Here is a 144179-nt window from a genome sequence, read left to right as displayed (position 1 = left end):
CAGGAAGCAGTAAACTTAGGGCTGGAAAAGATACCTATTCTTGTGGAAGAAAACTTTCTTCATTACAATTTTGCCCTGCCCGCAGACTTCCAACGGGGTTTATTTTACGGGTGTAAATTAGCATAAGCTAAGCAAAGAAGCAATGCTAATGAGAAATAGGCCCCAAGAAAGTGATCGTGGGCAAAAAAAGTTCAGACGTAGGTGGGCTGAGAAGACTTTCAAGTCCCAGAATCAGCTTATCATCGATGTCGCCCAGATAGCTCCTGCCCAATTGCAGAAATTACCATTTCTTCTACCCTTTCTCCTATCACCCTTGCCATTTGTAGCCAAGCAGTTTATCTGCAGGATGAGGGAGGCAGCGACAGGAGAGCTCTTCCCCAGTTGTGTGTTCTTCTGATAGCAAATTGCATTACATCTTCCCTTTTGACCTTTTTCTTTTGGGGACTTAACCTCTGAATTTGGGTCAGACCTTGCTAAGAGGCTGGCCAGCAGTTAGCAACCCTTAACCTCTGGAAGCAGCATTTCTAGGTGGTTTAGCTTTCTCTGTGATTTAGCTTGGAAGCATTTTTTGAGGCTTATGTCTCGGGAGGGGGGAGTGACACAGTTGTTACGTGTTATTTGCATTGCTCTGAATTTACTAACTCTACTACTGTTTTAAGACTCGGAGTAAAATTTTCCTCAACTCACTCCTTTGAAGTTGTTTCTCGGAGGCAGATCCCTTGAATTCCATGTGGTTACCAAATCACATCTGAGGTCAGTGTGCCCCTGCTCGGGATACCTCTCTGAGGCTTCCCAGCAGCAGTACTGCCTTTGAGGTGACGTCCTGTGGGCTGGGGAAGGTTTGCTTTTTTTCCCCCCTTAGCGTATCCCAGAGATCTTGAAGCTGTCATGAAAGACACCGGTGTGCTTAATAACTTATTTCCAGGCTAGTCTGGTATGATAAACATACTGAGCAGGGCAGTTTGTGAGTGAGTGGCTATGTAGCTAAGGTACCAGTGCTGTCCTGAATGAAGCATTCACCTCAGCTGGTTACTGCGGATATACATCACTGTGTAAATAAATGCTCTTTAGGAGGCACAGCACTGTTTACTCCTGCTCTGAGGAAAAAGGTTATTTAAATAGATGGCACAGATGGAGCCAACATATTCGGGGGAATGGAATGACTATGCCAGTCTTTACAACTTCAGTTACACCTCTCCTGCAGCTCCCTGATTATCGTTTACGTAGTCCTCGGGGCATGGTGTCCCCTGATTTTTCTCATGTACGGGGAGAGGGCTGTCGAATGAGCTGCCATTTTCCCAAATTGACAGCAATGTATTTATTCTGCTTTGAACCTGCATCAGTGCACATCTCAAGTCAGAGTTCAGTACTGAAAACATATGTTGTTTTAATCTGCTTTATGTCTAGTATCGGTAACAACAGCAGCAATATAACCCATTTATTTCACCCAAATGAAAGAAGCCAAAAGCCACTCTTTTAATGATTTTTCCATTCCTGCTGTTTATATTTTTATAATGTCTATTAATTGGAGACTATTAGTAAAACAATACTGTGTACACTATTTAGGAGCCGTGTTTAAAAAGAACTCATTAGCTGACAAGTTGTTACAGAGAAATACTTCGGTGTTTAAAATAAATAAATAAAAAGCGCATGCACTCCAGCCCAGTCTTCAGTGGCTGGCACTGAAAGGAGTTCCCCCGTTTTCTGAAAGCCCTTCCATGGGGGGAGAGTGAGCTTACTTCCTAAGGAAATTACTGTGGAGGTGTCTGTAAGAGAAAACCAGGCACCGCTTTGCAGCTCTACAACTGCAATGAGAGTAGTCATGAATGAACGCTGAGCCAAAAGGGTGATGCATGTTTACATTATGCTTACTACATTATTCCCGCAAATGCATAAAAATGTAGCCGCCATGAACAACTGCCATGTACAGCACTTAGTATGTGGGAAAGCATTTGGTTCTGGGTGTAGGGTTCTGTGTCAACCTTCTGCTTTAAAAAATCCTCCTCCAGACAGTTGCAGACCTGGAGAGGTGAATGCTCTGGCACATAATGCACATTGCAGCAGATGAGCAGTGCCTGCCAGTGTGTCTCATCAGAAGGGCCATTCTTTTCTGCACTGGATATTCATTTAATGAAACCCCACTGCCCCTTACACTGTTCTGGGACTTTGAAAGGAGCAAAGTCACTTTGCACTGCTCCGGTGACCCAGGGGGAGACGACAGATTGCATGCATGTTTCCTTTGGCACCTAGAGAGGTTCCTCCCCCTCCTTCCCTCCCTCCTGGCACAGGTTAAGCTGGTACTACTGTTTGTGGGACTCTGTGATGAACTGGGTCAATGAGTGAGCCAAGCTGGAAATTACCCTTAAAAAAAAAAGACAGTCTTTTTAACCTGGATATATTCCCCGATTACTTCATCTTGTGGCTTCATGACACTTGCACTGACACCACTGGGAGGACAAAAAATGAGCAGGTGGAAGCCACTTACATGACCCTACCACTGAAAAACAGGCATGTGTAAACCATGCCCTTAGTTTAGAGAAGACAATCGACCCACAGGTTGTCTTGTGATTCCTTTGGGATCAGTCAATGGTATTTTATTTTCACATTGTGAATTCTCTTATTCTACCTAACCAGGAAGTTTCCCAGAGCGATACATTTAGAGAGGCTAAAAGAAATTTAAAAGTTGATTTAGATGGTGACTGAAGAAACAAAACACTTTTATGATTTCTTTCAAGGTTAGCAAATCACTCTGATAAGGTAGAAACTTGTGCTACAAAGCCTGTAATACATTGGAAATCAGAGGCTATTAACAAAAGATGAGTTGTGAAGGTGAAATAATTTTTTTGTTTGCACAGCTCTAAAAAAATGTCTTCACTAAGTCTGTCTTGAAGAAAAAATGTTTTCATAAGCAATTCTTGCTTTCTCTTTTGCATATTCTTTTTGTGATTAGTGCATCAGTGTTTTAGCATTCATCACACAGTAAGTGCACCGGCTGAGTGGCTCCCTAAATATGAGCAGAAATACACACTGATTAAATTTTTTCAAACTCCTTGACAAGAAAATGAGTGTTATAAAAGAGTGCTGAAATGGAGTGATTCAAGTAGTGCTACATTCTCAACCTAATTCCTTGAGCCTGCCTATTTCCTCTGGGCTTATTAACTTCTGAAACCCTTCAATACTCCACGTAGGCCAATACAGAACAAATTAGCTCAAGTCTGAAGCAAGACAGCATTCAGGCACACCTGTAAATCCTGGCCCAGGTAGCACACCTACTGTGAAGGTCTGTGGCCAGCAGAATAGGAGTCTGTGGGCAAACAGGAGATTAGTAAGCACTGTGCCTAATTTCTGTAACCATTGTGCAACTTGAGTAGCCAAGTGTGTAACAGCATCCTGTGCTACTGCCCCGGCACAAAGCCCTCTGTGGCTGAGGGAAGGGGAATGTAAAAGAAACAGCAGTTTCTGACTGCACCAAGACCTCACTAAATTTCTGGTACGAGCAGCTTGGTTATGTTATACCATACTCTCAAGTTCACTTTGAGTTCTCAAATACTGTAAATACATATTTGCCTCTTGTAGCTAATCGTAGGCTAAGTACATGCACGCATCAGGCGTCCATCAAATACTAGTATTTTGCAGCCAGCTGACATGTACGATTCTAGCAAGTTTCCCCAGTTAACATCCTCTGCGTAGAAATTCAGAAAGAAATCACCATAAACACTTTGCTCTCAGTTTTCCTCACATTTTTGAACAATGGCCTCAAGTTGTGCCAGGGAAGGTTTAGGCTGGATATTAGGAAAAATTTCTTTACTGAGAGAGTGGTGAAGCATTGGAACAGGCTGCCCAGGGAGGTGGTGGAGTCACCATCATTGGCAGTGTTGAAGGAATGTGTGGACATGGCATTGCAGGACATGGTTTAATGGGCATGGTGGTGTTGGGTTGATGGTTGGACTTTATGATCTTACAGTTCTTTTCCAACCTTAATGATTCCATGATTCTGTAATTAGTCCTGAGGACTTTCACCGACTGCAGGTAAAAGGCATCCTCCCCTCACAGCCACCCTTGCACGTGTTAGGGCATTTCACCCTGCGGTCTCCAAGGGGAGACATCAGTGAGTGCATGGTGCCTCCAGCAAGCACTACAGGAAGCAGCAAGCTCCCCGTTCCCTTGGTCACCCTCAGTGTATTTACATGCCAGAGTAGTGAGTGGATGACAAGCTGCTGTTCTTCATCAGAAAACTTACAGATCCCTCATTAGAGAGGTTTAAGGAGAAGATAACCTCTGCTTTTTAAAGTCCCACTTCAAGTGGACGGACAGGAAAAAGATAGTAATTGCTAGATGTAAAGTTAGAGAGAGAAAAGAGTCAGCCTCCGGTAGTGAAGCTGGCAGACTGCATCAATTACAAAAGGCAAGACAGGGAGGGGAGGGTGAAATACATTATTTATATCGGTATTCTGCAATTTTGTCTGAAAGTCAGCTTGATTAGAGACTTTCCCACCCCAAGTTCAAATCTGGATATTTTTACATCCACATAGAACGATGTGAAGCGTCAGGTCTTGAGGATTTAGCCCAGTGTACACTAGCAGGCTGCGCTGGGACTGTATTTTTAGAGGTCCAGGATGCCAGGTCTGAAGATCAGGCACATGGAGGCAAGGAACACTAAAGCAATTTTCAGAAAAGAGTGAGTTAAGTCACTTTAGAGTAGTCTGACCAAAGAGTTATACTTGAGGGATTTACTACTGAGGGTTTGCTTAAAAACCAAATCAGTCCCAACAGAGATTTTTGGTGATGAATGTGTGAGTTTTAACAGAGAGACAGCTTGGAAGAAACCTACTTATCACCCTGTTTTAGCTTTCTATTTCGTTTATTTTTTAAACATACTCTTCCTTATTTACTTCAAAACAAATCGCCTTGCTCCTAAAGCCTGCCCACAATACTTTCCATCTTCTAACTGGATTTTTTAAACTCACATTATGTGGAGATGGTCATGGAAAAAAATAATAGGCTATGACTCAGGCAAGATGGGGCTATTTAGGCCCACTTCATCATTCAGATGAGCAGCCATCAAAACAGCCTTAGCTGTCGGGAAGACAGACAGAGCCTTCTGCAATAAGGCAGCTTGTGAAGCAGAGAGACATCCAGAAACAGAAATAAGCATTCTCTGGCAAGATCTGCACCTGAGAGTTGTTTGTGTGCTTACATAAAATGTACTTCTGTCCATTAAACTGTTCTTAGACCTGTGGTTACTGTAAGATACACACGCCAGTCCTATTTGCCATCTGTGACTTGCTACCAGAGTACACTGTGGTATTTGGGAGTATAAACGCTCAGAAACAGGGGATTAAGAACAAACATCCAGAGGCCTTTGGCACCGGCACGTCGCAGTTACAAACACCTCTGAAATCCCCATTGACAGCAGCCAGCTATCAAGCAAAAGCATACTTTGGCTCTTTCAGCATGTGCACCTTCTTTTTGCATCGGACAGTTATTGACTGATGTACCACATATACCTCCAGTAGACTACAGCTCTGGTAGCTGGAGAAGGTGGAGTTAGTGAGTAACAGTACTTTTGGCTGTACGGGTTGCCGGCAAAAGGACTTATAACCATTCTCAGGCACGTTGTTGAATAACACAGAGTTAGGCTGTCACAGTTAAGGGTAAGTGAATGCAAGAAGGATAAATAAAATTCTGCGCAAACAATGGAACTGCTTATTAGTCTTTCCTGGCAGAGACCAAATTGCTCAAAACTAATGTTGTACCTTCAAAGCATTCTTCAGTCCTGTGTCTTAAAGCAGATGACTGCATGATTTTACCTTGGTTTTCTGAGGAAATGGGAAGTACAGAATTATATAGTCTGACTGTTCACCAATTTTAACCAGATTTGAGATAAATTTCACAAAGTATTGAAATATGTCCTGGAAACCAAGAGTCATTAGTGCTTATTTGACTAGAACAACTTATTTTTTTGTTTCCATACTCAAAGGCACTGCTTCTTTTGTCATCTTACCTGACACAGTCAGAAGAGGAACATGGAGAAGTTTTGCTTCTCAACTGCAGAGAGAGACTGAGACTCCGAAAAAGCATAGGGAAGGCAACATAGCCTTTACACAGGCTACACTACCCATTCTGTGGATGGTAAATAGACAGACTGTATCTAATTTCACTTTTTAGAAAGTTATTAAAAGTGGGATTGTAACTGCTTGTTCTGATCAAGGACTCAGAAGCGTCTGAGAAGTTTCTTGTTCATTTACTTCATTATGCTGCTTGCACTGTTTTTCTGTTCTATCAGGTATGATGACGACTATCACTTTCTATACTTTTTCCACGGGATGATTCTCATCATCTTTTCATGCTCTTTCTAAGTCACGATGTTACTAGTTGCAGCGCCATGCCACGCAAGAGTGGAAACACTCTACCTACGTACCCTGCTATCGATATCCTGGCGTCAGAGTGGAACAGTGTTGATTTTCACATACTTTCCCTGCTTCCCTTGGCTCGTGACAGACATATGCTGATACGAGAGAGCAGAGTATATTAGGTTCTCCGCATAAGCATTTGAGTGATCTTTGAAGAGCAGTAGCTAATATTCATGAATAATTCATAAATCTCACAAGAGGAATGATTCAATTCTAAAATACACTACAGGTGAAGTAATATTCAGGGATACTGAAGTTCTTAACAATTATTTGACCTGAAAATGGGTCCTTGGTGAAAAACAATGGATTGCTTATGCAGTCTCAGTCTTTAAAATAGCAGAATTTTATACAGCTCGTTTGCCATTTCTGAACACAATCCACATGATCAGTTGGTTTACACTGCAAAACAGCAACAGTATTTTAAGGACAACAGGAATGGCTTGATTGTTTATTACAGATGATGAAGGCCACATTTCTTTCTCCTCTGACTTCATATCAGCCTTTCAAATCCCCAGATTCTCATCAGCAGCCGTTCACCACCACACAAGCTCCCAGTGTGGCCCTGCTGTCAAGGAGCCATCCCCATCCTTCTCCCTTGCTCTGGGCTGTTTGTTGTGCCAGCTCTGGTGCCTATAGGGCTGCATGGTGAAATAGACTAAGAAACTGATGTGCCCTGAAAGGTACTCATAACAAAAAAGACAAGACTGGTTATCAGTCCTCAAGAACTTTGCTCTGGCTGGCTTGTCATCATCAGTTCTCAGCCCTAATCTGGTTTAAATGCTATGCTGTCCTATCCCCTCGCTGGTTACTTTGCTTTAAGCAATGCACAGCAATCAGATAATGGGCTTGGACTGACTCGTGTACTCTAGGACTACAAGAGCTTCAACTGTTAGTCACACGAACATTTATTATTTTCCAAACATTTCTTGTTCAGTGTCTCCTTTTGAACACAACCGCTTGCCCTTTATCTTTCCTTCAGTATCCTAGTGAAATGACTTCTCCACCAGCAGTTTTTGAGAGGAAGAAACCGATTACAGGAATGTGGATACAGACTTTATTACTTCTGCTTAGCTCTATTTTACCTTATGAGGGAGACTGTTTTCTAGAATACAGTGCTGGTAGGCTACAAACCTCTTGTTGCAGCCATATTGCAGCAAACATGGAATTTGTTCAATTTTAATGTTCAGATATCAAGCAGAGTGGTAAGATGTTCATGCCACTGTATGAACATACAAAGAAATATCATTTTGAAACTATATTAAAAGCATCTTAGGTCTTAGAGGCACGTTATTAAGCACTGTAAGACCAGGAAATGCCAAAATTAAGTGCAAAAGTTCAACCTTCATTCTTGACATTTAAGTATGCACAAACTATGATTTAAATGTAGTCTCATTTTTCAAGTAATAAAGCAAAATATTTCCCAACATGTTTGAATTTAGAATAAAATTAATGTATTATAACATTATGAGTAGTGTTTGAATAGCATTTTGTATATACCACAATCACTACTGTAATTTTAAGTGGGTGGAGGTTGACAGATACTATTTTACATAGTTCTGAATTACAGTTGCTAGTCATAAAAGCTAGCCCAGGGTTTCACCCTTAAGTTTGCTGTCTAAAGCCCTGCAACTGAGAGTCATCCCCATATTATTAGGGCTTACATGTAACACCAGAATAGTTGGAGGCTTTTTGTGGATGTCAGGGTCTGCCTGTGTGCTTCCGATAGTGTTATATAGCCAAAACCTGCTTCCTTGAAAGAACATTGTGATAAGCTTAAGTTAAGCGCCTATTTGATGGTTTAAGATGAAATCTCTAGCAAGTATTAGGAAGATAAAACTGCATGAGTTACAAATTTTGACATTCAGGGTTTTCCATTTTGTTCTAGATTCGGAAGAGATTTGTCAGATTAAACACATCCTGCATGCCCTCAGCCTAACTGAATAAAATCTAATTCAACTAAGGTGAACTGGGAGGCCACATTTCTACTTGAAGATAAACACTCGGATTCCTCCATGATTATGCATCTTTAAAAATTTCCCTTTATGTTTAAAAATCTTAGCTGGACATGGCTTCCCAGAGTTTTAAAAGTGCTAACCACGCAGTGCTGCACTGGATGGTGCCCACGTTAGGTTGAAAGATCAGGCAGAAAGAACTGCAGAGAGTTCAAATGTCTGAAAATACAGACTTTAGTCAACTGTACAGGTAAAGATATAGGTACTAAAGCTAAGCACATACCAATCTGAGCTCTACACAGCAGCGTGCAAGCTACTAGCAAACTTGAAAGCCCCTTTAATAAGTACAAGACATTTAAAGCTTTACCGTGCAAAGAAAGGCCTTTCCATAACAGACCTTAGTATAGACTTCTTTTATTAAGAAGATTGGTCTTCGTTGTTAAAAAGTAAAAAGCCCACTACTTGCTATACTGTACATCATGCCAACTTTTTCCATACAGTTGACTACAGTCAAAGAGCAAATATTCCTACACATGAACTTCTTCAACACAGACAAAAATATACTTTTTCCTTTTCAAAGATAAGCTTTTTTAAGAAAAGTCTTACAGCAATTTCAAAAATGTTCCATGAGTCCCAAATTCATTGTAAAGAACCTTTCCTTCTGTAGCGCTTTATGTTTACTGACTGTTATTTTAAATGCAGCCTTTACATTACAAAGCTGCGGCTTAGTTTCACTAAGCGCTAAGCAGAAGTAACCATTGAAAACCACTCAACCAGTGCTAGCCAAATATAACCATTGATGAGCACTATTTGCCTCTTAAAGTTAGGACCTAATCCCTAATGTGATCCCTAAGAAGCCTCTACTTTGTTTTGACGTTTTTTGCTGTTGGAATCTACTGCCTTCTTCACCACAGAAAACAATTGATGTCTCTCCCCCTCTCCCTCAGTCCTGTCACACCCAAAATTGTAAGCAGAGCTGGAGGGATCAGTTCAGAAGAAATACAAGCTCTAAGCAGGCATTGCTGGCAGTTTGAAAGAGTTTAATTGCTTTATTCCATTGTTTTCCTTCTTTTTTTTCTTTTTTTCTTTTTTTTTTTTGGCCTAGCGCTATATGTTCTGATTCCGGCAGGGACTGCAAGTGGAAGTGAGGAAATGCTGTAAGAAAAGCTGTTTACGGAGGACTGTTGGCCTGCTCAGAAGCACTAGAAACTTCATGAAGATCCTTGCATACATGAGGTTCTCAGCCCAGTCGTACAAACTGAAGAGTTCAGTCAAAGTTGCAGATCAATGTCCACACATCAATTGATAATTATTGTTATTTATTTATTTATTTATGTTGTGGCAAGAAGAAGAGGTCCCTCAAGATTAGGTAGAGTGCAAAAGAGTCTTTCTTTTTCAACCTTTAGATTAGCAATGAACTTTATTAAAGGTGTAATGTGTCATTTGTACTGTGATAGCTTAAAAAGTGTTAGGGGGGATCATAACCCTCTTAAAGTAGGTACAAGAAAAAAGCTTGATTAGATGTAGAGTAGGAAAGCTATCCACAAATAGCTTCCAGCTTATTGTCAGGCAAGAATATTGTGTTCTAAAGTATCTTAATTCACCCTGAAAATGTGTAAACTAAAAGGGAGCAAGGTCCCTTTGCTCTCCAGTGAGATTGTGCGCAGCTGAAGTAAGCCAAGAATAGCTGGAATGCCATAAATTCAGACCCTTTCATCTGAACTCACTTTCAAGTGTTATCAAACTCCTAAAAGATAGTCCCTATCCTACACTTCAATTTAGTACCTAAACACACTGATGTTTGTTCAAACCAGTCTCCTGAAACACACGAAAACTAAACATTTTTCACTTAACCACCCTTTGCCCATCAGATTACCACAAGAGCTCTCAGTGTCTTAAATTCCTTCCCCATAGTATATAGATCTATATAATGTCCTCTGAAGACTGATACGCCACACTGAACTCAGCCTTAGTATTAAATCCTGTGCAGTGTCACTAGCTTTATTGGAATTGAGTTTGTAAGAGAATTTAGCTCTTTATATGGTCTGAAAACTTCAATTTATAGAAGTTACTTGTAGCTAATACCATCTTTTATGAGAAGTGGTCAACATTTTACTGAAGAAATTCACTTTCAAGAAAATCTCTCCTCCTTTCAAGAAATTTCTTGGTGCAAAAAAAAATCAGTGTTTCAATGGCTCAGGTTTCAAACTGAGGCTCAGCAAAAGCTGAAAGAACAAAACTGAGAAACTGGTTTGGAGGGTTTGAGAAGGCTCAGGTATACTCAGATATTTTTGTCCTCTTCCCCCCCATTTCTTTTTGCTCTTTTTGCCTTTTTTTTTTTCAGCAGCAAGCTGAAAGAGACATGTGGGGAATAAGCATGAGAAGAAGAAATGTAAAAAGGAATCACGTGCAGGTTTGGGTGGCCTGGAGGCTACTCATGATAGTTTCAAAAGGTGCTGGCTTCAGTGACAAAACTGTTTTAAAAGCTCCTATCCCATCTCCCACCTATGCTTGTCAGTCCAAAACAAGATCTCGTTACCCTGAGCATTCAAACCCAAAACTACAGCAACCAAAGCAGCCCTTGATTTTTAAATTTCAGTTTTCACTGTGGGCTAAAGGAGCACCCTGTTCTGCAAGTTGCTCCGACGAATTCATTATTTCCAAGGTTTTCTATGAGAGAAGATGATGGCATCCTGCCCTTAACCTGCTTATACTTTGAAGACAAAGGGATGTGAAAACTTTGGTTCTACAGCTTGGGTGACACATTACGATCATTAAACTTTTTCTCATATGTATTGTGGAAGAAAAATATGGATTATTATACATTTGCCTTTTTTTTTTTTTTTTTTTTTTGTTTTATATCCAACTAACATCAGAAAACACAAGTTCAGAACAGCTTCCTTTTTGTCTCATAAAAATATCAGAGTGATTCAACCAGCCAAGGGGGGTTCTACCTACTGTGGTCACCAAGAATGAAGTATTAGTAATTCTAGATTTGAATGCATTTTTACTCAGTGTATTTCCTACTTTTCTTTTCATATAAGAAAAGCCTGTTCCAAAAAGACATTTATTGCACAGCAAGAGTTAACAATTACTCCCTAGTGATACATATATAACTTGTACGACAGTTTTGCTCAGTTTGTAGGTCAACAGCGTATTCCTTAATGAAAGAAGAAAAAAAAAAGAGTTGCTGTTATGACACAGGTGCTGAAATCTCAGTAACAGTTCCAGTGCAATGTGAAACCCCTGTAAATCACAACTCCCTCACAAGGTGAAGGATTTCCCCAAGCTACTCTTATTTTGCTAAGAGTGTCATCTTGTGGAATTCTTGGAACACTCTTTGGCCCTGATTGGCAGCTGAAGAGGAGGATTAGTTTTCCTCCTGGTGGAGTAATCCATTATAACTGAGGGTGATTGCTTTTAAGAAAGCAATGTGTCAACAAAATCAAAGAAAATGTGGTTCTCTGACATCTACCGCTAATGAGACACCATTCTTTTGTTTGCTTTCCAGAGGTATTTCCTAATGACAAAGTCGAGGAGGGGGTTGTTTGTTTTTTTAACCTACAGCAGCTGCCCAGACTCTGATATCAAGCTGTTACAATCTCAAATCAAAAGACACTTAGCACCCATAGGACTGTACAGGCTTCATTACACCTGACGGGTCTGATTCCCCCATTTTTACTATCACAGTGATCCTCACCTACAAAGCTTCATGGTGCTGGTAATGATAACGTTAACCAAAGCATATGCTTTCCCCTTGATGTCACCCTGCAAGAGGCATTTCTTCACATTCTCTTATTTTGTCAGCCTTTCTGTGATGCCCACTCTAGGCCATGGCACTGTCAGATCAATGGCAGCAATAATAAAAAAATGTCAATTTTTTTTGAATTTATTTCCTGTAACCAAAGCTGTACTCTGTGGCAGTATGCCAAAAGGCAATTTCATTTCTCTTTAATAATCTAAAGCAATTCACGTTCTGAGGCAGATATTTTCTGTTGGTAGCATACAGCTACCAACACCTGGCTTGCAAAAATACCCTTTATAAAGAACAGAAGGAAAAAAGGTATTTCTGAGTGTTTACAGATTCTGAACTATTTTGTACATAACCCATGAACAGGTCAAAATGAGCAGCTTTACTGGTTTTGAAAATAGCAATGAACTCTTTAACTAGTTCATAATACTAGGACTCACCCAGACAGAAGAGTTCTCCTGAGTAAATCAACAGCACTACTTCATTCAAGAGCAATTAATTCTCGGTGAAGTCAACGCAGCTGGAAATAAGCCCATGATTCTAAAAGGCTGCGTTTTTCTAAGCTCTTCCATCCAGATATCACATAACCTCAGCTTGCAAACGAATTATTGCTCAGTAAGGTATCACCACAGGTCTTTTAGAAGCATGAATTTTACCAGGATATGAACACTCACCTTTGCTATGTGAAGTCCCAGGTTTTTAAGCAGATTCTTGTTTGCTTGTTTATTTGCAGAAGGGCTCCTGGCTGCCTCCCAAGTGGAGGAAATTAAGCGCTTCCCAAAATCAAGAACACAGTGCGTAAAAAGACTATAAAAGTCATAGGTCACTGACAAACTGGAAGAACCACTATCACTACTACCAGTGCAAGCTGGAAATAGCCATTTGCAAAATGGCAGAAGCTCCAGCCACCTGTCCAGAGAAGAAAATAACTTTTTTCCAAACAAAGCTCAATTGCAATAGTAGCAATAATGATGAGATATGGAAACATGAGTAAACATTAAAAATAGATTCATAAACAATTATGCATGTGCCTTTGAGTAGTGAATCCTAGACTATTTGTCCAGACAGTTTGTTACAGATGAGTACAGAATGCTCAATAGCATGTCATTGAACTTCACTAATATGGATGCTTTCTTAAGTTTCACATTTAGCAAAGATTTAGTAGCGGAGCATTACAATGTACTTTTGTATTAGTGCAATAGCATAATACGTGCTAAGACTTCATTTACTCATTTGCTAGTAGATTAAGTATCATTAATAAGGAAAATGAAACTGCCAAAATAAATTTAGAAAGTGTACTGTGATGCAGGATTCTTGGGGGAAGCAGGAGACAGTTGCTCTGTGCATTCCTTCCCTACTTTACAAAATAAAAGGCAAAATTTTTCCATTGTTATTTAAGAGGAAATACTCTACCACAAGAGTGTCTTGGGTTACAATTTATAATACAGTATTTTTACCCAGACTCATTAAATATTGTAGAGAAGACCAACTGGCTGCTCTTCCCCCACTGCAACATGAAAGTACTTGACAAAATGAAAAGGCAAAGAAACCGTGCAAAACACAACTTCGTAACGTTAGGGAGGCAAATAGCTGGCATTCATCTGGGGAGAAAAACTCTACTGCTAACTTAGCTGGGATGAAATGCCAAAAGCAGTCTTTCAGTTCTTATGCTTCAGGGCCTAAACACACCAGCAAAGGACAAAGCAGATTTCTGTCCTGCCATCTATAGTTGAACAATTAAAAACCTCAAGAGGAGAGGAAAGTTAGGCTTTCTTCTGAACACTTTGGCATTCAGACACACTGGACTTTTCTGTAGCTGAGCTGCCAGTTTGTTAAAATGAAAAGATGTGTAGATAGAGATAATATCTTTTACTAGTCTAACTTGTACAGCTGGAGGGAAGAGGATAGCTTTTGGGCGCACAAACCCTCCTGTTATTAAAAACTCGCTTCAAAAGATGCACCTGGGAACTGAAACTCATAACCACAGCAGACACTAGAAATCCTGGATTCATTAGCGGTTTTAGGGCATACTTCCCCTCTTCCGTTTTCTCCTCCAGCTCCCTCCAAAAATCTCTGTGTGTTCCCTAGGCAATAAATTACCCATTTCTCAGCTATCTTAGGAGATAACACCTCTTAACACCTCCCTACTTCAGAGGCCCAAATACCTTTCCTCTCATTTCTAATTAAACGCAGCATAATTAAATTCACAAGCACTGTTCCTAACTTGCACATTACTTTGAAGTTTGCTGCTGTTCTTTCAGAGCTGAAGAAAGGCTTGTGCACCCATGAGTTTGCCTAGATTCCCAACTATTCCACTTGTTCCAATTTAAAAAAATCACCACTACTTACAAAACTGCCCTTGGGTATATCTTTAGCACATGTGACCCCAACATCCCAACACCACCATCACTCTATTTTGAATGTAAAGTACAGTTAATAGCGAATGATGGCATAGGAAATCCCCTTGCTCCTGGTGGCTACCAGTGTCCTAGAAAGTACTGTAGGAAGAAAAGCAGATTTCTTAGCCCTTCCATAACACTTCATTATGTGTCAGACAGGTAGGAATGACCTGTCAGCAAAACCCTAGCAGAGTCCCATGACTTACTGAGGCCGCTACTGTTCCCAAGGTATTGTTCACCAAATTCCAAGTCCCTCTTGGAAGAGGGGTCCCTCCCTCTCCCATGGAGAGGTATGGATCTGGGAGATGCTGTAGTAGAAACAGGATGTTTACAAACTAGCACACTCTTTGACACATCCTCCTAACCATGCATCCCAAACCTTCGTTCATCACCACAGTTTCAGTAGGTACAAGGTGTGAATCCATTTCTTGCATCCAGACAAATTCCTAACAACCACTCAGATCCATGGTGCTGCTTCTGTTGTTTTTCTGCACCACATGAAATCATTGGTCCCACAGAGACAGTGTACATATCTTTAGGCTGATGTGTAGAATTAGCAAAAGGTCACACACACACGCATATGAAACGTCACAGCTCCAGCTTTGAGGCTGATGGAAATGAAGAGACCATGCAGAAGATCTGCCTCTCTTTTGCCTTCTGTCACTTGCATTCTTTCTGAGAGTCCACTGTGTTTTCTGCATGAACACACCAGAAACCTTATGCGCTAGGTTAATTAGCTCAATAAACCTGAGAAACCTCTTAGGCCAGGGATTGTCTTGAGGCCAGGGATGACCTAAGACGTTTCTCAGGTTTATTGAGCTAATACCAAGACAGGGATAGCCTGAGAGTGCAGCTTGGAGACCACTTACTTGTTTTCTGCAAAGAGCTTCCCTCAGTTCTACATTTCCATTAGTATGGTGGGAATCCTTGATATGACATTGGGTCTTGTATCCTTCATGTGACATTCTGAAACTAAACCATCAGTATTAGTCAATGAACTAGCAATGTGAATCATGTACTGTTGACGGCTTATGGAAGATGGGCTAACTCCCAGCAGCTGAGCTCCCACCCTTCTTCATTTTTAGACTGCTCTTAATCAGAAACGTTTTTAGCAGTATCTTCAGATTAAGTCAGTGGATTTTGCATTCACTTGCAAGATTAACAAGTGTATTTTTTCTAACAAGGCCCAACAAAGGTAAGTTAAAACATTTCATGTTTTCATTGATGATGGCCAAATTTTTACTGGAAAGCTTACTATATGGCAATGATACCAAAGTAAAATGGCTAAGAAAGTAATGAGAGTTCATAACAGCTGAATATTATGCAAAAAGGTGGAATAGAACTGTTTTCCAGTGACATATGGACATGTTTAAGGTGAAGGCTTCGGGGAAGGATAATGCAGAAAAGGATCTGGGGATTATAGTGGTTTCTATGCTGAGCACAAGAAAAAAAATGCCACACTCGCGAATAACACAAACTCCACGCTAGGGTCTGTAGGGAGAGGTACTGTGCATGAGCTTTTATTCCACACCATTTGGACCAGCTGTGGAGCATCATGAGAAACACCTCTTTTCCTAGGCTTTTTCAAATCACCAACTGTCTGCAAGATACTCACGATACAAGTAGCAAAGGACTACCACACTTCCATCCACAGCTGTGCTTCCCCTCTCTGTAACAATGAAAGCAAAGCAGTCAGTGTCTTCCTTTCTCCTTTTTCTGCTCCAGAGACGAACACTCTCAGGGCTGAAAACCATGGGACTTTAAAAGTGCTGGGCAATGAGGACTCCTCACGAATTTTCTTGATAATGAGGTTCAGCACTGAGGTAGTAAGGGACTCCTTCCATAAAAAAAAAATTTTGGAAACATGCTTCACTTTAGCATCAGACCTGCAGGTACTTGGTACCAGATTCAGTCATGCAGGCATGAGGCTACCCTGAACATAGCAAGACTAGGCAGACAGCTTTCTTAATCTTAGCTAGCTCTCTGCCTTAATTATGTCTCTAACAGAGGTATGACAGGTGGTCATTGACATCATGGCCTTGCCACATGTACAGAGTGGTTTTCTTGTCAGCACCACCTGTACTTACCACCAAGATAGCTTGAGCTGAAGACCCTCAACAGTGGTCTCAGAAGGAACATACAGAATTAGATTGACATATGTCTTTATTAGTATAGGAGCAAAGGGCAATAAAATAGGATAAGATCCTGCAGCATGATCCTTGTTAGAGAAAGGATGTCTGGTTTTCACAGACAGAATCACAGAATCATTAAAGTTGGAAAAGTCTTTTAAGATCATCAAGTCCAACCACCAACCCAACACCACCATGCCCACTAAACCATGTCCCACAGTGCCATGTCTATACGTTTTTTGAACACCTCCAGCAATGGTGACTCCACCACCTCCCTGAGCAGCCTGTTCCAATGTTTCAGCAGCAAAGTCAGCTTTGTCTTAATTTTCTCACTATCCCTTCTCTCCCCTTGTGGAGCACTGACATCCAAGCAGAATCAGAATGAACTTCCAGATTATTATTTGTAATTATCAGTAGAGTAAATGTGGCAGCATTGGTCACTGTAGGGTTACCTGTCTGTGTTAGGAAGCTGTGTGAGAGATGCCTTTGGGAACTACCTACCAGAAGCCTCTGGGCTCTCATGCTTGAGTAACCATTTCCTGGCAATTAAATCTGTGAATGGGAGCACACACAGTCATTTCTTCTTATTCAGGACAGCATGATGGTTCATGCTTGCCAGGCCATGAATTTTGCTCCCCATCATTTTCAAAGGTTCCTGTCAATGGACTACAATCATTACTTCTGCTGAGAGTGTAGGTTGCACAGTAACTGATCTATTTTTTCCCCACGAGTTCCATTAGGTGTACATACACAGATGTAAATGGCTACTTACCATTTAGTAATAGCTACTATTAGTAAATAATAATTTAGTGACGTTACAGACAAAATACCAAACTATTTGCTGTACAAGACCATAAACAGAAACACTGTGTCATGCCCTAGCCCTAGCCTGACCAGCATGCTGCCTCCAACAGAGTCTAGTGGGAGGTGCTTAGGGAAATAATATAGAAAACAGGATGGTTATAAAGTAGCTCTTCCCTGGTTTAATCTTCCAGCTATACCTAACATCTTCATTTAAATAGCTGCATTAGAGAATGAAGAAACTGAGGCTGCTACATCTGCCCTCCTCTTCTGAAATATTTTGGGTCATCCCCATACATGTCTCTTTTGTTATTTCCTTTGTGTCACATGTCTGGACAGTTCATGTCTGATTATGCTATTTTTTTCTGAACACATTAGGAACTTTAGTGCCATGGGGTGCTGAAGACTCAGGTTTGCTGGGTAGTACAGTAGTAACTGGAGGACTTAGACTGGCAAAAGAAAGAGGCAATGAAAGCTATGGCATTTACCACTGATGTACCTTTGATGTTGAACAAGTGAGGAGCCTTACATTTCTCAGGTTACTTTCCCTGATACTTCCTAACTTGCACTAACATCCCAATTCTCCTATTGTTTCTAATTCTTTGTCTGCACACCTCTTTCTAAAACTGCACACTTAGACATTGCAGTGCTTTACCCCACTTTTCTTCCCTAGCAGGATAATTGCTGATTGTTTACGTGACTCTTCTGCTATTCTGCCTCCTACCATCTTAAGTAACAGTACTGTGGCTACATGGAGTGGCTAGGCTGAGCGCTGTGGACACTATCCTGTCCAGTATGTGGAGTCAGAAACCACTGGAACTTATTATCAGGAGTTATGATGAGTTTCTCTGGAAAATTTAAGATTGAATGCATTGGGTGGGAGGACAGACTGGAGGACTACAGCCATGACATCTATGCACTCTCTACCTCTGCTGTCTCTCTTTTGCTTCAGTAATCTAACTCTGTGATTGATCAGTGAGGCCATAAAAAGTGATGTATGTTTTTCATGTACTCTTTAAAAATCCTGTAAAATGTCTTTTCCCATGCTCTTCCAACTCTTTATCATTGACACAAGCCCCTCTGTTATGTAAAAATAGTAACAGTTTTGTAGGCAAAATATCCTTCTTGCTCATTATTTTGATGCCTAGCCTGGTTTTATGCAGATAAGAATACGTATGGGGTTAGACTGTTAAATGCAATCTGATCGTGAGATGTTTCCTAGCGTTTTTTCTTATATAATGTTTTTATATTCTTGATAGTGAACATATGACTGTAAGATACACATTATTTTCTATTAGTGGAATTCTCTAACAGGAGCAATATAGATAAAACATGGCTAAAGGGTATCCAAAAAATTCGTGTGAAATCACTGAACCCAACCATGAAGCACGTTTTCTAAATGTATCACAAACAGAAATATCTCGGCAACTTGGACACGAGACTACGGCAATATGGAATACATTCTGTTCTCAAAATATGTTGTGAGTATACCAAATCTGATAACAAATCAAATGTGACTGACTAGAGGAAAAGGATCTTCCATAAACAATTAGTGACATGTCTTCCAAGACACACCATTTATCCCTTGCAATGTGCCCAAATCGAGAAGCAGCAGTGGAAAACACTTCTCTCAGATCCTGTAATGATACACAGCCACCACAAGATCTTAAAAAGGTGGTAGTAGATTTCTGCCGTGTTTATATCTTGTTCACAACTATTGAAGAAAATGTGGCTTTTAAAAAAGAAAATCACTGTGCTCTTCCCCAGTAACATTTAGGTCTTATTGACTGGTGCTAGCTTTCTTGCTTTGCGCTGCTTCACCACCTGAAAGCTGACTTTCTTGTGACCTCCAGCAAAAATCAGCAGGACCCGCATAAACCTTTCGGAATCAAACACGCTACATCAGGTGCAGTGCAGGGCACCCAGCAGCCAGAAGAAAACTGTAGCTTCTCTCTATTCTCCCCACGCATCCAACTATGTGTGTCTTTTGACGAGGAAACCGCCATCCACCACCTGGCACCTTTCGCACTCTCTCTCCTCTTGGAACCCGAGGTGGGAGAAGGGAGGGAAGGCAGAGGTTGAACGAGACCTGTGCCTTCTGCCGTGCTGCGGGGGGAGCAGCGGGGCGGGGCGGGGGCCGAGGCGGGGGCCGGGGCCGGGGCCGGGGCTGCGGGGCAGCGGGGCCGGGGCCGCGGTGCGGGCCGGCAGCACAGGGCTCTCCCTTCCTTTGCTTTTTTCCCCTAAAGTTTATTGTAAAGGGGTAACGTTTGCGGGTTCGTCACGTGACCCTGACAGGTCCTGCCTATTGAGAGCCAGACCACCCACATGGAGGACGATGGAGCTGCTTAATAGAAACAGGCATGTAATTGTGAGGCTTTCCAGCACTCTGCAGAATGCCTGCAACCGAGGAGGGTTATTTTTTTACACTTTCAGTTCCTTTGGGGTAAAAAAAAAAAAAAGGAAACAAAAAGAGGGAGGAGGAGGAGAAGGAGAAGAGAGAGAGGGAGGGAGGGAAGGAAGGAAGGAAGAAAGGAAGGAAGGAAGGAAGGAAGGTAGGTAGGAAGGAAGGAAGGAAGGAAGGGAAAGAAAGAAAGCGAGAGAAAGAGCGAAAAAGAAAGAAAGAAAGAAAGAAAGAAAGAAAGAAAGAAAGAAAGAAAGAAAGAAAGAAAGAAAGAAAGAAAGAAAGAAAGAAAGAAAGGAAAGAAAGAGAAAGAAAGAGAAAAAGAAAAGAAAGAAAGAAAGAAAAGAAAAGGAAAAAAGAGAAGGAAAAACGAGCAGGACAGAGGAAGAAAACAGTGATGTCCCACTGAAGCCGCCAGTGTCAGTGACGGAGGGTGCACCCAGCCCGCCGGCACGGCTCCCCACGAGCGGCTCCGGCAAGAGCAGCGATGGTAGGTGCAGCCCCGGGGGGCCACGGCGGGGCGGTAGCGGGGCCGGGGGCCGCGGCACCCGGCGGGCAGGGTCCGGGCGCGGGGCGGGGGCCGGGGCGGTGTTGGAGGGGCTGCGCGGGCCCCCGCCGGGGCCGCTGGCGGCTGGGGCCCGGGGCTGGCGGAGGGGGCGGGGGGAGCCTCCCTCCAGCCGCCGGGGCTATGCCGGGGACCCGGGGTCTCCGCCGTGCCGGGGGACCGGGGCTGCGGCTCCCGCCCGCCGCGTCCCGCCCGAGCGGGGACGGCAGCGCGGGGCACGGCTGGGCAGGGTGGGGCGGGGGCTCGGTGCGGGCCCCGGCGGCGGGGGGCAGGGGGCGGCGGGGCTCCCCCGGGGCCGGTCGCTGCTCCGCCGCTCGGCCGGCCGGCTCCCCGCGCCTTGGCGGTGCTGGGGCTCGGAGCTCCCGGCAGGGAGGCGCGGGGGGCACTCGCCGCTGATGGGAAGTCGTTCCTGCCGTGGCTCCGTGTAGTCCCGCAGAGGACTGCAGACGGGTCCCCGGTCCCAGCATCTCGGCACCTGTGTGAGCTGTGGTCCAACCAACCAGCCCTGCGGGGAGCAGAAACCCCTCTCGGGCCAGGCTCCGTAGGACAGGGGCCGCAGGGAGGATGGCAGTTTGCATCTTTTTTCTGCTCGGGAAAGCTAAATAGGGCCACTTAAACGAGGTGCACTGAGGAGCCCATTCCCTCCCTTTGCAACTCAGACTGAATGCCCACAGTCAGTGGAAGCTGCTGAAAACACAAGAGCTGTACGGAAAAGGAGGGACGGTCACTCCCTAACTACAGCAGTGAAATACGTGCTGTGCCTTAGGTTAAGCTGAACAGTGGCTTCAGCCTCCGCCTCCAGGATCAGACTCCGCATGTGGTTGGTACCTGGCACCATCGGGACCGGTACAGCGCTACAGTCACCGGTCTTGCACACGTTGTTCCACTGCTCCCAGGGGTTGGAGGCTGGAGGATGTTCAGTGACACATATCCCCATGGCCGCCGCCCTACCCCGGTATGGGAGGTAGATTGGGGGGAGTGAAAGAAGGGAGGGGAATGGGGGAGACGTCTGGTGTCATTGGGTGGTTTTAAAAACAACGTTGGAGCCAAGGTGGGTATCTTGGCCAGACAGCATTTACCAGTTCTGGTTAGAGGGTCTCTCACATTGTTTCGGCACCAGTCTGATAGGTGTATCTAATTTCTGGTTAGAGCTATTGGGGTCATTGTGTGTCTGGATTATAATACGACACTGTATCTGGACAGGAGGTAGTATTGTCGAGAAATGTTAGGGCTGAGGAGGGAAGGGGAGGAGGAGGAATCCTTCAGAATCTATTTGCTTTCAAGAGCCGGTAGATATAAAACCAGCAGCCCACTCTGAATTAAAATGTCTTGGGCTTCTCTGTTTTTATCCTTATTTCACACGCACATGCACACGCACACACTCACACACACACCTTTTATTTTGTTCTGCCTTTGCCACAGTGTATAAAGCCCTATTGAGACATGTAGGCGTGATGTGTAAACCGGATTAGCAGTATGAAAGAAAGACATACAATGAGCCTGAATTGTTTTACTTCCTTTTCATTTCTCACGCCTATATCTCTAATAAATTTGTTGCTCCAGCAGTGGGTCAAAGAGATCGTGTCGCTCAGCTTTTTTTTCTGCAAGATCCGATGGCAGAGATCATGAAAACGAATGCCCTGCCTTCTGCCAAATGCAAGGCTGGAGCTATATCGTTACATAGACCCCGTGTTGTCCGGACTGGCTAAAAACTATTCAGTGTAACTTTCCCCCCTCTATGCACATTAAAGTCCTGCAAGTGGCAGGGCGTTTTGCCAGGAAAAGAAACTGTTTTGAAGACGACTTGGGTTTACAGAGCTAAAGCCCCTCGCGGAGTATGACAAGGTCTGCTAGGGCTCGGATGTCCTCCAGCTTTTGGAGGGAGAGGGCTGCTGCTCCCGCCGCTGTCCTCCGCAGGTCCCCGGGCGCTCCGGTCCTCCCCGAGGAGTCCGCTGCTGCGCTGGAGGGCCACAGCAGTCTCGGAGGCTCCTCTGGAGGCACATTTCCCCGCAGCCCTCCGCGGAAGAAAATGCCAGCGCTCCTGGGTTGGTGCTGCAGATCCCTCATTTGCTCCTTTGTGGCGTGCAGAGCAGCTTTCCATTAAAGGAGATCAGGGGTAATTAGCCGCATTATTTTGACAAGTTGGCTCGAGCAGTTCCCTTTCTTCCCGGGCTGAGGAGGGGGAGAGGGCCAGCTTCGGGCCGCCACCTCCTTCCCCAGGCGCGGGCGCTGCCCGGCGGAGCGGGTCCCCGCTGCGTGCCGCCGCCCCCGGCCTGCAAGCCCCGCCGGCCCGCTGGCAAGCGGGGCACCACGGGTGGCAACGGAGAGGCTCGGGCTGCCCTGCGACACCCAGCGAGGGTGCTGCCCTGTGGCCTTACCTGATGGCAAAGCCCGCTGTCAGGCGTGCCTGTGGAGCTCAGGGCCGAGGCAGACCTGCGCCCTGGCGCGATGAAAACGTGCGTGAGAGGCAAAAATTTGAGGGAATGGACAAAATCGGGTTGTTTTCCCACAAGTCCTTCTTCTGACATGGTCAGCTCTCTTGTTGCACCTACAAAAGGAAGCCAAAGTGCCGGTGCTTCATTTCTGCATCATTTTTTTACCAAGGTAAGCAGATGCTCCACAGCAATGCAATGCTCTTGGTGCTGTGTCTGCAGGCGATGAGCAACCTGGAAAAATGCGTTGAAGTAAAATCAGTGTAAATACCTGTTACCCATTGTCAACCTCTATCGGATATGATCCCTCCTCTGGCCGGAGAAAGCATGAAGCTCTGCAGTGTTCGGGGTTATGAGCACAAAAGTGACCTAAGTAACAGGCAGAGCATTAAAAAATGAAGCCATTGTGACCAAAGCCCTGAGATTCCTGTACACCAGCCTTGGCTGTCCAGGATTCGGGAGGACCAGGTATAAAAGGTTGCAGACTGCAGCCACTTTATGCAAGGAGACACCTTCCCAGGCCTTCACCACAGAGCAAGTCCAAGATAAGGAAGCTGTGGGATCCCTGCGAGTTGCTGAAGATGGAAAAAGCCCTTGGTGTGTAGGAGCAATTGCACACACAGGGCATGCATGTCACAGCCAGCAGTGCTTACAAATGTAAATAAGGGCAGATTGATTAGGAACAACATTATCTCCAGGAATGTAGCACACAGGCATCAGCTATGAGGCAAATTCGGAGCCGCCACTGCTTTGACCACCCAAGTAGAGACTTTTACACTGACACTTCTTCCTTAAGAAAAAAAAAAAAAAAAAAAACAGAAACAAGGCCAATTAGATCCCTGCAGTAATTCATCTCTTGTGTATGCTTTAAAAAAAAATAAAATCCCTCCAGACCACAGGGAGAGAGGGGAGATTAAGGTAGCGCTTGTTAAATTTGAGTCTTCAGGCTTGAGTTTTGGAACCAGGAGCGAGGTGCTGGCCTATTGTGTGAAGCTGAGCAGGCAGGAGGCAGGCAGGAGACAGGCAGGGCAGCTCTGGGGGCTCAAGGTGCTTGAAAATACACTCTTCCCCAGTCTTGGAGCCTGCTGGGAGACTGAACCAAAACGCGTCTCCAGCCATCCCTTCCCTCTCCATCCACCAGCCCTGCCACCCCATGACACCCGGTGAGGTCGAGTGGAGGCAGGAGCAGTGGCACGTCAGTTCCTAGTGAGATGGACGGTCACTTTCCCAAGCGGAAACTTGAATTAGAGGTGGCCGGCTGCATCCCAGGCACGGGCTTCAGCCTCCAACAGGAAACAACCTCCAGCTCCAACGCCTTCGGGTTTCCTTCTCCCGCATTTACGCACCTACTTGTGCGTGTGCCACAGCCTGCTGCTCCCAGCAGCTTTCCGGGAGACAGTCCCTTGCGGAGCACTGGGCCGGGCCTTCACGGAGGCAGTTTTCCCAGTGTGAGCAAACCGGAGGTGGGTCGCAGAGGAAAGGAGAAGGGACCCCCCACCGGCGGCTGTGCCTCTGGAAAGCCCCTGCCCGTGGGTGCCTCTAGGTAGTTTCACGACGAGAGCCTCCGCAGGGGCGCCCGCCGGCGGCCCCGGCCCCCGGGGCGCTGCCCGCCGCCGCTGCCGGCGCCGGGGCTGTGCGCCTGGCAGCCCGGCCGGGGCGGCCCCGCCGCCGCCGCCGCACGCCAGCCCCGCCGAGGGGAGGAGGGCGCCGGCAGCGCCCAGGGTCTCGGCGCCTTTGCTCACGACCGCTGCGCCGGGCACACGCGTGGCGGGGCTGAAGGAAGGGGTGCGCGGTGCTCGCGGGCTTGGCGGGCGGGACACCGCACCGGGCAGGGGCTGCCCGGGCTCCCCCTCGCACCTCGGGTCCCCACACTCCCCTCTTTTTCTCTGTAGTTCTTTTTTTTTCCCCCAAAGAACGCGCAGCGAGCGCGCCTTACAGCCGCGCTGCTCCGCGGGCGCGCAGCTGCCGCCCTTGCCAGGGGGGCGCCCCCCTGCAAGCGCCCCCCCGGGTCGGGCGCGGAGCGGCGGGGGCGGGTTTCCCCCTGCCCTCCGCGCCAGTGCGCCGGGAGGTCCGCCGGGGCGCGGAGCCTCCGCGGGGAGCCGCGCTGGGGGCCGGGGCGCGCAGCCCCCGGGGCTGGGGGGAATGCGCGCGGCTCCGTCGGCAGCGATTAATGGCTGATTCTCAATGAACAGAGACGGGGAGAAGCGGTGCCAAAAAAGTAAACAATCGCGTATAGTTCAAGAAGTGTTTAGCGCGGCCAGGCAGGCAGCGTTTCATGGACTTTTACACTAAAAACATATTAAAATTGGCTTTCCTCAGGTTTCAGTTAAAGAATGAGCCCTAAGTTGAAACAGGCTAGCTACCGCCCGGCTTTAAATCCCTCAAGTGTTAAGTTTTCATTGTGTTTTTCTAACTGGACGGAGTGGTTTTCTTGCAAGGAACTAAGTCTCCTCTTTAGTTAAAAGAGAAAGAGAGGGAGAAAAATCTGGCACTTTCTACCGCAGTATCCACCACCCTGTCATTATTTCTGCAAGCCTGGGAATTCAGCTTGGACCTCCCAGTATTTGTTGCAGCTTGAGGCCAAGGTGCCTCTAAAAGGATTTTCTTTTAAGGACTTTAGAAATCGTTTAATGCTGCTTTCCCCCCGTTTCTCTCTCTCTCTTTTTTAAAAGGGAAAAATGTATTTCTGTGCGTCGATCGCGAGAAAGTTCCGCGCGTGTATTTGTCTGCAAGCATCCCGGACGGAAAAAAAAAAAAAAAAGAGGAGAAAACTTTCTTGCAAAGAAAACGAAGAAGGGGGGTTGGGGGGGGAGGCATTCCTTAATGGAAGTATTGCATGCAAAGAAGGCTGGATCTCTTTAAGGCTCCCCCTGAAGCTGGAGATGCACACACAAGGGTTGCCGGCCTGGGTGGTCTCTCTACTTTGGTGAGCTGTTGCTAAGCAGCTAATAATAGTCATGTTTGCTGAGTAATTTCTGCCCTCCCCGAGCCAATCGCCTCGCAGAAACCCAAGCCATCTGACAGCCCCGGGGGCGGGCTTTCAGCTTTTTTTTTTCTTCCCTCTCCCTCTCTCGCTCTCTCTCCTCTCATACTTCCCCCCCCCCCCCCCCCTCCCACCCCTCCTCCTCTTTATCCAAATGGAGAGAGTCCTTTTTTTCTTCTTCATCTCATCTCTTGAGCCGAGGGGCTGCAGCTCGGTGCTGCCGCGCACACGCCGGGGGAGAGCGTCAGGCAGCCGGCCGCCCGCCGCCGCGGCGGGGCCGACCGCGGAGCCCCGCCGGCCCCGCGGCCCGCGGGAAGCACCCCGGCGCTGAGGCAGGATGGTGCAGCGCGGCGAGGCAGCGCAGCAGCCGCGGCCCGCCGCGCCGCCGCCGCGCCGCCGTCGCTGAGCGCCGCTGCGGACAGCGGCTTCCCGGAGGCAGCGGCGGCCGGAGCAGGCGATTTCAGCGGGAGCGGAGGAAAGCGCGGCGGCGGCGGCGGCAGCCGGGGGGGCCCGGGGGTCGCGCCGGCCCGCCCGCCCTCGCCGGGCGCGGGGAGCGGCCGCCTGCAGCTCGGGGTCCGCGCGCGATGTGGCAATGGGAGGCGCGGGGAGCGACTCGGCCGGAGCGGCCGCGGCGGCAGCCGCCGCCCCGCGCCCCGCGTGAGGCGGCCGCGCCGCAGCAGCCCCAGCAGCAGCAGCGGCGGCGGCGGCGGCAGCAGCGGCGGCAGCCCCCGCAGCAGCAGCAGCCCGCGGCCCGCAGCGCCGCCAGCCCCCCGCGGCCCCGCCGCGCCCCCGGGCCCCCGGGCCCCGCCGCGGCGGCAGCGCCAGCGGCAGCTCCCCCGTCCCGCCGCCGGCGGCGGCGGCAACATGGCCTCGGCCGGTAACGCGTCGGAGCCGGAGACCAGCAGCAGTGCGGGCGGCGGCGGCCACCCCGGCCGGGCGGCCAGGAACGGCGGCGGGAGGCGGCGAAGGACCGGAGGGAATCGGCGCGCCGCGGCGCCCGACCGGGAGTATCTGCAGCGGCCAAGCTACTGCGATGCGGCGTTCGCCTTGGAGCAGATCTCAAAGGTGCATTCAATCTCTCACTCTTTTTTCCAGAGATACGCGCTAGTACTAGCGCTGTTTTTTCGGCGGGGGAGGAGGGAGGTGGTGTGTTTTCTCGAGGGGGTGGAAGGAGGAGATGGAAATGAAACAGCCACCAATAAAATGCTGGGAAAAAGAGAGGGACGTCTGTGACTCTTCAGTGCGGGAGAGAGTGCCCTCCTTCCCTCACTCCTCGCCCGTGCCCGCCCCGGTGCGTGCCTGCGCTGCGGAGCACCCCTCTGGTTAGGCTTCCCGAGACAGCCCGGGCTCGCTCCCGGCCTCCCCCCGGCGAGCCCCGGCCCGCTCGCCCGCTGCCCCGCTCCCTCCCCGCTTCCTTTCCGCCTCTCCGTCCCCTCGTAGCGCCCAGCCACCTCGGCAACACCGGCTCCCGGCCGGGACGGGGGAGAAAGCGGCCGGCCGCTTTCTTGGCAGAAGTTGTGCTTTTGTGAAGGTCTCCGCCGAGCGACGACTGCCCTCGGAGAGGGGGGTCCCCCAGCAGAGAAAGCTTGCGGCGGTTTTCTTCCCCCGGCGGTCGGAGGGGAAGCGAGGGCCGTGAACAGATGCCACCGTAACTCTGCCGCGCAGGTCGCGCCGGTCCCCGCGGCGCGGCGGCCGTATTGTTGGCGGGGAAGGGCCGGAGCTACCGGGGCTCCCCGCAAGCCCGGGCCGGGCCGGGCGGAGGGACGGCCCCGGCCGCCAATCTCCGCCGGCCAAAAAAAATGTTCAAAGTAAACAACGTCGAGACGGTGCCTTGCTGCAGGGATGGTTTCGCTTCAGGGAGCGGCTTTCTAGGCTTTGTGGGACGGGGGAGAGGAGGAGAGGAGGGGGAAAAAAAAAAAAAAAGAGAAAAATCCATGTGGCTGCCCTCTTCCGTTCACAAATATTGTCGTAACTTACAGATGGCTGCTCTACTTCCTAATTCAGATCACACAGCGTCTCCAAACTCTATGGAAATGAATTACTTCTGATCTTTCAGCGCTGCTCACCACGTGGGTCCTGCCTCAGCACCAGACCCCTGCTAGGAGCTGGGAATGGGGGAAACGGCAGCAAACTGCTACCCACTGGCTCGCCCTTGCCACCGCCGGTTGTGTGTCCCGTCCCCCCGTGCTTCCCCCCCCGCCCCTCCCGCCCCAGCCCTTCAGAGGGCTAAGGAGACCAGGAAAAGGGACTTTTTTCTTTCTTGTGGCTGTTGGTTCATCGGCAGTGGTTACTTCTGCCCTGCAGCCACAGGTCTTGCCAGCGCACATGCTTCGCGGCCTGAGCTGCTGGCGGTGGCTTGGGCGTGCGAAGAGCGTGGCGGGCAGCAAGGGCGCAGGGGTCCGACGTGGTGGCATCGCCCCAAACCCGCGTGTTGGTCGGGGGCGAGGATGGCTGCCAGCAGGTACATCTCGGCCTAAGCGTGGGCTGCGGGGCGGCTGCCCGGCAGGGCCGCGGGGCAAGGGCCCTGCTGGAAGGATGCCTGCTTGAGCTCCCGGCGGTCCCCGTCCTTGCTCCCAGGGATGCTGCTGCGTGGCAGCGCGCCCCGAGGGGCACCAGCCGTCTTGCTCCTGGGAGGTCTGGGGGGGCTCTCCCCGCGCACCCCTGGGCGAGGAGGGTGCGCGTCTGGCGGCCTGCCGCAGCCCCTCAACTACTGACCTCTTCTTGCCTTGCAGGGGAAGGCGACGGGACGGAAAGCGCCGCTGTGGCTGCGGGCGAAGTTTCAGAGACTGTTATTTAAACTGGGCTGTTACATTCAGAAAAACTGCGGGAAGTTTTTGGTTGTCGGCCTCCTGATATTTGGGGCTTTCGCTGTGGGATTAAGAGCAGCTAATCTCGAAACCAACGTGGAGGAGCTGTGGGTGGAAGGTAAGTCGGGGGTCCCCCTCTTTCTGCTGCCGCCCCTCCCCGCCTCGACCCGTCCCTCCCCGCCTGGCCGGCCGGGTGAAGGCGGCTTGAGCGGCGGAGGCTGGAGTGCGTGCGTGTGTACGTTTGTGCACAGGGGCTGCTCCGCGTGCCGGGGAGGCCCTGCCGCCGGCGGGGGCCGGGGCTGCCGGCGCGGAAGCCGGCGCAGCGCGGGCCGCTTGTCGAGGCGGGCGGCAGGCCTCGGGTCCGGGGCGCGCGGCCCCGGGCGGCGCGTACCACTTCCCAGCCCGCGGGGGACCGCAGCGGCGGGCCGTGCGCTCCGCGGGGGGCGCCGGGCCAGGCCGCCCCCAGCCACCCCACGCTCTCGCACCGGCCCGTCTCCCGGTGCGGCAGGGCGGCGGGCGACGCGTCTCCGCGTCCTCGTCGGCGGTGGCAGGCGGCCGCGCTGCCGGGAGGCGCCCCTCCGCCATTTTGGGAATGCGTGCGCCCGCGGCGGGGGGAGGGGGCGGGCGGCGAGGAGCGCGGCGCGGCGGGGCGGGTGCCTGTGTGTGGTCCTGTTTTTTGGACGGCTTTCAACCGTGGGGGGGAGCGTTTGTCTCAAGGTAAAAAAAAGACAAAAAAAAGCACCCCGACCCCCCCCCCCCCCCCCCCAAACAACAGAAGGAAAGCGATAAAAAAGAGGAGGGAGAGGACAGAAAAAAAAAAAGGCGGCCGAGGTGAAGCGGGGCCCGGCCGGCCGCGGCCGCCGGCAGCGGGGTGGCCGCGGGCAGTGCCCGGGGCGGGGCGCGCCGTCCTCCAGGCCCAGCCCGAAGGCGCCGGCGTAGGAAGGCAGGCAGGCAGGCTCGGTGAAAGAGAGGAGCGGTACTGCGGGGCCGGGGTATCGCGGGCTGCCTTTCGAAACAGACACCCCCCGGCCCGGGCAAAAACACGGCGGGGTGTGGGGTGAGCGGGGCGGTGTGGCCAGCGCCCCCCCTCGCAGGCCCCGTGTGTCCCTCAGGGAGAGGGGCAGCCAGCCCGGGCGGGTTACGCGGGTCTGAGAGGCACGGCTCCAGGCTGCCGGGGTTTTTGGTTTGGGGTTTTTTGGTGTTTTTTTTTTTCTCTTCTTTTATGGGGAAAAATATTATTTATTTAGCATCACATTCCCCCGTTAGGTGGGTTGACGTGAAAACGGAGTTCCTTGACTGCAGTAGTTACTCTGGGTTTATGTCAAAGTTGCTTGCAGCAGAATTTGGCTTATAAAAGTTAATATGGAGGGCTGCATAAATAATCATTACTAAATAGCTCTTTGTATGTGCGTTTGTGGAAAAGCTAGTGCTGAGTGCAAACAAAGTTAGCGGCTGTTAGGAAGGTGGTCTGTCCCGCCATGTGGATGAATTAGAGCATATAGGACTAGATGCTATCTTGGCAGATGACAGCCATATTGCGGTCAGGATGAGGTTCACGGGTCATTTACTGAGTATTAGTTTTTATGTTTTGGAAAGTAACATGTTACCAACTGAGGGTTTTTTGGTCCATGTAGTCCCGGAGCCCAAAGTATGATGAGATCTGCTGCCACCAGCCCTGAGAAACAGAGCAGGCACTGCAGGATCCCATCCGTAGGCAGAGGTGTGCATTCGGAGTCTGCACTGGTCACTAGGTCCTGTGTACCTTAAATACTAATGCAAACGGTGGTGAACATCCTTCTTTTTTCTCCACTCTTTTTTTTCCCTCTAAGTTCATGGGAGGTTGTGGCAAAGTTTCTTTTGTCAATTTTTGCTCATACGTGGTTTTGTCTCTGCTTTACTATAAGTGTTTGGTAAACAGTACGTGATTGCAGTTCCATCCAGCATGCTTCCCTGAGGTTTATTATCCTGATTATTACTGGGGTTCACTTATTTGGAAGGGTGATCCCATCCAATTAATGCCACGTGCTTTTTGTAACCATGTAATACCAAGAAGCTGCTTCCTGACGGTGTCTCTGTTACTGACCCAACAGTAAAAATGCAATTCTCAAGGAAAAAAATACGATTTGTAAAATAGCCAATTAGTTCAGTTGCTGCACTGACCTCTTCTCATGTCATTATTGCTTCATGAGTGGGGTGTGTTTGTGGAAATTCTGTGGTATAAAATCTAGTTGAAATTGATCTCTGAGGTTTTTATGGCCAAGATGAATTCATAGTGCAGCTGGTTGTACAGAGTTGACCTATGTAATTTCACATCTATTGAGTTTAGTTTTCATGTCAGAAATAAAGAATGTAAAAAATGTATTAAAACTCTGCGTTTAGAAACTCTTGCATTTCTAGATTGCAAAAAAAGGCTATCTGGTTAAGATTAAACAAAATATTCTGGATTTAATTTAAATTAACATCTAGTCTTCCCGTTCTAGCACTATGTGACTGTCTACACAAAAGAGCTTGCTAAAATGTGATTTCTTGGTAAAGACTCTGTAAATGTTCCGCTCATGAACTAGGGTGTTATACAAATAAACCTAACAAACAGCAATTGCATATTTCTGTTGCTAAACTACAGACAGAAGCACAGAGTGAGAATTTGAGATGGAATAGGTATAGAAAGAGATGGTATGAAAAACGCTGTTTTCCCTGTGCAGAAGTGGAAAGCAGTGACCAAACTTGTTTTTCTGCGCTTGTATGCACCGGGTCCTAACAGCTTTAAAGTACACTCTATGGAGGTTATTATACTAAAGGATCCTTTAGATCAAGGTTTCTTTCAGTAGAAGCGGTGGCTGAATTGTGCCCTGTTTGTTAAAATAGCTGTCTTAAGTTTTGCTTTTACCTTTTGTTTACCAAAGTTTGAATGAACTGGGCGATATTGGTCAAATATGGTAGATTACTTGAAATATATTTCAAGTAACAGTTTTGATTTGCTACTGAACCTTTTTACAGTTATTACTGCTGGATAAATTGGCAGTATTTAAATAAAGAGACTGGTTTTATATGGTGTATTTCTGAATACCATGGAGCATGGAACATAATACAGCACTGAAGTTTGCTGGAAGTAAATGGTTGCTTTAAAACCATAACACAATTAATTAAAAATAGTGAAGTGAAGTTTGAATGAGTTTTAAGACCATGCACATTCCAAGATAAATGATTAGTAGTCTGGGCCTGAAGTTATTATGGCTGAAATATTTATGTAAGAAGTTTAGAAACCCACCTGGAACGCAAACTTTCAAAGAGAGAAAAAGAAAAACAGATACCCAAAACATCATTCTCTCAGTTTTCCTGTAGTAGTCTTCCTCCTTTAGAATTTGTGCCAGCACTCTTGGCCTTCTGTGAGCCTCCTGATACCAAAGTGGCTTTCCTCTCAGATTGTTTCTTGGCACTAAGTGTTGTAGAGCAGCTTTTTTTAAATTTTTTTTTTATAGTTTTTTTAAAACACGATCCTTCTCTGGCTGCGGTTCAGAGCACTTCAGTTATTACTGTGTATCCCACAGTATGGTCTCAATCTGTGCTCCTGTCTTGTAGTCTGGCTTTCTGGCATCTTTAACTGGGACACATACCTGTTTCTCCTCAGCCCATCAGCAGGTCTGTCATCCCCATGTGCATACCTTGCTACTGGAGGATGCTTGTTTTAGTTTCTTGGGCAAACAAATTCTGGACTGGTATTTTAATGGCAGTTCTGTTATCCACAGCCATTCAGCTTTAGTTGAACTGCTGTATGTGGGTGTCCATGCATACTGGAGTTGTGGAGACTGTTCAGCATCTTTATACATCATACACCCTTGAGAGAACAAAAAGGGCTTTGCATTGATTTCCTCTGTGACTGAATTTTGTTGGACACAGATGTGCTTTTAGAAACATCCATTCATAACTAGAAAGTACTCTGGATGGAAAAGAAATCATGGCCATAACTGGTGATGTTTTTTTGCTACCACTCTAAGACCCTGTGTGTGAACAGCAGTCACGTGTAAATTCGCAGCCTCTGCTTCTGAAAGAAGGTAGTTTTGTGGCTCCAGAATTACAGGAGTCACAGGCTCCATTACGTGGAGCTTGAAATTTGGCTACTGCAATGCCTTGAATGGTGTTAATTGGAGTACCTCATAAAGGGAGAGATGGTCTAGTCTTGTTCCTTGATACTTCATTCCATGTCACCATTGTCTTGGCATTTTTTTCCCCCTCACTTTCTTCATTACTTTTTCTTCTTTAAGAGGTTGAAGATAATGGTGTTCTTTCCTTCCTTTCTTGCTTTCTGTACTTTTTGTGCTAGTCGTAGCTTAGTCCAACCTTTCCCCCTTTAAGTAGCCCTCTTCACAAAGCTGACCAAGCTCTAACATGTAGAGCCCCTTCCTTAAGCCAGTTTGGAGGAAGAGGGTGAGTGATACAGGTGGGAATAGGACAGCCTGCAGGGAAGACAAAATGCCTCAGTGGCCTTATAGTTCAGCTTTGGTACTGGGGAAAAAAGTGAGTGTGTTCTAACTGTACGTGAATTAGGACTGAGTGTGTATGGCAGAAACTGTAAGTGAAGAATTGAGCTGTGTGTGGCATTGTTTCATTTCACTCTAAAGGGGAAAAAAATCAGGTTACTCTACTGTAGTACTTATGGCCGACCCATCTTTAAATACATTAATCTACCCGTGCAACATAAGAATGAGGTGAAAATGAGGAAAGCGTGTGAGCAATGCCGGAACCAGTATGATCTCCATAGATTGTCAGTTTGCTTAACCCAGCAAGATCGAGTGCAGGTGGAGAGGAAAGTTATTCTTAAGTTCTGCCTAAGACATCAGTTAACTTTATGCTAGTATTCTTTAGAGAAACAAAAACGAATAGTAAAGGAACAGATCTTTGTGAATTTGTTGTTTCAAGGAGACAAATTTATGTGAGTGGGCTGGAGTAACATGTTTGGTTTGAGTGCAGTTAGCAGGAATTGACCCAGTCAGGTGTAATTCAGTTTTCCCACAAACATACAGATTTGTGCACAGCAGCGTAGTAGTACTGTTTTAGATGTGCTTGCACCTGCATCACCACATTGACACAGAGTAGATGGCAGAAGAGCAAAAGTTAATCTGCTGGTGAATATGAGGTGGGGTGTTGGTAGGCTGTGTGACAGTCTGGGGCGTTGTCTCTGATCACATCACCAAATCCATTAGTTTCATATGGATCAGGTGATGCAAGAGCTTACTTATCTCTGAATATGGTCTTGCACTGTGTTGTGTTCTTCAGTGTCTATTGAAAGTTCATTGAAAGGTGAAAATTTCCAAGTCCACTCTTTTGTTTGAATTAAGTACGGTTATTTATTATGTGGTTTCTCAAATGGGAAAGTAGCAGTGGTGCTTTCTCATGATGGCTGAAGGATGGTCATCTGGGCAACATGCTCTTTTTAACGTTTACTGGTCAAAATGGAAGAGTATTTCAGTCCATGGAAAAGTAACATCAAATTCTAATATTTAAGCTTTACATGATGTTTGTGGATAAAAACATCAGGACAGTGGGTATTACATTCCTGTGAAGTTGAACTCCATCTGTTTCTGTACATAGAAGGTTGTTAAGAAAAGATGTTTAAAGCTTTTAGTAACATGAATGTTTGATTGTCATCTTTCAAGGGCTTGCTATTAAATTCAAAATCACTGGGGGTCTCTGTTAAGTTCCATCTTGCCAGATATGCACATCACTGCTCGGAGTTGGTGCTCATAGCTGAAAAGCTCATACATCAAAAAAACCCCCCAGCTTCAGTGTTTAAAAGTCCTCTGTCATCTGTAAAAGTTTTAATGAAGGTATTGCGTGTGACCATTCTTTGGTCATTGAGAAGGTAAAGGGTGAAATCCTGAACTCACTGAATGTGGTGGCAGAACTTGGAATGACTTTAGCATAGCTAGGCCTTTACCCATGTACAAAGCCACAGCAGACTAACAGCGTGCCCCTGCTCTACCTCTTCTGGGAAGGGCAAGGGGAGGATCTCCTCCTCTAGGACAGGCACCCCTCTAAGCTGGAGGTGCATGGTTGCACAGTTCCTTCTGCATTTCAGACTTTAGAAGCATTTAATTTACTCAAGGCTGCAGAAAATTAATCTTCATTATTATTTCCAAACTTAAGACACTGTCGGCAATGTCTGTGCCGGAATGTGCCCTACAGATCCTTGTTTGGCAGGGTCCATTTCCTCCTTAGTTGAAATGTGTATTTAAACAGGGCAGTGCCTTGGCTGCACCATCTCTCTCTTCTCTTCTGAGCTTTGAGTGTTATCTTGCACTCTGGGGATTTTGCTGCTTATGAACAGGGTGTGAAGGCATTTCTGTAGTTCTGGAGAGCTTGGAGATTTTGATACAGAAATCCTGGAGTGAAATAGAACAGTTGAAATCAACATTGCTTTATTGTTGGTCCCCATGCCGCTGCTGCTGAGCAGTAACGGGGAATGTAGATAAGCAGAAGAGCTAGCTCAGCTGTAGGGCTGGCTGTTGCCGGAGTTGTGGTGCTATGTGGAGGTGGTGGTGAGTGGTTGGAGATCTACTACCAGCTCGGTCCTGTTACCTGCTAAGTGGACTGTCTTTTTTTTGTAGAGTACAGGCCTTGCTTTCTCATTATTCCTCAGCAGACACTGGGTTCAGACAAGTGAACGCTAAAAGCCATGGATACTCAAACTTGCTTTCAACAGAAGATGCATTAAGGAAAACTCTAGCTCCTCACCCTGACTCCATCCGTTTTCATGATTTATTTTTCCTGTGGGAGGACATGGTCCAAGCCCTGTTACTAAATAGTATTTGTGGTGGTTCCCCAGAAAGTAGTAATACTACAGAGCGTATGCACGTAACAGTTCCTGACTGCTCAACAAATTTAAAGGCTGTTGCATGCAAGTGGATGTTTCAGTTACACATAACTGTTAGGAGGCTCCAAAATATGACAGCTTCCAGATGTATGAACCGACTGATCCCTTGGTTTAGATTATGCACCACAGCTGATGCCTAGATTAGTACTAGCTGGACAAAGCTATGGGAGATTTGTCTGGTTTCCACAATGCCATGTTTATATTTCATTTGGATTTCTCCTTCAAAGCTGACCTCCTTATGACCTGTTGGAGCTGTGTCCACTAGGATGCTAGTTTTAACGTGTCTGCAACTGCTTTCCTTTTGGTGTCTAATGGAACATGTTCTCATTTTGACACTCACGGACTTACAATGCACAATCCTTTTAACAGTGAATTACGTGCTTCAACCTGTGAGCACTCAGGTAAAATGGTGCTTGTAAAGTTTTCTGCCCCACAGCTAGCTTTTTAAGAATATTCTGATTGGTTAAAACAGTGCTTTGGTCATAGACCTTGTGGGGCTGTTCCTTGTCAGGCATTTTCTTCTGAATATAGAATAAAGTTCAGTCTTCCAGCCTTTGCACAGTGCTTTTTCTCTCTGCAAGTCATGGCGTGGATATACATGGTTCTAGCTGCTCTTTTTGGAGTTCAGCAGGAGCTAGAATGCAGAATTTTACCAAGAAGTTCATTCTTCTTTGTGTCTACTGTACAGTTAGATATATTTTCTCAATCATCTTCATTTATCTTCAGTACGCCTTTGATTCTTTTCATTTCTCTAATCTCTCCTGCCTTGTATTACGCAGGAGGTCTTCCCCCATTTGTGTTCGTGAGTTACTCTACCTGGGAAGACCTGAAGAAATCAGTAAAACTCCTTAAGGGCTAAGTGACAGTTCTACAATAAGAAGTGTAGTCCCCTGTCAGAGTTCAGAAGGAGACACAACTTTAATTATTACTTACAGAAACTCTATGGTTTTCTACTATTGATGCTTTACCGGGGGTAACAGATTCCCGAGATGGCGCCTTATGACAAGAAAACTCAGCACTTCGAAGTATGATTTCTGCACTGAAAATGCATGCTATCTTATAACAGTCACTTTATTTCTGTGCCCATGAATCAAGGAGAACAGGAAAATGTTTTGCTCCTGTTTTGCATGATCTGTGCTATTTTATTATCCACTTACAGTGTGCTAAATATGACCAGTGAATACCGGATACAGTAAGCTGTGTTCATCCTTGCTGTTAATTGACTCGGAATAATTTTTCGTTGTACATTGCACTAGAAATAGATGGAGTGGAGTTACAAGGAGTAATTTTTAATTCAGAATTTAAAAATAAAATCTAATTTTTCTTAACTCCTTTTTTGCTGCATAAACTTAGTTTAATAGCTGTAAATACAGTTTACTCACTATTGTTTTTTCACTGTTATTTTCATTCAGTATCACCTCAGTTGCTATAAACATCCTGAATTTGGCAGAAATGGTAATTTAGTGAGGTAAAAAGCCCTTTGTGGAAACTGCTGACCATACAGACGTTTTGATGTATGGAGAATTTTAATTTTAGTTTTTAGAATGAATGTCTTGGCTTTAACTTCTGCTTGGTTTTGGAAAACTTAGTTATTTCAGTCCTTGAGCAAAATATATAAGAGGTAAGGAATGAGCAGAACCATAACCTGACTCTTTCTGCAAAGGTGCTGCTCCTTTAGAGAATTGTACTGAACTTAATTCCAGCTTCAAATATACAAGTAATCATTGTATATTTGAAACATCTGTATTTCGCTCATGTGCAAGAAAAAGCTGATATTTTCAAGGCACATGTGCAGTGTTGTACAGCCATATACCTGAAGCTGGAACCGAGCCCTTAAACTGTAATACGGTCTTCATCTACTAACAGTAAGATAAATTAAAAGAAACAGCCTTCTCTTGTTTACCAGTCTGATGCATTTCTGCTTTTCAGTCAGTAACCAAAAGCTAAGCACAACAAACTAGAAATGAGCACTGTTAAGTCAAGTTGTATGATTTTTTTCCCCCCTTAAATCATTGCTTAAGGGCTTCTGGCTCCTAGCTCAGGAATCCTGCCCAAAAATGCCAGATGTATTACACAGTCAAGTATTGCAATGTAAATAGTGTTCTGTGCCATGAGAGCAGGGTGGTCCATCTCCTAGTTTAAAAAAAAAAAAAAAATAGAAGAAAAGGGAAAAATCCACATGCTCTGAAATAAGCACAGTAGTTGTAGTGTTACTTGTGTTTCTGGCTGCACAACCAGTATTTTGGAGCTGAAAGAACGCAGAAAAATTAGTGCTTTGGACTAGCAGATAATAGTAACTGAAACTGAGATGCTAGAAAGCAAGATGTGTCTTGGCTGAGGCTGCTTAATTTAGTCAAACAGGCATGTAATAAGTAAAATATTAAAGTAAAGGCCATTGCTGACAGGCAAAACCTGTTACTTTACCTTATTGTGAACAGCAGTCTCGTGCACATGGAAGCAGAGCGGACAAAGGATGGGAAGTAGGGAAGGCCGAGGCATAGGGTTCTTCTCAACCTCATGCTGTGTTATGGAAAGACTGGGTGTGTTGCTGCACCTTGTGAGTATAAATATTGCTGAGCTCTTCTTGGTTTTAATTAAATACCCTTTGCTGTATATTAACAGTGACTTACCTTCCAGTGTGCTTATCTTCTTCAGACACGGTAGTGGGTATAGGAGGTTTAGTTGCACATTTTTCCATTTTGTGTAAGAACATGTCATTTCATAACATTTAAAACCAGTTGAAAGGAGATTCCATAGATCTGACCTGAAAGGAAATTGCCAAGGGTGATGCAGTAATCAGATTTACGTTTGGGTTATCTGACAAATCTGTGAATTGCCATGGCTTCCTTGGGTGTGTGCAGAGGGGAAAGGGGTTATAGGAACTTATTTGTATGTGATAAACTGTATTTAAATAGCTCCAGGAATGTAATCCCAAAGCAGACCTCAGTGTTAGCTCCTCGGTGAGACACTCAGAAGAAAAATAAGCTTTAGGAACTCATTTAAACCTCTCCTTTCCTGCTGACACTATGATAACATTAAAAAAACCCGCTATCCATTACAACTTCAAATTTTTCTTCCTAAGTTACCTTTTCTGTAACAGTGAAAAAAAAGTATACAGGTACTTAGAGAAGACAGGTTCTTGCAGCAGTTTTCCTGGGGAGTATTTCCTGTTCTTTTACCTTATTTGCCTCTTGACGTGGGCCTGATTCTGGTTCCATTTACACCAGTCTTACTGTACTGACTTCTTGAGGGGGGTTCCCCATACTCAGGAAAGAAACCCTTGCTGTTTAGAAGCTGATGCTGTTTAAGTGGTAGAAAACAGAAAATATGATATTCTGTTGCAAATTATTAAGATCAAGAAACTAAAACGTGCTTAGTATGACTTCCAAATGTAGATAAAAGTTAGCAACTTGAGAGAATTGTGATCAGGTGTAAACATCTATTAACTGCTCTTTCTAGAGATTTGGGGAAATAGGATGACCTTTTTTTATTCTTTTTTCCTTTTTTTTCTCCCTTTTTTTTTTTAATAGGCTACAGTTTCACATGGCTTGCAAAAGAAATCTTTCTCCCTTTTTGTTTCCCACACCAATTGATTTATCATTTTGCTTGCAAGCAGACTTAGAATGTTAGGGCAGGAACACACTCACTTTTTTCTCGTAACTTTTTTGTTGCGGACCGAAACCAGTTGACTTGAATAAATTTTTCTGCGGTCTGAATGAAGCCAGCAACGTGGAAAAATCTTGCCATTCAGAGCCGTCTGAATGTACATTTCAGCCACACAGTAAGCTGTATTGGTAGGCAGTGGACTGCTAAATACAACCATTTTTCGCAGCAGAGAGTTAGACAGGTGATTAGCATAATTAGCACAGAGTAGGCTATACATATGGTAATGTTAAGTGTGTAAATGCCAGCTGCGGTGTAAAATTTATGTCAGGGGTCGACAGGGCTGTGCGAAAGTATTGTGTTACAGCTGCAGGTCAAAGCCTCCATTGCTTTACCCCCTTTTCTCTTGTTGGTGAATGCGCTAAACAGAAGAGAAAGACGGACAGAAATATAACAGATAAGGCTTTGATTGAACAGCCTGGTTCTGTGCAAGAGGGACTGCTCTTAAAAAAAAAAAAAAAATGAAAACCCCAGAAAACTACACACACACATGCAAAACAAAAGTCCCCCTCTTTCGCTATAGATTTTACTGTGCATCATGCCAGCTACAGAAGTGTTGCTGTCTTTGAGCGATGTTGTTGTGATGGGGGGGGGAAATCGAGGCTGGTAATTATGCTTTAAGGACTAAACACAAACAAAAAACTTGAATTCACCTTCTCCTTTCTGCATTCCAACCCACTTTTTTTTTTTAATGTCTCTGTTACTTACTGCACTTAGGGGGCTAGGAATTAAATAGTCTTGAAGGTGACAGCATTACATGTAATAAAATCTCAACAGCGCAACAATCTTCAAGCTGCATGACTGGTTTTAGACTAAGTGCCAGAAGTTCCTCTGTGGTTTTGTGTGTGGGTTGCTACGCTTATTCCCCAGGTTCCTCCCACCTCCTAAACCACTAAATTCTTTATAAATTAAAAATGACTAATACAGGTTTCTCCTTTTAAAGGAGCACAGCGTCGAAGGGCACACATCTTTTTAAACAGCTGATGGGGAAATCTGTAAATCTCTTTGTTGCCGTAAACTGTTCATTCATATATTTCACTTGCAATTTTTTTCCCCCCTTTTGTATTTTTTGTAGTCGGCTGTAAGGAGTGGTGGTGTTGACAGAATATAGTTCACACCACACTGACCTTGTGATGAAACTTCCTCACAGCCGCAGGGGGTCCTTATGAATCGGCCCCTAATCCAGCTAATCCCGCTCGCAACAAAATCATGAAAGTGGCTCCCAGCGATGTGTGTTGCCCTGCACAGATGCGCCGGGAAGGCGCGGCGTTGGAAATGCATCAGCGCGGCGCCGTGCCGTTCCTCGGGGCCGGGGGCTGCCCTTGTGCGCGGTCCCGCGCAGCGGCCGGGGCGGGAGGGACCGGCCCGCGGCGCTGCGCTCGCCGCCGAGGGGCGAGGCCGCCTCCGCCGAAGCCGAGCCGGGGCGGGGCGGGGGGGAGGAAGGGGTTCCCGTGGTGCCAAGGGCTGAGGGCGGGGGTGGAGAGCGCCGCCAGCAGCGGCGGCGTCGCCGGGCGGGTTTGAGGCGGTGCCGGCACGGTCTCCCAACACCGGCCGTGTGCCCGCGGCGGCGGCGGCGGCAGCGGCGCGTCTCCACCCTGCCTAGCGCTTCTGCTAGTTGCACGTTCAAAGGGAGAACGGACCGTTGTTGTAGCCTGGTGGGCTTGGTAGCAAAGTGGAATTACCTGCGTCACCAGACTAGCCAAAAGTAGGAAATAAAGGTTGCGTTGCCGGGTGTGTTTGGTTATTTGCTTAACTTTCTTTCCCAGCCCTTTCTGCTTCGGAATAAACTTGGCCATATCGTCACGCTCTCGGAGTATCTGACGGGAATCCCTGCTTGCCTCCTGCACAAAATGAAATGCGCTCTTTACTGCTCCGTGTGAATAGCAAGCAAACTGTGAAAAATGGGCCTCCTGACAGATGCAGCGCTGTCTTGGGAGCTGGTGGCCAGTAAGAAATACCGAGCTGGGGGAGCCGTGACAGGCAGCAGGTTCGGTGCTGGGGGGAGTGCTGACCTGACCTGATTGTGTCCAACAGTGAGAGCAGTTCTGCTTCAGTGCAAAGCCATTCAGAAGGAAGCTGCTTAGGCAACAACAGATGGTACAGCAAGCAGCTGGTACGGAATACTTGAAAGAAACTGTACCGTGTTTCATAACATGTTCATTCCTTTCATTTTTCTATATGTTAGTTTTGTCGTCTCCTAAAAGCACTATTTGGGAAATGGTATCCCCTAAAAGGTTCTGGATGAAGAGTTTTTTTCCTTGCTGTTTGCGGCTCCTTTAAAAAAAAATGCATTCGAATTTTGTGCTACTCCACGTACAGATGAAATTTGTGCTATCCCAGGAGTACAGATGAAAAGACTTAAAAATGCTGCTTTTAACCACACAGGAAAACAATTACATATTTGAGGAAAGGGCACTGAGAGGTTAAATGAAAAGTTGGGCCTAGAGGAGAGCTGACTGCTGTGGAACAACACAGCAAATTGTTTTTAACATATTACCCAGCAGAAGCTCTTATTCAAGTTAAAGTAACTTAGAACAATTATGTTCAGCTGTTTTTAAATCGTTAGGTTTAGACCTCGAAGCCCCTTACCTACCCTCCTCAGCAGAACTCCTGGAAACTTAGTCACTTTCACGTACAGTTCAGGATTTTGGCCTGTTACAAAGCGTATTCAGATGGTTTTTTAAATTAACAAAAAATAAAAATTCAGCTTTGCTTCTCCATGGATGTAAACTGTTACATGACCATAAACTGTTGGAGAGTTGCAGTAATCTGTATTAGCTGCCTGTCCTCACTGTAGGCCATCTCCCTGATTTCTAAGAAAAAGCGGAGTTGAGAGTCCTGTATTCCTTTGCTACTTCAGCCAGAAAATTCCGTAGTTGGCCTTCTCCACCAAAAGCTGTGGCTCAGCTCTGACCTGAAAGGATCATGTCTTTGGAAGAAAGGATAGTTTGCCCTCCATGCCCATTCATTCCTCAGTCTCTTTGTTGGGATGGTCAACAAGGATACCAATTGTGATGGTGGTTTTCTATAATATGGACACCTGCCCACTAGGAAATGGACTGAGACCACCAACCCATTTCACATCAGCTAGCAAACAGCTGTCAGATGGTAAACAACTTGTGGTCACTATTGTTCCTGGCTGGATTAGAACCAGTGACCCAGAGGTGAACAGCTCATATCCTGTTACCAAGGTCATGTGTCGCAGCTCAGTAAGCAGCTACTGCGTTTTACGTTTAATTGGAAAGTTTGAATTGCGTGTATCAGTTTTGTGTGTTATTGTACATTTCAAAACTGCTTGCGTGTTGGGTTTTTTTTTCAGTTTGTACTGTTGAATTTGTTCATTTTGATTTGGTTTGTTTTACTGCACTTTTCCAGTTTCTCAACCCAGAGGGGCACCAAGCAAGAAAAGCATCAAAAAAGGTCTAATTTTTTTAATAATATGTCTATTTTACCCAATCAGTAATAATATTTTTCTGCTTATGGGCAGTACAGATGCATACATGTAAGATAAGCTTTTATTTGATTTTTGGGAAGAAAAGGTTTTAGCTCCTAAGATTGCAGGGAAGGTTTCCCACTACAAGCAGAGGCAGCTGTTGTTGGGCTGTCTTCCTGAGCGTGCAGACATCTTTGTGTCCTTGTCATAGCTCTAAACTTTGTCCAACTGTGACAGAATGAAAAGCCGTCTTTGATGTGTGTTTTTATTTTTGCTATTCATAATCATGTCAGCATTAATGAAATTTGTAACAGCAATGCTGGAGTCATCGCCAGCATGTGTGAGAAGTAACTTAACTCATATCATATGATGGCTTGGGAGATAAAAAGCAGCTTTTTGAAGTGCTTTGTTGTGGGTTTTTTTGTAACTTTTTTGCATTTGTAGGCCACAATCTTTTATCTTTGCTTTTTTTTTTTTTAAAAAAAAAAAAAAAAGCAAACCCAAAGAACCTGGTGTTACCTAGTTTTCAGTGGACAGAAATGGTTCAGATGGTCACATTGCTCCTAGATTTTCCCAGAAGTCAGCAGTGCGAAGGAGAGATTGAATTGGTTAAATCTTCACTTTGGGATGTGATGGTATTGCAGACAGACAGTGTCCTTTTGTTGGATGTTATAATAGGGAAGAAGGAGAAGTGTAGAGTGTCCACCTGGACTTTGGGAAGCGAGATGGCAGGGCGCAGGTTGTCTTAACCTGGGCAGGCACACCCATCACTACTCCATGTGAGCTATACAGATGCAGAAATGTGTATTCAGCAGAATAAATCCTGTGCAAGAAAACCTAGACACAGCATGGAATTTCTGGCTGCCTGTAGTCCAGTGCTGGCATAGATCATGTCTGATTACATTATAAAGATGATAATTTTTCACTGAGCTATTGCACAGCCCATTGAACAACCATGTAATCTCTTTAAGACGCTGATTGCTTACCACTGTGGTCTAGCTCTTGTAAGCTCATAATTTCTCAACGGATTATTTTTTTTGGTAGCTGAATTTCAGTCACTCCCTATGAAGTCTTTATTTTACCTAGTTAAGTAAATGAGCAGTAAAAAATCATTGCAGGTAGCCCAGACTTTTTAAAAATATAATCCTGATGGGCTTATGAGAGCCGTCCTTAGCATTGTTTGAATATCAGATGCATCAAATGCATGATAATGTATTACAGTCAGTAGTTAATAAATTCAGAGCTCAACCATGTAAACCAGCAGCAGTTGGAACTCTACAAATAGACAGCATTTAAAATTAAAGGAGTGGACATGCCAACTAGTCCCATTTCTTGTACTGATTGAACTTAAATTTCAGTGAAAGTGTCTTGCGTTTCCTCGCAGCAAACCGTTTTACCCCTGTACTCTGCCAGTCGGGCCTAGAGAATGATGATTCTGAGGAAAGTGCTGTCTTCCCTGCTCTTCTGTCAGGGTGCTGACTAATACTGTCTGTGTGCAGAAAAACTACATTCTGTTGCTGACAAAGAGCAGCACAGACAAGCTCAGACATCCGAGAGAACGTGAAGAGAGAACTCCCTAGAGAGCAACAGGAAGCTTTAAATCAAAAGGCCATTATTTTTCTGTGCCCAGTAAGAGGCAGGGTAATCTTCATTCTGCCAGAGAACTCCAACTCTTCATATCAGTTTCTTTATAGGAGGTTTCAATCCTGTGTGAGCAGTACTTGGCTGCTATGTTTTGTTGTCATGAGGTCTGTGCTCCTTTGTCAGTAAAAATGGAAATTGTCACTGGTGTCATTAGGTACTGCCTTCTGGTATGTGGCAGGTGTGAATACTTCTAATCCCAGTACGCAGTTAGGACAGGGAGGCAAAGCTGTGGCTGGCTGGCTTATCTGCATACCATCATAGTGGACTGAAACTAGTTTCATTTTGTATTTTTTGAGCAACACCTGTGCATGTGTGTCACCGAGCCTGGCCTCGGTGCCGGGGAAGGTTATGGAGAGGCTCATCTTGAGGGCGCTCACGGGACACGTGCAGGATAACCAAGGGATCAGGCCCAGCCAGCACGGGTTCATGAAAGGCAGGTCCTGCTTGACCAACCTGATCTCCTTCTATGACCAGGTGACCCGCCTAGTGGATGAGGGGAAGGCTGTTGATGTTGTCTACCTGGACTTCAGCAAAGCCTTTGACACTGTTCCCCACAGTATTCTCCTAGAGAAGCTGGCGACTCGTGGTTTAGACAGGTACACTCTTCGCTGGGTAAAAAACTGGCTGGATGGCCGAGCCCAGAGGGTTGTGGTGAATGGGGTGAAATCCAGCTGGCGGCCGGTCACAAGCGGAGTCCCCCAGGGCTCGGTTTTGGGACCGGTCTTGTTTAATGTCTTCATTGATGATCTGGATGAGGGGATAGAGTGCTCCCTCAGCAAGTTTGCAGACGACACCAAGTTGGGAGGGAGTGTTGATCTGCTTGAGGGTAGGAAGGCTCTGCAGAGGGATCTGGACAGGCTGGATGGATGGGCTGAGGCCAACCGGATGAAGTTCAATAAGGCCAAGTGCCGGGTTCTACACTTCGGCCACAACAACCCCAGGCAACGCTACAGGCTTGGGGATGAGTGGCTGGAAAGTTCCCCCGCAGAAAAGGACCTGGGGGTGTTGATCGACAGCCGGTTGAATATGAGCCAGCAGTGTGCCCAGGTGGCCAAGAAGGCCAACGGCATCCTGGCCTGTATCAGAAATGGTGTGGCCAGCAGGAGCAGGGAGGTGATCATGCCTCTGTACTCGGCTCTGGTGAGGCCGCACCTCGAATACTGTGTTCAGTTTTGGGCCCCTCACTACAAGAAGGACATTGAGGTGCTGGAGCGTGTCCAGAGAAGGGCGACGAAGCTGGTGAGGGGTCTGGAACACAAGTCTTATGAGGAGCGGCTGAGGGAGCTGGGGTTGTTTAGCCTGGAGAAGAGGAGGCTGAGGGGAGACCTTATCGCTCTCTACAACTACCTGAAAGGGGGTTGCAGAGAGGTGGGTGTTGGTCTCTTCTCCCAAGTGACTAGTGACAGGACTAGAGGAAATGGCCTCAAGTTGCGACAGGGGAGGTTCAGGCTAGACATTAGGAAAAAGTTCTTCACTGAGAGAGTGGTGAAACACTGGAATAGGCTGCCCAGGGAGGTGGTAGAGTCACCCTCCCTGGAGGTATTCAAGGAGCGTGTGGATGTGGCATTGTGGGATGTAGCTTGATGGACATGGTGCTGTGTGGTGTTGGGTGGGTTGTGGCTTGTTATTGTTGTTGTGTGGCGTGGGTTTTGTGGTTTTTTTTTTTTTTTTTTTTTTTTTTTTTCCCAGGTTGGACTCGATGATCTTACAGGTCTTTTCCAACCGTACTGATTCTGTGATTCTGTGATTCTGTAATAGAGATGCATAGGGGAACAGCACAGGAGAGGCTACGTGAGGAATTGGAGTAGAAAGGAGCCCTTAACAGCAGTCGAAGTTGGGGGAGATGGGCTATGTAGCATGCCAGGGAGGGAGGTATGAAGAAAGACCCTTCCTTTTTCCCATCCCGGCAGGGAGGGGGTGCTGAAGGAAGAGAAGGCAAGGTGCCCGCAGCTTTCCCTGGCACTCACCCAGGGTGGAGCCCACTATGTAGTGGGGGGCTGTCTGGTCTCCTTCCAAGTCTGGGCTGTTCTTGTCTTTCTCTGCACACTGTTGCTTTTCGGGTTGGTTGGTAATGGTTGAGTCTCAGGCGAACACGTTGGGATATTATTCTCAGTCTTCGTTTTTATATGGTTACTGAGCCATGAAGGGTTTTTATTTTCTGTTTCTCTTTGGTTCCTGTTGTGGTGATAACAGGTATTGCAAATTGCAGAGGTTGCCTGCATTGGCTGTTGCTCAGGCCATAATGTAAGCATTGTAAGGGGTACTAATCTACACGTCTGATTTATCAAAAAAGGGTCAGCATCTTTTGGAGGGATGATATAAAAACATTGTGTGAGGTGTCCATGACTGTTAGAGGTATGATTTTATTGCTTTGAGTTGTCACTGTCAAAAGGTAGGGCTGGATTGCTCTAATGCTACACGTTTGCAGTCCTGGAAAAATGAGAAAGATGGTGTTGCTCAAAGCAGAAGTGTGTCTGCCCCCCCACAAGCGCTCAAGTGGAAAAACCTTAAGGCCCATAGTTTACAGAAGGGAGGTTCTCCAGAAAATTTTGCTCCGTTCACACACCTCAAGCTTGTCACAGAAGAACTTAGGCTTCAAACCAGTAAGTATTTCTGGAAATCTTGGCTTTGGTTTCTCAAAGTCTTTCCTCTACACTGGTAGGCAAACATTTTTATCCCAAGTGTTTCGCTCTCAGGAATGTTCTTTTTTAGAGAGAGTTTGCTCTCTACTAAGTTACTTGTTGCACAAGGTAACTATTGAATGGTTAATAGAGGTAGTGTTCATGTCCAAAAAAAATAACAAAACCTCAGGCTATATGATGCAATTTGGGTAACCTGAAATGGAACATTGTAAGATACTCTGAAAAAGAAGTATTTCATGCCTTTTGAGCAACTGGACAGTAAATTGACAAGCAGTGATTTTTTGGCTATCACTCATGGCCTGATTTAGGATCAGTCTCCTAGTGTAGCAGAGGTCAGACTTACTTCTGCAACTGCTTAGTGTGGAAGGGACTGCAGTTGCTGGTGGTGGATTCCAGAGTCCTTTATAAGCATGTTAATGTAATGCCACATGAATCTTGAATGCTAATTGTGAGAAAGGTATAGGTAAAAGTGACATTTGCAGTGGAAATGAGCACAGGAGCTGAATGACCCAGTAACTTTGAAATTGTTAGTAAGTCAGTGGAAGGAAATCTGTCATAAATTGTGCCAATGAAAACAAATATGGGTTCACTCTTACGTCATTGGAGGGTGCATCAGTGTTGTGCAAATGTACACTAGAGGCAAGCGGTTTTGTTTTTCTGGGTGCTTCCCACTTAAGATGCACCAAAGCATTTTAATGTGTGATGACTGAAACACTGGGACTGTGACCCCAGTGCTTGGAATGGAATCTAGAGCCTTTCACCTATAGGTCATGCGTTCAGGTCTGCCTTAAGTTAAGGATGACTAAAACTTGTTACCACCTGACAGCTGTTCATTGATTTTGGCGGAGGGGGACATGGTGGTCCTTACGTAGTTCTTAGCAATCCAGCATCCATACTGACAATTACAGCTCTCTTCAGGCCTTTCAGAAGGGCGAAGAATTTAATACCTTGATCATCTTCCGTTCAAGTCGGTGGGGAAGTTCAGGAGGAGTAACAGCGTGTTTCATGGTAAGGGATGCTGCCTTGCTCAAGGCAGGTCTCCTGTGTTCTGGCAAAGAGCTAAGAGGGAAGTCTGTGGACATCGGGGAGGGGGCAAAGGGGGAGATACTTTCCTCTTCTCTGAAAAAAACAGGTTTTTAACAAGAACTAATAGTCAGCAACAAAGATGCTGGCAGTAAAACTGTCTCATGTTGAACACTGGCCTTCAAACACATTCTTGAGAATTAGAAACTGATACATGAAGTCAGAAATGGTGCCAGGACACTGGTGTTACTGCTTTGTTGTGATATTTTTTTTCCTTTTTTTTTTTTTTAATTTGTTAGCTAAATTGTACAGATGGCATAGTATCTCATTTCTAGTAGGTAGACACCCTGAATCTGATGACGCTGCTGGAAGGACAGTGTACAAACTGTGACATTGTGTTACCACCGGACATGAGACAATATACTGATCTGTTATTTAGATCAGCATTTTGGCATGTAGGAATTTGTGCCACCAACTCAGCTGTGTAGGCACTAAATTATAAGGAATCATGTAATAAAGGACTCAAATACCATCAAGTGGCTTTTAATACATTGACAAAAGAGCGTGATGTGTGGATTTTGTCACCGGAACATTAAAGTAAAATAGTTCTCTCTGTCTTTGATAGGGAATAAAATGGGAAGTACTTCTACTGTACGCCATACATTCAATTTAAGTCAGTAGCATTTTGAGTGTAAAATGTTGTTGTCACCAAATAAAAGAAAACAGTCCATAAAGGAAGACCACAAAACACCAGCATTTTGTTCATTGGTCATTATTTTCCATTACATCATTTATCTTATAGTGTGGAAATCCTATGATAACTATAATGCATGTATTTTTTTTCCTTACAAGTGTAAAAAGAATGATTTTCTGCAGAGTGAGCAAGCGTTGAGCATAGTATTGCGTATCTTCCGCACAGTGAGGTCAGAGGCTTCAGGTACATTTCAGTGACATTTTTAGTGGTTTCTCTCCTAGGTTTTTGTACCAGCTGTAGATAGTCTGGGGGAAAAAAAGGCAACAAGAGGGCTTGATTTTAAGAAAGTGCATATTCAGCTGATTGTGCTGATTGTGGAGGCTTAAGATCTCTGGGTATGGCAGCCTCCAGTGATCTTTGCAAACTTTAAATAATCAAAACGTAACTGGTAGAAAGTTTTCAATTTTTTTTTTTTTTTTTGCCTTCCCTTTTGCTCTTTATTACTTCTGATATGTTGAAAGCACACTGATGTATCCGTTTGCTTCTGGTCTGTCCATATGTTTTCACATAATCTGACTTTGGCAGTCAGAATTTTCCACTGCAATCTACATTTCTAATTTCTTTGTACCTTAGTGTTACATTGTATAAAGTATCTATATTTGCCTGTCGAGTAATCTTTACTCTATTTGGCTGAAGAAATGTATATAACAGACCCATCAAATAAATAATTGAATGGTGTAATGCCTTAAGAAGAATGTGGATGGATCCGTTGCCTGGTTCTGGAACGTGCACCACCTTGGGTGGTTTTGCTATTCCTGTTTTGAATGTTAAAAGGGGAAAAAAAACAGTTTCTGTTCTGATGACTGACTTGTGTGATGCAATTTTGATTAGCTAAATCTGCCTTGTTCAGTGAAGTTAATGTGGTTTGACAGGACCTTGATTAGGAAGCAATCATTTCTGTTGATAGTAAACAGTTGGTCACTTTCAGCAGAGATAGGAATGCCGCCCTTTGTCTTGCATGAAGTATGATTTGTTGGTTCAAGTCCTGGTTAAATTCAAAAGGAAAGTGTGGGTGGAACGGAGGAGAATATAGTACCAGGAGTAGAAGTTTATGGTAGACTCCACAGCCCTCATAAAATCGGGACTTTATTGTCTTGGCTGGCATTGAGACACAAAAGAGGGAGACAGACATTTTATTTTGTCTCTGGAAGCACTTGCAGTGTAAAGGACTGCAAAGGAAAGCTCCAGTTCCAAGACATACAGATTAAGATAACTCTGCTCCCTTACCCGCATCCCATATTCCTGTAAGATGAAGCAAAATCTATTAGCCTATCACAGACTACGGGTTGGTGGAGAAAGATGGCAGTGAGCATGAAAGTGAGCTTGATGAGTGAAAGTATTTTTAGGGTTTAATTCCTGATGAAGTGTAACAATAGCTTTTTGTTACCATGCATATGCAGTCTCAATGATTGTATGCTGTTTCACTATAGTAAGAGCAATATCAAGAAGTTATAAAGGGACTCCAGGTAAAGAAGTTGTACTTTGATTTTTATTTTTTTCTTACTGTAAGCTGGTCGCTGTTACTTGGTGTGAAGGAGGTAAAGCCACGTGTGACAGGCTGAAAAAATGGAGTGTGTTGTGGAAACGCTTATTTCTTCAAAGAATTCTTGAACTAGAAATCAAGCAACGCTTTGTGCCTGAATGACTGTATGGTTTGATTGTTGAGGGTCTCATTCTGAGGGTCTCATTCTGACAGCTTTATACATGCAGGGGCCCAGTTTCTTGCTGGTGGTCCTTTTAGCCCCAGGGGGTTTACGGGTGGGTTGAGGGCCCAAGTGATTGAAAAAGTATGTCCTTGTTCAGGCTTGGGAATGTCATCTCCCACACTGCCAACTGCTAACCGATCAGTCTTCTGTTATATGGCCTAGGAAGAGATAGATGTACATGCCTAATGTCTGTTCACACTGTTGCAGAGCTAAACTTTGGCAGTAATTCAGATCACCAGTGCCAAGCTGACTAGGACTGAAAAAAATGCAACAAATTAGACCAGGTCTGTAGGTTGGACTTAGCAGAGCAGTAAAGGTAATAAATTGTAAGGGATGGAAACAACATGTTGGTGGTATTCTTGTCCTCCTCATCTGGATGTGGTATTGATTCAGCTAATGGGCTGAATTAATTGACCCCGCCTCCCACATGCATTTGCTAGAGAGGCTACAGGGGAGGTTATATGAAGTATATGAACTCTCGCTGAATGCTTTTTTGTAAGAGGGAAGATAATTTTCCATTCTTACGTAATATTTTCTGGCAAGGCAAATCGAACGTGGCTCCCTCTAGAGCCTGTCGAATTTGCAGCCTCCCTCTGCCTTTTTCCTTTTTCCTTTTTTTTTCCCCACCATGTTTTAATATGGAGCACACTGTTCAGCTCACGTGGGTTTAAAAACAGATGTTGTGCATGAATGATCTCCTGCCTCGCAGCATGTTATGCAGGTACTGGACCACTGGGGTAAATTAGCGGTAGACAGTGCTTTCTGCTACGCTTAAAACTGCGTCTCTTTATGTGAACTTGGTATTTTTTTTATTTAAGTACTCATGCTCACTTACTCTTTCCCTCCTCCCCTTTTTTAACTGAAGAGAAATACGCTCCTTCTGCCTTTGCCAAATTATTTAGGAGAAGAGTGTAAATTAAAGCCATTTATCTTGAAATGTGCTATTGGAGCAGACTGTTTATACAAGTGTAAGAAATTGTAACATAGTATTTTGTCTGGTCTGCAAGGAGAAGGTTTTTCTTTTTTCTTTCTTTTTTTTTAATTTTTACATATGGGATATTGGTTATAATGTAGAAGAAACTGTTTGAGGTTCCAGTTTACTTATCAATGTTTTAGTGCAGTAGAGGCAATGGTATTTTAATGTGGAATATGGTTTTTGTTGCAGTGTTACTAAAATAAAGTTGTTACTGGTTTTAGAGTTATACTGTGATCAGTTTGAGACAGTGTAGTCCATGCACGTGGTCAAGTTTTTCTGACTGGAGAGTGCTCATCAAGTGAATGCAGAACAAGCAGTTACAGGCTAATACAAAGCTGTTGATATTTATCCGTCAGTTGGTGGACGAGTGAGTCGGGAGTTAAATTACACACGGCAGAAGATTGGAGAAGAGGCCATGTTTAACCCCCAGCTCATGATCCAGACTCCACAGGAAGATGGTGCTAACGTACTAACAACAGAAGCACTCCGACAGCACCTTGACTCGGCGCTTCAGGCTAGCAGAGTACATGTCTATATGTACAACAGGTAAGGGGAAAAGCAAAAGTTCTCTTGATAATCTGTAACAGTAAAATGTGGGCATGTGCTTCCCTCTGTATATTTTTAAGTGGGTAGCACTTCAGAGCCTTTCCCTTAGGACTGTGTTTTGATTTGAATGTCACTGGTTTCTGATACTTGACGTTGTGGCATGACAGCAGTGACAAGTTGACTTTTAACAAATAAGACGGGATAAGTGGTGTTGGAAGAGCTTCTGAGAGTGTACCCCTATAAGCAGTGCTACAGTATCCAGCATTTGTCTTGGTGAAGGAGAGATGTCTGTGCTCTTAAACATAGGACCTTATGGATGCGATTCCTAACATTGAATATCCTTCCCTATTAAAGTTGAATTCACTGGCTGAAACCATCATGAGGTACATAATAACGGTGAACAGTGGCACAGGTTACTGTCCTTCCACTAGTTTGGATATAAAGGGAAATGCAGATGTGTGTGAAACGGTAGTGGATGAAATAATAGCTGTTTAATAACATAGGCATAATAGAGTTGGCCTTCAGAGTGTCTGTGTGCACATACTGAAGGTTGGGAGTTGTGTGTTGTCCAACAAAAAAACAATAAAGATGCACGTTATGAAGGTACCAGCTTTGGGCTAGTGAGAGGTCTCACTGAAAAGTGGTTCCTCCAGGGTTACTGCTTACATGATGATGTGCCTAGGGGTGCTGCCTGCGAGGCATGAAGGCCCCAGTCTTTCAGCGCATCTTTTCAGCACATCCAACTGATGCCTCAGCGAACTAAAGCCGAGGCTCCAACGTCTTAGGTGCCTTGTCTAAGGTGTTAGAAGTCATGGCAGTGGAAGTTGTAACACAGCTGAAAAAGGAAGGCAGAAATCCTAATAGTTTCTTTCCTCCTGCATGTTTGGGTCAGGTGGGAATATTCTAGTCCTCTGAGCTGGAGCTGGCTTCTCTCTCGCTTGTGTCACCAAGTGTTATCTTAAGTAACAAGCGGTCTCATTTATACAAAGATGGCTTTCTGTCCCTTTAACATGTCTTGACTAGTCTGTTCATCAAAAAGCAGTTCCATTATTTTTAATGAGTTTTACAGAGAATGTGAGAATAACTGAAACAAATGTCTAGTCTGTAACTACAAAAAGAAAGGCCTTTGCTTTTTTTTGTGAGGTGTGGTGTATCTGTGCGGAATAATATTTGCCTTTCTCAGTGATTTGCTGCTTGAGGCCAACATATGTATATGAGTTGCAATTTTAAATGTCTGTTACATTTTAAAAATAACTTTTCAGTAATTCTGCAAGGAAAAATATTTGTTCTTTATATTTCTTACAGACAATGGAAATTGGAACATTTGTGTTATAAATCAGGAGAACTCATTACAGAAGCAGGTTACATGGACCAGGTATGTATAGCAGGCATTTAGTTAGAAGATTTGTGTATTCTCGTGATTCATCTTGTGCTGCTTTGATGATATTATGGTATAACTGTGGTTTTCCCCTTTCTGATTTTGACAGATCATAGAGTATCTTTATCCTTGCTTAATTATCACTCCTTTGGACTGCTTCTGGGAAGGAGCAAAGCTACAGTCAGGAACTGCCTATCTATTGTAAGTATGTTTTTTTATAACTTCCTGGTCTGACTGATTTTAATTGTATAACTGTGTATGATTTTTCAATTGCATTCCCTTCTTTATCCAGATTCTGGTTTAACAGAAAAACAAAAGATAAAGCATAGTGTCTCTACACAAAATATGCATGGGGTTTTTTTTTTCATTGAACAAAGATTTTCCTGTTTCTAAGAGATGATTTGTAGCCATCAATTTAAATCATATGTTATTTTTCCTGTTCTGTTAGCATGTAAAATAAAATGTAAGTTCTGAATTCAAGCTTTAAGAATTTTATACCTTTTTTTTTCCCTGAAATAAACTTGCTTCTGGTGGGGTTTTTTGTTTGTTTTGGGTTTTTTTTCCCTCCATAAAATACAAAAACATTGATTGGCTGGGAACTTTATTCCTAAGAAAATGTCTTGGGTTAAATCTTAAGTCTTCCTGAGGAATAAAGAACAAATCCTTTGCTATGAGGTCATTAAAGAAACCATATAGTATCTTTTATGGGTTTCTCACAGTTTACGAGTGTGATATTATATGTCCTGAATCCTTTAAAGAGTTAATTGTTAATCTGTGCAGGCATTTTCTGTTAATTATGCAAGAGTTAGCATTTGAGTTATTGTTTCTGTCCTGGTTTGCATGTCTCTGTAAAAGCAATTTGCAATGGCCATCTCCTAACCTTTAGTGTACAGTTTTAGATGGGGAAATAAGGGGGTTTGTGTTTTCTGGTTGGGAGATTCGGAATAATGACTTAAGCCTGGTTAAGCAGATACAGTGTGGTTTGAACCACAGAATAAGGCAGCCAAAAGCCTTTCTAGTCTGTCAACATCACAAATTCAGAAGTGGGGGGTGGGAGACGTGACAGTGGTAGTGGTGAAAGCCATGGTAGCAGGAAAGCTTGATGGTTGATAGTCAAGCTGCCAGGGCAATTGAAGGAGCGCAGTATTGTTATAGATAAACAAAGATCAGCTATATTGATTGATTACGTTTGCAAGATGATTATTAGACCAGCAAGAAGTAATCTGATACTATGAGAAAGGCTTTCTTTCCTCAGCCCACTCTCTTCTTTCCCTCTCCCCTCCCCCCCTAATTCTTTGAAGCAGCAGTTGGCTGCTTTTTTGTTATTTAGGTGCTTGACGATTTGTTTTGCATTGCTTGTAAATGGAAGTGTTTTTAACCTGTGAATATTTCGGTTTAGACAATAACTTTGTAAGAACTGAGTATTTTTGTTAAAATTACAACTGGGCTGCAAGAAAAGCACATAAATAAATCTTAATTAAAACATGCCTTACATTTTGTGAAACAACTTTTCCAGAAACAGTTTTAACTTGTCACAGAAAATCAACTCAATTATTTGTGCAAATATGAATTTTAAAAGCATGTTTGTTTTAGTACTTCTTTTGTCTTTTTTGTGTGTGTTATTTTCTCCTGGTTTCTCTTGCAGAGGGAAGCCTCCTTTGCAGTGGATCAACTTTGACCCCTTAGAATTCTTGGAAGAGTTGAAGAAAATAAACTACCAAGTGGAGAGCTGGGAAGAAATGCTGAATAAAGCGGAGGTTGGTCATGGTTATATGGATCGACCCTGCCTGAATCCTGCTGATCCTGATTGCCCAATCACAGCTCCCAATAAAAATTCCACCAAAGTAAGTTTGCTTGTCCTTGTGTATATCTTTTCAAGGGAGGCCGAGGTCAGGGGGGAGGCCAGAGAGGAGAGAAAAAGGTACCATTTTCTTCCAAGCAATATATAGCTTGTGTTCTTGGGTGATGCCATTTTAATGTTCCTGTTACATGCTGTATGCTGTCAGCCCACAGTCACAAACTTACCCTCACTCTGCGATGCAATGCTTAATCCCACATATTTAGAGTGAGAGTACAGTTGTCAGCTGCTGGCTGGGCGTGGCAATGTGGTGATGTGGCATTTCAGCAAACCTGATGCCTCAGACAGACATAGCTACTGCTGGGATACAGCTGCTGCTATACACTCACACCACACAGCAAAGCCTTCCATCAAGTAGCTCTAGTTTTGTTGATTTTTGTGAAGAATTTGAAGTCATGGGCCCCAATTTCATATATCCTGTTATCAATCATGTCAGGCTTTGGAGAAATTGCTGTCTGGTCAACGAGTGTCCGGCTGATTTGTTCAACTTGATTTGTTGAAAGTGTTTCTCTTTGTAGACCTCCTAGATTGTGTTTAATATCCATTATTCTAGTACACTGTGTGTTGAGTTAGGGTATGAGTTTGCAGTTACAAAACTAATTAATTGCTTCTTTATAACTTTTTCTAGCCTCTTGATGTAGCCCTTGTTTTGAGTGGTGGATGCTATGGACTGTCAAGAAAATACATGCATTGGCAGGAGGAGTTGATCATAGGTGGTACAGTCAAGAACAGTTCTGGTAAACTTGTCAGGTAAACAAATGTTTAAAGAAAATTTCAAAGTTTTTCTTTGTTAGAGTTTGTTTTTTGGGGCACAGGGGAGGGATCATGCAAAACTACTGCCCTTCATGTGTATTATGAATGCCAGTTTAGGAGGCCTCAAGAGAAGAAAATTTAAAAGAGTGATTAGACAGTTGTTTAAAGTTAAGGAAGTGTCATTGCTTCCTGCTTCTAACCTCAGAATGATAGTGTACATCGCTCAGAAGGAAAGCTTTTTCCTGGCAACTTTGTTGTTTAGAATATATGTATAAAACGCTGATCAGTGTTTAAAGCACTGAACACCTTTGATGTTTGTGCTCACTCATTTGACTTCTCTCAAAATTAAAAAATCTCCACTGAACTTTTTGTTCAGGATCAATATAGAGCAAAGTCTATTTTTATATCCCTACATCTTGATGTTTCAGACTTTTTGAAGAAGTCACGGAACACTGGCCTTCAGTGGGGAAAAACCTGTGAAACAGAACTGTTCTGAAAAATGTAGGCCATACTAAACTAAATGAAGCATAATTCTTCCATATTTAATGCAGAGAACTTTTACTAGAACTTATTTAATATTATTTTTGACCTTTTTTACGTTCACACTAAACATTGATAAGTCTTTCAAAAAGTAGCCAAATAATATATTTTTAGTGAAAAATAAAATAATTCTGTAAGCTTCTAAAATTGTTGGATGCAGTTGCATACTGTGGAAATTCAGGATGGATAGTTACTGCCATTGTGTACTCCTTGCAGCTTGTCAGGCATTAGGAGTTTAATCTGGCATTTCTCTCCAGGGGATGAAAAAGACCTAGGTCTTCAAATGACAAATTGCCAACAGTATTTACACGATCTCATAGAAATAACTGTTCCTGCGGCATCCTCACAGTAATCTGTCTACCAATCGTGATCTTTGTAACTGATTTGTAGGGCTACATTCTTTGCTCCTGAAACTGATCCTATTGAAAATAATGTCAAAACTCTCATTAACTTCAATAAAACCAGATTTAGCCTCAATACTGCATAGACCAGTACAGCTGCACCAGATACACAGTAGAATAATTATACTCTGTTCAATTTTAATATGAACATATGCTCTATAAAATCAAGAACTCATGCAAGCTCCCATTAGGGTCTCATTTGGGACTTGATGTCATGAAAATAATTTCCTGAAAATGCTCATTTTATGCCTCTTCCTCCTTTCCCCTCTCTCCGTGTCACAGTGCCCAGGCTTTGCAAACCATGTTTCAGTTAATGACTCCTAAGCAAATGTATGAGCACTTCAAGGGGTATGAATATGTTTCACATATCAACTGGAATGAGGATAAGGCAGCAGCAATTCTGGAAGCCTGGCAGAGGATGTATGTTGAGGTAAAATTGAAAATAACCTAGATATCTTACTGTAAAGTCCTGCTGAGATCCACTGCCATCTGTCACCGCTTTTTACAGTATTTCTTCAAGGAAGATGCTTAAACCAGAACTGGGCATTGCCTCCCAGTTTTTAAGCTGATTTTTTTTTTCTTCTTTTTTTTTTCCTTCAATGAATAAGCTGCTTGGTTATTCACATATGAGAAGCCATGGAAGTTTTGCTCTTTGCTGTCTGGAACATTCTTGCTTTGCTGGGTCTAAGAAGGAACCGAAGAGTTAGCTGGAATTTAAAAGCTTTTGGTTGGCGTGGTTATTCTAAAGGCGTCTGAAAAACATTAGCGAGCAGTGGGCTGCTCTCCCAGCTGCAGCCCCGGTGGGGAGGCTCTGTGACAGTGCCTGGCCTCTGTGTCCCAAGCTCTGACCTCTGCTGCGCTGCTTCTGACCTCTGCAAATGGCTAGGCAGGGGGGAAAGAGGAGCACCGTGAAGAGATCGCTAGCCTTGGGTTAAAGGCAAAACTCGTACTGCAACAAATCCATGGTGGAGTTACGGAAAGAGGATTGAAGTTAAATGTTTGGAATGGGCTGGGAATGCAGTAGCCTTTCCTGAAGGATGCAAATTCTTGTCTGATAATCAGTAGCTTGCAGGAAATAATAACCAAACACATTTGTGTAGCATCAGCATAATTGTGTAGGATGTGGGCTTTCACAGGAACATTAAGGCAAAAGTAGTTGATTTCAGATGTGTGCTGTAGAAGATGGTAATCAATTTCTTCTTTAGTCACACCAAGTTTTATTTTTCTTTTCATAGGTTGTTCATCAAAGTGTTGTACAAAACTCTACTCAGAAGGTGCTTTCCTTTACTACAACCACCCTGGATGACATCCTAAAGTCATTTTCTGATGTCAGTGTTATCAGAGTAGCTAGTGGCTACTTACTAATGGTAATAAAATATTTAATTTTCTCCTGTAGTAGAGCAGGGTTTAAATATCTGCTTTATTGTTACCAGTCAGTAGTCCAGAACATTTTAGGCTTATTTAAAATAAAAACTACAGTTTGTAAACTTTTGTCTCAGGCTTGTCACCTCTTCCTCTGTGTAACATCTGAGATGTGTCTGTTCTGTTTAAAAATGGTTGTAAGGATGTGTATTTTGGGTGGGGAGAGATAGCTGTTAGAGAAGGATCCATTCTAATATTTTGCTTTTTTTCCCCCAACTCCTTCTTCCCCCCACCCCACTTGCTTTAGCTTGCCTACGCCTGTTTAACAATGCTGCGGTGGGACTGTGCCAAGTCTCAGGGTGCCGTGGGGCTGGCAGGAGTCTTGTTGGTTGCACTTTCAGTGGCTGCAGGATTGGGCCTGTGCTCATTGATTGGAATTTCCTTTAATGCTGCCACAACTCAGGTATTTAGGAGACACAAGTCTGCTGTTAAATTACAAGTACTCTGTTAGTAAATGAACACAACTGAATCTTTGAGGGGAAAAAAGCTGCGGAAGTGTTTTGGCTCTAGTTTTTTACTTGTGCCTTTCTCCTGTATCATAGCTTATGCTGTGAGAAATTAAGTGATCGTGATGCCAAATGATATTAAAGAAAAAGGCAGGTGTCATGTAGTTTGTATAATAACTAGATGCGGGGTTATTTGATTTTTCTGTGTCCCAATATGAGTGGAGGCATCCAGTTGTACGTAAGAAGCTGCAGGTTTTGTCTTTACATGTGAATATATCAGGATGTTCAAATTCTGAAAATATTTTGAATATAACTTGAATTATTGTCAGATATTCTTTGTCTACCCAAAACTTGAATTACATTTGGTGAGATTTTGTACCTGTAAACGGTATACTGCAAGTTCCCCAGCAGTATTCCAGAATAAAAGTTAATGGCTGTATTGCATCCTTTCGATTTTCATTTCCCCCTTGGATTTGTGTACAGTGTAATATAAAAGTTGCTTTAATTAGCCATTTAATGGCTAGCTGCATGGCAGATCATAAAACAACCTTCTTGGTTTTTGTTTGTTTTGTTTCTCCCCCAAGGTTTTGCCTTTTCTTGCTCTTGGAGTTGGTGTAGATGATGTTTTCCTTCTGGCACATGCATTTAGCGAAACAGGGCAGAATAAGAGAATTCCCTTCGAGGTAATGACAAAATGGGGATCTGGGGGAAGATAAAACAAAAACCTTCATATAGGAAAAGATAACTGTATCCAGAATTAATTAGTAGTGATTAAAAAACCCCTTTTTTTTTCTCAATAGCTTTTCCTAGGGTCTGGAAATTCTTATTTCTGTCAAAATAGGAAATGATGGCAATGCATGTGATCCTAGAATGTATTGGAATGTTCACATTCTTTTTTTCTTTTAAATATGTCTTAGACATATTTTGTCTTGAAACTGTAATTTCTAGATGTCATATAAAGGCTAATTTACATAATCCAAATTCTGCCCAAAATTTTAGCGGAAGTCGACGTAAGTTTAGGAAGAAACTCAAATACGAGTTTGACAATTAAATGATAGAATGCTTTTAATGGAAGAACACAAAAATGTTAAGGTGAAAAGAAAGAGGACAGCTTAGAAAATAAACATTTATTTTTATTTATATCAACTGTTACCTTTACTTATTTGTTATGGCCTTAAATTTGAGTTATTTTGTATATTTTTCTCTGTTTTTCTTTTCTGATGTTTATAATTGACCATGACAAAACATACTAATGTTGTGAAATCTAAGATGACATCACTTTTATGATACTTTCCTTTTATTGACCTTTTTACCCACAGTCCAAAGTTTCATATCCAAAGTACAAACCATTTAAAAGCAATGTATATTTGCCCATTCTGTTTTGTCCAAGCAATGTCTTCGATGCGCTCTTTCCAGCTGGTTTGGCATGCAGGCACTGCAACCTCACTCTACTATAACCTCCATATGCTTCAAAATATCCTGTTGGGTTAGGAAAGGGTTGTGCGTTTATCTTGATTTCTCTGTGTTTTTTGTGGGTGGACCCTGGGATTTGGGGTTTTTTTGTTTTGTTACATACGTCTTCAAGATGTGCAGCTATGTTATGCCCCTATGCTGTTAATACATGCTTATTTTGTCTGAAAAATGAGAACACCAAGTGACCTCACTGGTAAAAAATACATCCCACTTAATTACAGATGTATTTGATATAATGCACCCATTTAGTTTTGTGTTCTGAATCTAGAATCAGCTTTGATAATTTTTTCTATCATCAAAAAACATGAACACTTCATCTGTCATCTGCTTTTCTCCGGAACAGTGTACTTAATATTTTGTTTATTCTCACATACTCTCAAATGCACACGTGTATTCAGAATTTCATTGTAGTAATTTTTTCTGTTACTGTGTTGTATCTGTAGGATGACCCCTTCATTTGCAGGACATCACCTTATTCACATGACTTTTAAGATACGTCGTTTGTTTTGCAGGACAGAACAGGTGAATGTTTGAAGCGAACAGGAGCAAGTGTAGCCCTTACATCTATCAGCAATGTTACTGCTTTCTTTATGGCTGCCTTAATCCCTATTCCTGCTTTACGAGCATTTTCACTCCAAGTAAGTTTATATGCTGTTTTGTTAGCTCTTACGCATGGTCCCATCATGGAAGGCCAGTGATGATACCTGTTAGTGGTAGTGTTAAAGTCTGTGTTCAGTGCTGCTGCAGTTCACTGAACCAGTATGTGATTACTGTTTACCATAGATTTGGGTGATAACAACTGCTGTCTGCCCTTGATTCTGCTCCTCCCATTTCTCAAGCCTGGCGTCTCTCAGATCCTGTTAGCAGGTGAAAGAATACCCTGCCCCATCACAGCTGGGTTGAGTGCAAAAACCAAGATTTATGCAACTAAGCAGAAACAAGTCTCCAGAAAGATTTGCATTCTTAAGTCAAGAGGAGTAGACCATACTGTAGTGTGCACTGTAACATTCCTCAGTAGGAATTTAATCCTTTCATTTACATTTGTCCAATTTGCTGCTCTTAGAAACTGTAAGCACAGTGCAATGACAGCAGCGAATATGCATTTGCCATATTAATTATTACTGCAGCAGCTTGTACTGCCTTGCTCCCAATGTAATTTTAGCAAACTTGGAGAAAACGTCAAGAATTTTACATTCCAACTGCTTTGAGAGAAAATGTGAATTTTATGTGCTGAACCATGTATCGCTATCTCTCCCTTTCTCTCTTTGTCTTCTTGTATTTGTTTGTGATAATATACCTTCAGGAATATGAAATATTAAGGATGCTGGAGAAAGCTTTCTTCCAAAAGCAAGGGCTCTTTGAAGAAAGCTTTGGGAATTTCTCCCCTGACACTGCATTAATACACAAGCAATTTATAGCACTGTGACCTTGGTGCAGAGCAGGCAAACTGTACTTTTCCACTAGTTATTTTTCTTCTGCTGTAGCCTGGTTCTCCAATAGTTTTTCATTCTCCTTGAGCCCTTGGCTACCCAGAGGAAGCAAAAGCTGCAATTTTTCTTGATACATGTAGTAATTATTGGTGTTTTCCAAGATTTAAGTATGCCCGCATTAAGCTGTAAAATGGTAAACCATTTGCGATCGCAGTTACGTTACCAATAAGCATTAATAATTTGTTTACCATTTCCTTCTCAATAGGCAATTTGGTAGTGAATAGTAGAGAAGGTAAAGGCCTCATTAGTTTTCTGCATTGTTTAGCAGATGTCTGTGGCAACTAAAACTAGATCCTTAGTCCTGAATGGTTAGCAGTATTTAGCTCTGTTGATTTGCCAAAACCTAGATGTCTCTTCTTACAGGTGTGACGGTGAATTGTTTTATTTTATGGCAAAGACTAGTGTCAATGTGTGAAATATTTTTTGAAGTGTAACACTTCCGTTGGAAGAAGTTGTTATGTCTCGTAAATCTGTGACCCTGTTTCAAACATTCAACATGTACTTGAAGCAGCTAACAGGATACCGGAGATCTTCACTAGGAATCAGAGGAGAAGGCTTGGTTTGTCAAGCTTTGTAGTACCTGTGCTTTTCGGAAGTTACTTCAGCCTAAATGAACCTCATAAGAAGTACTCAACACAGATGGGCCATTTTGTCCTAATGGCACTGCTCAGCTGTTGAGTGGGAGCTACCAAAAGTAATTCTTTCTTACCTGACCAAATTTTGCTCAGCCTTTCTCTGTTTTCACTCTCAGATGAGAACATGACATGCCTTTGGAGACAACAGCTCTAATTGTTACTGTAATCTGAGTATAAGTGAGATATACCTTTCCTAAAGTCTTTTGTTTTTACCTGCTGTCATGCCGTAGACTGAGTCACTGAAAGTTCAGAAGATGAAGTCTGCATAGCAAAATAACAAACAAAAAGTTTCCAGTGAGATTTCAACATATTCATGTATGAACATGTTGATACTATTCAGAATAAAAACATCACGATCAAAGTCCTTTTTAAGGCAGTGATTAATATGGAATCTATGTGTAGGAACGTTTGGGTGGCCAGAAGGTAATGTTTGAGTTGCTCAATCTTTTCTCACATGCATCTGTAATTTGTCTTTGCTTGCACATAGTAACCCCTTATATGGGTATAAGAGATGGAAAAATGTGCAAAAAAAGGGCAGCTGGAGACCTGTAGTGAGGATTTATTGGTGCTAGAGCAATATATATAACTGATATGTATATAAGTTAGGAACCACTAAAATAACATCCTTTGCTGTTAGAAAGGAGCATCTATTACTTGCTTTGCTTAGCTTCACCAGGTAAAATCAAAATCAGGTGATACATTAATCACAACATTCAGAATCACATAATCATAGCAGATTTTGGTGGGTGGTCTGTATTTATATACGGATTTCTTTGTTTACAGTCGTCGTCTTCCCTCTCCCTGTTACTCAGGCTTGTTTAAACAAGAAGTCCTTGCCATCTTTGATAGCTTCCTAGCAAGACTTAGAAAGCAATGAGATACTGCATTTACTTTTCACAGATGCTCCCTTCTTCTCATCTAGACAGTGAATTCTTAACAGATGGGCTTAAAAGCAGGATTGCTCTTGACCTTGTTTTGCTCTTCATTCACTTTTCTTAAGACATTGCAAGATAATTGTCAAAGTTTCCGTAACTTTTGAGGCCCAGTATCTGTAAAATAACCCAGCTGCTGAGGGAGAATAAATGGTTTCCTGCATCTGCAAGCCCAAATTTAGTTAGAAACTCACGTTTTGCATATCAGTGCTTCATTCTTTCTCAGCTTCTGTTCTGTTCTGCCAGCTAAAGCAGTTCATTGATACCTCTGAGTTGTTAGTTTACTTTATGGAACTCGAACACTGCAAGTCTGATGCTGTCTTAGGAGTTTGCTAGGGTTAATTGTTGCTGAGTTTTAAAAAATGGAAATCAGTCCTTTTGAAACAGAGATTTTTAAAATTACAGAATCACAGAATCATTAAGGTTGGAAAAGACCTGTTAGATCATCAAGTCCAACCATCAACCCAACACCACGATGCCCATTAAACCATGTCCCACAATGCGTCGTCCACACATTCTTTGAACAACTCCAGTGATGGCGACTCCACCACCTCCCTGGGCAGCTTATTCCACTGTCTCACCACTCCCTCAGTAAAGAAATCTTTCCTAATATCCAGCCTGAACCTCCCCTGGCGCAACTTGAGGCCATTTCCTCTTGTTCTGTCACTCGTCACTTGGGAAAAGAGGCCAACACCCACCTCTCTGCAACCCCCTTTCAGGTAATTGTAGAGAGCGATGAGGTCTCCCCTCAGCCTCCTCTCTCTCCAGGCTAAACAACCCCAGCTCCCTCAGCCGCTCCTCATAAGACTTGTGCTCCAGACCCCTCACCAGCTTCGTCGCCCTTCTCTGGACACACTCCAGCACCTCAATGTCCTTCTTGTAGTGAGGGGCCCAAAACTGAACACAGTATTCAAGGTGCAGCTTCACCAGTGCCAAGTACATGGGCACAATCACCTCCCTACTCCTGCTGGCCACACTATTTCTGATACAGGCCAGGATGCCGTTGGCCTTCTTGGCCACCTGGGCACACTGCTGGCTCATATTCATCCGGCTGTCAATCAACACCCCCAGGTGATTTTCTTAATTCCATTATGCAGATAAGGGACTGGTTTAGCTTTTTCACACTTTTAATTTTTTTCATTTGTTGATCTTATTAGCCCCTTACTTAAGCAGTTTTAGGGCTTGGAGATGCTGAACATGTCCCAAACACTCAGTCACAAGTACCACCTTTAAGAGTGCTCAGGACTTTGAAGGAGTAGGTCCTGAGTTTTCAGATGTGTTTCATTTCTTAAAATTGTGGCAGAGGAGGAGGTTATCAGAGAAATCCACTGAAACTTTTTGAAGTTTGCAGTAGGAATGTCTTAAACATAGCCCTTTGTTTTGAGTATAAATGAAGGAAGGCAAGGCAAGGCAAGGCAGAGTGTAACTACCGCTGGGCTGAATTCTTTCCTCAGACAGACTGTTTGGACACCGTTACAGAATAAGTTCTGCCCAGGTAAGAGAAGGTACAGCTTCAAAAAAATTCATCTACCTCTTCTTGCCTGCACCAGAAACTTTCTCTCCTAACAGCAGAGGATTGGTGTGGATTCACTAATCAGCAGGGGTAGAACTTTTCCCAATAAGTCTTGGCAGTAACTTTTTCCCTCACCGTAAGAATGACAGTTTTTTTTCCTAAACTTAAAAGTGCATTACTAGGTGGTGGTGGTGGGTTTGTGGAGAGAAAGAACGTAAGTTTTTAAGCTCATTCAGTTATTTTACCCTGCTGAAGTGGTTTGTTCCCCTCCTTTTACCCACGTCATTTACCTTTCCCTGCTCCTGACATGAGAATTTAACATGCAAAATTAAAGCCTAAGGGAAAAGGGGGGGGCAAGGGGGAGATCCAAGTCTGTACGCTGTCAGGAGGGAGTTGCAGATAGGCAGCAGTAGGGTGGAAGTTTCCTTGACAGACCTCCTCGTCTGTTCGTCACCTCTGGCTATACAGCACACCCGTTCTCCTTGGGTGGGCTGCCAGGAATGGCACATAGCAGCACATACCTTCAGCGGGGCCCCAGCCTACCAGCCTGGCTCGCGTCTCTCTTGCTGCCTCCAGCACAGACTGCCATTCTTCTGTCTCTGTTAACAGTTGCAGCAGCAGTAATATTTTTAGGCTGTGCATTATGGAAAGATGCAAAAAGCGGAGCATGTTTCTCAGAAAGTGACCAACATTTTTTTCTGATGAATGGAATTTTTTTACTAATCTGATCTCATTTCATTGAACGCCTTCATCTTACACCCTTGAGCAGGCCCCATTTTATCTGTTTTAGGACTAATCTTACCTTTGTGGATTTCTCAACTAAAAGATCTGAGGTCCTTTCCTCTCCTGTTTGACCATTTGTCTTTGAAGGGGTGAGAGAAGATTCCCTGTCCCCAGAAATCCTAAGCGTGCACTCAACTTGGGTGCTGGTAACAGATTGCCTGTACTGTGGAAGCTCTGCTACCACAGTTTTTTGTTGGTGCTTTTCCAGTCAATGTACTTGTTACAGATTGTGGGTATTGCCATGATTGCCTTTCTCCTATGTTCCCATTCCCAGCCACCAGATGTCTAAATGGTATTGGGAGGGGAGGCATTGGTGGATGCATCAGGTCAGAGATTGAGTCACCCCATAACAGTTCTTCCCTCTCATTATCAAGTGACAGGGTGTTTTTTGATGGTACAACAAATCAGAATTGATACAAGAACAGTATTTTCTGTATTTGTTTGTGAAAACTGAGAACTGTTGCATCCTTGAAATGCTGGGGAGGTGGGTGAAGGAGAGACAGTGTGCAATATATAGGAAGTGTGGTGTTAAGCTCTAGGAATCTTTTTAAGTACAAATCAGAACAGAGAGGATTGTTTAAAAATACTTTACTTGCAGGGTTAGTACATCAACACCAGGATGGCGCGACAGAAGATCTGGTTGTTCTAAAAAGAAATGCCATGTTAATGGGCAGATTTACTGTGTGTTGTTGGATTAGTTTTGATGCTTCTTAAAAAATCCGATGTGAATATAACTAACTTCAATGGCATCTCTACCATACACTTAAGTATTAGATTTCACGTTTGGTAGCATTTGAGAGTCAAGGATGTTGGGGTCTACAAAGGGAACTGATAAAGCATGAAGTATTTGCAGTTTATGGAGCAGGAACAGAGGACTTGTGTTAGTTTTTCAACCATGCTGGGAGGAGTAAGAATTACTGAGTCAGGCCTCAGCTGTTTTTTCCAAATCTCAATAAATCTTAGCTGATCCTTGATGGAAGATCTTGGTTAGACACAACTAATTATTCCTGTTATATGGGTGATTCAACCTTCTCTGGTTTAGCAGCAATAAAGAAAGCAGTTATATGAACTAGGTCCAACAAACACCTTGCTTGCAACAGCAACCATTTGTTTTTCTGACAGATTCAATTAATTATAGAGAGGATCAAAAGGAAATCACTTAATTTTAAAGTCTTGGCTCTGACCTTACATACCTTTCTGTGTGGATATTTATAAATCATGAAACAGTCATTGGATCTTTTCTCTCAAAGATGGCTAAATACTAATTTGGCTTTAAGTACTAGGTAAATTCTGGTTTAGTAGTTATGTCTACAGACAACCAGCAGGACCAAAATCTTACTTCAGGCAGGCTGGAGACAACAAAAGAGAAACACCAATAAAAACCACTTTTGTATACAATATATTTACGACTGAAATTACTAGAAGTTGTTTACATAACTAGTTGATTCTGTCATTCTGAGAAAAGTAAAAACAGTATCTGGTCTTTTTATTATACTTTGACAGCTTCAAAACCCTATAAAAGCATTCAGTGAGTTAGTACTTTGATTTTCACAGATAGAGACACAAAAATAAAAATGGCATTATTTAGGCAATTTATATTATTCATTTGACATGTAAGTCAAGAATTTTTAAAACATGGATTTTGGATATCACATCTTTTGAGCTGCCAGTTTTGAGGCCTGTTTTTTCAACATCAAAAGCAGCCATCCATTTATTTTTCAAAGAGGAAGGCCTATTTATACCAGGTCAACGACTTCATTTTTGTAGCCCAACTTTTCTTCTATTTTATGACTGTTTTAACCCAAGCAGTCGTTTCTTCTGAAGTTGCAGGTGGAGGCACTTGATAGTTTGTACGATTTCCTTAACATGAAACTGGGCTACTGTTGAGATGGCTACTGCTTATCTAATGGGTAAAATATAAGGATTTCAAGGTGTTTTTTCACCTGTTGATGGCTCATTCATTTTTTTGCTAGTGTCTCTTCTACTCTTACAGCTGTCTTCCAGTGCCATCTGTGCCCAGGCTTTCCCTTTGTGATGACTAGTGCTCCGAACAATTCTGCATTACAAATAAATGCTATTAATAATAATGATAGATGCTGCACCACATATGTTTGTGGGGATTCTCTGGGTATCTCTGTGTGGGAAAGAATTTGAAGTATGGTTTGAAAGGGGGTGGGCGGGGAAGTGATTTTTTTCATTATGTAATGTTCGCTTTGCAAATTAAACCAAGTATTCTTGTTCCAATTTAAGATGTATTCTTGTTCCAATTTAAGACTCATTTTGGTAGACTGGCTCATTAATCAAGTTCTGTTAAACACAAGCATACTAATACATGGATTTACTATGTGATGTTGGATTAATTTTGATTCTTCTTTAAAAATAATTCCTGATAAACCCAAAATGTTGCTCTTTTTGGCTAGACTTTTAAGTAAGTACATCAAGTGCATAATATTTTACTAAATAAAACAATTTAATTAAAATTTACTTAAGCCTTTATTTCATTTCTGGTTTAATAATGTGCTTTAGTGTTATTGTGATGCTTAAATTACTTCAGATCCCTTAAATGTGAGAACTTCAGTTCTAGTTCCAGGTTTGTTTTTTTTACTCTGAGACTCTAAATATGGCAGAATCTCATGCAAAAGTATGATCTGTTGACTCAGTTTTTCCACTTAAAAAACCATCAGCACATCTCCAGGCACAAATGTATTAAAATAATACAAAGTTTATTATTAAGATAAATTAATCAACTACAATAGGCGTACCATAGTGAAATGGGAATGTAAAAGTGTATCTCCCAGTTTCCTCAGGGAAAAGCTTGAAAGCATCTGATGGGTTGATATGATAAATGGGTAAACGGATGAGAACTGAAAGGAAGTTTTATGCTTTGTAAAGCTGATGCCCTACATGAAGCTTAGTAACGACATCACTTCTCCTGTGATTGATCTCTAGGCAGCAGTTGTGGTGGTATTCAACTTTGCTATGGTTCTGCTGATTTTTCCTGCTATCTTGAGCATGGACCTTTATCGTCGGGAAGACAGGAGACTGGATATATTCTGCTGTTTTACAAGGTGAGAATCTGTGATAGATTGATGTATGAGATGCATCCTTTTTGTGGTCACCAATCAGTGCTACCATTGCTTGTCAGGAGTGGGGGTTCTTCACTGCAGCTGAGTCAGTGTGTTATTGTTATGATTTCACTGCCAGTGACTGACTTACATTTGCTACCTTGGATTTTACCTGACTGAGGGGAAAAGTTAAAATATATCTGTCTGTCTGTCTCTCTCTCTCTCTCTCTCTCACACACACACACACACATGTACTTTTCCCTTCATTCATATGTATGTTCGTTTTGACTGTTGGAGGACATACAACTTTTTGAAAGCAGATAAAAGATCCATGCTTTAGAAATATCTTTACGTTTTGAACCATGTCTGAGAAATGTTTCCCAAAGGTGCAGAATAAAATTCACATCGAAGCATTACAGCTGATTAATATAAACCATCTAATAGTAGTAGAAACAGTCTCAGATGGAAGCAGGTTATCCTATCCAGTCTGATTAAAATAAAGATCCATCTAAATGCGAACAGATGTTTTTTCTCTTCTCTTACAGTCCGTGTGTCACTAGAGTGATTCAGATTGAGCCTCAAGCATATGCAGAAAACGACAATACTTGCTACAGTCCTCCACCATACAGCAGTCACAGTTTTGCACATGAAACTCAGATTACAATGCAGTCTACAGTGCAGTTGCGCACAGAATACGATCCTCATACGCAGGTGTACTACACCACAGCAGAGCCTCGCTCAGAAATATCTGTGCAGCCAGTGACAGTGACACAAGATAATCTTAGCTGCCAGAGCCCAGAAAGCACAAGCTCGACGAGGGATTTGCTTTCCCAATTCTCAGATTCCAGTATGCATTGCCTTGAGCCACCCTGTACGAAGTGGACACTTTCATCTTTTGCAGAAAAGCATTATGCTCCGTTCCTCCTAAAACCAAAAGCTAAGGTAATCAGGGAACTATTTACCTGTTTTTCAAAAATAGACTTCTGCCTTGACCTTTGACCAGTAATAAAATTGTCCCGGCAGTGGTATTAAATATAGGGAATAAATAGAATTTTTTTGGAATAACAATTCTTAGTAATTTTACAGCTGATTTCATGCTTTGAAAGTTTTATCTTATGAGTGCTGTAGAGACATACTTTTCAAATACAAGTGAGGATTTTGGTGACTTTGGTAACATAAGCCTGTGAATAGTGAAACTAAAGCCACTTTTAAACTTTACTACAATATAAATTTCTCATCCATGATGCAGAGCCTCTTCAGTAAAGCACAAATTAGTTTAGCCTTGTAGTGTGTATGTGTATGAAAAAAAAAAAAGAAATAATAAAAGCTTTAAAGTCGACAGATGGGTGTTAGTTTTGAACCTGGCTTTATAGTGTGCCATTATGAATTGTTAGTTTCTTTAGAAACCTAAAACCAAATGCATTTCCATTTTCTGTTGCAGATTGTGGTTATTTTTCTTTTTCTGGGTTTACTTGGGCTCAGCCTTTATGGAACTACCCGGGTGAGAGATGGACTAGATCTCACAGACATTGTACCACGGGAAACACGGGAATATGACTTTATTGCTGCACAGTTCAAGTACTTTTCATTCTACAATATGTATGTTGTGACACAGAAAGCAGACTATCCAAATGTCCAGCACTTACTTTATGAACTTCACAGAAGTTTCAGCAATGTGACATACGTTTTGTTGGAAGAGGATAGGCAGCTTCCCAAAATGTGGTTGCACTACTTTCGAGACTGGCTGCAAGGTAAGAGAGAGTTGCATGAACTTTTCTTAATTCTACAGTAGTAACCACTTGTTCACACTAGCAATGCTCCCCTCTTTGAATACAGTTACAAGGTTAAAGACTGCGAGCAGGAGGGAGAAGGCCTAGGTGCTGTGTTCCGAACTCGCACGTTGACTCACTCTTTCTCCAACAGGTCACTTAAATCCTTTGTGGCTAAGTTTACTCCCCAGTAAGACACTTCTGAAGCTTTAAGAGATTACATGCACGAGAGGCCATCTCACGCCATTAATTTCTACGCAGCTAATGAGAAGTTGTGCTTTATAATGAATGGCCAAATATGGCCCATTGTCTTGGGAAAATAAATGTTTGCTGGGTGTTTTTAGAACAGTAAATGAGAAGTCCCCATGCGGTGATGTATTTTGGCACAGGCTTAACTTTCACCACATGAGTGATCCTGTTGGCTTCAGCTGGGACTTCTGGCATGAAGAAAATTCAATGTGGCTTATGTGTTTTGTTGGATTGGGAACTTACTATACATTCTAGATTTCCAGGGAAATATCCTCACTCTTTCTATGGTGCTGCTTTTTCTGTGCCGAATTGTATCGGGGCAGAAGACAAGAGAAGGCATGGCCTTTGAGGTGCTATGATGATAATTACATTGAATCAGTTTACTAAAGATATTAAAGATACTGTAACTACACATGTTGAGACAAATAACAGTTTTGTATTTAAAGTAAGTAGTACTGTTACATCTCAGCAAATTTAACAGCTGTCTGCTGTGAGCAAACATATTCTGCCCAGGAGTACTTCTGTCCTACCTCTGTCTTTCTGTTGGGAGGATCTCCAGGAAGCTTTTGCCAACAGAAAAATAAATTGTGCTGACCTAGTGAGACTGTAAATTTTAACCTTAACTGTTTACAGACGATCAGTGCAGCCAATGATTCTTAGAGAACATGTAGGTAACTGCCAGTATTTCGGGTATTTTATTCCTTCTGAAAATATGTCGGGCAATATTAGGGAAGTGGGTGCATCTAAGTGACACATCTAAACAAAATGATCAAATTTTCTGTGTGTTTAATGCACTGATAAATCATGCAAAACAGTATTTCAGCTATTAGCTTTGGTTTTTTAATGGTTTTTTAAAAATACTGGATCCATTCATTACAGCCTACTTACTGGAAGTTTTACTTAAAATATTTTGCTCACATAAGCATATTGAGCTGTAAGGGAAGGTATTACTGGCAGGAAGAAAAATCAACATAGCTTGGATGTTTTGCTGGACTGGAACCTTACTATACTTTCTAGATTTCTAAGCAAGCATCTTTCTACATGCTTTTCCAAATTATCTTGTAACTCTTCTGTTTATTTCTTTTGTGGGTATTTTTTTGTTGTTCCAAAACACTAGGAAAAAATGTATCTGTTGTCCCCCCTTCCACCTTCCTCTCTGCCCCCGAACCTGTGAAGAAGGAAATCTGAGATCATGTTTAGGATCTTCACATGTTAGTGCTGAACCTCAGCACAGTCTGCCAGTGATTAAGTCGGGAAGAGGTGCCCTTCGATCTGCTCCCTTGCTGGCTTCTTAGAGTGAAACGCTGGAGGCTGGCCCCCTTGGTGTTGCTCCCAGGGGTGCTCGCAATCCCATTCCCCCTCTCTCAGAGCCACCACGTACTTTCCTGAATCTCTTCGACTTTGGATGCCTCTCTGCCCTCTTTGTAATCACCTCCTTGTGCTAAGGACTGTTTGTGTGGCCCTGGCCCCATGCCAAGGGCCTGCACATCTTTTCTCTGTGCTGTATGTCCATGCTTACATGTGACCTTTCCAAATCTGCTCTTCTCTTAGGGGTGTTCCTATTGTCTTCTTATTGCCCATAGTTACATTTCCTCTTCCAGCCCACATTACCCTGCCTGTCCTTCCGTGTCCTCTGCTTTTCTTCAACTAGAGGAGCTGTGAGTATTCCTGGTACCCTGGATATACTGATGGGGTGCATGGAGCTAAAATGTTATCCTGGAATGGTCAGGGACACTCCCAGGAAGCAGTGACTTGCGGTGGTTCAAGTAGACTTGGCAGCCCTGTGATGGAAGGCACATTGTTTGGCCCATTGATCACCCACAGCTTTATAATTAATCATTATGATTACTAACTAATTAGCATTTAGGTCTGTGTCCTTACCCCTCCTCCCCACCTTCCTCAAGAGGGGCACAATTAATACAAAACAGCTGCTTTGTAAAGACACAGGGCTGTCTTCGCAGAGTATGATACTGTATTCACAGAGCTGTAAAGAAGAAGGATATTGAGCTATATCAATAGAAAGAAGTTAATGTTTCAAAGTGGTACAGGGCATTGATGTAAGGGGGGAACTAAACTGTTACACTAAAAGCTGACACATGTCATAGTTAGGGAATTATCTCAATGTGCAGACACTAATAGACGGAATAATACCTGATTGTTACCAACTGGGACTGATGCTGAGGGAGTAAAAGGGGGAAAGGTAAAAACAGAATTTATAAAGATACAGTTTTAGGCTGGATTCAGGGAGGATCCTCTGTGAGGTAAGGTGCGTTTTTAGATGCTGGAGGAGCAGGGCAATCAAAGTAAGGGCAACTTTGAACTTCATGGCTAATTCCTGCTGACTTGACTGGGAATTCAGCACTAGAGATTAATGGCTCTAGATGGCCTTCTGACACGCACACATTTGTCTGGCAGAATGAGGGAAGCAACAGCATGTGAACAAAAGCATTTTTTATCAAGAAGGTGTCCTTGGTCTTAGCCGTACATTTCTCCTTATTTACTAGCAGTGAAGTGCCTTCAGCCTAATGCACTTCTTTTTTCAGACGTTCCCTTGTATTTTGCTTTCTGATATCATACCATGTTAGCATATTTTCTATTACTGAAATTGCAACAGAAGAGTTAACACTAATCATTCATTTAAACTGGAAACGTTAACATTATTTTTGTAAGTGACTGAATGTAAATGAGGTGGCTTCAATTCCCTGATGACTTGTAATTAGGCTTGTTTTTGCAAGGGGTAATCTTATCTGGTGTTTCATGGTGCCAGCTGTTCACATGAGTCAGTAGGAATGCCTTCCTCACCCCCATTCCTGCATCCCACGTAATTTTGGAGGATCTCACTTTCTTCTGAAGTATTAAGCAAAAATAACTGCTGATACGAAAAAATCCCATATATGACTTCAAAAATTCCCTTAATTTTTATAACTTTTCTGCAGAAAGAGGTCAACAAGTTACTTTTATCTTTCTACCCAGAATTAATTAATTAATTCAATTTATAAAATATTAAATGTCATTTAAAATCATTGGTATGAGCAGTTTATAATGGAATTTGAAAGCAGCAACTCTGCTATTAATTTCAAAGTGTTATGGGAAATTTTAATTAATGAAATTTTTGAATTCTTTAGAAATTAAGCACAACTGATAGTGGTTTCTTGGTATTCTTTCTTCAGACTTTCAGTTTCAGCAAGTTCAGTAATAACGCAGAGCATAAATTGGTAAAGCCAGCTGAGGAACACAAATATAAAAGGGAGCAGGGTTTGAGGGATGATGAAACTTGTGAGAACAGGGGAGGGGGGGAAGATGTGAGAAAGCTGAATTTTCACCCACTGCAGTAATGTTAAATGTACATGCCCTTTTTTGATGTACCTTGCAACCACAAATTGGTAATGTTGCGTGCCAATGAATATATTTGTCATTGTGTGTCTGTGGAGCCCCCTGACAGGGGTTGCATGTTAGTCTGAAAGCTCTGCCCCCACAGGCTATCATAGCAATTTCTGTGCTTCTCTTGTTGATGGGAGCCATTTTTACTACTGTAAGTTAAGCTGTTCTTTGGTGCTCTTCTCCTTTCGCACATGCTTTTTCGACAGCTGCCTCTAAACCTCCCAAAGTCAACTTTCACATGACTGGTACAATAGCACAAATGCTCCCACCTGGCCACTTTCTGAGAGACTGACATGGAGCTGAACTTGGCACAGGAGGGATGGATTGGTGTTTTTGCATGTCCTAAGCAATGTTTTCCCCTCTATGAGGGCACCAGCAAACAACACTTTTTTAAAAAGGGGCCTCGAAGTCCTTTGGTGATGCCAGAAAACCTGATGGCAAATTGTCCTCCTCCTGGGCAGGCACTGGAGGGCTGTGCATGGAGATCCGGCAGGCTTCTTTCATCACTTGGTTCTCAGCCTGTTGGCTTCACGAGTGGGTATGATTTGGCAGAACAATACAGGAGGCAGTTTTCTAAGGGAGGGGGGGGATGAGTTTGTAAATGGGAGTGGGTACTCCAGCCCAAAGGTGGTGTCAGCCGGGTGCACCCTTATCTCCATACAGCTGTAGCTAACCTATCCAACCTATAATGACGGTTTTCATTATGGCTCCTCAGCACAGCTGTAAGGTGGGTTGGTGATTTCCTCCACTGCCACGCCCCCCCCCCCCTCCCCCCCCCCGGCCTTTTCCTTCCCTTCCCTGGACATGTGGTTTGTCATCTGCTTGCACAGAGCCTCCTTGTGCTGGGCTATGGCTTCCTGTACTAAATCTGATCCAAATTTGTCCTGTGAGGTATTCCCTCCCCCTTGCAGGGTGGCAAAGAGGAAAGTAACAGTTGAGAGTGAATAGGTGTTGGCTGTGATCTTTACATGTGCTGGCAGCAGATCCCACGACTTGTATTAGCTGCACAAGTTGAACAGATGGAACAAATTGACAAAATCGTGTTCACTCACGCTGTGCTTGAGGAGCAGCTGAGTTGCTGTTTGAAGTCGAAAGTTTGATTGTGTTTTTTTTTGCCCTTGTAGTGGAATTTCTGGTTATAGCGTAGAAGCTATTGCCTCAGTGCTCTGCAGTAGCCCAAAACAGTTAATGAGAGCAGTGTGTGTCCTCGTCTATGGCTCAGTGCACTCGGACAGGGTTTTGGTGAGGCAGAGAGGAGTATGGAGAGTTGTTTCCCTTCTAGATAACGGACTAAGTGCCTCCTCTGGTTTTAACTCCACGGTGGGCAGTGAAGTTGGATCAGGGCTGAACTCAGCCCTTTTCTTTTCTGGCACCATCCAAGTCAGGGCAAGACTTCAGCTTTGTTTTGAGGAGGGTGTGTATGAAATAGGTGATAAATGCAAATACATGTCCGGAGTTTTGAGTGCGAGGATTCTGGAATTGTGGTTCACAAGGAAACCCACTTTTTACTAACTCTTCCCCATATACTTCACCAAGCAGAGTGCTGGGTTGCTCTCAAAGGCTCTGCAAAGGGCACGGGTCCAGAGGGTCCTAATCCCATCCAAGATCTCATCTTTACTGGGAGGGGAAACTGATTTATGCCAGTGCACATAGCATCTGCAGCTTGCTAACTCAACTTTGCTGGTCTGCACAATATGTGAAGACTCTTAAGGCTTCTCTCTTACTCCTTCTTGCTTCCCCTGCCTTTCTTTGGGCAAAATTCTGGACATGCAGCTGGTACTTCTGTCTTCCCACACACAGACAGTGAATGAGGAGCCCCAAATGCATGAAGCAGCAGGTGGATAATTTTCTCCCTGATTCACCTATGAAAAAGAGTCATTATTCTTTATTCCTACTGAAATTTGTTTCTAAGAGTGATTGCTTACCTGCTTGTTCTGTCTTTCCCTTACCTCCCTTAACTCTTCAGGACTTCAGGATGCATTTGACAGCGACTGGGAAACGGGGAAGATCACTTACAACAATTACAAAAATGGATCTGATGATGCTGTTTTGGCTTACAAACTCTTGGTACAAACAGGCAACCGAGCAAAGCCCATTGACATCAGCCAGGTACTGTTTCAGAGTCCATACTGGTTTATACAGGAATACACAAGTCTTGAGGAGTGGGGGGAGGTGCAAAGAGCATGTCGTAGTCTTTTTTTCATCTTGATGAATTGAATGCCTGAGTTACACCTTACTGCATGGCCTCACTGGCTTTGCTGAAGCCAGTTGTTAGCTGCAGTCTGGCCTGTATTGTGACGTGTTCAAAATCAACAACACTGGGAATGCCTGCCCTTGATTATTACTGGTTGGCGTGTGTTTGGTGCTGCTTCTGTGTCAGAGACACTCAGTTTCCACTGAAATTGTTGTAAAAAATGCTTTGCTGCATCTATACGCAGATGAAGTCTGGTCCTATGCCAGACAGAGCCGACGTTAGCCTTGTTGCTCTAAGTGGCATTGTTGCCGATTTGAATCACATTGCCTTATAGGGTTGACCTTTGCTCAGTTTTCTGCTGTGGCTTTGAATCTAGCCTTTGCAAATATTTGGTTACTTCCTACCGATTTATGCAAAACATAACATTTTAAAAACTATGTTGATGAATGATAGTGGGACTGAAGTCATTACATGCTGTATCTTATTCTTGTACCATCATCACTAAATACAGCTATACTGTTGTAGAACTAAGAACGGCAGTTGTTTGAGCTGCGTAAATAAAATGTGTCTGAGGTTATTCTGCAAGGTTATCACAGCATATGACTGCATTTGCTGTAGCCAGTGGTAGGTGGAAACACATTAGGTTTGACTCCTTACACTAAAACTGGATTTCAAGACCCTACGAAAAAATTCTGCAATAACCAAGCGTCTCCTCTTCTAGAGTCATTGCTGATTCGCTGTGCTTTCAGGCAGACAAGTAGTCTTTCTAATGAGCTTCTTGGCAGATCTGCTTATTGTCTTTCTTTTTTTCCTGGCATTAAAGGTGACAGATTTACAGAGTACGTTTTTCAAAGTTACTATGGTGTGTAAAACACACTGCTGTATAGCAACATGCCGCATGCTGTCAGGTCTGAATGAAGCTTCAGCTATGAATTAAGCAAAGAAAGGGAGTTGAAGAGAAAACTTTCAGTGAGATTTTATTTAGTAGAGTGTACCAGGTACGCTATGGAACAAATACGATTGGACTGCAACTGCTGATATAATTTCCTGTGCCTGGGAGGGAGGAAAGTGTGGTGCACCCACAGGGGCTGAGAGCTGTACTGTGCAGTTCCACAGACAGCTTGAAGACATACAGTTGTTGCATATCCTGTGGACTAATTGAATCCAGATCCTTGGAATCCAGCTTTTTTTTTTTTAACTGCTGTCACTGTTGTTTTTCATTTCATTAAAAAGACCTGAAACTGGAGCCAAGCCAGAATTTTAAATAAACAAAACAAAAAACCCCAGTGATACTTTTCACCCACAGAGTCCTCTCTCAGAGCTCTAGCTGTGCAGGATTTGGCTACAGAACCCTAGAAGTATACCACTGCTGTTTACCCCACAGATGCGTTTGCCCACAGTGACCCAAATAACACAGGGCACTCGTCTGCTTTCTTTATGCTGGGCATTTTCTGAATACATAGGTCATAGGAGGCAAGTGTTAGCAAAATTTATACAGATGTTGTTTTATTTTTATAGCTCTCCTCCATTTACTGGGTGGCATTTCCTTCAGTGTTAACAACAGAGGTTAACTGCACACAGACGTGTATAGGGACTCTTGCCAGGTTTTCTTTCCCTTTCTTTAAATAAGTTTCTCCAACTTGGTTGTTTTTCACTCTTGGCTGCAGGCTTTCAGAATTCGGATTTAATTGGTTCAGTCTATTCTGGAACCGTCTGCTGATTTAGTGGTTATTGTAAATATTATATGAGTACTAATTTATAAATAACCACTTTCTTCTGTCACTGTAGGTTTTTAGATTTTTTTTGTTGTCAAACCATAGTTTACTGATAAGTCACTGCAGGTGAAGATTCATACTCTTTTGCTTTTCCCTCCCTATATGTGTGTTGCATCTCGAGGCCGTTTGTTGAAAGCTTTACGGCAAGAGCCCCAAAAGACAAACTCATTCTGAAAGGCTTCTAATTTTTTCCATTTTGCAGTTGACTAAACAGCGTCTGGTGGATGCGGATGGAATCATTAACCCAAATGCCTTCTACATCTACCTGACAGCCTGGGTTAGCAATGACCCTGTGGCCTATGCTGCCTCGCAAGCCAACATCCGGCCTCACCGCCCAGAGTGGGTCCATGACAAAGCAGACTATATGCCAGAAACAAGGCTGAGAAGTAAGTAGCATTACATCTTAATGTCTTTCAGTTTATATAAGTGCCCCCACTCCTTCCTTCAAGAATCAGTAACTCTGTAGTTGGATGATGCTGCATAGGGCTCAGAAGCGTAAACAGGACAATATATTGTGTTAACCTGTAGTCTTAGGAGACCCACGCACCATTGCAAATGTGGCACCCCTGCAGGGTTTTATCATGTTGAAAAATGAGTTTTATAACCATTTAAAGCTCTAAAAACTTCGAGTAAGCATTGCTTTTTAGTGCCACCTGATAGTCCTGTCTGTGAGAGAAACCTGGAGATTGCCTGAGATTCTTGCCTATGTCATTCTGAAATTTCATCACTGAGATTATATCACGTTTATCCTCAATTCTTAATACCTGAAGGAATTTTATCAAGTTAGCTCATATGCTAAGCTACCAACACTGATATGGTACAAGAGCTACTTAAGTAGGGGAGCAGTCCCATTCCATGGCATTTGCTCTTTTCCTGAACACCAATGCCAGTTCGCATTGCTTTGCTTCGGCTTTGGGAGGATTGCTAGTTGGACACCAGTGGGTAAGAAGAGAGGGCATACAGGGGAGGACCGGTGTGCTTGGAAATGTGATTGGGTAACCAGCTAGCCGTGCTTCAGTGTATCTGAACCCTAGAGCTTTGTGGCAGTCAGCCAAGTTTTGTCTTAATGAAAATTTATGGTTGAGATTATAATAGGGCAAATCATGTTTAGCAAGTCAACTGAATGACCCTGCAGGGTCTGGAACACACAACGGCAGAAAGAAAATGCTGTGTGGAGGCTTTTTTTTCCCTTGTCATAGAGTACACTTAGCATTACACTCAAAAAGAGGTATGGAGAGTGTTGGTTTGTCAAATTATTAAAGGATAAAAAGTTATGTATTTCCTCAGTAAACCATTACTTTTATAGTATGTTTTTTCCTAGTCATTTGCATCAGTAACAGAACATGGATTGCTGAAATCTGACTTTCAAAATATTCAGTGGAAATCTTAAAAACCAACCAGCCTGATTGAGCACAATTCTTGTCTAGTTTTATGTCAGTGGATGTCAGTTAATCTCAGGGAAATGACCTTTGATTTCAAAGGAGTTGCACTTGCATAAAAGACGAGCATTTGGACAAAATGTTTGAGATGATGTGATCTTCTACTTTATATTGCAGTTAGGGATTTTTGGCCAGGTGTTCAGTAAAAACCACTGTAACACTGCTGAGGGTTAAATACATATATTGAAATATATCTGTTAAATTACATAGAATTGTTTGGGGACTTGATGTAGACTGTGTTCATACCATGGCACTGCATGATAAAATACAGTAATCTCCTGTACTGCTTCAGCTTTCAATTTATTGGGGAGTTTTTAAAACGTCACTTGTTCCAAAGAAGTAAAATTGAAATTCACCACCTTTAAGCATTTTGCTGTGGAGAACAAAGTGTTTTGTTGATCGTACTCTCTGTGTATCTTTTTCTTTCCAAACACACATTTTAATAGCACTGTGGTCCTCTTCCTAGTTCCAGCAGCTGAGCCCATAGAATACGCTCAGTTTCCTTTCTACCTCAACGGATTGCGTGAAACTTCTGACTTTGTGGAGGCTATCGAGAAAGTGAGAGCTATCTGTAGTAACTACACCAGCCTGGGGATCGCCAGCTACCCAAACGGTTACCCATTTCTGTTTTGGGAGCAGTACATTGGGCTTCGTCACTGGCTCCTCTTATCCATTAGCGTGGTTTTGGCTTGCACGTTTCTGGTGTGTGCCCTCTTCCTCCTAAACCCCTGGACGGCTGGGATCATTGTAAGTTTATTATAAGGGTCTTTGTTGAAGTCAAATTCCTTTCAGCATAGCTCTTGCTGTAGTCGGGAAGGTTTTGTTTATGTCTGGGCCTCTGGTGGAGTATGTATATTGCATCATTCATTATATATTTGTTCAACTTGAGGGTTAGGGTTCATATTAAACGTATAAACCTTAATAACCTTAATCCGTTGGCCACCTTTTTTTACAGCTTTAAAGGTTTCTTAGAAAGGTACATAAACTTTTGCCCTTGCTCAGATGCACGATAACATGAGAAATAGACAAAGAGGAAAATTAAGAGTTTTATTAAATATTAAAGTTATTTGTAATTATTTATTCCTTCCTCCCTTTTATCAGACATAGTTATTTTTCAAGGCAGTTGCTTCTGACTAACCTGCCTGTAAATTTTCCCACTGATTTCTGAATGTGGTCTTTCTGGAAAAACCGCAATGGTTAGATTGTATGGTACACACATGCTGTGGAAAGAGTGTAACTGAGCTATCAAGGAGAAAGAGCCATAAAATTATGAACTGAAGAGAGTACTCCTCCATGCTTTCTGCAAGGCACCATAAGCCTCTCAGTAAACATTCAAGTTAAATTGAATGATGATGTTCCTATGTTTAAATTCCATAAACTATCGTATGGTTTATAAAATGCCAGAAGTAGAAAAGCATGAAACAGTTACTAGTTTTTGTAATGTACATTTATACAACAGGTATGTTAAAAGGTAAATGTTTAGTCTAGAATATTTTTCATAGCACTTAATCAAGTAATTTATGTTATTAGTCTTGATTCATTAGCTTATAAAATCATTTATTGTAGTGAATACTTTTTTCCCTTGGAAAAGGCGTTTATTTTCAAGAGTCCACCATTGCTTTTATAAGTATGTCTATCTTTTTTTCCTGCTTGGCTTTAGCAACTCTTTAAGTTGATTCTACAGATTTCCTCCCCTCCCTTTTCCTCAATTTTTTTTTACAAGGTAGATGAAAGAAAAATAAAAGCTTTCCGTCAGATTTAACTGTTCACTTTGTCTGTGTCAATCCCTCCAAGTATCTTAAAAGCTCAGAGTCCCTCTGTAACCTGAGACTCATCAGCTGATTATGGCATCACTTTCTTCTGGGTTTTAAACTTACTCAAAAGTCATCCTCACTTATATTTGCAGTTCTACAAAAGGAATTCCAATACAGGTAGTTGAAAGTTACTTTTTCTGGAAGGATTGTCTGAGAAACAGGTGAAGAAGAGAAAATGTATATTTTCGGGGGTATCCATGATAAGGAAGAATAATTTGTTTTTCAGATCACTGATAAATTGTAACCAATACAAAATTGATGCTTGGTCTGTTAACTGGTTCTTAGGAGTATAATTTAAACTGGGTCTTCAGGAAGTCGTTGCCATTGAGCGCAACACATGAAGGAAAAGTGGCTTGTCTTTGGGAATGTAGGATGGGTTTGAGGAGTATGTTTTATAGTCACTATGTTGTTTTGAAATATCCTTCTCTTCATTTTTCTGGAGTATAAGAAGTTACTAACAGCTGTTTGAAATCATCTAGGTGGTGGTGCTGGCTCTGATGACTGTGGAGTTGTTTGGCATGATGGGTCTAATTGGAATAAAGCTGAGTGCAGTGCCTGTGGTTATCCTGATCGCTTCTGTTGGCATTGGCGTGGAATTCACTGTTCACGTTGCTTTGGTACGTAAAATCAGGAACCATTTTCAAAATATTTTAAAATAAAATGTTGTCAATGTTAGGATCACAAATCCTTACTTAGTCTCCTAAGTCAGTGACATGATTCTTAGAAGGAAATTGGTCACAAACAGTTTTGTGTGCCATTTGGTTTGTCTTGACAGAGTGGAGTTGATCTTCATGAAGTAGTTCCTAACTACTGAGTTAGTCTCCCAGGACGTAAAAGGGGATACATTACCTGTGGTATCTAGTTGTCTGAGTGATGCAAATATATAGACAAAGCAGAGCTCTTAATGCACCTTACTTTAGTCCAGACTCTCCTGGTCCTTGTCTGCAGCCTCACTGTTGTTGTCTCAGTGCTAGGTAGCTGTTTGTTACCTCTTGCATGTAGATTCTCTATCTTGTGGAAGAGAAGCCTTTAAAGGAGTTTTTCAAAATCACTTATAGTGTCATCTGATCTCTTTGGACCACTAAAATTTGAATGCATTTGGATTCATTTTCCACTTGAAAAATCTGCACCTTCTTTTCAGAACCCATCAGCTATTAACAGTAGGCACAAACATGTAGTGTGTGGGCAAAGAGTTTTCCCATGTGATGAGGAGGAGCAGAGAGGGGTAAAAAAGTATGTTCTATATAAGGATTTTCAACATTTTCAAGGTTAAATCTAGAGTGTCTAAATCTAGAGTGCCCCTATTCACACAGCTTAGCCAATCTGATGTGCAAAACCATGTAAGAACAACAGTGCGCTTGCAAGGGGGCAGTTTTGGGTGTTGAAGATACGCAAAATTTATCATTTGGCGGCAAAGAATAAGAGTGAAGGGCTATTGTTCTGTGTTCACATTTGACAGTGTCAGCACTAATCTTTCCAACATTTTGCACACACAGCATAAGTAATGTTCCTGTAAGGCTATTCTAGTTGATATTTCAGAGTCGTTTAAGAATATCATTGTCTTCATGGATTTGAATTTTACTGTATTAAAAAGTAGGAAAGGATGAGTAGTCAATATAATATAATTTCAGGGAGGAGGTGCTTGTAGTCTACTATAATCTCTCGTATATTAGTACTGTAGCAATCCAAAAAGAAGTGAAGGGAGGGGGCTGGAAAGTGGTGGTGAGGTTGGATGGAAATGCAACGCAACGGGCTTTCTAGATTCAGAAGGAGGACTGATAGACCGCCAAGAGGATCTGGTGACAGTGAAAAAGAGAGAACTAACAGGGATCTTAGCACACTGGAGATGGCCAAATACTGGGAACATGTTGTAGATGATATACAGAGTTGGGGCATATAAAGTGGCAGGATGGAAAGAGTAATTTTAAGAAAAATCATAGGGGAAGTAGGGTAAGGCTGAAGAGGAGCAACTGGGTCCCTGAAGTGGTGACATGCTTTTTCCCCTACTGCTCTGGATAGTTAGGCTTTTGGAGGTAAAACATGTTTGCTAGTACTTGCAGTAGTTTGGGAAATGTCAGAAACTAATGGTGTATAAGAGGAAGAAAGAAATGACAGTTTCTTAGAATTGAAGATTTGAAACAGGAAAACTGGAATAAAAAAGGACAAAACACTTACTTGTTTCTAAATGGGAAAAAACTAATCTAATTTACAGGACTTTATATATAGATACATATATATAAAAGTAAAAGTCGTCTATGGCTGAAGGTAAAATGCCAAGCTAACTGAAAATTGCATTTTTTCACATTGACTTTGGAGTCAAAAACTTTCAAAAGCGGGCTTTAAATAAAAGAATGCCTAGCAGACCTCAGATGATAGCAGCAGTACTGACTGCATATGAACAGTCAAACCAGTGTTGCGTAAACAAGAAAGGCAATGCTGGAACTGTTGATGCAGAACTTAATTGAACTTGTTTAAGAGTGATTCACACTCCACTTGTGTGTCAGTTCTCTGCTATCGCTTGTGAATTGTGACCTCATTTTTTCAATTCTGCAAATAAATTCTGAATCGGTAGTAGACTCTTGTATTATTATCCTTTAAATACACAAAAATACGTATGTTTATATAACTTGTTAATATGTTTGTGGATCAGATCTCATAGCTCCCATTCATGTGAGTTGTATTATTGACAGCTGCCTTTACCCTGAGGGGGATTCTTTATCCATTTATGTATATGGGAATGTAAAATGTCCTGGATACATTAATTTTCCATGGACCACTTTTAATCCAATACTGAAGATCAGTAATACATGGTTTGGCTACCTGTCAAAGTGAGGGCTGGGAATCTCACTCCACACATGCATTTTTGGTCTGCTTGTCCCACCAGATAACTTTTTACTGTGGTAACTGATTTCACCCCAGATTTGTCAGGTACATGAAAATAACCCGCTAGAGAAGAGAGACTTAAATTCCAGGACCGAGAGGAAGATAGCTGCTTGAGCTCATATCTTAATAGGCAGTAGAGAATTTGCCAAAGAGAGAGCCCTTATAAATCACAGGAGGAAGATCAAGCAGGTTCTTATCTTCTTAAACCGTTAAGTCATACACAGAGAAGACAAATTCATACGAAACAAAGTATTTGAGTGTTCTTGATACAGCTTGTTCACTAGGGAGTTGGACAGAGAAAGACATTTCACTAGTCATATTGTTGCTCGGGCACTACCATGTTCAGTACTATTCCTAAGGCAATTTTATATGTAGAGGTCTGCTAGCTTTGAAGTACTAGAAGTTGCAAAAACATTTATTTTCAGTGAAAATAGAAGTGTTAAAAAAAAAAAAAAAGGCACACAATCTAGTGTTACGTCATACTAGTCCTGCTGAGTATGCTGACAACTTTCCATCAGTTGGGTGCATCTGATGGTCTGGAGTCTTGGACCAGTGAGAAGAAATGCAGTGTACCAGTGGACACTTCTGTGTAAAGGGACAGAAGGACCTGATGAGCTCATAAACACTGCTGTGTATGTCACCGTGTGCCTTCAATTGAAGCTACCAGTCTGTGGCAAATGCGTGGGAAAGCCTGCATCAGTATTGGCTGTTTTTACAGCAAACTTCCCATGATAGTCATGGAAGTCGTGGCCCCACAAAGAGTGGGAGGAGTAGCCCTGTAATTTTGACACCTGAAGTGCTTTCACCATGAAATGAATTCTTTGCAGGTGGAAATAAGCAAAGCTGGAGACAAAAGCCTACTGATGCAAGCAGGCATTTTTTCCAAAATTATTACTATGGTGTGACTCTGTAATCAGTGCTTACTCTGGTCGTGTGACTTCAGCAGCAGCTATATGGTGTGATTGCAGAATCTTCTCTTGAAGGTTAGCCAGCTATAGAGATACTTTCATAAACTGTAGTTTGAAGTAATTAACTGGTGACAAACTGTGCATGCTATGAGAGAGGCTGTTTGGAAGCTTGTACGCATCTGTCTAATGAAATGGATTTCATTGTTTTACAGGCATTTTTAACTGCCATAGGAGACAGGAACCATAGGGCTGTCCTTGCATTGGAACACATGTTTGCACCAGTGCTGGATGGGGCCGTGTCCACCCTGCTTGGAGTGTTAATGCTCGCAGGATCAGAGTTTGATTTTATTGTCAGGTAAAGCATTTGTGTGTGTCTTGACTTTTCTTTTTAGAATAAAAATAAGTATGCTTTTAATTTTTAGTCACTTCAGCATATCTGTCATTTTATTACTATGCATGGTGTGTCAGGCGTGCTTATGTCATGGCCCTGCTTTCCCTCTGTTTTATTAACTCCTTATTACACGCTAGATGCGGTAGTGTTTCCATTGCTAGTATTAAAATCCGTTCCAGGAAAATCTGACACCCAGCATGAAAGAACACAAAAATGGCCTCATTTAGCAAAGTTTGCTCATTCTGGGTTTGAGTCAGTTCAAAGCATTTAGTATTGTCCAGTATTAGCTGGGTTTGACCTTTAACCTTTGGGTCCTCCAGACCTAATGTATGCACAACAATTTGCATGCAAAGGACCTGTGAACCTGCAAACATGCTGCAACTGTGCTGCAAGTGACTGTCTCTGGGCGTTCTCCTTCTATCGTTATGTGAGGTTTACGGTGACGTATTAACAGGGAGAGGAAAAAAAGCCCTGTTTGGGAGCTGGGGAACCATAAGTGTGAACACAGAACTTCTTATTAAAATGGCCCTTCTGCTTAGAACTACAGGCAGACTGTTTCTTGCGAATTTAATTAAGAAAGTGAATTTGTTGAGTATGAGAGGAAAGCAAGTTTTTCGTTGAGGGGAATTTGAGAAGTGCAATGAAAAAGACCCTATTCCATTCCAAACAACCTGTGGAGCTCTGCAAAATGGCTAATCTTAGAAGTAACACAGGTTCTTTGTGGTAAACTACAACATGAAAAAAAAAATCCAGGCCCTAAAATGGAACTGAGTTAGAACTGGGCCAAATAAAAATGTTCTGAAAGATGGCTTAACTACTTAGGTAGACATAAGCTGGAGAGATGACTAGACTTAACTGACATCCGTTTGACAACAAGAACAACAAAATGTCAGAGGCAGGAACTGAGAGAATGGCTGCTAAATCTCATCAAGATTTTTTGTTTACATATGTAAGGGATTTGAAGAAAGCAGGCAGTTTGCAGGTACACCTCATGAAACCTACATGAGGATTATTACTGTACAGATACTGCATGTACTGAAATAGAATTTGCATTTTTTCCCAAGTCAGTATTTTTTACTGTATTTTACTGGTGTTGGAGAAATAAGGTAGAATTATTCTTTCAGGACCTAATATTGTAAGGGTTGGAACACTTTGACATATAGGTTACTTATAGATTTAACCTAAATTTACAGGGGTACATTTGGTGTGCTACTTTCTTACTTAACAGTCAAGATTTTGGCAGACATATTTTTGTGTCATAGCAAATGGAAGATTGCAGCAGCCCTTCACACCAAATTTGGATTGGGTGTTCTCTCAGTTTATAAAATGAGCCTTTCAACTTTTCAACTTATGTTATTCTAATTTTTTTGGCCATCGGTTTCTCATTTTCTAGCACAATCTGACTTTAGTTTGTCTTGTTTAAAAAATAAAATAAAATAAACTATGGGAGCCTGAGCATTGTTATAGTGGGTGAAGAAGATCCCAAACTTCCGGAAAGCAATAGATAGTCCAACAATGTGGAAGATTAAGTAAATTAACAGACATTGTATACACCAAGTGGTCAGGGCTATAATCCTCCTGTTTATCCTAGTGTTAGATGGATGAGATGCAAATGTTTTTAATGCCTGTTGTTGATCTCTGTCCCTGTATAAAGTTCTGGTGGTTTATGTTAGTAGAGTAGATTGGCTTGCTGATTTTTGCTAATGCAGATCAGAAATTCCCAAATGTTTACAATAGCAGGATATTTGTAGTTTTACAGGAGTCTGATATATTTGATCAGATGTGGAAACAGGGAGGCAGTAAAGTTTCTTGCCAGCTAGACAATGTAATCAGCAGACCCATTAGTAGCAAACTTGCCCTCTGTTCTTCTCCTTTTGCCTTCTCCTCCAGGAATTTACCAAGACTGAGTCCTTGAAATCATTAGTTACAACGCAGCCTTAAGTTTAGTCTGAGCCCCAGCTGTGCCGAACACCAACTAGGAAGGCTTTCCTTTCACTGACAGGTTTACCTTGGTATTCATGAAGGATCCCAGACCTTAGCCTGCAGTGGTGGGAAAGGACAACCACTTGTGCACTTTCCTCTTCTTCCATAGTACTTCAGTCTTTATGTTTGAATTGGCTGACGCAAAACAAGAGTATTCAGAGATTCTAAATTGTTCAACAAAAGATTAGCCTGCAATGCAGCTCTGCCATTGTGGAGTGCTCTTACTCAGTACAATGCTGAAGCTTACTATAGAATGGGCAGCATTTTCTTTGCAGAAAGCGGGTTCCTGTGTTGTAAAAAGGTTGCAGTTCGAGCTATTTGGTAAAACTGGAACTCACAGAATTCTAGGTGGAAAGTTGTGATTAATGAACAGCAAGGGAAACCCTTACCTGATACATTGGAGATTTAATTAGAGATTCTGCTGTAAGATGCAGAAGCATTTCACAGTGGATTAGCTGCTGGGAGAAGGCTTCTTTTCCTTCTAGGCTAAATTGTTTAAATTCTACACCCTTCACTTCATTTGTTTGCTTCTGCTGGGTTTTCACTAATGGGGGCCCCTTTTCATTGTGTTTGTGCTTTCAATCCATTCAGCTATTCACTGCACATTCCATATTTTTGTGTTTGTGTAACACATTCATAAATAACATTACATGCTTCCAGATTCTGGGAGATTAACAAATGTAATTTTTTTCTTTCCTTTATCAACTAACACTTTGGGTTGTGGAATGTAGCTTCTCTAACTCAAAAGGTAAAAACCCCTATATCTATATATGGAAAGTGATATAATTATTTAGTAGAAGTGATATAATTATTTAGTACAATGTTAGTAATATTTTAGATTTAATTTAGTATATGTATTATTTTGACATATTTAGGAGTAATTTGTAATCCCTTATTTCTAACAATATTTGTTGGTTATTCTCTCCCCCAAACCACTTAAACCCTACTTCAGGTATTTCTTTGCCGTTTTGGCTATCTTAACCATTCTGGGAGTTCTCAATGGATTGGTGCTGCTTCCTGTTCTTCTTTCATTCTTTGGACCATACCCTGAGGTCAGTAAAACTAACGGTGAACAGAAGAAATAATACGATCTCTGCACCCCTGCCACCCAGATCACTGCCCCTTTTTAGAAACTCTTTATTTTTTAAACTTTCTTGGATTTTTTTTAGTTTTTAAGCTTCTCGCTCTAGTTTTTTTTTTAATCTTCATTAAATGTGCTGTTTGTTATTTAGTTTATATTCTACTTACATTTTTAAAGGGTTTTTTTAATAAGTATTGTTTTAGAGGCTGCTATCAGCAAACTTGATAGAAGTGTAGGATTATTTATGCTCTTAAAAGCATAATGTGGTATGCAAACTAGTCTGTAAAATAAGGATTTTCCCAAATATTTTGCAAAAGACAGGGTTTTTTTGTACACGTACCTTCTTCTTTCCCACCTCACTGCCTCTGTTGCTTTCCTCAAAATATTTAACTGAGCAGACCACCAGGAAGGCCTGTGTGGACCAACATACACCAGTGGTGGTCCACAGACCACACCTTGATAACCATGATCCGTCTGCCAGAAGGTGCCTCCTGTCCAGTTGCCCCTCCCTGTGGTGTGCTCTTGGCTCAAGCAACATTTTTGATGGGTGGCTTCACTTAGATGTTGATGACTTTACAGTATGAAGCCCAAGGCCAGCAAAAAAGGATTCACAGATACCAAATTTGTATTTGGTTGTTGATTATTCATTACCTACTCTATAGTTAACACAATTACCATGTTACGTAGGGCTGTCTTTATCCCATATTAGTAGAATCAGTGTGCTATGCTTTACATGTCTATATATATGTCTCTGTGTACAAGGATAAAACACAAGGTATGTATAAAGCACTAGTAATATTTCAGAAGTATTTATTTTTTTAGTAATAGTAATAGCTTTGACAACAGTGTGTAATCTCTTATATTGCTAACAGTACACATGACCTGACCCTTACTCAAGCAATATATATGTGCATGTGTTATTACCACATATGTTGCTATTATTTGTCTGTCTCTCTTTGGAAATAGACACTGAACCATACTATACATACACATTGAGGTGATTTTGTGATATCACTGTTAATGTATACTGAAGAGGGAGGGAAGGCCACGTATTTATTATTTTTGTAAGTGCAAGTGCGTGCACGCACACACATACGTGCACTTCTTGAGACAATGATACCCAGAAGAATCTGTGTAATCCTGTTTACGTATATATCCACAGATGGAGATAATGTCTGTTTTTCTTTCATTAATTTTTTCAGTTCAGTATAAATGTTCATCAGAAAACTGGTGCTAAGGTTCCTGTGGCATGGGAGGATGTATTTGGCAGAAGAACAGTTGTGTCAAGCACTGATGATTAAAAGAGTAATGCTAAATGAATGTTACTGAATGCATTGTCATTATCAGGTTTCTCCAGCCAACGGACGAAACAGATTGCCCACACCATCTCCTGAGCTGCCCCCCAGCATCGTGAGGTTTGCCCTGCCACCCGGGCACACAAATAATGGGTCAGATTCCTCTGATTCAGAGTACAGCTCTCAAACCACAGTGTCCGGCATTAGTGAAGAGCTTCATCAGTATGAGGTCACCCAAGGCCCTGGGGCACCAGTCCATCAAGTAATAGTGGAAGCCACTGAGAATCCTGTCTTTGCAAGATCCACTGTAAGTAGCTCGCATATTGACTGGCAGGAGGGCCAGAAGAGTGTTTGGGTTTTTTATTTAAATCTGTTTATTTTTGTGGAAAGCTCTTTCATATTTCTGGCTGATGTATGCTTTGTAACTTTGTGCCAAAACTTGTAAGCAGGGAGTGAAGGCTTTCCTTGTCCTCTCCTTTAGAATGAAGTTGGGGGGTAAAATGATGGTACGAAAGCAGAGGTCTTTGTCATGTGTAATTGCTGTTACATCGTATTGGCACCAGCCACAAGAGAGAGCTCTCAGTCTGTTTAATGACTGTTCCCAGAGAGAGGATGGGGAGAGATTAAAAGATTCAGACTTCTTCCACCCAGCTCCCTGTGGATCACCATCTCATATGCCTCTCTCTGACAACATATTTTTGGGGAGAAAGATTGATAGAGCCAGAAGAAAACAGTTTCAGGGTTGTACCAAATCTTGGGCCTGTTGCATCTTGCTACTGGGTTGACATAACTGTGATTTCAAAGGAACATGAAAAAGCTCTGTCTCCTACCCCTGCTGATGCTGCATGCTGAGCCGCAATGCGGATCTGTTTTTGTTCAGCTGAGGCCTAGAAATAGGTACAAGCACAGCCACATTTTGAAGTTGGTCACGGTTTATTGACTGATGTGGCCGCTGCGCTTCACGCTTTTTACAGAAATCAGAAAACAGATTCCTACAGTCTATACAAACTACCCTACTAACATCCTGTGTATGTACCCTGCATGGAATAGAGCCTTTTCCAAATGCCTGCAATTCTGCTTGTTGAATGAGTTAAGATCAAGTGCTTGTCACCCATACCTTTGAGAAGATGGACCAGTATGGAGGCAGCTTAGAATAATGTTTTCAGCTGTTATCCTGTGTTTTTCTGAAGATACGCTTTTCAGGTTTTAATAACCTCAGACAAAAATTACCTGGAAAAATCAACAATTACCAGACTCCAGAACATTACCTTTGTAGAGTTAGAGCCAGGACAGCATTATTACAATTGCTCTCAGCATAAAATATAAGAGAGTGTTGTATTTGTTTGCCTTGCTTTTTCAGAGGTGTAACTGTGCATCTCTCTTTCAGGTGGTTCAGCCAGAGACAAGGCATCAGTCGAGTCCCAGATTACAATTGAATCCAGAGTCCGGCACGCAGCAGGCGTGGCGTCCGGGCAGACAACCCAAACGGGAAGCGAGGGAAGGGCTGCGGCCACCTCCTTACCGCCCTCGCAGGGATGCTTTTGAAATTTCTACTGAAGGGCATTCAGGACCTAGCAATAGGGATCGCTTGGGCCACAGGGCTCGTTCTCATCACATGAGAAGCCCGGCGTTCAGCACCATGGGCGCCGCAGGACCAGCGTACTGCCAGCCTATCACTACTGTGACTGCCTCAGCTTCAGTGACTGTTGCTGTCCACCCTGCGGTGCACAGCCACAGCTCTTGGGGAGGGAGCTTTCCATCCTACGAGGGATACCATGAAGCTGACCATGGGCCATTTGAGGACCCCCATGTGCCTTTTAATGTGCGGTGTGAAAGAAGAAATTCTAAAGTAGAAGTTATAGAACTGCAAGATGTTGAATGTGAGGAAAGGATACCTGGCAACAGCTCACAGTAAGGTAGGTCCGTCTCCTGTAGCTGAAAGCTTTGCCTGTGCCAGGCAATGGTGTGATTGAAAGAAAGGGGAAAGATAAAATTTCTCTGAGGTACCTTTCCTTCAGGTAGGTTTACTTACTGGTCCCTGATCATCTTAAATCTGCTGACTGTGAATATAGTACGTTTTGCACTGGAAATAAGGTTGGATAAGGTAGTGCTTTCCAACACTGAGAAGTTATAGTGGGTTCAGACATGAACTACTTCAAAGAGCCCTGCAAAGTGGGTAAGAACATTGTATAATCCCAGTTTACCAGATGAGGAAAATGAAGCAGAGATGTTGTGTAACGTCTTGAAAGCTGTATGACTGCATTTACTGTCTATAGGTCCTGTCTTCTGATCCCTGAATCAGGCACATTCTAAAACATCATACGGAATGACATTGCCTAGGAGAGTATAAAATTACCAGCTGCTCTAAGAGTTGTCTTCTCTTGAATAAAACTCCATGGAAGAATTTGAAGTCTGTGGTGAGGACTGAATCCCTCTGGAAGATGGGCTGAGTGAGAGGTTTGAAGGCCCCACCATGCCCAGTGCACTGCTGAGCAGTGGGGTGCCCCCTGCGCTTTGGGGGGCATTCAGAGACTCACCCAGCAAACTTGCATGCTGGAGGAGTCCTTGTGCCAATCTCTCCGTTGCCAGGAGCAGCTGCAGTGGCTATTGCAGATTTGCATAGGGTAGAGCTGACCTAGCAAGATGTTTAGTGTGTTCCTGTGGAACAATACATACACCCAAGAATTTGTGAGACTTGATACCATTGTCTGTCTTTAGGCTGGCAAGAGAAGGTTACAGGAAACGGTGCTGTTTAGAACAGACAGGATATTTTAGCAGATGTTTGGGGAAGAATAAAGCTGTTAATTTTCTTGAAAATTTTCCATTAATTTTATAGGGAATACTTTGAAAGGGGAGAAAGCAATTGAGTTTTTACCTGGAAAGCTTTCTGGGGCTTGTGGCTGAAAAACCATTTCTCACTATTTTAACTCTGTTTTTCTCTTTTGGGGGAAAGAGGAAGTGAAAATAGTTACTTAGCTGTGCATCCCTGTTTTCTCTCTTCACTTTTCAGAGCTTTTCAGTGACAAGACACTAGTTTGCCCAGAGCAAACCATTTTATTTTGGTTGCAGAACTGTTTTACATGTATGCGCATGCACACATGCACGCACACACATGTGTGGAGAGTTTTGATGGAAATTTTTTGGTGACTCGTAATACAATGTCATTCTGATTTATAAAACATCTCTCCAAACATCTCAGCGTGCAAATAGATGTGAATTCCTTTAGCCTCACAGTTAGAAATATGGCAAATAGTATCCCTATAATAACGAAATAGTCAGGCTCAGCTTTTTCAAGCTGAACTGCATGGTAATAGGAGATTCCTAACTGGGTGCAGTATTTGATGTAGTGTATTTCTCCTTGAAGTGTTCATTGCTTTTGACTGAATTTGTCACAGGTATGTAAAGCTGGGAACTCACAAATTAAAGCACCTGCATTTTTTTTTAATTGGCATCAGTATTTCTTTACCGGGAAATTCAAGAGTGAGATGAAAGCAGAGGCCACGTTTCCTGACTGCTAACTGTAACCACAAGAATCATGAAATGAGTTTTGGATTAGCTTGATTTGTTTGTTTTTCTTGAACTTTAATGAATGTTTCTTCTCTCTTTACTTGTAAAGTAGTAGTAACTGAAGCAAAGAAGAGGCCAAAGATGGAAAACTCTATTTCCAGAACTGCTTGAAGAGAAGAACTGCTTGAAGTTGTAAAAAAGGACATGCTGCATCAGGACAACAGTTCACTGTTACTGTAACCTATTGTATTATTTTGTTAAATATTTCTTTTAAGTATTTAAAAGATGTACACATATGTAATATACAAAAGAACAATGTAAAGTAGTATAATCTGGAGTCATTTGCCTCTGGGCAATAGAATGGGGACAATATTGTGTGCGCTTTGTACGTTGATTTCTGTGCCACAACTAAGCTTAATCTAGATCTAAATCTCAGCATAAGTTGCTGCTGCTTAAATATTGTATAATTTACTTGTATAATTCTATGCAAATATTGCTTCTGTAATAGGATTTTTTTTTAAAGGTACATGTCTGTTTAAAATATTTTAAATTTGCGTATCACAACCCTGTGGTAGTATGAGTTACTGTTAACTTTCAAACACGCTATGCGTGATAATTTTTAAAATAAGCAGATATGAAGAAAAGCAAATTAATCTGGGAGGCTTAAATAGATTTAGCTATGTGCAGGTTTTGTTTTGCTGTGTGTATCCATGTGTGCATCTGGAAGTGTGCATGCTTTTGTGTGTATGTTCCTGGTGTACTGTAGTTTCTCTTTTACTGTATGGTAACACTTAGTGGGCTTATAAACCCACTGATACTGATGTGAGTCTGGCTTTCCCTGTTAGTAGGCACTAGTGAAAACTGTGTTGGTGTTTACCAACATATACCACAGACTACCATCATCAAAGGCCCAACTAAAATAGAAGAGAGGACAGGGAATCGAGGTTTGGGGTTGTCGTTCAGTTTCCCATGCTCTTAATGACTTGGTTCACATGACTTTGGTCAAGTCACTTAACTACCCCATGCCTCAGTTTCTTGTTCTGTAAAATGGGTATAATTACACTTACCTACCTCCCAGGAATGTTGTGAGGCTAATTACTGTTCGTGTAGTGCTTTGCTTTTTTTTTTTTTCCTTTTTTTTTTTCTTTTTCTTCAAAAGGTGCCAGGTAAGTGCAAACACTATAACCATTATTTTTTCACTTCCAAAGGTGCTGGATATTGAGAGGTGCTGGTGGTTATAGAAATGCAATGAGCATATGCCTAATTTTGTTATTGATACTGTTAACGATAAGTGGCATTAGAAGCTGGATAATTGAGTTGTTTGATGGTGAGCCACAGCTCAGCTGTGTCCTTACAGCATTGAAAGCAGTATCTTTGGTCACCTTATTTTCATGGCAGGAAGGAAGTTAATAGTAAGTGATAAAAATCAAATGGAAGGATAAAAAAAAAAAAAACACTTTTCACTTTTTAAATATAAATGGCTTTCTGATGGGTCCAGGACTGTAATGACACATAAGGCCTGGGGTGTTCTTTTCTCTATTGTTTGTGTTTTCCCATGCTGCATTGGCACTTTTAATTAAAACAGCTAAACTGGGATCTCTTTGTGAAACTAATTTAGCTTTTTTGTATTATTATTTTTAAACTAAAAGGGGATTGCTGCAGGTGAAGGGTCTGAAAAAACACTACAGTCTGTGTTTCAGTTGGAAACAAACCCTAGGAATGGAGAACCTTAATTTAAAATGATAGAACAAAAGTTTTTATTATCTCTGTCTTCCTCTTTCTTAATCTTTTTTCTGCCCTTCTCCAAGCTGTTTTTTAGAGCAGGTAGATGTTCAGTTCTGTATTCAGAGCCAAACAAACACAACCAATATTCAGTTTCTAAACACAGCAGTGGTGGGGCTTTTCTTTAAGTACGATGCCCGAACAGCAGCGGCCAATTCTTTGATGGGAAAGTGTTTTTCTCCAGTGGCTTCAGGGAGTCTACTTTGCCCACAGACCTTGCCAGCATAACGAATGGGGATAATTAGAATGCACAGATTTCCATGCCTTTTTTTGCTCACTTGAAAACACTTTGATATGAGGCACTTGTTTACAGATCTCCAATGTGAACGCTTGAAGAGCAGGTGGCGAGAGCCTGGTGTCATTCCCGTGATACATAAGCTACTGTTTCAATGCACACTAAAGGTTAATGTCGCAACTGCCTACTGGTCCAGTTCACTGTCTAACATGAAAACTTTTAATGACAAAAAGAGGAGGGGCCCCAATTTAGCACTAGCAGCATAGTGACCTCAGATCATACAAACTCTGCAACAAAACTGTATGATACTAATTGGAAGCTACCTTCAACCACAGAGCATGTGCGCTCCTGTGTCAGAGGTCGGCAGGGCTCCCACTGACACCGCCAGCTGCTGCCGGCTGCCTCGCTCCCTCCTCTTCCTCAGGAGGGAAGGGGGCCGGGGTGAGCCACGGTGTCTCCCACCTGCCCCTGCCCGAGTCCTCCTGCGTGCTTGTGTGTGGGTGAGCTGTCCGCTGCTTTGTGCACAATGTAGACCTTCTTCTCCGATAGTCACATTGGCAAGGGGAGAACTCAGTGGCTGGCAACATTTGTTTTGTTTTGGTCTTGTTTTTTAACTTTTTTTAATCATGGGTGATATTTATATTTTTGTATCATAAGAATGTTTTCTTACAGTATTTGTCATGCCAGTTTATAACAAACAAGATGCAGGGATTTTATTTCTATTGGAAACACTATTACAGCTATGTTTTTACTGTTTAATGGATTTTTATTTGTATAGAGTGCTTACTAATGTTAAATAGGAAAGAGTATATAACATTTACCTTAAGGACTTGTCGTAGCTTTTAGTGTAAGGAGTTAAAAGGAAAAAAATATTCAGACTGGGTCTCATTGCCTGCCTGTTTCGGTAGGAGTGGGTTTGTGTCATTTCAGTTACAAAGATAAAATTATGCCATATAATTTATTTATATGAAAATTTATTTTTGTAGTGTACATAGTAGTCATCAAGTCTTTTGACAGAAGTATATTTTTAAAGAGTTTATATGTAATGATGATACCATTATGTTTTGGAACACTGCTGAGATACGATTACGGTGCACGCTTTTCCTTGTAAACCCCTGGCAGAAAAGAAAGTGTTTAACAGTGTTAAGAGAGAAAGAGAGTGTGAATATTCATATGATTCTGAACTGTGTTTTAGTTACCATTTGTGATCTAGTGTGGTTCTCATTGTAAACTTTGAATGGAAATTGTACAAACTCTCTAAATATTAATGTTCAAACACTGATAGAAATTCTAACATGAATAAAAAATATTACAACTTACTGGTTACGGATTTGGTTGTTTATAGAATGCTTCTTTATGTACTGCTGGTCAGCTGTGCAGGTACAACCATGCAATCATTCTGATTTGGGGCATGAATTTGGGGTGTTCCAGTATTCGGGATGTTTGGGAGATTCAGATTTGCCCATTTTGGAGCAGGAGCCAATTTTAAAATCATGTCTAAATTGTAACATGCTGGTGCTTGTCTGTTGATTCTGTTTCCCTGGTTATGTATCGGGGGTAGGTTTAGGACTGAATTATACCTTTCATTCTCATGCTTACAAAGCATTTTATGTAGACTTTGAACCCTTGGATAAAGCAGTCTATGTACAGGTTATTTCTGCTTAGAAATGGGAGGAAATTCTTGGTCTTTTTCCATCTCTGTGGTTGCTCCCTAAATCAGATTAGAGAAATAGTCTATTTTTCCCATTTTGTGGAACAAAAAATAAATAAAAGTGGAGTTCTTATAACTACAGCGCTCCATTAAGAAGGGAGACTCTTGACAAAACTCCTTCCAGGAAGTGTGCTGGCGACTGCAAGCCAGGGTGCAGGTCCCCACGCAACCACTGCTTGGGAAGGAGGAGAGGTGACTGTGGGCAGCAGGGTTAAGGCTCTAAGCAGCAACATCTGTCTGAAGTCACTTGCACCATAAACCTCGGTGTGGTTTCTCCTATGCAAACATACTCTGCTGAGCATCCACCAAAGTGCCACGGAGCTAGCAATCCATTACTTTATCCTGTAATGCTTAGGTGATTTTTTTTTATGAGTCTTCTAAATTTCACTCACGTAAGCAAAAAGCCCAAACATCTCTTGCGATAATTTATAATTCATTCTCTACTTTTCATTGTCAGAGGAAATACAAATACAACTTTTTATTTTATGTTCTCTGGAAGTTTAACCAGAAAAGAGAAAAGTACGGTTAAAGGACTTGAACTGCAAAAATCCTACACGTTTTTGTGCCACTCAAAGTACTCTCCTTCAGATCCTCAGGACTAGCCAGACTGACTCGGGTTGCAGATTTGGCCTTGGTGGGTTACAGTCCTTGAGAACAGTGGCCACTAAAGTCTTGCATTAGCTCAGCTCACTGACTTGGCCTTTTGTGTCCCAGCCATTCATGGGAGCAGCTCCATTCACAGGACTGGAAACCATATGAATAAATGAATACATTCTGCCAGTCAGAACACAGGATTTTTCTTTAAAAATTCCATTTTGCATCAACAGTAGCTATTTACCTTACATTACTTGTCACGTTTAGATTTCTTAGAAATGGCTCTTCTTGCTGTCAGTCTTATTAACCCCAGGTAAGATCTTAATCAGATTTTTGTCAGAGATTGGCCATATTTATTCAGGCCTTAAGTAAACATGTGGCCAAATTTTTGTTGGCATAATGCATGTTTTTAACAGCTTCAGGAATGCTGCATGCTACTAAACTGCAGCAGCACTGATGTATGAACAGGTGTTTCATTTTTGTTAACTTTCACTCCCAATGAGCAACTGAGGCACCGACTGTTTATATCTGAAAACCACCGTTGCCAAATTGTAATTACTTTTAAAGGCTGCTGCAAGTAATGAGAACGATTACTACTTCCTTACTCCATTTAATCATTCTTGTCCTTTTTGTTGCAGACATGTTGAACCTTACTGCTAGAACAGGATGCATGCCAGGAAACTGCACTACCCAGCCTGAGCGGCTTAGAAAAACACATGCCTAGTTTAACTTTACATGGTTAATTGCAGCTAATTAAACACGAAAATGAAGCAGTACTGCTCCTTTGACAAAGTTTAACATAATATCCCTGCCTATTTGGTACTGCAGAAACCATTCTGGTTCTCTGGATGCTACGTACGCAAATGAAATCTCTACCTCAGATTTTTGTTTGTCTGCAGTGGCATCCAGGCCACTTACCAGCCTGCAACAGATTTTCTTAGGAACATTTCTACTCTCATTTTAACAGCTGTAACTGCACGTGTCGCTAGTGTTTCTGCTGCAACGGCAGCTATACCTGCTTGCCACTGATGGAGGGTAAGGCTGCAACGGAGAGAATTGTATCTCCCTTGGGTTAGTGAACGTATAACTCAGCTTGCCTTAAGAAGCACTGAACACAAGGCAGCATGCATTTTAATTTATTTTTCTAATCAGAGCATCCTCCCAGGCTCCTCTCCAGGCTTGACTTAAGCTGCCAGTTACGAGTTGCTGAATCTTTGAGTCAGCTAATTTGAATTAGGATCTCACATTCACACAGTGGAGATAAACTTTTGCACAATGGAGCACAAAAACCTGTGGCTTTTCTGTCTGGTCTTTCCACCCCTTGAGCTCAAACCTTTGCAGTGGCGCTGACTTTGCAGGTTGCCAGTTGCCTACAGACACCACAGCCTTGTGAAACCTGCTGGGGAGCAAGGCAGTAAGCCACAGTAGCTGGAAAGGGGCAGGGCTGGAAGCTGGAGGTTGGAAACTGCTTCCCAGGCAAGGGAAGGCTCTGCCTCTGTTGAAGAAGAAGGGCTGGGAAGCAGGGGTCAGGCTTCATTCACGGGTGAGTGAATTAGGTGGGTTTCCCCATCTGTTGAGGGAAAAGACCACTGAAGTGTCTGAAAAGTGATTTATGGCAGAAGTGAAACACCCTGGGTGCTCTGGAAGAGGGAGAGCTCCACCGTCTGATTTAGGAGACCCAAAATGGTATTGCAAATAATTTCAAAGCCTAGGTAAGAATGATTTTTCTGATCCAGGTTGTGTCCAGTTTAGCAACCCTGGGTTTTTTGGTCTGAAGTTTATGTTGGGGAATAGACTTGTAGGGAGGAATGTCTGGCTAGCCTTTTGAAAGAGAGGGGAAGGGAAAGGAATTAAACAAGAATTATTTGGTAATGAGAGAGGACTCAAAGGAAGAGTAGTATTATGCTGCTTTTTTCCAGCTTCTGTTACTTTGACAAAGGGAAATCTTTCCTCTTTCTCTCCCTTGTGACAGATGTTGTGTGTTGCCCAGAAGACAAGAGGTTGCACCCTTGTGGTCTGCCAGATCTTGGTAGGGCTTTTAAGTGGGGAGCTTCCTTTAGGACAGCCTGTCACCACAGAGTGCTGCTCCTGCACTAAGGTGGCTTTAGTGAAAGTATATGTGACTCTGTAAGTAACCAAACATGGGTGACAAATGACCTTTGAGATGGCTGGATTTAAACTAATGAGGTTGAAATACCAATTTACCCTTGTTACCAAACATATAACCCATCTGTAATTACAGTTTACCTCTCTGAGCCAAATGGGTTATTTCTTCTCATTAAAGAAGGGACCAGATATTTTATTAATTGTTAAGACTAATAAAGGTGAAAGATATGAGGACCTTATTTCCGTAGAATAGCTGGGGTAAATAAGAAGCTCACAACTTTCACCCCAAATAACTAGCATTTGCTATAAGAGAATTCAAACCTTCTTTCACTTTATTGCTTCCCTATTACGCAATCATTTTAAGTAGGCTATTTATTTTAACTTAAAAGCATTTACTTTGGTAGCTAATATAATATGCTTCTGTACCATTTTGCAACATTTTAGAAGATTAACAGGTTCGACTTTAAATGGTTGTAAAGACTAAGGGAGGGTGTTACTGTACAGCATCACACACCTTAGTGTAGCACTTACGCAAATTGTTAGATCGTATCTAAGAGACACCTAAAACTTCTAATTTTAGAGTTAGTAGTATAGAGCTTTCTACCTGGCAAAAGGGCAGGGAGAGGCTTTTTTTGTTCGCTTTTGTATTCTCAAAATTTTCAAAAAATTGCCAACAAAGTTCTTGTGAAACTAAATGAATGGAACAGAAGTATCCATGTCATAAGCTCTATAGTTTCATTTCTAGTGCCTGTCAGTGTTTAAGAGGCATTGGGACAATGGCCTTAATAATTTGCTTTAACTTCTGGTCAGCCCTGAAGTGGTCAGGGCTAGATGATCGTTGTAGGTCCCTTCCAACTGAAAATATGCTATGCTATGCTATGCTATGCTATGCTATTCTAATTCTATTCAGAACATTTAAACATTTTGTTATTGAAATAAGCATACATGGAACATGGAAATTCCTTCCAAATCTGATGGGAATAAGCCATGAGTCAGCAAGGGTGTTTAAAAGCCTTAAGCAAATATTGTTTTTAAATTGTCTTTGGTGGGATTACTCATAGGTAAATCTGCATTTTTATTAATCTTTGAATGGTTTGGTCCATAGAGTATACAGTAAAAAGTGTGGTCCTGATTACGCTATTCATACCCTTCCTTAATCCACAGTATGTAACTTGGGCACAGTGAGTCTTCCCTGTGGAGGTGTCCCTCTGCTGTCATTGACTATCAAAGGTGCGTGCATTTCTGACCGTAGAGGCTCCAGCTCATACTTGAGCTAGATGCCAGTAGATGAGGGTGAGAATCAAGTCAAAAAATCAGGGTTTTTTCCCCCCTCAGACTGTAAACTGTAATTTAGTCAATGGTACTCTGGGATTTCCTGGATTTGCATACTTCAGGAACCATTTTGAGCTGCACCTGAAACAGAAAGTTGCACAAGGAAAACCAACAAGCAGAGGGTTTTGTTTGTGGAAGTGACCTGTCTGGCACCTGTCTGAGACGTGCAGAAGAGCTATGCTGGAATATAATTGTGAACCTTAATCCTAGGCCTCCATGTCACTGCCATTACATCCAGTGTTTCTCCCATTATTGTGATATAACTGTGTTCTGGTTTGGCCATTCTGTATTAAATTACCACCTTTTTATCATGTTTAAATCTTACAAAACCTTTTAAGTCAAGAAAATTGGTGTAACCTAAGTGCAATGACGTAGATTGCACCCTTTACCTCTGTGTAACTGGATCTCTGCAGGGAATAGCTCTTTTTATTTAAATAGGATTTTAAATATGAACTACACCACTTCTTCCTCTCTTTGCCCTTCCTCTTCCTTGCTTTCTGCCTTGCACCTCCTCATGGGGATGCCAGTGTGGCATCTAGCATGGCTCATGGTTAGCTGGTGAATGGAGCTGTGCCCAGAGCTATCTGTGGTACCCAGTTTGAATGGAGTTGTTCCAAAAAGCCAATTAAAAGAGCTGGTGCATTACAAGATCTCTTGTGCACCAGTAAGATAGTACAAATCTGGGGCTGGGCAGGCCTGAGGAATCCCAAAAAAGAAACCTCTCAGAGTATGTTCCCTAGGAAACGATTACCTGTGTTTCTTTTGGTTTGTTTTCTTTCTCTGCTTTGTGCATATGTTTCACAAATTGTTTTATGGTTCAGGTTTTGCATGAGTCTAATGGAGAGTGTTACATTTTTGAAAGCCAAGTCATTTATGTCAGACATGCTTAGCAGAAAAAATACTATTATTACAGAAAACTAAGATTCTCCTAACAAAAAGTGACATGGGCTCTGATCCTTTGAACATTTAAGTAAGTCCTTTGTTTCACAATCACAGTGAGTAGCTGGGACTATTCAAACTGGAAAAATTAAATAAGTACTAAAGTAGTTGCAGGATTGGGGTGTGAGTGCTGCAACTGATAAAAATACATATAAGAAAGTTTGAGTTTTACTACTAATGATGATGAGACTTGGTTCAGCTTGGCAACACGGGACTTGGATATTCGGCATGCAATAGTACGCACACACACACACGCGCCATGGTGCTTGTTTGCTTGCCTTCATAGATGCAAGGTGAAGGGATGCTGAGACACAGAGAAGCAAAAAAGCCGGTGAGCCGTACAGTAGAAAGTGAAAGGAAATAGCAGAAAAAGAAATGAGAGAGAACTATGCCTGAGCCCATGTGGGAGGACTCAACAAAAGTTTCTTTAAAAGGTGCATTTGAAGTTTGTGCAAAATGACTAGGGGTGTCATTCTTGCTGGACAAGGGAGGCTTGGCTGTGCCTGGATGCTGAGCATAAGACCCCAGTGTTCCTACTCATAGGGAAGGTGATAACTTGCTTTGGGGGATATTTTTTATAATGTTGATGCTGGCTTTTTGAATGTTTTTCTACGCACTGTGTGTGTGTCTATGCATGTGTGAGTGTGTATGATGGGAAACACGCGAGTGTGTAGTAAGAACTGTGGTTTCAGTGTGTGGAATTTGCTACTGGCAAGTTATTCTAGCACCGAGTCCAAGATAAATACCAGGTAGGCTTATATTTTTGCATGTGCTTTTTTGTCCTGAAATGTTTTAAAAGTCTTCTAAAATGCAGGAAGTTGCACCTGGGGTTTCACAATTTTCTTGGGGCTGACATTCCTGGTGCACATCGCTTCATTTTCTGTTTCTGCTTTAATTTTTGTTGTTTGGCAAACTCCTGAAGGGAAACTCAGAAGAAGATGCTCCAGACAAGTGTTTTTACTTTGTCTGGGGGCTGGCTTCAGTGACTCTTCTTAAAAATTTTCTTCTGCACTGTCCTACAGACTATGGGAGTCTCTAGACCTCCTTTCCACACTCCTGTTGTTTTGATTCATTTCTTCAGAGTACTAGTAGGTTTAAGCAGAATGGAAGGGTGCTGACTTACTGGAAAAGGTCTTGTTAGCTTCCTTAATGTACATGTAGTAGAAGAAAAAGGCTTTGAATTGAAGACACTCCACTGTGTCATTTAAAATTATTTTCTCTGGCCTCAGAGTACCTTTCCCTTTAAGGTCTTCTTTGCATGGATACTTGGACTAACGCTTAATTTTTTCCCATTGAAACTGTGTGTCAGACCCAGAAGTGGGCTGTGGCCCAGCAGACACTTTTTTCCTGTTCCAGAGAACACACGTCCCCCTAATAACCACCATATTATTCCTCACATGCCACCTAACGGGCTAAGTATGTGAAAAAGCAAAGACTCTGGAAGCCTTCGTGAAGACGCATTGCAATAGGAGTGTATAGGAAGCCATCGCTTATGGGACAGCTGGGAGTCCGGCTGTCATGCTGGCTTTTCCAGGCTTTTCTGTGGGGATTTCTGGTACTTGCATCTTGGTGTGCATTTTTCAATCCCTGCACTCTGGACAAAAAGAAATGAAAGAGCGAATAGACCTGGCTAGCCATGAAAGACAGTAAGAGGGTGGCAGATGGGAAGAAAAGTGCCAGAAAAGGCATTGTCTGGGTCTGAATTGTGGAGAGTAGCAGCAGTATTCCCTTGAACAGCCACTGCTCCTGGGGAAGAAAGCCCATCTTTGTGTTCAGGCAGTGACAAGGAAGATTTGGGAAGCATTGGGAAGCTGCGGATTTGGCTTGAGAAGGGTAAAAGGGGCTTGAGCCACGGGAGGATGGGTTAGAAGAAGTAGGGGACTTCTGAGATGGGAGCATGGGCTGGTGGCTTGGAGAGAGCAAGAAGATGGGATCAGTTTGGGAAATGGGGACTTTTTCAATTAAAATGTACAGAAGAGTGAACGAAACCCACAGACCTGACAAATAAATCCAGCTTCTGCACTTAAAAATATTAAAAAACTTAAAATATTCGTAGAACTTTGTGAGAGACCAATGAAATACTGCACAAAACAGACAGAAAACAATGCAGTTTAATTAAAATATAGTACATCATCAAAATTGTTATCTTTTCATCACAAGGATTCAGCCCTCATAAAATGCTCATTAAATGCATGGAATAGTTATGATCTGTTCAGTCCAAATAATATATTTAAGAGTCCTACCTTACAATAATAATAATAATAAATACTACACAAGATTATGATATTGTTTGGAGGCACCACCATCACAGGGGTAAGTAATGCATTTGCAGTTTGTAGAACTGAGAGAAGGAGTTGGCAAACTGGGGGCTATCTCCTCTTATAAATGTGCCTCTGTTGACACTTTGCCCATTTTGCTGTAATTTTTTTCGTAATTCTCAATGACACAAAAAACCCCAAAATATAAGACGGCCCAGTGTTATTCTGGATCCTTTTCTTTCAAAATTCTGCTACACTAAAATGACCAACAGGGAAAAAAATGTATTTTGTATTTTTTTTCATATTTTGGCTACAAGCAGGTTCTTTTTCAAATTCATAATTTTCAGCTTATATAACCTTGCTAAGAATACCCAGACAATTAAAGATATTCTTTAACTTCAGAAATTCTGCTTGCAAATTCATAGATGCACATCTACAGTCAAAGAACACGTCTCACCAGGTTAGCATTGTGAACATTGGTTTCTCTAAAGCTCTGAGAACAAAACACGGCTTAAAAACAAGCAGGAAAGAGCCATGATGAAAGAAGGGGCACTGTGAAACTGTGACAAGCAGATAGGGAATTCTGCCTTCCTAAAAGTCCCTTCTGGCTTTTGTTTATCCTGTGGTCCTCTCTGGGATCATACAATTTTACTTAGGCACCAAAATAGGTCACCAGTTTTCAGGAGCACTGAGAACTCAGCCATGGTTTCTCTGTTGGATGCTGGCCCCTTTGTTCCACCCTACAGAGGTAGGAAAGAACTATCAAAGCTTTTTCTCTTTTTTTTCTTGCTATACTTTGTTCCAAAGGAAGTGGGTTCTGGAAACATTCACTGCTGTAAATCATGGTTTAAATTCGATACTTGTTCATCTGTTTAACTGCTGCTCTGTGTTTTCAGACTCTCACCCAGTGCTGCGTTGTCAGGAGAACAGAGGTAGCTGTATTGTCACTTGAAAATATATGAAAATCATAATGGATATTAGTAATTTACATAAAATACTGATATTGAAGAGTTCTTTAATCTCTGTTTAAAATTAGAAGTGGCTACACATCTTATTTATTGTGTGCCATGAATCCTTTTCCATTCTTTTATGATTGTATCTTACAATAACTGATAAAAATCTAAGCCTTTCATCCACCACAGACGCTCCATATCCCAGTGGGCCTTTGATCCAATATGATCTTCTTAAACGGCACTATAGGGTCAGAGTATTTTCTCCAGAGAGTTTTGCACTGAAGCATATTTCATAATGAGGCCCTTTTATTAAGATATATTCTGCCACTCTAATGGAAAACATAGATTTGTGATCTGTCTCTTACAGGATATTAAGCAAAAAATTATACTATCATTATTGGATTAGTTACCTCAGTGCTTTCAGAGATTAATTCGTTATCATTACATTTTTCTAAACGGCTTATTACTTGTTTAATATGAATGGATTTCAAGTGGTCCTGTAAGTAGAAAATCAATAAATGGACCAGCAGTGTAAACTTTTAGACTAATAAAAAAAATGTGTGACTCCCAGCTTTATACAATTAAACTTGATTTAAAACCTCTTCCACATCTTTATCAGGGTTTTAATTCTCTTGTGCTTTTCCATGGAAGGAAAGTTCCAGGTTTAGTAGCTCAGAAGGAGGCACTGAGGAAAGATTTTTCTGTAACTGGTTGAGATGAGATGAGATGAAGAGAATGTGGAAACCTGATAGCAGGACTGATGCTAATGCAAAGTCTTTAGATCATGTAGTCTGGTCAGATACTTGCTTCTTGAGCTTCATACGTGTTGCAAAACATGTTGCTGAAAAAGTGTTCACTGTGTCAGCAGAAACATAGCCACAATACTGGTCCTCCTTCCCATGCCCTTTAATAAAAATGGTATGTCTAGGTACATGTCCATTTAAGCAGTTTATTATCATAGCCAGGGGACAATGATGTACAGTGCTCCAGAGCATACAAAATTTGAAACTGCATGTTGTTTGCAAGCTGCTGAAAGAAGACATTGCCTTTATGAAATGTACAACTTTGTATGCAATTTATACGCATTCAAGGAGTCTGTGCAAAAGCACCTCTGTTAGGTTCTCTCTAATATCTTTACGGTACATGAAATCAAATAAAGATGGACCTAAGGAAGGCCCTAGGAATAAACAAAAGTATACCTGGAATCCTATTATAAAGGATGCACTGCTTTCCCCATGAAATGCTGTGACTCCAAGATGTGTATACTACATTCAATAACTCATCTTTCTAGTAGGTGTGCATCCAAATTGTTATTCTGGACATCATTGTTAGTGGTTCTGGCATTGCAGTAAAACCTAGGAACTTTGGGCATAGATTAGTTTAATCCTTCATGGAATCTAACCACCTGATCATGTGACCATCTACCGGTTTGATTGACTTGACTTCAGAAATGTGGACTGAATTCGGTGGATGTTGCTTACTAGGGTCTGTGACTTCCGAAAGGTTCTGCAGTGGCTGTATATCTTTTATCAAAATACAGAAATTTGTATTTGTTCCTGGTTTCCAGCATTCTGTTCAGGACCTCCATATTGCTTATATATGCTCACTTAGGTTTTTCACTTGGATTTCTACTTGTGTTTGCCCCGATTTCCCCCTTCTGTCCCCATAAAAAACTGAGACACTGGAGTTTGGCCCTCTAAACAGGTGTCAGGTAACGCAGAAATAATAAATGATAGGCTGTAGTGCTGCAAGGTTTCCTTTTATTTTGATGCAATCTGTTCAGTTCAGGAAAAATGCACGTTCTACCCAGCTGAGCGACATCTAGCTGTCCTCACAAGGAAAGAAGTCTGCCTAAAACCTGATGAATACGAAGAAGTGTTAATTCTTGGAATATCCCAGCGAAAACAAAAGTAATTTAAAAGTTTTCTTTTCACGTATTTGTCCGCAGGAGGATAAGCTGCAGTTTAAAACCTAGAGGCATTTAAATCTTTTTCCAGGATACCTCCTGAATGTCTGATAGGGATTTCAGGATTGAAACAATCCATTTGGTGAGAAATTTTTGTTCAAAGCAATGTGCAACGTGTTGGATAATCAGATACTGCTAAACTCGGGTATATATCTGGGGTGCTAAATTGTATTTTGGAATGGTGGTTTTATTATTAATTGTCTGGTTGAGAGACTTAAACCATTTGGTGCTTGGACAAATTGGAATCCTTTAAGTAAATAGTTTAGTCTTGGAATCCTTTCACTCTAACTGCTGCAACTTATCCAGTTAATGTTGGAGGGGTGGATGTTTCATCTCGAAAGCACATTTAGAAGGACAAAATTTGCTTTTATACACACTGTCTCTTACACTAAAAGCACAGATTTTCAAACAGTGTATAAAAGGCCATAATTCATGCCCAGCCACAGGCAGCATTTGCAACTAATTCAGCCTAAACTGGGAAAGCAGTTTTTGGAGGAACCTGCATTTCTTAAAGTGCCTTGAATTCAAGTTGGGAGTCTGACTTCATGGATTGCATTCAGCCATTGCTATCAGAAGTTGGTGGCTGAGAGGGAAAATTTACATTTGAACAGATAGTATAGTCATGGGATATAAGCATACTCCTACATGCATAATAAAATATTACAATAAAAATACTTAAGCTTCAATCCTGCAAATGTTTACTAAGTGCTTAACTCTCAGAGGACTCTGTAAAATTAAGCAGATGTGTAACTGTTTGCAGGATTTGTGCCTTAGGACTTTCTCTGTATCCTACCGAGCTCAATGGAGGTTGGGTTTGGGATATTCAGAAGCCTTAAGGTAATAAATATGCACATTGCTGAGGTGTTGAAACATTTGTGAAAGGAAAATAGAAGAAATCCATGTCAGTGGAAATAATCTTAAAACAGGATGGAACAGCTATTGGGATGTGTATGTGTGTATACATGCATGGAATGCAAGCAAATAGCTACAAGAGTATTTCAGCAGATGTTAGAGAAGATTTTGTAATGCAACAGGACATTGACAGGATTGCTGGAATCATCTTTTGCTCTACAGCTCTGAGTACCTTAAGAAAATAATTACTTTCATGGCTGAAACATAGTTTACCCAGCAGTATGACTGGCTTTAGAAACTTCCCCATTTACTGATAGTGATTCTAACAATAGCTGAAGAGGGATGTGTTGATATTTACCTTCATCTTATTAGAAGTGGTGAAGTCAAATCCCAAAGCCCTGCCACCTCCCCCTAAAGGTAATCACCCAGGGACTTAAATTGACAAGAGCAGATTTGTTTTTATGCACCAATCAAGCTCAGAAGCTTCAGGTCAGTCATCTGACTTTTAGTCTGAAAATCAGTAGTGAGACAAAAGACTCACATATTATAGAATTGGCAGAGTGAGAGGGTTCAGCTTTACCAGTACCTGGGCTTATTTGTGTTACCACAGTACAAACACATAAACCAATTAAAAAAAAATGTTTTCTACGAGACTTCCAGAATTTCCTTTTTTCCCCCAGCAGCAATAGCAATATTTCAATGACAATGTTTTTACTGTGTTTTGTTTTTGTTTTTTGAAATCAGAACATTACAAAAATATAAAGCCATGTGTGGATGGCTGTTCTTGAAAGATAACTGATCTATTAGAGACATAAGTTTCAAGATTTATTCAGTAGTGTGTAAAGCTTAAATAAATTCCTGTTTTATTCTGAACTGTGCCCATCTCCACTTATGAGCAGGAATACTTCCACTGAATGCTCCTTTTCTGTTCCAGCAAATCGATTCCAAATGTATTTTCTTGAATTCTTCTTTTGCTGCTACATTGTCTCCCCAGAAGATGTTTTAAATGGCATTATTTATTATTTATAGGCTCTTGTTAAGGCCTATAAAATCCTGCCTGTGTTAAATTTTCATTTTGGCCTGTTGGCCAGCTGGTATTCTGAATGATCATGTCTTTGTGCAAACATACTAGATAATGAGGAAAAGAAGATGGAGTACTTCTTGGTGAATATACGCACATTTCGGGGGTTTTGTTTCTTTGTTTGGTAGGCAAAAAACATCCCATGTCTGCCAGCAGATCTGAAATGATAATCAGATAAACTGATCTGAAAGTTGTCAGAGTGCTCTGCTTTCATTTTTCATAATAAGTATAATTAAAACTGTATGACTGGAATGCTGAGAGGTGACTCAAGTAATTGGCTGGTTAATGTTAGGAAGGTGTAAATTCTCCAGAAAAGCCCTGTGCATACCAACTGAAAATACAGCCCGTGAAATAAATCCATCTGCCTACATTTGTTTTAACAGTAATACTGACCTTAGAGCAAGGTATTTCCGAAGGATTTTTAATGACCAGCTGGAGTTAATAGCCTCTGGCTGTACCTCAGGCTTTAAACTCTGCCCAGCCAGCCATTAATTCCTAGGAAATGCTCTGTTCCTTGATTGTTACTGCTTAACGGCATGACAACCTAGACTGTAAATAGCTGTTAGCAGAGAAAATATTATTATTGTTAAATGCACCTAGCACCTTCCTTCAGAAAAGACTCCAAAATATTTACAAGCTGAAGGTTCTGAAAAAAAGTAAGCAAAGATGATTTTTGTTGCTGGGAAAGTAGCCTATTTCATAACACACAGGGCTAAGAAGATGCATATTCTCAGTATGTCTCTGAGAAATCAAACACCCTTATGGTTGTCTCATTGCCCGCTGCTGGAGTTTCTGGCTATAGGCTAGAGAAGCATTAGCATTACCCTCTTCTAGCCCTGGCTGATGGCCAAGCGGATCTGAATTTTGTGGACATCTACCAATCTTCTGGGGAAACATGTCAAAAGTCTGCAAATGTCTGCCACCAGAGCTCCAACATGCCAAAAAAAATTACGTCCATACAGGCAGCTTGTGGTTAAGTCTTACAGCATAGGTACAACGTCTAAGGCAGTATAGGCGTATCTGCGATGGCTGCATGCTGCAGGGGACTTAGGAGGAGAACATTTGATTACTGAAAGGGATGAGCCAGACAAAAGAAGTCTGGATTTCTGCCATGTCTTCAAGAACATCCACAAAGACATTAGTAACCAGAAGGATGAAGAGACGGACCCAGTGACTGATAAACCAGAGGAATCACGCGGCCGAAAGCCAGATTTTCTGGCTGGCTTTGTGCTACCGGTGCGCTCAAAGGGGGCTCATTCAGGCCACCATCTCCCATTCAACCACAAGCATTAGTGAGGTGCTGAGGAAGTTAGCCCTGATGCTGAGAAACCGTGTAAGCTTGTGTTTAACAGCATGCACATCAGTGGCCCTGTCACTTGCTGCAGTATTCTGCCTGACCTTAAGCACAGGACCAAGGGCTTTGCCCGGCTATCAGCAAAGGCTGTGCAGAAGGCTTTGCTAGGCAGGCAGCTGCACTATACAGAAACACAGAGTTTCTGGAGCCTGAAAGGAACTCACAACAAGCCATTCAGTTTTAAAATTGTGAATGAGGAGGCTGATGCTACGGATTTGTAACAGTGCTAAATATAATATGATAAATGACTTTTGACACATGTTGGTTAAGGGATTTTATCATGTGGATATGAATGAAAACTGGTGATCAGCATAAAGCTACTAGAGATTTCACAACGTCAAATCCATAGCTGACAGAAAAAATAGTGGTTTTCTGATAGAGAATATTTCACAGCAGTGATCTCTGTATCATTATTTGTAACTGGCCTACTATGACTTTCCTAGATCTAACATGGTTAAAAGTTCTCTGAACACGTACTAATAGATTTTACTATAATTTTAAATCGAGTGCCGCTGAAACTAGCAAAATGAGATTTTAAAACCTTTTTTTTCAGTGGCTGCAGACTTCCTTAAAAGAACAGACCTCTTGTGTTTTCTCCCTGCTGTTTCTTAATTAGGCCTTTATTCCATGACAAATGGGTATCACACCATTATCCAGTTACAGATCAGTCTTCACATGTCTTTCCCATTCCCATTAATGCGCTGGCACAACTCAGAGCAGCATTTAATAGCGTTTCATTTTTGATGCCTCTCGGAGCTACAGAGCAGCCACCACTGAACAGAGTGCCCGGCAAAGTGTGAATCATCAAGATGTCAGCAGCAGCACAAGGGCAGCTCTGACAACAGCGGCACAAGGTCTTGCTGGTGGAGTTTTTGCTCCCCCCTTGTTACAGCCTGAGAAAAATTCCACACGGGGGTCAAGCTCCCCATCTCCTCGTCCTTTTGGCCATCTGTTCCCATCAACAGCTTGGCTCTCACCCTGTGGCACGGAGAAGGGTTTTTGAGAGGTGGCAACTCATGCTGCAGCCCCTGCATAAGTCTGAATATTGAGGAAGTAGGAACCACTGAAGATAGATAATGTCTCCCTAACTAATTCAGTGACTTGTTTGCATCATTTCATATGCTGTAATGTACAGCTACGTATTAACACGTTTAGAACACTTCACTGCTGCATTCCGTATGTTTCCAGTAAATACACTCACTGGGAAACCACTCAGAAGCTTTTTTGCATTCTAGATACTTTCCCAGTGACACTTCAATTTTCCTACTCAGTTACTAAAGCTACTGACTCTTTAATTTTTTTACTTTTAATTATGGCCTTATAGTATTTAGTTAGTGCATGGAAAAGGCAAAGGTTAATGACTTCCTAGAAATCACAAAGCTAATTCTTGAAGACTCTGAGACTCTGAAGACTCTTTTTGACTCCTATCATTTGAATGTCTTTTTTCCTCTACAGTAATTATTAAACTTACTTTTTGCATCATGTTCCTTAGTCCTCACTCCTAGAGCTTTTTACAATGCCAGTATCATTTTGTGCATTTACCAGATGGGGAAAAATGGCCACTTGGAGGAAGGAAATAAAATGCTTTCAGCCACCCAGAACACTCATGGTTCATCCAGTGCACTCTCCACAAAATTAATTGCCCACTAGGTGCACTTTAAATACCATTTTACTGCCTATGACATGCTTGTACACAAGGCACTGTGACTTCAAGGAGAGAGAGTAACATTTCTAGATAGGATAGAAATGGATGCTCCGGTCATTAGATTTTCAGTGAGGTCGGGATGGACACATTTTACCTTCAGGCATAGGTGGGGCTCATGGGGGAACAGGGTAGAAACTCTGTTCTCTTGCAGTCAAATACCACCTGTTTCTTCAGTTTTTCCAAATGTTGTTGGCCATTTGGTCAATTTATACAATTGGATCATCTGAAGCATGAGCCTAGTTACTGAGAAATTTTTAGGATTTTTGATATTTAGGGAATTGAGAACAGTTAGTGTTTCTAATTGTTTAGCTTTTCAGATTGGAAATATTAATTATTCTTCTGATCTCATTTGTATGAACTGTAATTTAGAAGCAAAGAAATTACCATAGTGGATCAGGCCATTGGCGTAGTAAGCTGGGTCATCTGTCTGCAGCAGTAGTCCAGAGATACCTAACTCTGAGCTGTTACTCACGGATGCAGAATTGCTTAAACTAGCTTTATTGCTCACTGCAGATTCTGCAGTTTTATGCCAGCTCAGGTATCAGTAACTGAAAGGCTCCCTCGTACAGTCCTGCCCTCACAGCTGGGCAGACTGACACAAGAGAACTGAGGAGCAACTAAAGCATGGACACATCAGAGCTTAATAAATGGGGCTCCCTGCACAATTTCTTTATTTGATGCTTTGTCCAGACCAGTAAATTTCAGATAAAAGTTTAAAAGGCAAGAAGGTTGCTTGCACTGATTTTCAGGTCACTATGAGCACCACATGGTAGCACTTAGTAAGGAGGGGATTCAGCTTCATATTCTTATTTGATATCACATTATTTCATGACAAAAACTATTTTATAAAACCAAATATGAAAGAATCTCATTGTAGCTGGCCCCAGAGTTATTTTATGTCCTATGAAATGAAGGAAGTACGTAAATGTAAGGAAATGCATAGTTAAATTCTAGGTTTGAGCTAAAAGTCTTGAGCTTCCAGGGGGCACTGCTAAGAGAAAACAAGGGGTGTGACATTGTGGGTACAAGAGAAACAGGGGCAGGCAACTATTTCCAAAATTAATAAAACCTTGTATGGAAGAACAAATTCTATGCCTTAAACTTGTAATTCTTGCATGAACAGCCTTAATGAGATTTTTGGCTCTTACTTTGTGTTTCTTAATACATTTAGATTTATTTTACATGTGATCTTAATTAATAACTTGGCATTGTGATGCTCAGGTTTGGGCTAATTCAACACACTTTTTGTTGAATTTATTTATTTGTAATTTGCATATACGTATTCTTAACCTTATCTCCATCATAATACAATATTTGTATTTGCTGTTTTATTATGTATAATTTATTTGCATATACGTCTTTCACTTATAGATGTATCTGAAGCAATGCCATTAAACCAGGCTTTACATGGTCTGTACAAAGCTGTATAAAGCACTTTTGAACTGTATGCATTATATGCATGTAAATGATTACAAGTTGTGAACCAGATTTACCATATTAAATTATAGACCATTAAAAGGTGATCCAATGTAAGTATTCAGTTAATGCAGCAAGGAAATTAAGGAAACAAAGGAACACTGTTTTAATGAGAGAATGATGGAAAACAAACTGATATTTTGTCTGGGATGTCACGAGGAAGGGACTAAATCTGAAGATAGACAAGGTTAAAGAAAGGTTAATACCAATAAAGGAAGAAGGATTGCTAAAACAGCTGAGAGGACATTTATGAAAGAGTGCATTCCACAGGTTTGCAACTATGACTATTGCGGGCAAAGGAGTGTGGATGACAAACTGTTTAAAGAAGCAGTGAAGGCACTGGAATATTGGCGTTATATTTCCTTCGGGAGGTCAAAGAAGCACCATATTGTAGTGTCCAATAAACTAAACGAAGGAATGAGGAATATGAGGTTTTTGGTTAACATATAGAGAATGTGGCTTCAAAGTTGGCGATCCACGAATTGCAGTTCTTGTTTTCTGCATCGGAGCTGTATTGTTTCAGCCTTGTTGTGACTACCACTGGAATGACTGTGATTCTACAGACTTGCTATATACTATTTTGGCAGCTAATAATACCCAGTAAGTGGAGATCTTTTCCATTTTGAAGGGAATCCCTACTTAGGGACTTTTTCATCAGGCGGGGATCTGCAATACCGAAAAAATTTGTAATTTGCGAAGGCATGAAAGCTACACTAACAGAGCAGCCTATCTTACTGTGAACAACGGATCATATACAACATTCAGCAAATGCTGAAAAATGCAGACTATGGAGACGATTTCTCAAACTGGTTAGCTAAAGAGGCCTGCACGAGATTGGGATAAAACCAAAGAGAGGTATCTTCTCATTGTCTCTCCATCCAGTTGTCTTTTCCTCTGTTCTATTGCCTTTTAATATTTTATTATTACTTTTTTACTATACACCATAGAAGTCAGCATTAGGAATACTGATTAAGAGGTGGAAATTCATGCATTGGGTAAATATTGGTAATTTCTTTATTTTTCATCTGATGTATAGTATTTATGTTTACACTTCGGATTTGTTTGGTTTTGATGGAGACACATGCTTGGGAAAGGCTTATAAATGAAAAGGCAGTCACATGTTTCAAATAAAACTGTGTCTGTTTGGCAACTGCTTCCATTTTTAAAATAAGCATTTCATCCACATGATAAGGCAGTTATGAGAGAAATTTATCCACTTACATGCTTACATTTTCTCCCTGTATTCTCCCACTTGCCATCTTCTCCATAGACAGTGACTCTCTTTTGCTGCATTTCTAGTACGGTGGGATCTTATAAGGCAACATTCTGTTTTTACCTCAGTTTATGATTTGTATCATGCCGTGAAAAGTTGATGCATACCTTTTGTGTGTGTGAATTTTGCTTTTTGTTTTATTTCAAAATTTCTCTATTTAATGCAACATTTTACGGTGCTGTGGACTTGTTTGAAATTTCAGTTTCAAGTAGTGATCAGCTTTCTCATACTTTAAAACTGTGAAGAAGGAATTTATTGAGATTTAATTTCTTAATTTGAAAATTGCAGTTGTAATAAGCAAGTTTACAAAGGAAGAAAACTAAAGACTTTCAGTGTGTGATGTCTTTGTGTTCACTGATGTACTTTAAATTATGATGATAACTTCATTAGCTAAGATTTAATGCTTCATAACTTGACACAAGTTTGAATAATGATGTAAGTCATGAAAGAATATAAATTTTGTAGCTGCATTCTGATTCTCAACAGGCAGTTTCCCACACCTCCAAACCTCTGCACATTTGTTCAAGCGTGATCTTTATCACATTTTGTTGATTTGTTATTTTGGCTCCTGCTTTCTGCCAGTATAATCAGCATTTCCCTTTTCACTACCTTGAATTTTGCTAACTTTTCAGGTTCTAGAATGTGTAAATACCTCTTCTAGTTAAGGAGAGTATTTTATATAAAGCAAGAAGGAATATAGTCACACACATGAAACTGAAATTCTCACTAAAGTATTTCATATTGTTAACAGCTGTCAGTAAGAGAACAGGTCAAGGCGAAGTCATTAACTTTCCATTCTGTAGCAAGTATTTTATGCTCCTTCTGTATATGCCATAGAAACTTTTCAGAGTATCAACGGGGAATGCCATAGAAATGAGTAAGCTCTCTGCTCCTATGCACTATGCTTAGTTCCTGCAGACCAAGCTTTGGAAATGCTCTCCAGTATTCATCAGGTGTTCAACCATGACACAACAGCAGCAGGACATCACAGAAGTTTTCTATCTTTGCTGTCTCAGTGTCTTGGGAATGATTGACTTCACTGATGTTTTTTTCTACAGCACCTGCTGAGAGTGCAGATAGGTACAGGGAAAGGAATTATTTTCAGAATTATTATCCACGAGGAAGTTTATAAATTATAGATAGAAACATAATCCATCACCAAGCTAAATTCAGTTTCTCTAATAATGCATGTATTGGAAAGATACGCAACAAGACAAGTTATGAAAATCTTGACTGTGTCAAGATTAGCTAATTCATTGATATATGGTATAATTTCCAATTTTTATCCTTGTGAACATATGTTTTATTTAAGTGTGTACGGAAGGGTTAAAAGATGGAATTTTGGTCCGTGGATGGACACTGAGTGAGAAGTACATAGCTAAGAAAATTGCAACATTGGGTGAGAAGTAGATAGCTGAGAGAACCACAGTCAGCACAAGAAAACAGATGGTTTATTGTCTAGTGTTTGAAATGCTGACCGTAGAGATAAAGAGGCTGAGCAATACCAGGGGAGGACAGGGAGGACGTACAGTGGTGAAAGAATACAAAGCACAGTTCATAATTTTGCTTGCCTTATAACATCTTGCTATCGGCTTCAGCATGGTTGATACGTGACTGCTGGATTATGGTAATATGCTGCATGTACAAAGCCTACAAACCAATAGACAGGATGGCTACGGCACATGCAGCGCGCCTGACCAGTGGGCACATGCGCCATAGGCTCCCTATGTTGAGAGTTGGCAACTGAGGCGTGTTTCGGCACCCGCTGGTCACGTGTGTTGAAATCTGTTCCTCTGCAAATGTATAAATACCGGGATTTCCCAAAGAGCAGTGGGCCGGTCTACGGTGAGGTCACCGTTGCCTCTGTGGGGATGCCCACGTAAAGCTGGCACCTACCGACTGCTGGGCTGAGCGCGCGGCGCAAGACAACACAAGAATATACGGACAGTCCATCTTCCTCATGGTCCTCGGGTCGGTAAGACAATTGCTTTGCAAGATAGCCTTAGTGTAATGCATGCCTGTAGTTAATAAAACGCTTGGGTTTTTTTTTTTAATTTTTCCTTGTAGTCTGTGTATATGTGTTTACCTTTCTCGGGAATCCTTGAAACCACTCTAAAACAACAAGACTGAGAAATGCCAAGGGCACATCTTTAATAGATACTAGAAGAACTCCTAAAGTCTGGTTTAAGGAGCATTAAACACCCTTGGCCTATTCAGGGCCAATTTTTACAACCCCACAGAGGCTCCCCAGCTAAAGACTTGGTAGTATTTGAATTAAGAAGAAACCAAACATATTCATCCATCACTTGGGACACAGAACACAGCAAATGTTCCTGGTCTTCTTAGGAGAAAGTAAACCTACCCAGGTTGTTAAATCAAAAGGAACAAGAAGCAGATCCACAATCAAAAGGAGAGGAAAAACTATTCCAGTGTCAACATGAAGACTGTGTGACACACACTGCTCACAAAGACCATCAAACAGATTTGCAGAGCCTGGTGCCTCCAAGAAGCAGCTCCACTTCTTGTCAAAGGCTGTTCTTTGTGTCTTTTCATAGAACAGCACAGAAACAATTCTGAACCATGAAATTATACTGGAAAGTGAATGGGAGATATGGGAGAGAATGAACACCTGGAACTCAAGGATGTTAATATGCCTAGCTATTACACTAACAGTTGCCCAAAATACAGTATTTTAGTGGGGAAATTTTTAAAGATATCATCACCAGCTAGAAATGACACATCTGCCTATTCAGAAATCCTCCAATGTGGCTAGCAAACAGCAGTAAACAGAAATGTATTAAGGACTTGCAACACACAGTGGTCTTCTCTGGAAGGACAGGAAACCTCTCAAATATTACTGATGCTTTTCTTGCCGCACTAATACTTGAGCAGTTCCAATTCCATCCATAAAGGACAACAGTATGCACGCAGCAGCTACATTAGCTCCTTGTTGTTTTGTAGCAACCATTCTGAACTAGCCACAGACCTATATGAAGGTGTGTATCATGTTCAATTCAGCTAAGGGGTCTGAGGGCATTTTGCTTGGTACTGTGCATTTATTTGTTTAAGCAGAAGCTCTTATGTTGCTTAAAGCAGTATGCACTCTTTAGCTAATCCCTATAATGTGCATAAAATATATTTCATATGTGGTGGTCATGTGCACTGATAAATTATATTTACCATGTACTTTTGTGTGCCTCACCTGCAGTTTGTCCCATCAATCTATCTCCCCCAGTATTTATTCTAACATTCCAAACCTCTGAGCAGCTTCAAACAGCTGGGACTTTTTTTTTTAGTTTCCTCTTTTTTTTTTTTAATACCAGAACCTGTCAAAGATATATTTCCTTCTTTTCCCCCAACAGGGGATTTTTCTCCTACTAAGTTAATATTGGCCAAAATGGTGGTATTTTGCCCTGAACCAAAGTGTAGTATCTGCTGTATCTCATCAAAGTGCAAAGCTTAACAAGGGGCTTTTGCAACATACCTTGGGGAAGAGGAGATTGCTAGGGTTCTCAGGGAGCAGTCAGCAATTCTCCAGTATTTGTAAGATCCTTTCCTAAATATTCAGGTTTTGAAGTCACAGCATCCTTATCTATAGCAGTACTATTTCTAGTGACTTTTAACAGTTTCAAATATTTTTTTGACATTTCAAAGATTTACTATTAGTAATTCTCTGTTTGAGACTAGGCAGCTAGATTAGCTCTGTGTGTAGTAGTACCTGCGATTAAAGATCAAGGCTAAAGCCCCAATAACATTTTGTAACACTCAAATGTTTTGCATTTATTAAATGTAGGAGAGTGGAAAACTGCATACAGAATGTCTGAAGTAACATAACATTTGTATTGGCATTCACTTGATATGTACTACCTAATTCATGATTCATATCATTGCCACTTACATTGTGACTATTTAAAATGACGGTCATTTGAAGGTAATGCTACCAAGTGTTCTTTCCACCCACTGGAGCTTATGCATATTAGTAATTTGCTTTCATCTTTGCTATTATATTTATTCCTAATTTTATACATCTGTCTACTATACCCTTTCCCATGACTTTCTTAAATGCCTTCTTTTATTTTAATCCCTAGGTTTATTTTTCACAGCTTCTGGTCTGTTACAATGATCTTTGACCCTATGTCCAGGTATGCACGAGAACTGGGATATGGTTTCTCGCACAGCAAGAAGAAAATTGGCTCTGCTGATGGCATAAACATCAAGCTGATTAACAAAGGCAGTTTTTTGTGACTCTCCAACTATGGGATAGAAATAGACATGAGACAACAATGTTCAGTCAGAAACATGAAAAATGATGTTATCAAACTTCTCCCACTCAAGCTTCTTCCACTGTACCAGAACAGTTACACATTTCAGCAATGAAATAATTAATAATGCTGACATCTAAGGAAGTGTTAACACAATTGATGGTAGAAAACAAATACAAATTCTCCTGTATTTTCCTTTGACAAGAAAAAGATGGAGTAGAATGATTAAAGACTTAAATGAGTTATGGACTCACAGTGCGAATATGGGCATTACACTCAAAGCTGCAAGTTGTGCTCTGCAGATGTGTTGGATGTGTGGGAAACATCCCCACAAGTTTGTTTTGGTGGGTTGCCTCATAAGCAACTGCTGTTTCCCAAGAAAGTACTTTGAAACTTCCACAGACAAGCCTTTAATCCAACAGGTGTTGCTGATTTGATAGGATGAAATGAAAAAAGTAACATAAGTATTCACACACAGGGATTTCACCATGCCAGGTAGGTTGAAATTGCCTTTCTACTGAAGGGGGTTTTGTCTCATTTTACAGAAAACAGAAAGCAGTGGTGATCAGAAAAGATGACACACTGCACAAAATCTGAATAGAATAATATGAAAGCTGAATGAGAGTAAGGAGTTTGGACATCGGCTGGACTGGGTAAATTGTAAAGAGAAAGACAGCAACTTTGGCTTTAGCAGCAGTGGTAGTCCTATGTTTATGCAGAGTACAAATCTTGAATACAAATCTAATACAAACTAGCCTGTTAATTCAGACTAATGATGTCAGCGAGATTTAATTCAAAACCCATCTGAAAAGATACATTCCAACCTCGGTTCAAGATAAAGAGCGTTTTCCGTTAGTGACTTTGTTCTTTCAAATAATTCATTTTGGTTTTCTTTAGGTAGGATCACAATGAGTGCCTCACTATCTACAGGTTCTTCAAGGAGGACGTAAGGACAGAATGGTGTAAGCATACATATTTGGGAGGAGGAAGATGCTAGGAAAGAAAGAAATTTTAAATGCTGATGGCTTCTTGAAAAGGCAGGTGGAACTACTGTAGCAATTTGCCACCAGTTCTTCATTGCAAGTAGTGAATGTGGAGGTAAAACTAGTCAGGAGTGGAAAAACTCCCAGGGTGAATAGGAGAAGCAGCTGAGCAGATGAGCAAAAGAGGAAGAATGACAGGAAGGTGAATAAAGTATGAGCATGTAAGTGGGCTAGGGAGTGATGAGCAAAACTGCATTAAGTAGCCAGATTGTGTAGTGTCAGCATTTTCAGCAGGATTTACTTGAGGACCAGCGTAACTCAACAGTGGTTAAGTGACAGAATACAGGTCTTGGTAGTTTTACTACTGATGCTTTTTAAAAAATTGAGGGCTAGTAAGGTGCACCATGTGTGTATTTCTCGTTATAGCACCAGCACAAATTTCAGTTAATCAGGTATATTTTCAAATCCTAAGTTTATTCAAAGCTGTCATGGTTTAACCCCAGCGGGCAACTAAGTATCACACAGCCGCTTGCTTGCTCCATCCCTGTCCCAGTGGGATGGGGGAGAGAATTGGAAAAGTAAAAGTGAGAAAACTCGTGGGTTGAGATAAGAACAGTTTAATAAATGAAATAAAATAATAACAATAAATTGTAATGAAAAGTGAAATAACAACAACAACAAAAAAAGGAAATAACACCCAAGAAAGACAAGTGATGCAAATGAAAACAATTGCTCACCACCCTGCGACCGATGCCCAGCCTGTCCCCAAGCAGCGGTCCCCCGGCCAGCTTTCCCCCTAGTTTATATTGCTAGGCATGACATCACATAGTATGGAACATCCCTTCGGTCAGTTGGGGTCAGCTGTCCCGGCTGTGTCCGCTCCCAACTTCTTGTGCACCCCCAGCCCACTCGCTGGTGGGGCGGTGTGAGAAGCAGAAAAGGTCTTGACGCTGAGTAATCACTGCTCGGCAATAACTAAACCATCTCTGTATTAGCAGCACTGTTTCCAGCACAAATCCAAAACGCGGCCCCATACTAGCTACTATGAAGAAAATTAACTCTATCCCAGCCAAAACCAGCAGAAAAGCAAAGTTTCTTATCTACCGTACATCTGTACTCACACTGTTCGTGTTTTTTTCACATGGGTAGAAGGCCCGTTGACGTTGACAAAACTGAAAACAAGCACAAGTTTGAGAGGTTTTGCACTAAGTCTTACCAGAAGGGGAAAAGACGAAGGACTTTATTCATTCATGGTCGGAGGCCAGGACAGTGGGTCATGGGCCGCCACCACTGAACGGTCCCCGGCAAGACTCGCCACAACCTTCGCCAGGGGCATCATGTCCCCACCATTTTGATTTCCCTGCGGAGTCGTTACCTTAGCTGTACGCACAGGATCAAAACTGGCTTTACCCATCTCGCGCTGTTTCGCCTAGGCAATTTTTGGATAGGTGGGTGACACGAGCATCTCGGTTTCCAGTCGTTAGGAGCCCTTCGAGCCCATCAGCCGTGAAGACCGATGAGGCTTTTGTTCCGGCTCCAGCTCACGCAGGGGTCGCGTCTCTGAGAGGGGCACCTACCAGCGTGTGGGACGGGAGAGGCTGTCGAGCCGGGCGGCGCGGAGAACTGACGGCTGACACCAGAGCAGAGCAGAGCAGCGCCGCGGCCGCCCCCCCGCCGCTCCCCGCCCGCCCCAGCGGCCGACGGCCGCCACACGCGCTACCGCCCAACCGCCAGCTCCGCCCCGCGCGGCTGGCGGCGGCGACGACGACGACGACACGCCCCCCGCGCAGGCGCACCGCCGGCGGGCCTCGGGGCAGAGCGCGCGAAAATTCCAAACCGGCGGCGCGCACCGGGCGGCGGGGTAAGCCGCTGGGGAGGGGGCGGGGCCGCGGCCGAGGGGCGGGGGCCGCGCGCGCCGAGCTGGTACGGCGGCGGGGGAGGGGGTGCGGCTCTCCTCCCGGAGGGGGGGGCTCGGGGGCGGCTACCGACTCCGCCGCGGCGACGGGGGCCTTCCCACCGCCTGAAAGGGGAGCGGCATTTCTCGCCCGCCCCGCCCGCAGGGGCCTGGCCTCGGGGGTCGCGGGCGGGCGGCCGGCGAGGGGGAGGGGGCGCGGGTAAGACGGTGCGCGCATGCGTGCGTGCGCCAGCGCGGGTCGGGGGCTACCGTGGGGGGGAGGGCGCGCGAGGGCGGGCCCTGCGCCGCGGTCGGTGCGCTCGCTGCGGGAGCTGGCGGCGGGGAACCGGCCGAAATCGGCACCGAGGGGTCGGGGCGAGTCGCCCCGGCCCTCCCCAGAGCTTTCTGCTCTGCCAGAGGAAGGTGACCGCGGCGCGGAGGCCGGCTCTGCGCCCGGTTGTACCTCTGTGGGCTGCCCGCCGAGCGTCTCGCCCCGGGACTTGCCCCAGCTGCTTCCAGAGCTACTGCTGCCTCACTGGCGAGGTCGTTGTTTGGTATTTCATGCCTTGCTGCCACTGTGCCTCGTCTTGCTTTAACGCAGGGGGGATGTAGTTGTGTTATGCCTCCCCAGCCCAGGGTTGAGATTTTTCGTGAGGATGCCGGTTAGTCTGTGGGCTGTCGAAGGCGGGAACGGCTTGCGGCAAAGGGAGTGCGTGGGGCCGCCTGCGCGCCCCGGTGAACAGCTGGTAGGTGGTCAATACCGTCTGGTACTGCAAACATTTGGAAAGAGAGAGGCTTCCAGATCTGCGTAGTCTGCATCTTGCTATTCCCCTTCGTTCTAGGAACTTCGGAAACGGAGCGGTAACATCTCCTTTAGTGATACACGTACGAGATCGATGCAGCTATGATACGTAGATAGCTGCCTAAATGGTGTACAGAGAGAGGGAGTAAAAAGTGTACAGCTTTGTTTCTGGTTTAGCATATGCGCCAACTTTTTTACTCCACAATCTGACACTCGCAGACATCTGCTTTAGTGGAGGAACTCTGGTACCGCGTGCTTTTGCGGTATACTGTCAGACAGTGTAGCTGGCCTTTCATTTAAACTAAAAATTGGGGAAGACCAATGCCTCATAAGTGTTGGGAGAAGTTGCCATTTTTATTTTTGCTTTTGGTTCACAAATGTAGGTAACTAAACCACTACCTTCGACTCCTCTCAAAAATTTTCCAAATTGCCATTTTTTATGTGGAAGAATAACTAAAATGGGGTAGTGGTTACTGCTCTGTATCACACTGAAGAATCGTTTAGGTAAAATTGGTGGGACATAAGATTCTAGTGACGAGCCTTTGAAAACCAGGAGAATCTTAAGAATTTGGGATTTTTTTTCCAATACATAATTGTAAGGGTCTGAAGCTTTCTCTTTTTGTTGTTATCTTCCCCCCCCCCGCCAGTGCAAACCCTATGAATCTTTTCTGTGACAGGAAAGGTTTCTTGTCTGTGGCCATTAAACCAAGTAACATTCAGTTTATTTTCTGAGTTAGATGGATTTTTGGTGTGCTACTTGTTTTTATGTTCATCTTCCCTTCTTTGCTCAAGGTTCAAAAATTGTGTCATAAGAATTCATCATCATAGTATATTTGCAGGAGAGATTGAGATGTTTATCAAAGTGTATTGTGAGCTACTGACAGGTCTATGAAACTCTTCTACCTGTTGAATTTTGGCATTGCTGGAAAGCCCTCTTACTTGTTTATCGTTTTTTCCTCCCTGTTGCAGTCTCTCTTCCTCTCTATGTGGCTATTTGTTCACTACTGCCATCTCTTGGATAGAAGCATGCCTGCTCAACGTTTATGATGGTTGTCCTCCAGTGGTTCGTTTGTAAGGAGAATATAAACGCTGCTATACTTGCCCCTCAATGGAGATGTGTCTTTAGAGAACATGGCAGTGCGAAAGTGTGAGTCGGGAACAGATCCTGAAGGTTATCTTTTCACTTACAGGCATGGATCAAGTTTCTGTGCTTTTTATCTTCGTTTCCTTGTGAAATGAGATCTGTGTGATTCCACATCTTCATGTCTTTTGCTTTGTTAGTCAATTTTAACCAAATTTGAAAGCAGGTTAAAGGTTTGAAAACAATTCTATTACTATCTACTTTCTAAAAATTGAGGGCAGGATCAAAGAGAGAGACTGTTCCACATTTTGTTCTGCAGCAGTCCTCCATTTAGTTAGTGCATGCATATTGGCCAGCTGGATAGTACACGCATGAAATTAACCATAGGATACCATGGGTGAAAGTGTCGTAAGGGACAGCTGTAGGAATTGTGGTTTTAAGGGTGATGTAACGGAGAGTTAATGCAACGAAGAATACCCGTTTGAAAGTAACAGACACAGTTTTTACCCTTTTAATGGAGCAGCCTTGTGCACTCAGTGTACTTTTACACCATAATATCTTTTCTTTCTTTTTTCCTAAGCCATACGTTTCAGTATACTGACCTACGGTTGGGAAGGTGCTGTTTTTGACAAAGGTGTCCTTCAAAAGATGGGTTGAGGATTTTGTGAAGGGTGAAGGGTGGGTGAAACAATTTTTTCCTGAAACAATGATTCAGAAAATGTCAGAGTCCTTTGATATGCATGGAATCATTTTTCACATTTACAGGAAGATGCATATACAGCATGAGATTAATCCCAAATAAAAATCTTCAGTCTTCAACTTACCGTATTATTTTCTTTATGAATAAAACATATTTTGTGCCAACCTGATCTAAAAAATGTGCAAAAGTGTGCCAACTTTTAAAGATCTTATGTGTATAAACAGTAGAACAGCTCTCAAAAATCAAGTAAAATCGTGAATTAAACAATTTAACTTTTACCAAGAAGGGTATTCCCAGACTGCATTTTCTGGTTAATGTTATCATAAATGACTGTCATTATTATTAATGTTGCTAAAATGAAGACAATGGTAATGCTCATAAAAAATCTGGGGTTTTTTTCATGTAGCTTTGGAATTAAAAAATCCTTTTTGTCTTGAAACTTGGTGGCACATCCCACCAACTTCTGAGACCACTTTAGGACTACACAGTCTACTTTGTAAGTTACATGAATGTAGATTATGTTAAATATTTTCCCCTTCGTGAGGGCCAGTAACTTTGTGGATATTGCAAAAGTATTTAAAAATTAGTAGGACTTAGTTATGCATTTTACTATAGAAATAATATTGATTTTAGATGGCAATGACAAATGGTGTGTGATGATTTGGAGTTGAACACTGTATCCCTAATACAAAAATACTCTTTAATAGTATTATGTTAGTCATGAACTAATTAAACATAAATTAATCATAAAAAGAAATCTGTATTAATTTAACAATTGTAATTAAAATTTTCTGAATTTGAAAATTTTAGTTACAGCTTCTTTAACATCTTTTCAAGGGTGCTTTTACTCTAACTTTGTAGTGGTACAGTCTGACTCATGTCAGATGATTTGCAAGAGGTTTCTGTTTTGTTTTTTTTAACTGTCAGCCTTGCATATGGTTGCAGGGTTCTGACATAGAACTTCTGCACGCATCTTTAACTTTTAATAGAAGTTCTGTAGGTAAGCAATGCCATGAGTTGTATTTTCATAAACTTAACTAGTCATGATTACACAGACATTATTTGACACAATTTAAAGACAGGTGACATGCTCAAATGTAATATGCACAGCATCAGTTGTGGTAACCTGGCGAAATAAAGTCCACGAGGCTACTGCAGCACAAGGAACTTCATAAATCTTTGAAAAGAATAAATTTTTTACTTGCAAATGGAGCAAATCTGATGTTATCAGATGTGTATTTTTAATTTGATTTTTAAAAAAGTGAAAAAGTACACTGTACTATTAAACTTTAAAATTAGAGCAGTAGTAATCAGGCTCCTGTAGAGGTGAAGTAGAACAGCCCTTGGAAACTTAAATGACTTCTTTAGTGTCATGTGTGAGATGTGTCAGAAATGAGAATCAGACTCGGGCTTCTGACTCCTGGAGCCAAACAGCAAGGCTGTTCTCCTTCCTCCCTACTTGTAGATTCAGTAGACCTATTTATTTTATATATCTTGATTAACCATGTGACAGTATTGAAATATTCCAAACAGCGACTGTAACGAAGTATCATGATATGCAACTAAATTGACATATATGAGTGCCCAAGGAGAAGAGACCAAGAGACCTATCACCAGCTAATACTATTTCCCTACGTTGTACATTAAAAGTTTTCATCTATTGTCAACTGACCCAAATGGATAAGGAACTCCCATCCCATAGAATACCAGAACTACATAGCTTTAATTTTATGCCAAGGGTGGCATTGCGAAATTGTGAAGTTTTCATGAACAGATGTGACAAAAATCTTACTGGCAAGTCACAGGATCCACTATTAGCACATTAAAAAGTACATGCGCATAGAATATGCAGGAATAATTGACTGAGAAGTCCCCAAATCAATGCCTCATTGCTTTGAATGTCAGTGCCCTGCCTCCAGTCTAAATACCCACATAGCTAATTGTTGCTGCAGTACGAGTTTGACTGAGTGAATCACTGAAAGTCTTTGCTCTAGATGTTTCTGAGGAAACTCATCTCTTCTTGTTTACAAAGAATGAATAGCCTGATTTAATGCCTGTGAATAGCATGAAACCTTGTCAATGGACTCCAGGGACAAGTGTCTGTGGGAGTGTGTTAAAATAATGTACAACAAAAAGGTGTAAGTGTTGATGTGGATGTCATGAAGTTATTTTTTTTCTTCTGAAGAATGCATTTTTCTTTTTCTGTCAGGTGTACTTAGTGCCATAAATACATCCTTATTCAGAAGACTTTATTCTGTGGCTATTTCTGGGTGTGAGTAGTCAGGGAGAAAGGAAAAAAGTATGAGACTCTTTGGTAAGGGTTGGGGGTTTTTTTTATGCCAAAGAGAAATGCATTCTTTCATTTGCAAACTTGCTTTCATTGTATGTGGACTATGTGAGTGCTTTTCACAGAATTACAGTAGCCTCAACTGACGTTAGAATAAATATGTATCATTTTTACTTACACATATTATGCTGTCACTGGAGTTCATACCAAAGGAAGTACGTATAATAAAAACTGTAAAGAACGTACTTTCCCATGATTGTTGTGTGGTCATTTTCTTCTTGGAATATTGCCCTTCACCATTGCATAAAACATTGTGTCATGCTTGAGGAGCTTAGGTTGAATAATAGGTTATCTTTGAGGAAATCCTTGAGAAGCAGTGTTGTCTAATGGGCTAAAACATATGAGATTTGTGTCTTTTATCTCCGTCATTTGTTTCCTCAGTGACTTTGGACAAGTCATTTTCTGTTTGTGCCTCTGTTTCCTTAGGCTTATGTAGAAATGCTTTGACTCTGTAGAGCTGAAGAATTTCAATGAAAGGTGTGTGCTTCATTACTATAGTAAATACTGGAGGTTCTTAAAAAAAAAAAAGGGGTTCTAGAGATTTTCAGAGGAAAGGAGTTCAGTTAGTATAAGCAAGGCAACTCTATACACTGTATGAGTATTCAAATACTTGTGATAAGAAGACACATGGTCCAAACTCTTTTTCTTGTATCTGTGTCAGGGGGAAAAGCTTGAATTTAGCAAAGTTGCATGGCTATTAAAGAAGCATAATTGTTGAAAATATGAAGCCCTTTAGTGTTAACTTACAATGTAATTGAAGAAAGAAAGGCTAGTCATTCTTCTCCATGTCTAAATAGATTGTGTCCCTGTCCTGTCTCCCCGCCCCCCCCACCTCCCCTCCCCCCCCGCCTTTTTTTTTTCTTAAATGGTGAAACAAAGGTGAGTATTTTTGGACCGTGCTACCCATTTGCAGAATCTTCTCCACAGACAGGAACTTTTTTAGGCTTTCCGCCCGTCTCCCTGTAATTTTAGTATGTACAGGTAGAAGTGAATGGTGTTCCTCGATATACTAATACAGAGGAATACACTTTTTTCTTTTACATTACAGGTCATATATGACTCCTCTGAAGAGAGGAGTAATGTTCTAACTTGCTGTATACAACCTAATGTATGTTCTTCTACTTATGCTTGGAAACTAGGGAATTATTGCATATTTGTTAATTGCAGAGCTTGACGTGATACATCTAAAAAGCAAAAAAAAAAGTGCCAAGGATTGGTGTATAGGCAACCCATCCTCAACGGTAGAACAGAGTATTGTAACTCTGGAAAGGGAGGAATGCTGTTTATTTCATGGTGACATTTTGAATTAATGTCTAGTTAAAGTTTTTTTTTCAGAGGAACTGAATTTTAAGGAAATAAATTTCTCTGTATTCCGCTCAAGCAGTATTCAAATACAAGTTAATTGGAGAGGAGGTTCAAAGATGAAGGAAGCTTGCGTGATTGGTTTTGTTTATGTTCAGATCAGAATTGAATAGACTAGACTATTACGGTTGGAAGGGACCTATGACAATCATCTAGTCCAACTGCCTGACCACTTCAGGGCTGACTGAAAATTAAAGCAAATTATTAAGGCCATTGTCCCAATGCCTCTTAAACACTGATAGGCTTGGGTCGTCGGCTACCTCTCTAGGAAGCTTGTTCCAGTGTTTGGCCACCCTCTTGGTAAAGAAATGCTTCCTAATGTCCAGTCTAAACCTCCCCTGGCACAGCTTTGAACCATTCCTGCGTGTCCTATCACTGGATCCCAGGGAGAAGAGCTCGGCATCTCCCTCTCCGCTTCCCCTCCTCAGGAAGCTGTAGAGAGCCATGAGGTTGCGCCTCAGCCTCCTTCTCTCCAAACTAGACAAACCCAGAGTCCTCAGCCACTCCACACAGGACATGCCTTCCAGCCCTTCCACCAGCTTTGTTGCCCTCCTCTGGTCACATTCAAGGACCTGCACATCCTTTTTAAATTGTGGGGCCCAGAACTGCACACAGTACTCAAGGTGAGGCAGCACCAACGCTGGATACAGTGGCATAATCACCTCCTTTTACCAGCTGGTGATGCTGTGTTTGATGCAGCCCAGGATGCGGTTTGCCCTCCTGGCTGCCAGGGCACACTGCTGACTGACACTGAGCCTGCTGTCCACCAGCACCCCCAGATCAGTTTTCTCCTGAAGAAGCATTGCTCTGTAGAGAAGAGGTTGAAGAAAGCCTTTTAGGCATGTGAAGTTGCAGTAAAAATGTCTAGTAGTGGATTTAAGTTGGAGGAGACAGATGTAAAAGTTTAACTGAGAAAGTACAATTTGTAGTGTGTACAAAAATTACTCTCTCTAGGTAATTATAATTCATTCACATCTTTGCTTTGGCTTACAGAAGCTATGTGAGAAGAGGGTAACGAAAACTATATAGTCAAAGTTCATGTCAGATAGCCCACAAGATACTGAGTGACGCATTAGCTGGCGATTGGGTGTAGAAGAGGGGCAAACAAATTACATCTAACAAGATGCCCTTATTGCTAGCAGGTCTAACTTTTCTGGTGTAGTGACTTGGTGAGCTCTTATGTGGGTAAGCTTCTCAGTGTCTTGAATGATCATGTGAAATTTAGGCTCCATTGAGACTAAAAAAATTTTGCCACTGATGTAAACACAATCAGAATTTTGTTCCTTTTCCTGTAAGCTAAACTGGTGTTAGCTATGATTGGACTTCTTGTGAAGTGGTGTGAAAATACATTACGTTTATTTTTATGTTACCAGATATTCTACAGAAGCAGTTCTGCCTCCTGTAGTTCAGAGGCTAAATCAGACCTAATGCTTTTTTCCAGAGTTGCATTTATTCTTTGTTTGCATTGTCTTCTTAGCTGCATTTTTCTTTGTGTGGCCTTGACTGCAGCTCTTGTCACAGAAATCAGCTGAAAATGAACTGGGTTGAGTGAAAAGGCTCTGTCCAGCAAACTAAATCCAAGAATATTTTAACATTCATCTTCATTAGAGCTATCCCAAAAAATCTTTATACCTCAAGCACTAGGAGAGATTGCCACATTACTGTGACCTGAGTGTGACCAAAATAATCTTGGAAGGTTTGCTATTTAGATTGTGCAAGACAAAATATGTAAGTTTTTGCCTTACCGAGGCAATATATTGAAAAGAGACATGCTTCACACCCCCCACCCCCCCATTTCTAGAAGGTTATGAAGGCATGTACTTGTTTGTGCTTCCGTTCACCATGCCCAGTATGTTGTTTCTAGCTTCTGCTGTACTTTGTCCTGTTTTGTTGTTACCTTTCTGTGGTAGATCACTGTGTACTGATGAGACGTAAGCAATTCAGATATGTCAGAACAAGCAAGGAGTTAAAGGGTGAGCTGGAAGCCCCTGTTCCTTTCAAGTCTGGCTTTTGTTTTGGAAGGCCATGTTGATCTGTTTAACATCAGTGGTCACCAGTCAAATCTGGGATTTGCTTTATTGCCTTGAAACAAATTTCCATTTTGTACATGCATCTGATTCCCTGCCTAGTGGTATGGACAGCTTTATGTGGGCCTTGCTGGATTTTGATCTGGCTAGTCCTAACGTTGAAATTCTTTTAAATTAGGATATTGTATGGTTTGCTACTTTGCTGAATTACGTAGAACCTTCTGCCAGAGATACAAAGGTACTTTACCTCATTGTCTGTTTTCTCCTCTTAAATTCAACTTTTAAAAAAAGAAATACTTGTGGTGATGGATTCTTAATAACTTAGTTGGTGTGTGTCTTGCAGGAGTGACTTCCAATGGCTTGTGATCAGACTTTGTGCCTAAAAACATAGTAATCTGTTCTGTGGGCTGGTAACTGCATCTTTTGGATATGGAAGTGATAATTAATTGCCTTGTTTTCCTGTTAAGATTTCTAATGGAAAGGTAACAAATAACATCTGTAAAATTCAGCAATATCACTCCTCAATGTCTTTCACATATTTCACTGTTCCCTTGGGCAAAAGATAAGAGTTAGATGGATGTGCTGAGATATTATTTCTGTCTTTCCCATTAAAGAAGGTTTTATTCGTAGCCTCTTTAAATGGGGTAGGTCGAAGGAAGAGCTGCTGCTGCAAGACAAGCTTGTCATTAGAACCAGAAAGTTTTAAAATTAATTTTTGTGTGAAGTGGTTACTGTAATCAGGCAAGGCTAATAAATAATATTTTTTTGGTTGTGAAGCTTACAGCCTAAGGAATGAAAAAGAGAAGGCTTTATTATGATCATATAGTCCTTCTGGGGGGAGAGGGAGATGTAATGTTTTCAGTGTTCTAAAAAGGGAAATCTTGTATGAATCCCAGCAATGCATACTTCCTCAGGGCATCGAGTCTTCTCCAGTCCTGCAGAGCAACAGAATGTAACTGGAAACATCGTGTTGCTGTTTGCAACGGTACTCAAATTAAATGTGTGCAAGTGGTTTAATACATACGCTGTCCACAAAAGTAGCCCCGTCAGTGGCCACAGTCCCTTAAAGATGAAAATTGGGCTCTTTTTCCAGTGAGAGCTGATAATGTAATTCAGAAGGCAGATCTGACAACTGTTAAAACACTAATTGTCAGAGTAAATAATTACTTTCTTTAGGAGAATTTTTAGTTTAAATGTTGAATGATAATGCCACCCATCTACTTGACAGCTACTCAGTTTACCAGATTTTGCATGCTGCTTAGCCAATGTTGGTCCTGTCTTTTAGCAAAACTCTGTTCTTTGGTTTTATTTCCAGAGGAAGATATATTTTCATGTGATTTGTTTTAATTTGGTAAGTCTGCATAGAGACAGGCAGTTTTCTATAATAGTGGTTTGTTCTTGCTGTAAGTTTCTTCTTCCTGAAGTTTCTAAAAAATTACTCACTTTTTTCCTAATAAACTTTTTCTGAGTTTATTTTTGGGGGGGCTAGTAATAGGTTTTCTTTAAAGTAGGAAATAAATCATGTTTGATTTTACTGCCTAACTAAGTATGTATTACATTTTCTTTTTGTCCTTGCCAAGTAAAAGGAGAGTTGTTAAGGTGAAAATGAAAAATATACTTGTGGGAATAAGGTGAGAGAACCTAATAGACTTTTATGTAGAGAAATAATAAATGAGAAAATAGTGTCTATATTCTGGATAACTGCTACTTTTTTTTCTTTTGGCATAACTTCAAAATATCATCCATTAGATAGTAAATTTATGGCATGGTTATCAACACCTTTGAAACATGGAAACAGTAAGTTAATAGTCTTTTGCTCTATTAGTGTAAATTTGTGACATGGTTATCATCACCTTTGAAATATGGAAACAGTAAGTTAATAGTCTTTTGCTCTATTAGTGTATCATCCATGCTGTATCATAATCGAGTTAAGGGTGATTAATTGAGTCTAAATCGAGGTATCTTTTGATTATATAATACACTGAAGTGCTTACCTAATATCTAGTCTCCTAATTCCTAGTGTTAGTCTCCTAATACCTATTAGAGTAATAAACATGAACAAAAGGACTGTTCCACTGCTATTGTAAGTGTTAACAACCCTAAAAATAATTTGGAATTTATGTTTATGTGTTCTGTTAGCTCAATAGTGACCTGTTCTGCCTGAGGCCTTTGGACCCTGATGTCATACAAGTATTTTAACTGTTTTCTTGTTTTGTTTTTTTCCTCACAAGCTGAGGTTGCTGATGGGCAAGATTTGAGAGAGGAGATGGAGTCATGGAAAGTGAAGTGTTCATTTGTAGCGTGGAACTACTTATCACTGGTTCAAGGAAAAGTACACAAATTTATACCTTGAATGCAAGTTTTTGTCACATTTATTTGGAATGCTGTGACATAAGGCAATATTGTACCTTAATTGTATCTCAAAGATCCTTCTACTTGAAATGCCTGTATTTATTTAAAAATAACAGCTGAATTTACAAGACAAACTAAATGATACAAGTTTAGTAGTAACTTTTGGCAATCTATTAAAACCGGGTTTGGGGACATTGAAAGCTATGAAAGTTTGTTACTGAATTTTCAGTGATTGACACAAATTCTTTCTGAGGAGCTGTAATGTTTTAGCAACCGCATATTCCCTTTTTATTACAGCTTGAGTCCTGAGTTTCAGAATTTGTAATACTGAAGAAGTTACTTTGCTTTCACCTGATTTTTCTCTTTTTATGGTTTTGCTTAAAAAGATTTTATTTCTACAGTTCTAGAGAAAAGAAATTCTTCATTCTTTTACTACCTTACATGCTGAATACACAAATATTTAATTTTCAGACTATCGATAAGGAGATAGTCGTGAGAAGTTTTCTGAAAACTTTGTTGGTGTCTCTGCTACCCTTGCAAATAGTTCACTGTCTATCACAGATGAATAGTGTTCAGGTATGTCTTAACGTGGAAGACTGTGACAATGTGGTGTTTGTACATGTGCGTTCTGGAGGATGTCGCAGTAACTCTGTTGTTAGGTGGAGTGTCCTGGTATACTGTAGGGCTTTGCCTCAAGATCTGGTAACAAAAGTTACTGACTAAAGTGTAACATTTCAGACACTAATCCAGATAGCTCACTTGACAAGAATAAAGCTAATCCATTGCTTGTTAGAAATGCTGCCTTCAGCTTCTGAAAGCTGTAACAAGTACCCTCATGCCTGAGCTCCACAGGGTTCCCTGTGCTTGAAAGTACATGACCAGGAGGGTTTGACGAGGGGGGAGAGGGGGGGTGTCTCAGAGAGGAGGACTAAAGACTCTTCCCCTTCTTTCTAGAAGTAAAGGATATTTTAAGGCAGTTCACAGTAAATCCACTTATGAATTTCTCATATTGTGGAGTAAGTAGTCATAAATAAGCAGTTTTTGATTTTTGGCAGCTGAAATAAAAGGAGTCCCAACTAACTGAAGAGAGTGGAAATGAACCTGTAAGAGACTTCAGGAATATACTTGACAGTATGACACGTCAAATTCATCAAGTCTTTATTATCTATAATTTCTGTAGGTCTTTTAATATGTTCTGTATCTTACTGGGATCTGAATGTTTAAATTACAGTTAATTAACTAATAGTTTTATGTTTCTCTTGTTAATAAGCTGTATATCCTTGTGACAGTTTCTGAGATGAAATCTGTGTATCAGGTTTGGTATGTTATGTTTTCTTTGTATTTGTGTTATTTATACATTCAGTAATTTTACTGTATGCTCTCCAGTAATAATGAGGTGAAGACAAGAGTAAGCTGTATTAATAAAATTCCTCTTTTCAGGACTGGATGCTATAGTTAAAATAAACACTCAAGAAAATAACTCTCATTCAAGGCTTCTAAAGAAACATAAGTACAGCCTAAAAATCATGCTATTGCAAATAGAACAGGTGCTTGGGATAATTCTTTTTTCTGGTGTTCTTTTAGGGTGGCATAAGCAGTGTTGTGATGCAGCAAAATATTAGTGTATATTCAATTAAGCATGTTCTTGACCAAAGATGAACAGAAGCACATACTAAATGCTAAACAAGGGCCAATGGCCTATATGAATGATGCAGCAATTCTTGGAAATGTCACTTTAATGTACTCTTCTGTAGATCCCAGGATAAGTTTTATAAGAACGTGAACTGATTGTATCCCAAAACAGATAATAGGAGTATTTTTAGCACTTACAGAATTTTTGCAGTGATAATTTTTGAAAATCTATATTCAGTTCCTAATCGTTGCTGTAAGGGATTTTGCTACCATTGAATTGGCAAGAGTAGTTTTTGTATCAAGCTTTACAGAAGTGCTCAATCATGCCTCCTCTCCCCAAAAAGAGTGCAAAGAAAGATTGTTATTCATGTCACTCTTAATGGTTTATTTCCCATTGTATATAGCACAGTTTATTATGTATGCTCACTGTGGATTACGTTCTCTTAGTCATATATATCACTTGCTCCTCATTTCTGATATTATAGTATTTTGAGCAGTTTCAGAAAATTAATTGGACAGAAAAATACTTTGTCCCTTAATCCACTTTAGAAATGGGATGGAAAACTGACTCCTCCATTTTGGCCCATAAACTTGTCCATGAATGAGCATTAGACTGCAGCTAAAATTTCTGAACTCTGTTTTAGAAACAGAACTCTGTTTCTGTTTCATCAGAAAATGATGTGAAAGGAGCAAGTTCAGGATTCATCCTTCGGAAGATAGGTTCTGAACTCTAGAGTGTATAGTTGGGTTTTTTTGGTGCAAGTCCTTTGCTTATGCTTTCATACAACAAGACGACTGTGGAAAATACAGTGCATTTCAGGTGAGGATTTTGAATAGCACCGAACACAGAACTACTTTGTTTTCCTGGTGAAGGAAAGATAGGTTTATTTATGTGACTAGTGCAAGTCTGTTGATGGGACAGTACTTTGCTCATATCCAAGATACTCAGGACAGGTGTCTTAAGAGAATTAACTATCAGAAACTGTAAAAAATGCACACTTGCAGTTAGCAGTGTATAGAATAGATATACTTTTAAGATTTCCTCTCTCATATGATTTGTGCTGACATTCTCCTTTTTGATTTTTTTTTTTTGTTTGTAGTTAAAAAAACAATGTATGTCTCAGTTTTTGACAGTTTTTTCTATAAGGCAATGGCTTTGGACCAGCTAAGGAGTTGCTAAGGAGTCTCTCTAGACCAGCAATCCAGTTTATTTAGCTGTAATTAAGAAAGGAGATAAAACACCTTTCTTATTGTGGAGCTGGGATTTCAGACTTCTGGAAAAAGACCATCCTCACCCTGTGATGGCTGTGCCATTCTGCATACTGGAATAGTAGTTACAGGTGCCTGGTAGAGGAGATAAGCCTGCTTGATTTGCTTACCTCAGATCCTCTGTAGTCAGCTCATGTGACTGGCTCCAAAATGCTGGAGTGTCTGGTTTTTGGTTTTTTTTTTTCCCCTTCCTTTTTTTTTCCTTTTTCTTAAAGTTTAGGAGCCATTTTGTTAGGGGACTTATTTTTCAGTTATTTAGGAGGATTAATCTTATCTGGGAACATCAAACAGGCTCATTAATTTACTCAAATGTGTAAATTCAGCTCCTGGCTTTAATTTGTTCTTAAAGTCTTTATTATGTCCCTGTGATGATAAGAGTGTTTGATGGCTAATTGCTGCTGGGTGTTTGACCTATGTCACTTCAGAGAGCTATGGTGATCAAGTCTTGTAGCTTGTTTTTGATACTCGTAGAAGATCAGTAAGATCTTGGCACTGCACAGTTCCGTTAAGAGTTCTGCTGACAACAACAGTTGCAGGTAGAAACGGGAGTGTAATAAAGAACATTGGCTTTGCTTACGTTACTTTGAACATGTTTAGGGCAAATACACATTGAACTCTGGCGAGCCAACAGCTTTACCTTACTTTTTTTTGCTGGACAGGATCCAAAGTCAAATAATAGTTGTGGTTCGCTATGGGGTATTTATTTATTTATTTATTTCTCGTAGAAATTAAACAAATGTATTAATAATCTTCAGATTTTTATCTGGCTCAGATTAGCATGCTATGTAAGTCATGTGATTGTAAGGGTTAGCTCTGTAAAGCAAGCTTGATTTGCAGGGCTGCTGCTCCAGGTTCAGGTTTATTTTTTTGGTCTGTAGCTCCATGTGTGTAGCTTACAAAGGTAAATAGTCACTGATTTCTGTTGCTTCTGTGAGTGTCTGAATTTGTCTCCAAGTGGGCAACAGTTCATTTCTGAAAACTGCCACCACATTTGTGTTAATTGACAGTCATCTTTACAGTCTTGACAGAAAGAACAATGATTGAATGGCAGTAAGAGCTCGTTTGCTCTTTCAGCCTACGAGGTGTTTCTTTCAGAGAGATTTAAAGGTTGGTGTAGTGCCTGCTGTGCTATTCTCTGTCCTTCTGCCAACGAAAAATATAATAGCAAAGCAGAAAAAAATGTGTTTTCTTTTTTTTGGTGTCTTTTACTGGGGCAATTTGGTAAGATTTTAACATTCTGTCTTGGCAATAATGCTTATCTCTCAAAGACCCAGTTTTTACAGCAAAGTATGCCAATAGATACAGATTATATATGGTACAACTTTTATTCAGAGCTGCATTATATGTAAAGCTGCATGTGGTCATATTTTTTCTTTCTTGATTGTATAATAATAAAAAGAAAAAGAGCTGAAATCCTAAATTTGTTTCCTTTAAGGAGAATACTCTTTTTGCACTCAAAACTAATGATCAATTACAAATGTAGAACTTAGAACAAGCAAAGGCCCCCTAACCCCTTTTGTTTTGATTGAGCCTTATTTTAATGCTTTTGTTTATCTTGAAATGGGCATTTTCAGTTTTCCGTCATGCAAACCATTCCAAATAAGTGCACATGTACATTGTTCTAATATTCTTTGAGTGAAATATTGGAGACAACAAATTCAGGTAATAAAAGCCTGAGACACAGCTGGGTGGTACATTGTAAGGTAATTTACTGATTACTGGGGCCCCGTTGCTGCTTTGTCACAATGGGGTTATTATTTTAGCCTCTTACTACTACAAAAAAAATTGGCACCCTTATGAGATGTAAATACAAAGACACCCCCCACATCCCCCTTCACATGCGAACACAGAAAAGGTTAGCAGAAATCCTCCTTCCAATTTTCGTTCCTGGTTTGAAGCCAGTGTTTAGTGCTGTCTGAAGGAGAGTTATAATCTTTTTTTTCAGGATTGTGGAATGGCCCAGGACACTGCAGTGCCCAAACTGAACTTCGAATATTGGTTGGATAAAGCTATTAAATGGGGTCAAGCCACCACGCTGGAATCCCAGAAGGATGTGTGCCTTCACTTGCCCCAGCTCCAGGAGTTTCTACATCAGATTTATGAAACTTTAAAACATGTGGTAAGTGACTTTAAAAGGAAGAACGACCTGTTTTGAAGATGCCCTCGGAATCAATCTGCACCATGTTTTGACAAAACCAGAAGCCAACAGTAGCAAAGAGGTTTGTGTTACTGTGTATTGCTGGATCAGAGAGGCAAATTGGGGAGACAGTCACAGGTAATGCAAACAGGAGTGTGCTTCCTGTTTCCCTGATTTATTGTGAAAGGAGCTTTTTCTTCTTGATTGGTTGTTATCACGTGAGATTTCTCAGCCAATGCTCTAGCCTCTTTAAAAAACTCTTTAAAATAAACAAGAATTTGATTCTGGTTGTCAGGTCATAAATTGGATTATTTAAAGGCTTTAACATGCAAACCCGTAACTGATACTTTAAATCTTAGTCTGTTGACACGTTAACCCCAGTGTTGTGGCACAGGTAGTGAATTCTAGCAGTATTGTCAGATCGTTGGCATATGCTGCTGGCTGTTCTCTTTAGTAATTTAGTTATTGTCTGCACTCACTAGAGAGCTTTTTTTAAAAGTAAGTTTAGTTGCTTATGTGTTTAGTTGTGTATATGTTTTTCTGAGCATGGCTTTTTCAGTATATGTATTCAGTATCCTTAGTTTTAGAAATACTGCATTATGGCATGAGACTGACTTCTTATGGAAGTACTTCTTTTTAAATATTCTTCTTATCTGAAGACTGCAGAGTTGTTATTTTTTTCAAACTGAATTTAACTTTTAAATAAAAGATTTTTGAGGAGTGATGTTTCTTCCTGTATTTATATATGCCTTTTTCTTAGGAGGGGAAAAAAATACCTATTTTTAATGTTGCTACTTCAAGTAATCTGAGGCTTGGCCTGAAATGGACCTTGTGAATATGGCCCCAGAAAGTCTAGGACTAGGCCCAAACGTGAGACAAATGTAAGGAATTTATTGCAGCAGCAGGAGATGGTTATCGTTCCTGCTACTTGCATGTTATCTCAGCACAGCACCATTTTTAAAAGCCTTCATTTATTAGATAGTAAAGCTACCAAAATGGAAAAATAAGACTGATTACACAGGATTGTATATAAACTACATTGTCTACTACTTTTATAGTTAAGCTGCTTTCTATTTGGTTAGAAGTTAAATTGCAGTTTGTTACTGGCTAGTCATTACGTTAATTTAAAGAAAGCAAGCAAAAATAACAGAAGAATAATTAGTTTTATGCCATAGTAGGTATTCATTTCTTCGGAAACTCTGTGAATATATTAAAGCAATGAAGATCAACAAAAATATAGTTTAATTGTGCTTTTATTATCATGAAATCTTGGTTACTAATACTGTTTTCTGGTTACTGGATGTGAGGCAAATGAACAAATTTCCTACCATAATTAAGTATTAGCTGAGGAAATGACTTACTTAAGCTTTTACTTATTTGAATTATGACATTATAGCCAATTTCAGGAAGTTCTGCTTTTATTACATACCTGCAGGTGTCTTGCTTCCAGAGCATTTCACAGCAAAACCATTGGAATTGCAATTTACAACAATCTGTATCATTAACAGTTCTCCTAACCTACTTTTGATGTGCAGTATATTTACTATCTTTTTGTTTGTTTTTATGTTTTAACAGGATTCAGTTGTAGCAATCCAGCGGTTCCCTTTAATTGGCCAGCTTCTAGGAAGGCTTTGTTGGAATCCTTTTGTTATGGGATATGGTAAGAACATGTAATGATATTTCTGCAGCAGTTCCATAAACTTTATTCTGTAGGCATTAGGAAAATACAACTTGTTATATACTTTGATTTTTTCCATTAAAACACAGCGTTCTTTTTTACTTAAGTACATTTTGAGATGAAAAGGTTAGCCAAGTTATTTTAAATATGTGGCATTGAGAAATCTTAGCTTTACTTTTGGAGCTAATTAATTTCATGGGTTCGTTACAGAATCTTGACTTGGGAGTAGTAAGTTTTAAACCCAGTGAGGGTGTATGTGTGTCACAATTTCTGTTTTTCTTATTTTCTTGTTGTATTAATTACATTTTTGTTAGGTTCTCAAAATGTACAAAGTCTAGTGCTTCAGATTACTTCCAACAGAAGTTTCTTCCAGTTATACATCCTAATATTCTATTATATATGCTAATATAGAAGAATTAATTTGACTGATACTTGTTTTGGGTTTTTTATTAGTGTAAAGCTCTACGAAGTTACGATTGTGTTTGTTTTTATTGATTTTATTCTGGATGTGTGTTTTCCCCATCTTGCAAACTAGTGAAAGTACACGTAGAATCAGAAGAAAAATAGTAAAGTGGCAACATAGGAAAAAAGCATATGAAAAACCAAAAGTCTTTTACTGGTAGTGTATGTGTGTGTAGGTGAGAATAAAGAAGAGAAAAGAAACTGGGGACAGGAAAACTGTTGGGAGGGAGGAGACACTACTTGTGCTACCTCACCAGCAGTTACAGTACATTTTTCAGGAACTGAGATGTTGATATACTGATAAATGACTCGGAATCTACTTTGAATTAGAAAACTCATTCTGATCTTCTCTGTGAGCCCCTTAAAATAATCTTTAACCAGTCTTCTGCTGCTACTACTACAACTACAAAAAAAAAGTCACATTTTGTCTCTTCAGCTTTATGCTTCCTTTTGGGAAAATACAGGAAAGAACAATTTTTGTGTTCACCTGAAAGGGCTTAATTAGTCAAGCACAGCGTTAGGCTCAAGTGATCATATGTCTTCTGGTTTGGCTTTATCTTCTTCTAGTCAGCTCCAAGCACAGGCAGAATGAACTTGACTGCAAAACACATGGTAGATATGTGTTATGTCAGCATGGCCCCTCTGAAAGGAAAATTTGGGAAGGAACCATAGATTTAAACTTAGATCACTTTCAAGGAGCACCAACTGTGTGCTTTTGTTGCACCTTTTGAGAAAAGTCTTTTCATATAGACTTATTTTTACAATAGAGAGTTTCCTTTTTTAATCATAGTTCCACCTTTTGAGAATGTTGATAACTGTTGATGTTTACAATTACACACATACTTTTCTTCTGTTTGGAATATACAAGTCTTTAGACCATCAGTTTTTCTGAGCTGACAATATGTTGTGGTATACAAAGTAGCGTCATCTATATTTTTCATCAAAGTTGAAAGCCATCTGGTTTTGCTTTTGACTCCTTTTCACAACGATCCCAGCAATACGTTCTTGGTTTCCTCTACTTCTTTCCTGTTCTTTGGGATCCCTCAGCATTTTCTAAAGCAAGAAAAGCACTTTTTCTGCAAGTTGATCATTACCTCTGAAGATTGCAAGAGAATGGAGTTTCATTATAGGGTTTTTTTTTAGTCTCAAAGTTGCAAGCAAGCCAATTCAGAGAACTTCACTTGCTCAAAATGGAATCCTTCACTTTAATGCTTATAGATGAGTCAAGGAGGTTTTCTGGCATCAATAGACCTGAAGATGTCTACTTATCTATTCCCACCTCTTTCTCTTTTCAGAGCCACCTGAGTGCTCTTTGGACTGCTGGCATTTTAGATTCAGCAGATGTTCATTTTGTTTGGCACTAGTTCTGAAGTTATTCTTTAAGATAGTGCTGGCTATAGCAGATGCTGACTCTCAAGCGGGTTTCATGTAATTTCTCATTTGGACAAATAGCTCGTTCAGGCATCTATCTGAGACCAGGCCACCCTCACAGTAGAAGGAACTGATTTTGTTCAATTTAGTGTTTCATGCTAATAAATGGAGGAGGAAAAACATTATAGTTTTGCATCATGTCCAAACCACAATACCTGTCACCTTAGATGAATGCTGTTGGTGCTGGAAGCTGACATGGCTGACCACTCAGTGCAGGAAGCGTGGTCTCCAAGGGAAAATATTCTCCTCATAAACACTCCTGAGCAGGAGGTGACCAAGTTAGCCTTATTTAGAATGCTAATGTGAAGGAAACACGACTGAAGAAAATCTCATGGCTGTACTTGTGGTCCTGAACCGCAACGGATACATGAGAAATTCAGTCTTGGTAAGGAATTCCAATGTTTTTTCTGTGGGCTCAGGGATTATCTTCTCAGTAGGACCCTCCTGGTTTGAGTTTTGAGCCCAAATGTCTTGAATCCCAAACTAATACTGTAAATGCTGGGGAATTTCTTGGTGGCTCTGTATGTCAGTATATGTGTGTGAGCGTGCATGCTTATGTATATGTTAATTCCCACAGGAAGTTCAGTTTTAGCTAATCAACATTTTCTAATCTATTTCAATAAAATTTTACAACAAGCTCTAAAAAGAGTATTTCTGGCTGTAAGATTAGCATTTTCTTATTAGTTCCTTGCATCCGGCCCCATTCATGACAGGGTATTTATAAACTGACTGTAACATAGGATGATTGACCCACACTGTGTTCTGAGAAAAACATTGCCTTTTTTTTTCTTTTTCTTTTTTTTTTTTTTCCGGGGTGTGTGTGTGTTTTTAATTTTTGAGGTGAGACTGGCAGGGAAGAAGTGCAATCTGATTAATCATAAAGGTTTGGACTTTTGTTTGGTTGTTGTTGTTTTATTTTTTACAAAACAGCTTTCAAGCTGTCTTAAATTTCCTACAGAAGATTGTTATTCCTTTAATTGGAGTTACAACTTTAACCTACTTAAGAAGTACAGTAGATAGTTCGTGACCTTTTTTGGGATGTAATTTCCAACTTTGAGTTACTAATTTTGTTCCTCTGGATGTATTAATTTGGGTATTTATTTGGGTAGTGAGCATTCTTTCATGCCATAATAAGATCAAATGCCTTCATTCATATCCTGATAATGGTTTTCAGTGCATACCATGATGGTATGTTTTCCATGGGGAAGTTACTAGAAAAATGGGAGGAAAAAAAAACCCAGTAAGTTTTCTGTGGCTCTCTGTGTTTGGTCTTTTGATGTCATTATCTTTTGCAGCTGCCATATTTTAAGATCTGTTCCCCCTTATTCTTAATCTTCACATCTTTCATCCCCAGTTCCAAAGCAGTTGTGAAAAGAAAACGGTGAACCTGGGAGTGGCCTTCAGAGTGTCACTGGGTACTTCAGCAAGAGGACTGTATCACCCTTTTTCCTTCTTTTCACAGATCTATGGGAAGCTACTTCAGTTTTGGTTGTAGCCAAAAAGTAATTTTGACTGGGAAAATTGTGAAGCTGTACAAGTCCCTTATTTTTTGGGAACTGTTGGCATAGATATGATACCAGTATAGGTTGGTTTCACTTAGGTTGAGGTTTGAATGTATCTAGCTAAATCTGTGTAAACTCATTATGCTGGCGAAGTGCACCAGTATATCATTTATCTAAGCTTTGTTTTTGTCATTTGAGCTTTTATCATACTGTTTAACATTTCTGACAGGCAATTATATATGCAGTTTACTTTATAGTATGCAGTAAGTCATCATGCATAGCAAAAGATATTCTCATCCAGAAGTCTAATTAAGCAGTTACATGCATTTTTTTCACCTCTCTCCTTTATTTTTTAATGTCAAAAGAAAACTGTAACTTAAATAAAATTACTTAATGGAATACTGTATTTATACAGTATAAATAGGATGAGTCAAAAGAAGGAATGCTTGAACTATGTATACTTCGTTCAGGATAGGTGATTTAGACTTGATTATTTTTTTTCTTTCCCCTGTCTCTTTCTGTATAGTTTGACTTTTTTTTAAATAATTTTCAATTATATGAATTATATCTCAAAAGCCAGACTTTATAAAACAGACTAGTAATTAATAATGTTTAAAATCTTCATTTTCGGTGAAGCAAATGTCTATAATTTAGTCATTTAAACAAATAAACCACTATTTGATTATTTTTCCTCCCATTTAATTTCATATTGGATTTTAGGAAGGAGATAGAGTTGCCTCTTAGTGCTGATGTCTGAATGCTAGCTGGATATAATTACAATCAAAGTATAAGGATACTTTGAATTTCTCCTGAGCAGTATGCAGATGTCTCTTTTAACTCAAATCTTAAAAATCCTAGAAAATTATTAGCTTTGTAAAAATCCATATTAAAAAAAAATCCCGAAACACACAATGGCAGAATACCCCAAACTGTAGTCAGTTAAATGTGTATGTTTGAGAAACCATTTCTATGCAGAGACGTTAGTCAGTGGGGGGTCAGTAATGGCCTGCAGGCTTGTTGGACATTTATTGAGGAATACTGGTTTAAATCAATATTAACTTCTCTGATCACCTGGTGAAAATACAGGCATTACTTAATGGAACTTTTATTTTTTCTTCAGGCTTTGCCAACAAAGCACTTCTAAATATTACTGTTTATTACATCCTGGATAACAAATACACAGAAAACAAAAGAAATCACTTGTTGAGCTTGATAATCAAATTGTCTCCTAATATAATTTCTAAAATTCATGTCATATTACTCATTTGTATAATTTTTAACAAGAATAATATCACTTAGTAAGTGATATTATATCAGAGCTACAATACGACATCCACTTTTCATAATTTTTGTTACAATCATGCAGCTTTATTCTGGGATGAAATTCAGTGT

The 144179-nt window shown here is 41.6% G+C and overlaps 2 protein-coding genes across 3 annotated transcripts in view; both read left to right on the top strand.

The window, feature by feature from the left end:
- Positions 1-26690: 26690 nt before the first annotated feature.
- Positions 26691-91657, top strand: PTCH1 (patched 1). Of its 2 annotated transcripts, none has more exons than XM_059833616.1 (23): positions 26691-26891; positions 28559-28751; positions 51702-51891; positions 53197-53266; positions 53379-53470; positions 54915-55113; positions 55756-55877; positions 57104-57251; positions 58057-58188; positions 58491-58646; positions 59274-59372; positions 60675-60800; positions 68465-68583; positions 69126-69522; positions 70022-70331; positions 75946-76088; positions 78151-78334; positions 79854-80134; positions 81681-81818; positions 85205-85347; positions 88319-88418; positions 89795-90049; positions 91130-91657. In XM_059833616.1, exons 1-23 carry the CDS (start codon positions 26691-26693, stop codon positions 91655-91657), a joined length of 4326 nt encoding a protein of 1441 aa, XP_059689599.1. The 2 variants fall into 2 exon arrangements, with proteins under 2 accessions (XP_059689599.1, XP_059689598.1); XM_059833615.1 differs by having other exon boundaries at positions 91103-91657.
- Positions 91658-137521: 45864 nt separating this feature from the next.
- The window catches only part of FANCC (FA complementation group C), a 72875-nt gene continuing 66217 nt past the window's right edge, over positions 137522-144179 (top strand). The window contains exons 1-2 of the mRNA XM_059834101.1: positions 137522-137696; positions 139290-139374. Coding sequence (XP_059690084.1) covers positions 137532-137696; positions 139290-139374 — 250 coding nt within the window. The 5' untranslated portion in view covers positions 137522-137531. The remainder of the gene's footprint in view (positions 137697-139289; positions 139375-144179) is intronic.

Source organism: Gavia stellata, chromosome Z (assembly GCF_030936135.1).
Source record: "Gavia stellata isolate bGavSte3 chromosome Z, bGavSte3.hap2, whole genome shotgun sequence".
Classification (NCBI taxonomy): Eukaryota; Metazoa; Chordata; class Aves; order Gaviiformes; family Gaviidae; genus Gavia; species Gavia stellata.
The sequence above is the reverse complement of the archived record's forward strand: the minus strand, read 5'-3'. Positions and strand labels throughout refer to the sequence as shown.

Coding starts and splice junctions, on each gene's coding strand:
- PTCH1 (XM_059833615.1), top strand. CDS start 26,691: ATGGCCTCGGCCGGTAACGCGTCGGAGCCGGAGACCAGCAGCAGTGCG. Junction 55,878..57,103: donor AGTTCTGGTAAACTTGTCAG/GTAAACAAATGT, acceptor TCCGTGTCACAG/TGCCCAGGCTTTGCAAACCA. Junction 78,335..79,853: donor GCCAGAAACAAGGCTGAGAA/GTAAGTAGCATT, acceptor TCCTCTTCCTAG/TTCCAGCAGCTGAGCCCATA.